Below are 144179 nucleotides of genomic sequence, written 5' to 3' on the forward strand. Positions count from 1 at the left end.
ATCGAAAGTCAGATAAACTCGAGGTCATTGGATATACTGATTTCGATTTTATTGGACATCAAAATAGTATGAAATTAATATCAGACTATATCTATTTGCTAACTGGAGGTACCATATCCTTAAAGAGGTCTAAACAGTCTCTTATAACCTTTTCTACTATGATTACAGAATTTATAATTTATTATGAGACATCTAATCATAGAATTTAGCAGCAAAATTTTGTCACAGGATTACGTGTAGTAGATGGTATCGAAAGACCACTAAAATTATTTTGTGACAATAAGTCAGCAGTTCTGTATTCTAATAACAATAAGAGCTCGACAAAATCTAAACATATTGATATCAAGTTCCTGACTGTTAAAAAAAATAGTAAAGAGTGGACAATTGTCGATAGAGTATATCGAGACAAATTTTATGATTGGGGATCCGCTTATTAATGGATTGCCACACAAAATGTTTCATGAACATATTGCTCATATAGGTGTCATGTTATTAAATGATATTTAGTTTTAGTGGGAGTTTGTCATTTTAAATGTTCTTATGATATTGTATTTTTGGTTATCAATGTTTAAGAATATTTTTATGCATAAATAAAATTTGAATTTATTTATACTCTGATTTTGGTATGGTTTGATCTCATGAAAGTTTAAGATGGACCAATTGAAAATAGACATGTTATGAGTACACTACATGAAATTTTCATGTTACACATCCAAGGGCCTGTTTGGCACCCTCGTGACCGACGCAAGCCGCTGCGGCCCAATCTCCTTCTCTCGGTCGTCTCTCTCTCTCCTCGCTCGTGTCATGCGCGTGACCCGCCGTGGCCACCCGCGGCCGTTGCCATCCCCCTTAGCTCGTCTCAACGATCGCTCGCATCCGGAGCGACGCCGCCACTGCCCAACGTGGCACAACCGTCGCCACTGCAACCGTATGCTGAATGCTGTCGACTGCCTCCTCGACCGATGCGCGGCGCTGCCCCTTTCTCTAGCCCGCGCCTCTATCTCCTTCTCTTCGCCGCCATCATTCTCTACCCGAGATATCGTTTGGCAATTTTCTACGGTGGAGGTATTTGTAAATCATTTTCCAATTTCTGGTGCTGTCTGGGTTCTTCAGTAGTTTGTATTGTTGGCCGTTTGAAGTTGCTTCTTTAACTGTGAGGTGCACCAGTGGTATTGGTTGGGGTATTTTGACTACATTTGTTGATTGTATTTGGTTGGCTACCTGATTGAAAGCTAAAAACCTTGTGATTAAGTTGTTGTCCAAATTTTGAACTACTATTGCTGGAATTGCCGATTTCATGGGTCATTTGCTAATTTCGGTTGGTTGAGTTGTGTAATTGACTATCTAATTGGAGCAATTTGTTGAGATTTTGGGGTGGACAAGTCTTGTAATTATCTATTGATTATTGGGAGACATCTCTGACAGTGATTTGCTTGTTGAGATTGGTTCAATTTACTTGCATTGTCGGGGTAACCTGCCTATCGATTACATGTGGATTTGTTTGGGATGTTTATTGGGAATTTGCTTTGTTGCTTGAGTGCTTGTTGCTTCGGGTTGTCATTACCTCATATGCAGTACTGGTTTCTATATTTGTTGGAAGCTTTGGTTTCTTGTTGATTGGAGTGATAATTGGAGATCATGGTGAGGCCAAAATCCTACTGTAGGTCTAAAGCCTCTCAGTCTCAGCCTATCCCTCCTCAACCCACTATTCCCGTCTCTGATCTCTCGCACGACCCTTCTTCCTTCGGGAAGAGGGCTCGCTTTGGTTGGCGAAAGAGGGTCCATATTTCAGATCCTTCGCATCTTGGGGGTAACATGACCTTCATCAGGGCCGTCGACAAGCAACGATATGCTGTTTGTTGTGAACGGCGGATTACACCTTGCCGATTTCTGGATGCCGCCACTATGGGTATTCTGAATATTAGGGTTGATTTCGACCGCTTGACCATAGCCATTGGGTGGCATCCCTATGCTAATATTGTTGACTGCCCAACATTTGTTGAGTTGGTTAGGGAGTTTTATGCCACATTCGAATTCGACTTTCCCACCGGTTATACAGTCTCTACCCCCAACGTCATCCATTTTCGGTTAATGGGTCAGGAGTTCTATCACTCAATCACTGATTTCAACCTGGCCTTTGGTTTCATTGACAGGGTCTCCGCCGACTCTCGTGAGTATGCCGAGAGTGCTTATGAATATGTAGAGCCCTTCTTCTCCCGTTATGGATATATTTAGGAGGATATGTCCGTAGACGGTGGTACTTACGACCCTCGTCAGTCCAAGAGTTCCTATCTGAAAGACCCGGCGTCTCGCTACATCCAACGTTTCTTGACCTATAGTTTCTCGGGTTGGCGAGATAGCTCAGGCATTTTGTCAAAATCGGAATTCTTTTTTATTTGGTTCATGCACAAAACATTAAGGTTAATTTGGGGTGTCGGCTCGCTTCTCAATTCAAGTCTGTTCTAACTAAAAAGAAATGTCCCTTGATTCTTGGGTCATACATTACCCATTTGGCTGTTAATCTGCGTTTGCTTTATCTTTCTAACTATGATTTGCATGTAACTTGTCAAATAGAGCCCTCAGACATCCTTTGCTTAGAAAAAATGGGTGTAGTTGGAGAGGGTGACAGCGGGTGGGAGATTACTCCCCCGGGATCGACTTGAGTCCCCTCTCGATCCTCTTTTGCCCGTACCTCCACTACTGGCGCTGATCCGGGCTCGTCTACCTCTGCTCCGCCTCCTACGTCCCTAGGGGCTGATGATTGGCACCAACTCCGGATGCAAGTTCAAAATTTGGAGGCTCGGATGACCAACATTGATGCCAACGTGGCTAACATGGCGCAGAATCTGGCAGCATTTATGCACCACAAGGGCTTTCCATCTCTTTTTCCGCCTAACCTACCGCTGTGATCTCGACATGATCCCCGTGATTTCAGGAAAGTTTCGTTGCCCTTCTTCTTGCTTTTGCTGTTTATTTATTACATTGAGGGCAATGTGCCATTTAGGTGTTGAGGGGGATCAGCTGTGGTGCTAGTATTTCTAATTTTTAGTTTTCAGATATTTTTCCTTTATTTTTAGTTTGTTACTTGTCTATTTTTCTTTTTTTTTCTTTTTTTTTAGTGAGCAGCTCTCCTATGACTGCCAAGGTTTGTTGTTGGATTGTTGACTCTAATTCTGTTATTGCCAAATTTTAGTAATGAAAGTGTATCAAGTTAATGTGGTTGAATCCAAAAATATCTCTTTGGTAAATATTGGTAATTGTTTGACTCTTAGAATTTTTTATTAACTTTTCTAGACATAAGGAATGATTGTTGGCATTTTCACATGAATTGGTCTAATTATTAACTTTAGTTCTCCATGTTTGAAGAAATGAGGCTAGCTCCTGCTGTTTTTATTTTTTTTGTTGTGTTATTTTGAATTATTGTGTTATCTGGCTATGAATAAAAGTTGACTGTACTCCTCTTGTTGTTACTACTGAGTAACCGGGAATTTTCACCAAAAGTATCGATTCTCACGTCAAAAAGTAGTAATTGCTATGAGTACGCGGTTGCGTAGCAATAGGTGCTGAGTAACCGGACTCCTCCATCTGGCAAATGTTGGAGTTCGCGTCAAAAGACTCTAATGGCTGGAGACTAAGTCTTTTATTACTATTGAAAAAAAAGAAGAAAATAGAAAAGCGTGATAAAAAAGTGAAGGTTGTGTCAATATATGATTAAAATCAGCTTGCCTATTTGTGGATTTAATGTTGAGATTTTGATTAATAGTTGGACCATTTGCTGATAAATGTTGAGCGACCATTCTTTTTTCTTAGATTAGTTTGCCTTAAATTGGAGGAGTCCGCGGTTTAAAAGTCAATCGATGTGATGTTCCTTGGATCTTGACTATTGAGGCTTGATATGTATTCTCACGGTGTCTTGCCAATATGGTAGATGGAGCAATAAACATTGTCAAATATTGGTGTTTATTTGCTGTTCTCATATTTGAGAACAAGCATGGTTTAGGTGCAGGGGGAATTGATAGGCTGCAATTTTATCATTCATTTTATAATTAATTTTCCCTATTACCTTACCAAATGTGGATTAATTGTCAGATTGTACTCTTTGTTAACCCACTTTCTGTGCTTATTTCTCTATGAAATTTGGTAGAGGAACAACCCTTATATGGTAGTGTTACACTGCTAATTTTGGTGTTATTCCGAGGCCGTTTCATTTCTCAACTAAACTTCCAAAGTTCCTGACTTGATTTTGGAAAAACCTTTGTTTAACAAAGAAATTTGGGTAACTTTGAGCTACCATATCTTGGTGCTCAAAAATTCAATTCTCATTCCGCTTGTTCCATTTTAAACTTTGATTGCAACTCTAATAGAGTTCCAAATTTCAAAGGCTAGTTCAAATTGAGTGAATTTTGCCGAATTTCCAAAGTTGCCCAAAAACCAACCTTGAAACTGTCTTGGTATTCTAAAGCAGTAACTTTGAGCCATTTTGAATGCCATCCATTTGGAATCATGGAAAAGTGTTTTCTAAAAACTTTTAGTACTTTGGATGTAGTTTCCAAGGGTATCAAGTTTTCCAATTTTGGACTCCTAGAGAGTGAGATCTGATTTTTCAAAGTTTGCTTGTCGAATCTGAAATTTTCGAACTTAAAGGAAATTGAGGGTTTCAAACTCTCCATTTTTCTCCGATATTACTAGACCGTTTTACACTTGATTTCAAAGGCGAAAATCAGATTTCTCTTGTGTTTGTGAACGCCACTTCCGAGTCTCGATTATGAATGACTAAGGCTCAATTTATGAATTTTCCTTAGAATGAACATTAGTACAATCTTCTCGATAAGTAGGGAATTCTAAGTGATAGTGTATAATAGTTAATGGTTATTTGCTCAGGCGCTCAAGGGGATTTTCAAGAGGAACTCGAAGTAGACGCCTAAACACTTGTTCGAGCACGTACTCACTTGTTTGGAATAGGTGGGTGTTCCATATAAGAGTACGTAATTTGAATAAGTCTATCATGCTTAATCCATGATCATTAAGTGTTAAGTGCTACATGTTAAGTATTTACCACACTCATGCATATTTAAATAATGTATACTTGAATTACTCGACATGAAATACTTGAATTGCATATTTATGTGATGTGTTTAAATGATTAATTATGCTATGACTGCATAAGTCGGTTGGAGTGAATCTCCTCGACTCTTAAGTGGTAAAAGTGAGAAACGGCCAATGGCGGCCTATTAAAATGACATATATCTACCAATTAACCGTAATTACTACCGTTAACCGTTTACCGTTAACCATGTTTACTTACCGTTTTCTAATCTATTTGACTACCTGCTTACTTGATTACTTGATTACCGTAAATTACATGTTCACATGAAATTATCAAATATTACTTACGTATTTATGTGCTAATTGTTGCTAGTAATTGCTCATATGAAATTGTCCACCATTTTAAGGCGAGTATGTACTTTATCTCACTCGACCTACGAAAAAAATAAATTTTTACCGTTCGCCAAGTTATTTGATTACTTGTGTATGTTGTAAGCTTTAAACTGAACTTGGGCCCTGCCCTTGGTTACTGACCTACTCGAGTCAGGACTGGGCTCGGTCGGGTAGGTTAGAATCTTGGGCCACCGTTTCGGTATACTCAAGTATTATCACTAGAGGGATAAGGCGATGGCCAGACAGTACCATGGAGACCGGAAGTTATAAGGTGCAGTTGACCGAAATAGTTTCAATGGAATACCGTATCCTTCAATGTGTGTTTATTTTACATAATGATAACCGTTTCATGCAAATGTACTATACCTGTAATGTGTTCAAATGACTCGTAGAATGATAATTGTCTCATGTTCTTATGTCAACGTGCAACCCTGAACCATACATGTGGTATGCTCCCTTTACTTAATTTAATGGAACTGCTAGAGTGTCTTGGAACCTCACTGGGTTGTGTAGCTCATTCCACGTTGTGAATTTCTTTTACAGGGTTCGAGACCAAGAGTGCCCGAAAATAGTACTAGATTGTTTTCTTTTGAAGATCTTAAGTTGTATTATAGCGGATGGTTGTAGTACATATTCCGTTGGGTTGTATTTAAGCTTGAAAGTTAACTTAATGTAAGTGTGAGATATTTTGGAGTACTTTAATTATGTATTGAAGTTATTTAAAATATTTCGATTTTTTGAATTATGGATTGTACCAAATCCTAGCGAGAGTTGGGCAGGCGTCCCGTCGATACCCTTGGGTTCGCCCTTGGGAGAAGTGGGGGCGTCACAAACATCAGAAGTATCAGACGTCCGATAAAATCGTTCAAACTCTTTGTCTGCTATCGGACACAAGCATCGGAAGTACCGGACGTCCGATAGAATCTTTCAAACTCTCTATCTGCTATCGGACGCAAGCAACGGTAGTACCGGACGTCCGATACTCCTAACGGCTAGTTGACTCTTTAGCTACTTTCTATCCGTTGAAAGCATTAATGAAGCACTTTTTTTGTCTCATATAAATAGAATATGGTCAAAAACTTCAAATAACTTTTGCACACTAAAGATACAAAAGATATAGAGTAGTTTTAGTGAAAAAACACTCTCCAAAGAAGATTTGTAATCTTGGTGGTGTGAAGTTCATTTTAAGTTTTTCATTTGTGAGTAAATACTTCAATAGTATAGCTCTGTGAGGGTTGTCCTGAGGAATAGTAAAACTTTCTAACTTGACCAAATGGAGATTGGGGTTAGGAGGAAGTGAGCCTTCCTTTGTACACAAGATTGGTTGTATTTCATCAACTTGAAGAATCTTGTTTGAATTGATCTTCAAATTCAAGAGGAGTTTGGTAATCAATTGGTTTGCAATTCCCTTCTTCTCATTTACTTATTGTTATGTTGTGATCTTTAAATTGCTTATCTCTTCTACTTCTCTCAAGTGATATTGTTCATTCATTGATTGATTCATTGTGTGATCACTTAGAAAAGAGGGTATATTCATATTGAGTAAAAAGTGCCCATAACTTGATTAGTTTCTTAATCAACCTAATTTATCCCCCCTCTTAGGTTGTTTTCGATCCTTACACCCCTTTCCCTGCCTCTTTCTCTTCCTCCACCTCTTCCCTGCCAGTTTCCAACATTGAAAGGTGGATCTTTACTCAAGTAAGCATAGTTGAGATTAATAAAACCTTTGTCTGCATCTGTCAGTGGCCTTTTTGATGTACTTGTCTTGTACATATGAACTGGTGGCCTTGAGGTGGATTGCTGGGACTGAAGTTGATGTGTTGGTTGCTGCTGAGTTTTTTGCTGATTTCATTGTCCCTGATTCTTGCTTACCTACATATTAAAGAAAGCATTTCAGATCACAAAAAAAAGTCACAAACAAAAGGAAGTTATAATGAAATCCAAACTCACACGTTGTCTTTTTGTTGGAGCTTCCTCCTGCTGCTGATTACATGGTTGTTCAGTAGGTGCTGGTTGTTGAGAAGATTGTTGTTCACTAGATGACTTAGGAGGATTCTTGCAAGTCGCAGCATTATGTCCAATCCCTCCACACTTTGTACAATGGATTACAACCCTCCTTCGCAACCTTTTGCCATGATCTTTTCCTTCTGTAACATCTCTCTTTCTAGCTTTCTTTGGCCTGCCAGGTTGAGTAACACTTGCTGGTGGGTCCAACTCCAGCATATTTGACTGTGGCCATTGAATGTCTCCATTAATAGGCTGCAACACATTATCATAGATGGTAAAGAATAGCTCCCTATGATAGTAGTTAGCCAACATCTTGTTGGGATCCTTATTAGTTCTATGTAGAGCAGCAATTGCATGGGAACATGGAATGCCACTCAAGACCCACAAATTGCATGTGCACTCATTTTTGTCAAGGTCAACAGCAAATTGGGCTCCCGTGGCCCTTTAGCCTGATAACCTGAGCTTGAATTCCATGTTATTTCCCATTGTGCGGCACGTTTGACCCTTTCTTTCACAATTTCTCTAATGAGTGATCCACCATTTAACTTGTATTTTTTTATTGCTGCCCTTCTCTTTTGGCTCATTTCCATCAAATATTCTCTAATGGCCTCCATCATAGAAATAATAGGCTGGTCCGTAATCTCTAAAATATGGGCATTAAATGATTCACACAAGTTATTAACCAGCATATTACACTGTGATGTTTGGAAAAAAGGGCTTTACACCAATGTCGAGGATGTGGTCCCTTCTTCACCCATGCATGTGCTTCTTTATCATATTCTTCAAACTCATCCATGGCTTTGTTGAAATGTTCAACTGTTGTGCAGTTTCCTATATTCCACAATCTATCCTTTAAACCTAATCCTGAATGTTTCTTCTTGAAATTTCTATACATGTGTTGTGCACAGTATCTGTGTTCAGAATTTGGTAGAACCTCTGCAAGTGCTCTATCCAGTCCCTACGCATAGCCATCAGAATAGGTGTAAGTTAGATATCCAAGGAATGTCATTACAGTATAGAAGTTTGAGGGCTAAAAGTTGCCTATACAAGATAGTTAAGGGGCTTACTTTTACCTACACTAAAAGTTAAGGGGCTTAAATTTTTTCTAAACAAAAAAGTTGGAGGGCTGAATTAAACTTTTACCTTCTGCTGGTCAAACATGAAAGTGTAATGTCCCTTATTTTGTATTTCCAGGTCGCCACTCAAGAGGGTTAAGAACCATTTTCATTTCTCCGTAGCCTCCTTTTCAACAACTACCCATGCAACTGGCCAATAGCCATTGTTGGGGTCCACTGCAATAGCTATCAATAGTTGGCCTGGATATCTACCTTTAATATGACATCCATCCAAACACAAAATAGGTCTCATCCATCTTTAAATCCTTTCTTCAGTGGGCCAAGGCAACAGTACATCCTCATGAACCTTGGATTACATCCAGGTTCTCTAAATGGAGTGAACATAACCTCCATTGTACTGCTAGGATGAGTCCTTTTAATCTCTTCACAATATTGCCATATTTTCTTGTATTGTGACTCAACTGACCCCTTGATCTTCTCAATAGCTAATGTCTTCGCCTTAGCTGCAACATGCTTAGATATTTCTGTATGGTAGTCTTCGTGGACTATTTGCCTTAACTCTCTCGTTGGCAGATTGTTGTTTGATCTTATCCTCTCTACATACCTGTCAGATAGCCACTTGGTAGTAATATTCTTATTTTTCCATGAATGGTTGCATGTTTCATGGATATCATGCATAGTCTTTACTACCAAATCCTTTGTGCTCAGAGCCTTCTCTGTTGAAACAAATACAAACCATTTACATTGCTCCGTACACTTGGCCCTCACTCTGGTGGGTTCATTTTTACAGGTCCAAACAGGTTTACCTATCCTAATCCCATACTCAGTCACAGTAGATTTGAATTGTGCTCTTGACTCAAACTTCATCCCAATCTCGAATTTGGGATCCTTGAGGAATTTCTCTAGGACAAAGTCCTTGTATCTCCCTTTGAATTCATCATCTGATGAGCCATTGTCACTACTTAGGTGATCAGGGATGTAATCTTGTTGGAGTGAATCTATATCCTCTAGTCCCTGGCTAGAGTGGTTTGTTGGTCTAGTTCTCCTTCTCCTAACTTGTTTCTTTCTTGCACCTTGTTGTTGTGTTTCCAAGTCAGTTTCTGTTTGCCTTCCACAAACATTCTCTTGTTCTGAACACTGCGTCTGCTCAATTGTGGTGTCATCTCTCTGCTGTTGCAGTGAAGTTTCACCACTGCCATTAGCATTCGAAAACAAAATGTCTAGCATTTCCTCTTCACCACCATAGTCATTGGCACCACTAAATCTATCATTTCTTCCTCTGCTTCTGATTCAGATTCATCATCAATGTTTTCTATCCCTATTGATTCATTAGCCCCACAATTAGATGCTGCATTACTATAGTTTGCTTGCTGTTCACCCTCTGTTGTCCCAACATTACTAGCTGCATGACTGCTTTTTCCTCTTTTTTCACCCCCTACTGCTCCAACCATAGAATCCCTTCTAGTACTCTTCTGAGTATCTACATATCTAGTTATGCATTCTTCCTCATTTAATTCCTCTATGACAACTCCAGATTTTTTTTCCTCTTATCTAGTGACTCTATTATTACAGCATTTTTCAGTTCTTCAATTTCTGGGACTGTTAGATGATGACAATAGACTTCCATCACCTTGAATTTATATGCCTAGTCACAGAATGTCCTAACATGAGTATCAGTGGACAATTCTCTCAAACTAGTCCCCATGTCTGCAATTGGTTCAAGGTAATAGTACAAAATAGCTGCATTACGATGACCAACTTTTTCAACTATTTTATTCAACTCATGGATTGACATACGCTCAGCATCACACATATCTATGTAGTCCACTTCTCCATTCCCATAGCTGACATAATTTTTCCAATTTATTCTTCCCCCGTGGTGTAACCTTATGCTAAATATTTTAGATTCTGGAGCTACATATCAATATGAATTTTTCGTTTCAATACAAGTTGGGCTACAAGAAGTGCAAATAAATGTACTATTCAAAAAAACTACAATTAATTAAAATTTCAATTTTTGCTTCACATGCTTTTTAAAAAAGTAACCCTAATGTAATACCCAAATCCAAGTTAAACAATAAAAAGTTTCCAACTTTTAATCAAATGTTGATTATTCGTAAATCCCTACACTTTTTGAACAACTAAACAATAAAATTAGCTGCCCACCACCATACCCCCATATCTAGGACCACTACCACGTCACTTTTAGTAACCCCCACCACCAAAATTTTACCTAAACCCATCCGACCACTGAATATGCTAGCTATTTCACATTTAAAGATTCCAACAAAGTTACATACCATAAGCGAGGACCGGATCAAAGTATTCATTTTTCGGCCTGATTTGCCACTCCATTGTTGCTTCAATGTCCATGATACCCAACTGTTGTTGAACCCGACAGTGCCGATTCTCTCTTGCTCTTCTCCCTCCATAAAGATCCTCAAGGGAAGATGAAAAGAAGTAAGGAAAATGCGGTGTGGTTCGACTCGTTTGGGCGGGTTAGGAAAATAGAGGGAAGAAGGAGGAGTTGTTCCCTTTTTACTTAAAATATGCGGACAAAAATACCCTTCTTCAAAGCACACTGGCATTCGTGTGAATTGGCCTTCCGGTTGCAAAACTAGATAAACTGGCCAAAAGGATCACGGGTGCCCAATTTTAAAAGTTCGAGGGCTCAAAGTCAGTCAAAAATAGTTAAGGGGCTTAATTTTACTTACACAAAAAGTTCAAGGCCAAATGGATAATTTGCCCTTTCAAATTTTATAACGTTCATAGATAATTTTTTCTGAAAAAACATAGTCATTAAACGTGTTCAAAATTTTTAAAACTGAAATTAAGAATCAAATCAACAAAAGAATAAAAAACATTAGATCTGACCGTGGTGGTGAATATTTGATAGATATGACGGTTCAGGTAAATAACGTCCAGGGCCATTTGCTAAATATCTAGAGGAATGCGGTATCGTCTCACAGTACACTATATCGGATTCACCCACTATGAGTGGTGTAGTTAAAAGACGAAATAAAATGCTTAAAAACATAGTTAGGAGTATGATATATTATTCTATCTTACCAGAGTCACTCTGAAAAGAAACTTTTAAAACTGCAGCATATATTTTTAACAGAGTTTCAACTAAAGTAACTATCAAAACTCCTTATGAGTTTTGGATAGGTAAAAAGTTCACTTTAAAATATTTACATATTTAGAAATGTCCAATTGAGGCAAGACCTTATAGATCAAATGAAAAGAAACTGGACTCAAGAATGATTGGTTGTGATTTTATTGGATACTTTGAAAAATTCAGAAGTTACAAGTTTTATGATCTCACGACTAAATCGATTTTTTAGATGAAAAATACTCGGTTCTTTGAGGATATCAAATTTGGGGAAGAAACTATAGTAAGGAATCTTGTCTTTGAAGAGGAATATGTTAATATTTTCACAGATGTCATTGATTTTATTCAGGATCCTATTTATGATCTTGATCGTGATATAATAAATCAAGATAATATCGAAGAATAAAATGTTATAGAAGAACAAACTCTACCTCTTTAAGAATCAATGCCATTAAGAAGATCCACTAAAGAATGGAGAAGTGCAATGACAGATGATTATATTATTTTTCTCCAAGAACACGAGGATGACATTGGATTGATGGAAGATGATCCAATCAACTTCCGTCAAACCATGAAAAATATAAATTCTCAAAAGTGGATCGATACCATAAATGAAAAGATTAAATTCATGAAAGACAATGATATTTGAAATCTTGTCCCATTGTCAGGAGGAGCAAAATTCATTAATTGTGAATAGATATTTAAAATTAAGAGAGATTCAAAAGATAATATGAAAAGATACAAAACTCATCTTGTCGCTAAGGGTTTTACATAAAAGGAAAGTATCGATTATAAAGAAACCTTCTATCCGATCTCTTTGAATGACTCTTTTAGAATTATCATGACATTAGTGACACATTTCAATTTTGAGTTACACCAGATGGATGTAGAGACTGCATTTTTCAATGGTGACATTGATGAGACGATCTATGGATGCAAAAAATATGATTTGCAAATTTAAAAAATTCATCTATGGATTCAAGCAAGTATCTCGACAATAGTATTTCAAATTTCATCAACTAATCATCTTATTTGATTTTGTAATAAATTTAGTAGATGGTTGTATATACTGTAGGTTTTGTGGAGTAAGTATATTTTTCTGATATTGTATATTAATGATATTTTACTTGTCACCAATGATATAAGCCTATTGCATGAGATCGAAAGATTTCTAACTAAAAACTTTGAGATGAAAGATTTTGGTGATACATCTTTTGTATTAGACATACAAATACACCGATATCGTTCTCAGAGTATTTTAGAACTATCACAAAAGGGTTATATCAAAAAGATTTTTAAAAAATATAACATGTAAAAATACAAATCAGGTGACATCCTGTAGTTAAAGGAGACAAATTTAGTTCTGACCAATGTTCTAAGAATGCTTTTGAAGAAAAGGAAACACAAAAAATTTTTTATGCATCAGCAGTAGAGAGTCTAATGTATGCTTAGATTTGTATGTATCCGGATATTGCGTATACTACTGGGATGTTGGGTAGATATTTAAGCAATTTTGGATTAGATCATTGGAAGGCAATCAAACGGATCTTGCGGCATTTACAGAAAACAAAAAACTACATGTTCACGTATCGAAAGTCAGATAAACTCGAGGTCATTGGATATACTGATTTCGATTTTATTGGACATCAAAATAGTATGAAATTAATATCAGACTATATCTATTTGCTAACTGGAGGTACCATATCCTTAAAGAGGTCTAAACAGTCTCTTATAACCTTTTCTACTATGATTACAGAATTTATAATTTATTATGAGACATCTAATCATAGAATTTAGCAGCAAAATTTTGTCACAGGATTACGTGTAGTAGATGGTATCGAAAGACCACTAAAATTATTTTGTGACAATAAGTCAGCAGTTCTGTATTCTAATAACAATAAGAGCTCGACAAAATCTAAACATATTGATATCAAGTTCCTGACTGTTAAAAAAAATAGTAAAGAGTGGACAATTGTCGATAGAGTATATCGAGACAAATTTTATGATTGGGGATCCGCTTATTAATGGATTGCCACACAAAATGTTTCATGAACATATTGCTCATATAGGTGTCATGTTATTAAATGATATTTAGTTTTAGTGGGAGTTTGTCATTTTAAATGTTCTTATGATATTGTATTTTTGGTTATCAATGTTTAAGAATATTTTTATGCATAAATAAAATTTGAATTTATTTATACTCTGATTTTGGTATGGTTTGATCTCATGAAAGTTTAAGATGGACCAATTGAAAATAGACATGTTATGAGTACACTACATGAAATTTTCATGTTACACATCCAAGGGCCTGTTTGGCACCCTCGTGACCGACGCAAGCCGCTGCGGCCCAATCTCCTTCTCTCGGTCGTCTCTCTCTCTCCTCGCTCGTGTCATGCGCGTGACCCGCCGTGGCCACCCGCGGCCGTTGCCATCCCCCTTAGCTCGTCTCAACGATCGCTCGCGTCCGGAGCGACGCCGCCACTGCCCAACGTGGCACAACCGTCGCCACTGCAACCGTATGCTGAATGCTGTCGACTGCCTCCTCGACCGATGCGCGGCGCTGCCCCTTTCTCTAGCCCGCGCCTCTATCTCCTTCTCTTCGCCGCCATCATTCTCTACCCGAGATATCGTTTGGCAATTTTCTACGGTGGAGGTATTTGTAAATCATTTTCCAATTTCTGGTGCTGTCTGGGTTCTTCAGTAGTTTGTATTGTTGGCCGTTTGAAGTTGCTTCTTTAACTGTGAGGTGCACCAGTGGTATTGGTTGGGGTATTTTGACTACATTTGTTGATTGTATTTGGTTGGCTACCTGATTGAAAGCTAAAAACCTTGTGATTAAGTTGTTGTCCAAATTTTGAACTACTATTGCTGGAATTGCCGATTTCATGGGTCATTTGCTAATTTCGGTTGGTTGAGTTGTGTAATTGACTATCTAATTGGAGCAATTTGTTGAGATTTTGGGGTGGACAAGTCTTGTAATTATCTATTGATTATTGGGAGACATCTCTGACAGTGATTTGCTTGTTGAGATTGGTTCAATTTACTTGCATTGTCGGGGTAACCTGCCTATCGATTACATGTGGATTTGTTTGGGATGTTTATTGGGAATTTGCTTTGTTGCTTGAGTGCTTGTTGCTTCGGGTTGTCATTACCTCATATGCAGTACTGGTTTCTATATTTGTTGGAAGCTTTGGTTTCTTGTTGATTGGAGTGATAATTGGAGATCATGGTGAGGCCAAAATCCTACTGTAGGTCTAAAGCCTCTCAGTCTCAGCCTATCCCTCCTCAACCCACTATTCCCGTCTCTGATCTCTCGCACGACCCTTCTTCCTTCGGGAAGAGGGCTCGCTTTGGTTGGCGAAAGAGGGTCCATATTTCAGATCCTTCGCATCTTGGGGGTAACATGACCTTCATCAGGGCCGTCGACAAGCAACGATATGCTGTTTGTTGTGAACGGCGGATTACACCTTGCCGATTTCTGGATGCCGCCACTATGGGTATTCTGAATATTAGGGTTGATTTCGACCGCTTGACCATAGCCATTGGGTGGCATCCCTATGCTAATATTGTTGACTGCCCAACATTTGTTGAGTTGGTTAGGGAGTTTTATGCCACATTCGAATTCGACTTTCCCACCGGTTATACAGTCTCTACCCCCAACGTCATCCGTTTTCGGTTAATGGGTCAGGAGTTCTATCACTCAATCACTGATTTCAACCTGGCCTTTGGTTTCATTGATAGGGTCTCCGCCGACTCTCGTGAGTATGCCGAGAGTGCTTATGAATATGTAGAGCCCTTCTTCTCCCGTTATGGATATATTTAGGAGGATATGTCCGTAGACGGTGGTACTTACGACCCTCGTCAGTCCAAGAGTTCCTATCTGAAAGACCCGGCGTCTCGCTACATCCAACGTTTCTTGACCTATAGTTTCTCGGGTTGGCGAGATAGCTCAGGCATTTTGTCAAAATCGGAATTCTTTTTTATTTGGTTCATGCACAAAACATTAAGGTTAATTTGGGGTGTCGGCTCGCTTCTCAATTCAAGTCTGTTCTAACTAAAAAGAAATGTCCCTTGATTCTTGGGTCATACATTACCCATTTGGCTGTTAATCTGCGTTTGCTTTATCTTTCTAACTATGATTTGCATGTAACTTGTCAAATAGAGCCCTCAGACATCCTTTGCTTAGAAAAAATGGGTGTAGTTGGAGAGGGTGACAGCGGGTGGGAGATTACTCCCCCGGGATCGACTTGAGTCCCCTCTCGATCCTCTTTTGCCCGTACCTCCACTACTGGCGCTGATCCGGGCTCGTCTACCTCTGCTCCGCCTCCTACGTCCCTAGGGGCTGATGATTGGCACCAACTCCGGATGCAAGTTCAAAATTTGGAGGCTCGGATGACCAACATTGATGCCAACGTGGCTAACATGGCGCAGAATCTGGCAGCATTTATGCACCACAAGGGCTTTCCATCTCTTTTTCCGCCTAACCTACCGCTGTGATCTCGACATGATCCCCGTGATTTCAGGAAAGTTTCGTTGCCCTTCTTCTTGCTTTTGCTGTTTATTTATTACATTGAGGGCAATGTGCCATTTAGGTGTTGAGGGGGATCAGCTGTGGTGCTAGTATTTCTAATTTTTAGTTTTCAGATATTTTTCCTTTATTTTTAGTTTGTTACTTGTCTATTTTTCTTTTTTTTTCTTTTTTTTTAGTGAGCAGCTCTCCTATGACTGCCAAGGTTTGTTGTTGGATTGTTGACTCTAATTCTGTTATTGCCAAATTTTAGTAATGAAAGTGTATCAAGTTAATGTGGTTGAATCCAAAAATATCTCTTTGGTAAATATTGGTAATTGTTTGACTCTTAGAATTTTTTATTAACTTTTCTAGACATAAGGAATGATTGTTGGCATTTTCACATGAATTGGTCTAATTATTAACTTTAGTTCTCCATGTTTGAAGAAATGAGGCTAGCTCCTGCTGTTTTTATTTTTTTTGTTGTGTTATTTTGAATTATTGTGTTATCTGGCTATGAATAAAAGTTGACTGTACTCCTCTTGTTGTTACTACTGAGTAACCGGGAATTTTCACCAAAAGTATCGATTCTCACGTCAAAAAGTAGTAATTGCTATGAGTACGCGGTTGCGTAGCAATAGGTGCTGAGTAACCGGACTCCTCCATCTGGCAAATGTTGGAGTTCGCGTCAAAAGACTCTAATGGCTGGAGACTAAGTCTTTTATTACTATTGAAAAAAAAGAAGAAAATAGAAAAGCGTGATAAAAAAGTGAAGGTTGTGTCAATATATGATTAAAATCAGCTTGCCTATTTGTGGATTTAATGTTGAGATTTTGATTAATAGTTGGACCATTTGCTGATAAATGTTGAGCGACCATTCTTTTTTCTTAGATTAGTTTGCCTTAAATTGGAGGAGTCCGCGGTTTAAAAGTCAATCGATGTGATGTTCCTTGGATCTTGACTATTGAGGCTTGATATGTATTCTCACGGTGTCTTGCCAATATGGTAGATGGAGCAATAAACATTGTCAAATATTGGTGTTTATTTGCTGTTCTCATATTTGAGAACAAGCATGGTTTAGGTGCAGGGGGAATTGATAGGCTGCAATTTTATCATTCATTTTATAATTAATTTTCCCTATTACCTTACCAAATGTGGATTAATTGTCAGATTGTACTCTTTGTTAACCCACTTTCTGTGCTTATTTCTCTATGAAATTTGGTAGAGGAACAACCCTTATATGGTAGTGTTACACTGCTAATTTTGGTGTTATTCCGAGGCCGTTTCATTTCTCAACTAAACTTCCAAAGTTCCTGACTTGATTTTGGAAAAACCTTTGTTTAACAAAGAAATTTGGGTAACTTTGAGCTACCATATCTTGGTGCTCAAAAATTCAATTCTCATTCCGCTTGTTCCATTTTAAACTTTGATTGCAACTCTAATAGAGTTCCAAATTTCAAAGGCTAGTTCAAATTGAGTGAATTTTGCCGAATTTCCAAAGTTGCCCAAAAACCAACCTTGAAACTGTCTTGGTATTCTAAAGCAGTAACTTTGAGCCATTTTGAATGCCATCCATTTGGAATCATGGAAAAGTGTTTTCTAAAAACTTTTAGTACTTTGGATGTAGTTTCCAAGGGTATCAAGTTTTCCAATTTTGGACTCCTAGAGAGTGAGATCTGATTTTTCAAAGTTTGCTTGTCGAATCTGAAATTTTCGAACTTAAAGGAAATTGAGGGTTTCAAACTCTCCATTTTTCTCCGATATTACTAGACCGTTTTACACTTGATTTCAAAGGCGAAAATCAGATTTCTCTTGTGTTTGTGAACGCCACTTCCGAGTCTCGATTATGAATGACTAAGGCTCAATTTATGAATTTTCCTTAGAATGAACATTAGTACAATCTTCTCGATAAGTAGGGAATTCTAAGTGATAGTGTATAATAGTTAATGGTTATTTGCTCAGGCGCTCAAGGGGATTTTCAAGAGGAACTCGAAGTAGACGCCTAAACACTTGTTCGAGCACGTACTCACTTGTTTGGAATAGGTGGGTGTTCCATATAAGAGTACGTAATTTGAATAAGTCTATCATGCTTAATCCATGATCATTAAGTGTTAAGTGCTACATGTTAAGTATTTACCACACTCATGCATATTTAAATAATGTATACTTGAATTACTCGACATGAAATACTTGAATTGCATATTTATGTGATGTGTTTAAATGATTAATTATGCTATGACTGCATAAGTCGGTTGGAGTGAATCTCCTCGACTCTTAAGTGGTAAAAGTGAGAAACGGCCAATGGCGGCCTATTAAAATGACATATATCTACCAATTAACCGTAATTACTACCGTTAACCGTTTACCGTTAACCATGTTTACTTACCGTTTTCTAATCTATTTGACTACCTGCTTACTTGATTACTTGATTACCGTAAATTACATGTTCACATGAAATTATCAAATATTACTTACGTATTTATGTGCTAATTGTTGCTAGTAATTGCTCATATGAAATTGTCCACCATTTTAAGGCGAGTATGTACTTTATCTCACTCGACCTACGAAAAAAATAAATTTTTACCGTTCGCCAAGTTATTTGATTACTTGTGTATGTTGTAAGCTTTAAACTGAACTTGGGCCCTGCCCTTGGTTACTGACCTACTCGAGTCAGGACTGGGCTCGGTCGGGTAGGTTAGAATCTTGGGCCACCGTTTCGGTATACTCAAGTATTATCACTAGAGGGATAAGGCGATGGCCAGACAGTACCATGGAGACCGGAAGTTATAAGGTGCAGTTGACCGAAATAGTTTCAATGGAATACCGTATCCTTCAATGTGTGTTTATTTTACATAATGATAACCGTTTCATGCAAATGTACTATACCTGTAATGTGTTCAAATGACTCGTAGAATGATAATTGTCTCATGTTCTTATGTCAACGTGCAACCCTGAACCATACATGTGGTATGCTCCCTTTACTTAATTTAATGGAACTGCTAGAGTGTCTTGGAACCTCACTGGGTTGTGTAGCTCATTCCACGTTGTGAATTTCTTTTACAGGGTTCGAGACCAAGAGTGCCCGAAAATAGTACTAGATTGTTTTCTTTTGAAGATCTTAAGTTGTATTATAGCGGATGGTTGTAGTACATATTCCGTTGGGTTGTATTTAAGCTTGAAAGTTAACTTAATGTAAGTGTGAGATATTTTGGAGTACTTTAATTATGTATTGAAGTTATTTAAAATATTTCGATTTTTTGAATTATGGATTGTACCAAATCCTAGCGAGAGTTGGGCAGGCGTCCCGTCGATACCCTTGGGTTCGCCCTTGGGAGAAGTGGGGGCGTCACAAACATCAGAAGTATCAGACGTCCGATAAAATCGTTCAAACTCTTTGTCTGCTATCGGACACAAGCATCGGAAGTACCGGACGTCCGATAGAATCTTTCAAACTCTCTATCTGCTATCGGACGCAAGCAACGGTAGTACCGGACGTCCGATACTCCTAACGGCTAGTTGACTCTTTAGCTACTTTCTATCCGTTGAAAGCATTAATGAAGCACTTTTTTTGTCTCATATAAATAGAATATGGTCAAAAACTTCAAATAACTTTTGCACACTAAAGATACAAAAGATATAGAGTAGTTTTAGTGAAAAAACACTCTCCAAAGAAGATTTGTAATCTTGGTGGTGTGAAGTTCATTTTAAGTTTTTCATTTGTGAGTAAATACTTCAATAGTATAGCTCTGTGAGGGTTGTCCTGAGGAATAGTAAAACTTTCTAACTTGACCAAATGGAGATTGGGGTTAGGAGGAAGTGAGCCTTCCTTTGTACACAAGATTGGTTGTATTTCATCAACTTGAAGAATCTTGTTTGAATTGATCTTCAAATTCAAGAGGAGTTTGGTAATCAATTGGTTTGCAATTCCCTTCTTCTCATTTACTTATTGTTATGTTGTGATCTTTAAATTGCTTATCTCTTCTACTTCTCTCAAGTGATATTGTTCATTCATTGATTGATTCATTGTGTGATCACTTAGAAAAGAGGGTATATTCATATTGAGTAAAAAGTGCCCATAACTTGATTAGTTTCTTAATCAACCTAATTTATCCCCCCTCTTAGGTTGTTTTCGATCCTTACACCCCTTTCCCTGCCTCTTTCTCTTCCTCCACCTCTTCCCTGCCAGTTTCCAACATTGAAAGGTGGATCTTTACTCAAGTAAGCATAGTTGAGATTAATAAAACCTTTGTCTGCATCTGTCAGTGGCCTTTTTGATGTACTTGTCTTGTACATATGAACTGGTGGCCTTGAGGTGGATTGCTGGGACTGAAGTTGATGTGTTGGTTGCTGCTGAGTTTTTTGCTGATTTCATTGTCCCTGATTCTTGCTTACCTACATATTAAAGAAAGCATTTCAGATCACAAAAAAAAGTCACAAACAAAAGGAAGTTATAATGAAATCCAAACTCACACGTTGTCTTTTTGTTGGAGCTTCCTCCTGCTGCTGATTACATGGTTGTTCAGTAGGTGCTGGTTGTTGAGAAGATTGTTGTTCACTAGATGACTTAGGAGGATTCTTGCAAGTCGCAGCATTATGTCCAATCCCTCCACACTTTGTACAATGGATTACAACCCTCCTTCGCAACCTTTTGCCATGATCTTTTCCTTCTGTAACATCTCTCTTTCTAGCTTTCTTTGGCCTGCCAGGTTGAGTAACACTTGCTGGTGGGTCCAACTCCAGCATATTTGACTGTGGCCATTGAATGTCTCCATTAATAGGCTGCAACACATTATCATAGATGGTAAAGAATAGCTCCCTATGATAGTAGTTAGCCAACATCTTGTTGGGATCCTTATTAGTTCTATGTAGAGCAGCAATTGCATGGGAACATGGAATGCCACTCAAGACCCACAAATTGCATGTGCACTCATTTTTGTCAAGGTCAACAGCAAATTGGGCTCCCGTGGCCCTTTAGCCTGATAACCTGAGCTTGAATTCCATGTTATTTCCCATTGTGCGGCACGTTTGACCCTTTCTTTCACAATTTCTCTAATGAGTGATCCACCATTTAACTTGTATTTTTTTATTGCTGCCCTTCTCTTTTGGCTCATTTCCATCAAATATTCTCTAATGGCCTCCATCATAGAAATAATAGGCTGGTCCGTAATCTCTAAAATATGGGCATTAAATGATTCACACAAGTTATTAACCAGCATATTACACTGTGATGTTTGGAAAAAAGGGCTTTACACCAATGTCGAGGATGTGGTCCCTTCTTCACCCATGCATGTGCTTCTTTATCATATTCTTCAAACTCATCCATGGCTTTGTTGAAATGTTCAACTGTTGTGCAGTTTCCTATATTCCACAATCTATCCTTTAAACCTAATCCTGAATGTTTCTTCTTGAAATTTCTATACATGTGTTGTGCACAGTATCTGTGTTCAGAATTTGGTAGAACCTCTGCAAGTGCTCTATCCAGTCCCTACGCATAGCCATCAGAATAGGTGTAAGTTAGATATCCAAGGAATGTCATTACAGTATAGAAGTTTGAGGGCTAAAAGTTGCCTATACAAGATAGTTAAGGGGCTTACTTTTACCTACACTAAAAGTTAAGGGGCTTAAATTTTTTCTAAACAAAAAAGTTGGAGGGCTGAATTAAACTTTTACCTTCTGCTGGTCAAACATGAAAGTGTAATGTCCCTTATTTTGTATTTCCAGGTCGCCACTCAAGAGGGTTAAGAACCATTTTCATTTCTCCGTAGCCTCCTTTTCAACAACTACCCATGCAACTGGCCAATAGCCATTGTTGGGGTCCACTGCAATAGCTATCAATAGTTGGCCTGGATATCTACCTTTAATATGACATCCATCCAAACACAAAATAGGTCTCATCCATCTTTAAATCCTTTCTTCAGTGGGCCAAGGCAACAGTACATCCTCATGAACCTTGGATTACATCCAGGTTCTCTAAATGGAGTGAACATAACCTCCATTGTACTGCTAGGATGAGTCCTTTTAATCTCTTCACAATATTGCCATATTTTCTTGTATTGTGACTCAACTGACCCCTTGATCTTCTCAATAGCTAATGTCTTCGCCTTAGCTGCAACATGCTTAGATATTTCTGTATGGTAGTCTTCGTGGACTATTTGCCTTAACTCTCTCGTTGGCAGATTGTTGTTTGATCTTATCCTCTCTACATACCTGTCAGATAGCCACTTGGTAGTAATATTCTTATTTTTCCATGAATGGTTGCATGTTTCATGGATATCATGCATAGTCTTTACTACCAAATCCTTTGTGCTCAGAGCCTTCTCTGTTGAAACAAATACAAACCATTTACATTGCTCCGTACACTTGGCCCTCACTCTGGTGGGTTCATTTTTACAGGTCCAAACAGGTTTACCTATCCTAATCCCATACTCAGTCACAGTAGATTTGAATTGTGCTCTTGACTCAAACTTCATCCCAATCTCGAATTTGGGATCCTTGAGGAATTTCTCTAGGACAAAGTCCTTGTATCTCCCTTTGAATTCATCATCTGATGAGCCATTGTCACTACTTAGGTGATCAGGGATGTAATCTTGTTGGAGTGAATCTATATCCTCTAGTCCCTGGCTAGAGTGGTTTGTTGGTCTAGTTCTCCTTCTCCTAACTTGTTTCTTTCTTGCACCTTGTTGTTGTGTTTCCAAGTCAGTTTCTGTTTGCCTTCCACAAACATTCTCTTGTTCTGAACACTGCGTCTACTCAATTGTGGTGTCATCTCTCTGCTGTTGCAGTGAAGTTTCACCACTGCCATTAGCATTCGAAAACAAAATGTCTAGCATTTCCTCTTCACCACCATAGTCATTGGCACCACTAAATCTATCATTTCTTCCTCTGCTTCTGATTCAGATTCATCATCAATGTTTTCTATCCCTATTGATTCATTAGCCCCACAATTAGATGCTGCATTACTATAGTTTGCTTGCTGTTCACCCTCTGTTGTCCCAACATTACTAGCTGCATGACTGCTTTTTCCTCTTTTTTCACCCCCTACTGCTCCAACCATAGAATCCCTTCTAGTACTCTTCTGAGTATCTACATATCTAGTTATGCATTCTTCCTCATTTAATTCCTCTATGACAACTCCAGATTTTTTTTCCTCTTATCTAGTGACTCTATTATTACAGCATTTTTCAGTTCTTCAATTTCTGGGACTGTTAGATGATGACAATAGACTTCCATCACCTTGAATTTATATGCCTAGTCACAGAATGTCCTAACATGAGTATCAGTGGACAATTCTCTCAAACTAGTCCCCATGTCTGCAATTGGTTCAAGGTAATAGTACAAAATAGCTGCATTACGATGACCAACTTTTTCAACTATTTTATTCAACTCATGGATTGACATACGCTCAGCATCACACATATCTATGTAGTCCACTTCTCCATTCCCATAGCTGACATAATTTTTCCAATTTATTCTTCCCCCGTGGTGTAACCTTATGCTAAATATTTTAGATTCTGGAGCTACATATCAATATGAATTTTTCGTTTCAATACAAGTTGGGCTACAAGAAGTGCAAATAAATGTACTATTCAAAAAAACTACAATTAATTAAAATTTCAATTTTTGCTTCACATGCTTTTTAAAAAAGTAACCCTAATGTAATACCCAAATCCAAGTTAAACAATAAAAAGTTTCCAACTTTTAATCAAATGTTGATTATTCGTAAATCCCTACACTTTTTGAACAACTAAACAATAAAATTAGCTGCCCACCACCATACCCCCATATCTAGGACCACTACCACGTCACTTTTAGTAACCCCCACCACCAAAATTTTACCTAAACCCATCCGACCACTGAATATGCTAGCTATTTCACATTTAAAGATTCCAACAAAGTTACATACCATAAGCGAGGACCGGATCAAAGTATTCATTTTTCGGCCTGATTTGCCACTCCATTGTTGCTTCAATGTCCATGATACCCAACTGTTGTTGAACCCGACAGTGCCGATTCTCTCTTGCTCTTCTCCCTCCATAAAGATCCTCAATGGAAGATGAAAAGAAGTAAGGAAAATGCGGTGTGGTTCGACTCGTTTGGGCGGGTTAGGAAAATAGAGGGAAGAAGGAGGAGTTGTTCCCTTTTTACTTAAAATATGCGGACAAAAATACCCTTCTTCAAAGCACACTGGCATTCGTGTGAATTGGCCTTCCGGTTGCAAAACTAGATAAACTGGCCAAAAGGATCACGGGTGCCCAATTTTAAAAGTTCGAGGGCTCAAAGTCAGTCAAAAATAGTTAAGGGGCTTAATTTTACTTACACAAAAAGTTCAAGGCCAAATGGATAATTTGCCCTTTCAAATTTTATAACGTTCATAGATAATTTTTTCTGAAAAAACATAGTCATTAAACGTGTTCAAAATTTTTAAAACTGAAATTAAGAATCAAATCAACAAAAGAATAAAAAACATTAGATCTGACCGTGGTGGTGAATATTTGATAGATATGACGGTTCAGGTAAATAACGTCCAGGGCCATTTGCTAAATATCTAGAGGAATGCGGTATCGTCTCACAGTACACTATATCGGATTCACCCACTATGAGTGGTGTAGTTAAAAGACGAAATAAAATGCTTAAAAACATAGTTAGGAGTATGATATATTATTCTATCTTACCAGAGTCACTCTGAAAAGAAACTTTTAAAACTGCAGCATATATTTTTAACAGAGTTTCAACTAAAGTAACTATCAAAACTCCTTATGAGTTTTGGATAGGTAAAAAGTTCACTTTAAAATATTTACATATTTAGAAATGTCCAATTGAGGCAAGACCTTATAGATCAAATGAAAAGAAACTGGACTCAAGAATGATTGGTTGTGATTTTATTGGATACTTTGAAAAATTCAGAAGTTACAAGTTTTATGATCTCACGACTAAATCGATTTTTTAGATGAAAAATACTCGGTTCTTTGAGGATATCAAATTTGGGGAAGAAACTATAGTAAGGAATCTTGTCTTTGAAGAGGAATATGTTAATATTTTCACAGATGTCATTGATTTTATTCAGGATCCTATTTATGATCTTGATCGTGATATAATAAATCAAGATAATATCGAAGAATAAAATGTTATAGAAGAACAAACTCTACCTCTTTAAGAATCAATGCCATTAAGAAGATCCACTAAAGAATGGAGAAGTGCAATGACAGATGATTATATTATTTTTCTCCAAGAACACGAGGATGACATTGGATTGATGGAAGATGATCCAATCAACTTCCGTCAAACCATGAAAAATATAAATTCTCAAAAGTGGATCGATACCATAAATGAAAAGATTAAATTCATGAAAGACAATGATATTTGAAATCTTGTCCCATTGTCAGGAGGAGCAAAATTCATTAATTGTGAATAGATATTTAAAATTAAGAGAGATTCAAAAGATAATATGAAAAGATACAAAACTCATCTTGTCGCTAAGGGTTTTACATAAAAGGAAAGTATCGATTATAAAGAAACCTTCTATCTGATCTCTTTGAATGACTCTTTTAGAATTATCATGACATTAGTGACACATTTCAATTTTGAGTTACACCAGATGGATGTAGAGACTGCATTTTTCAATGGTGACATTGATGAGACGATCTATGGATGCAAAAAATATGATTTGCAAATTTAAAAAATTCATCTATGGATTCAAGCAAGTATCTCGACAATAGTATTTCAAATTTCATCAACTAATCATCTTATTTGATTTTGTAATAAATTTAGTAGATGGTTGTATATACTGTAGGTTTTGTGGAGTAAGTATATTTTTCTGATATTGTATATTAATGATATTTTACTTGTCACCAATGATATAAGCCTATTGCATGAGATCGAAAGATTTCTAACTAAAAACTTTGAGATGAAAGATTTTGGTGATACATCTTTTGTATTAGACATACAAATACACCGATATCGTTCTCAGAGTATTTTAGAACTATCACAAAAGGGTTATATCAAAAAGATTTTTAAAAAATATAACATGTAAAAATACAAATCAGGTGACACCCTGTAGTTAAAGGAGACAAATTTAGTTCTGACCAATGTTCTAAGAATGCTTTTGAAGAAAAGGAAACACAAAAAATTTCTTATGCATCAGCAGTAGAGAGTCTAATGTATGCTTAGATTTGTATGTATTCGGATATTGCGTATACTACTGGGATGTTGGGTAGATATTTAAGCAATTTTGGATTAGATCATTGGAAGGCAATCAAACGGATCTTGCGGCATTTACAGAAAACAAAAGACTACATGTTCACGTATCGAAAGTCAGATAAACTCGAGGTCATTGGATATACTGATTTCGATTTTATTGGACATCAAAATAGTATGAAATTAATATCAGACTATATCTATTTGCTAACTGGAGGTACCATATCCTTAAAGAGGTCTAAACAGTCTCTTATAACCTTTTCTACTATGATTACAGAATTTATAATTTATTATGAGACATCTAATCATAGAATTTAGCAGCAAAATTTTGTCACAGGATTACGTGTAGTAGATGGTATCGAAAGACCACTAAAATTATTTTGTGACAATAAGTCAGCAGTTCTGTATTCTAATAACAATAAGAGCTGGACAAAATCTAAACATATTGATATCAAGTTCCTGACTGTTAAAAAAAATAGTAAATAGTGGACAATTGTCGATAGAGTATATCGAGACAAATTTTATGATTGGGGATCCGCTTATTAATGGATTGCCACACAAAATGTTTCATGAACATATTGCTCATATAGGTGTCATGCTATTAAATGATATTTAGTTTTAGTGGGAGTTTGTCATTTTAAATGTTCTTATGATATTGTATTTTTGGTTATCAATGTTTAAGAATATTTTTATGCATAAATAAAATTTGAATTTATTTATACTCTGATTTTGGTATGGTTTGATCTCATGAAAGTTTAAGATGGACCAATTGAAAATAGACATGTTATGAGTACACTACATGAAATTTTCATGTTACACATCCAAGGGCCTGTTTGGCACCCTAGTTTTTTACCAAATTTTTTAGCTACTAGTTTTTTAACAACTTTTGCTACTGGAACCCCAAAAAACTTTTCAAAGTTTTTTACCTACACACTTCAAAAATCTATACACAAAAAATTTCTCAAAAACTTTTCTTCCTCCCTCACCCAACCCACCACACCAGACACCGCCTCCACCACCTCTCTCGGCGCCGGTCACCTATTCCGGTGCCGCCGGTAACCTCAAAAAAAATTTTGAATTTTTGAGTCCCTCACCCTCAAAAATTTATTATATATATTATATATTTATATATTTATTTAAACATATTATAAATATTTTATTTTATTTAAAATATATTTTTATATTTTTATATAAATATTATATACCATATAAATTAATATTAATATAAATATGTAATTATACATATATATAAATATTATATATTATATATTTAATATATATAATACATATTATATATATTACACATTTATGTATATATATTTATGTATATTTATATACAATTATATTATGTATTATGTATAATATAATACATTTATACATAATATTAACACACAATATTAATTATACATTTATACATAATACTAATACATTTATACATTTATATTAATTATATTAATACATTTATACATAATATTATATATTTATATATTTATATATTTATATAATATTCATTTATAATAATATACAATTATTACATTTGTAAATATATTTATATTATGTATTATATATAATATAATACATTTATATATTTTATATAACTATATAAATATATTTATTTATAAATGTATTATAAATGCATAAATATTTATAAATATTTAAACAATAAAAATTATAAATTATAAACAATATTAATTATACATTTATACATAATATTAATATATTTATACATTTATATTGATTATATTAATACAGTTATACATAATCATCATCTATATTTATAAATTATAATTTATACATTTATATAATATTCATTTATAATATATTCATTTATATTAATTATACATTTATACATTTATAAATATATGTATATTATGTATTATATATAATATAATACATTTATATATTTTTATATAAATATATAAATATATTTATTTATAAATATTTATAAATGTATTATAAATGCATAAATGCATATAAATATTTAAACAATAAAAATTATAAATTATAAACAATATTAATTATACATTTATACATAATATTAAGACATTTATACATTTATATTAATTATATTAATACATTTATACATAATCATCATATACATTTATAATTTATAATTTATACATTTATATAATATTCATTTATAATTTATGCATTTATACATTTATAAATATATGTATATTACGTATTATATATAATATAATACATTTATATATTTATATAATATAAATATATTTATTTCTAAATATTTATAAATGTATTATAAATGCATAAATGTTTAAAAATATAAAATTATAAAAATTATAAATTATAAAATACTCAAAAATATGTTTTAAAAATACCTCTAAAAATAATCCAAAAAACGTCTACAGTAACATTTCAAAAACTTCTACAAAAAAGTTTTTCACCTTACAAAAACTTCTACAAAATTATTTCAAAAACTTCTACAGTGCACTACAGTAAAGTTTTAGACAAACTCCCAAAAAACTCAGGTTCCAAACAGGCACCAAATCATGATTCATGTCATTCAATTATATCAACATATGTGACCATTGAGGGGTCGAGTTACGAATTGTAACAAAAATCGCTTTAATCCTATATTGGTGTAATTGATAGACCGAATTGGTTGTAGATATGTTTTGATTATGACAGTAAAATTGAGTTCATACAGTTAATTGTAAAACATAATTATAAGGTTATACATATAGTCCAAATGGGTGATGGTTAGATCTTTAATCCAATGTTGGACTTATATATGATTAATTATGTGTTGCAAACTGTCAAATAAGATTAAATCCAATTAAAGTGATCAATTATGATTTGGAGTTTAATGTATCTAATAGGATGTGGGTCTTTAATGTGTAGAGACTTAAAAGTAATTTCTATTTGTATGATGGGTTGAAATAGAAATCCAAAAGATAACAGGAAGTTATCTATAAATATGATTATGATCCCCAGATCTCACATATTCTTATTATCGTAATTTTAGTACCACAAAAATAAATCTTTCCTGATATCCCATCGTCAGGTAAGATACCAAGATACCAGAGAGAAACAAAAGGCATCTCTCAAGGGATTAGCGAATACATATTGATTTAGAGGACTACTCCAAAATTTCTGAGGATTCAATTACCAGTTAGTCAACATGAATTCAGGTATGCTTCCGCAATTTTACTGTTAATTTATTTCTTAATAATTACCATAAAGATTTTGAATTTAATAAGTGATTATTTTCACCAAAGATTAATATAAACAACCACCTAACACTTTATACCTATCAATAATCATTTTGTGATCACTTAAAATGACTGTTGGTTAGTACCACAGTCGAATTCTTTGTAGTTTAATTAATATTATCAAAATTTTGCATGCATCTCAATTACAATAAAAAATAATTTTGACTGCTCTACTTTTGTAGAGGTAAAATATTTAGGGTTTTAAAGAAATTATTAATTTCATTATGGCTTACCTTATTTAGCAATATTTCTATCCTTTGATAATAGCAAAACCTTTGTGAACCAACTTGAAGCGGAGAATATTCTTTTAGTATTCTAAGTCAATATTCTTGGCACCGCAATTGAGGTCAATAGACAAAGATCAACTTTTAAAAGATGGCTGACTCTAAAAATGCTCCATTATCAATGGAAATCAATGTTTACGATTAAAGAAAAGAAGGATCATCTTAATTCCATATTAATGAGAATTGACTTATCATAAAATTCCCTATTTCTAAAAGCTTGTTTCAAACTTTCAAATATGAAGTAAATTCCAAGTTGCCACTTCTTTTGATATTGAATTTTTTTTATGTCAATCATCAATTCTAGTCCTACTCCTATTCTAACCTATACTAGGAAAGTGCTCAATTGGATCAAAGCAAGCTAGAGAGAGGAGATACCTCTAGACTATAGGATTGCACTGCTGCACTTTTATTGAAGTGATGTTATTATAATAGGCTAACAGTGCTTTGATATATCTATTCAGCAAATTGTATTCTAGCCACCCTGCCTATTAAGGAGCATCTAGAGATCGAAGAGAATTATTAGCAACTCTTCTCAAGTTTGCTAATTAATAATATCATCTGTTTGAATGTTTCCAAAATCAAGTTAAAAGAGTTGGCTTCCGCTTAATAAGGAAGACTTAGAAAATGAGCACAAATAGTTAATCAGAAAACCTTGAATTTCCTCAATTTATCTTAATGATCAGGATCCTGTAAGTTATATTGGCGAGGCTAATTTTGATTGCAGGTTGCATATCTGCTTCTGGTTCGTTTGAAAGAGAACTTGTTCAACCACTCCCTTTCACTGTGGAAGTTGGGTGCATCATGTCAAGCGCTCTGATTTGCATGTTATGCTTCCAAAATAGTATTCATTAGATATCAGAGTTGGATTTCTTGGGGATTTTTACCCAGAGTCCTTAGAAGTTCCCATAATAGCATGTTCCAGGAGCTGTCTATTGGTTCATCTGTGCAGCTTTTGATATCGATTTTTGTCCTCTCAGTTTAACTTATGATTGCAGGGTTTGGCCAAGTCTTCACATGGCATGCATAAAAAACAACCACGAGGTTTTCGTTTCAGGGAAAGTAATAGTGAAGACTTAATATTCTTGTCTCAAGTGGATAGATGCTGCAGTGGATGGATCTTCTGGAGTTTATGCTTAATAACTGCAACAATGTTAATCAGAAAACTTTTTGGTTGCAAGTAATCATGCAAATGAATGTTGATCCGAAAACTTTAGGCATTGATAACTTGCAAACTGATGATTTAAGTCACATTTCTTCCTTTAATATTAGAGCCTTTTCTAAGCCAAGAACTTATTTTCTACACAAAAAAAAGTAGATACAGTACACCACCTATTACCATCTGCAGTAAGATGCTCACTATTAGATTAGATTACATCAGGCTGTGAAGGAGAATGGAGGTAGCAGCCTCAATCCATATTCCCATGAGGATCATCTGTTATCCAAATTGTGAAAAGTGGGCACACAAAAACCAGGATTTGGTGTTTGTTTTCTACACAATATAAAAATCCATGCATCGGTGCTGATAGTCCCGTCTTTGTGGAAAACATATTTTTGAGAAGTTCAATCTGTTAGATCAGAAGACAATATGGATTTCAATTGCCTGTGGTTTAATGAACTTGAGACTAAACTGAACAATATTTAGGAGAAAAAGACGTAAATATGGATCAAATGCAAATAGGATTTACCATAGACAACAGCACAGTAAGCATGAAAAACAGTTTTTGCTGAAATCATGTTTGCAGCATGAAGTTGATTAGATGAGAGAAGTTTTTGTTGAGACTGCATATATCAGAGCTAGTAGATAGACAGGAACTGCAACAAATTTAACTCTTATCACTTTTCCATACCTTCAGAAGACTTCCATTGAATCAGTGAGCACTCCCTCATCATCCCACTGTACATCTTTGGCATTAGAATGCTTCCCAATTAACTTGAGAGGTGCATCTAGAGGTGGTGGGCTCTGCAAGAAAGCAGGTATACATATTTCAAGATGCTTAAATGCATGGCTGCATAATGTATGTTTTTTTTTAGTCCTCTGATACAATTCCAGATAATGTGCTAAAGAAGGAAGAACTAGTACCATGTGCCGAATGAGGGGCCAATTTATTTCACGGAAGAAAGGATGTTCTTTTATCTGATTTGCACCTCCATTTGAACCTAAACGGCTGGCAGGATCCCTATGTAACAAGGCATTGATCAACTGCCGCCCTGCAAGGCTTACCTGCAGTCCATCAAATCCAGCTCATTTATAATAGATGTTCAATCTATTAGACCACGAGAAATTTGATTGGAGGGAGACTATTTGTCATATGCAAGATATGATTATACCGGAATACTACTGGGGAATGTGAGGTCTTTGTGCAGGATGTTGGCAAATGTCTTCTGCCTATTCTTTCCCCTGAAAGGCGTACGGCCATAAAGCATCTCATAGAGCAATATACCTGAATGCCAGGTTAAGAACAATCAGAAGTTCTGCACGTAACAAAACATCCTAAATTCTAGATGATTTTAACCATAAAGCAGATTAATCAGCCTAAAGTTACTCAACCATGCCATAGAAGACAAACAAGACATTGCAAAGCACATGGCAACCAAGCTCCCATCAGATTGTTAGAAATGGGAATGAGATTTCTCAAACCAAACAGATTGTTAGAAATGTAGGTACTGTACATCATAAACTCATTCCCCACCTCCCACTTCTAAGAAAGATGAGGTATGATGCAGGAACTGGTACACATAGAACTGGTGAAGCAAGGAAGAATTTGCATGATATCACACATTTGTGTTATACTTACCAACAGCCCACCAATCAATAGCACTACTGTGGCCTTCGCCAGTAATGATTTCCTGAAAGCAATACATCTGTAAGTATATGCTTAATAGGTCAACAAGAATGAATTATTGCTGCATCGCCTGTATAACGTCATGAGGTGATTGTGGTTATTTTTTTATTTTTATGAAAAGGGAGGCAATGAAACAAAGCAAACAAAAATGATACAATTATATTTTACTTTTATGAAGTTCCTTAAAACTTCTGTCTTGAGCATTGTGCCTTTAGTAAGACTCAGTGCAACTAACAATATCTTCCTGATAACATATCAAACAATAGGTCGAACTGAGCAAAGTAATTCGTTTAATTACAATTTCCAACAGGATAAACAGTTATCTTGAAAAATCATCGCCTCCAGAGAATAGGAATAAAACTCAATTGATCACCTTCTCCTTTGTCCTAATGGTTCCATTTGTTGCCAAAAAAAAAAAACCCTCAAATATCAATGCTTTTCCTTTTTGTAAATTGAAGAAATCTCCGAAAACTTCAATTACAACTTATTACAAAGACTTCCTAGAAGTGTTGTGAGATTCCCAACATGATACTTTGTTTTCTTGGTTATTGAAAATTGAGTAAGATAATTGCATGGAAGATTGAATAACTGACTAATAACTAGTTGGAGTGATGACTGATAACTAACAGGCATATTCAGCATTTCAAATGTTTCTATCCTTTAAAAATATACAACTGGAAGATTAGGAAACAGAATATAACATGGTATGGTGATGCATATTTTTTCCTACAAGAAGATTGAAATTATTCTTTCATGAACAATAGTCTCCACTATAGGAGAAGATGCAATTTGCAAGACTACAACGGTAAATATATGAAACAGAACCTCCAGCATATAAACAGGCTCCAGGAAGGACAATTTAATAAACTCGAATGATGCAACATACCGGTGCAATGTACTCTTCCGTTCCAACAAAAGAGTTTGATTGTGAAACTGGTTCTGCAACAAATAGTGGTGGTTGTTCACTCCTAGATCTTCTTCTCTTGGGTGGCGAATGCTTTATAATCTGAAATAAGTTTATTTGTGGCAACAAAGGTCAGTGATGATCAGCTCCAGGACATTTTAACATCGTGATAAAGACACCTTAGCACCCAAAATATATAAAGTGCTAAGGTTTTTTATGCAATAATTAGACATTAATACATAAAATTGAACTCTGAAAATGTATGAATCATCATTCCATGTTTATTGAGCTCTAAATGAATGAGAGAGAGAGAGAGAGAGAGAGAGAGAGAGATCATAGCATTTTCTGCAAGATGTTTTCCAGAAAAGCTGAAAATGGAGTTTCATGAGGTTATTTGGTTCATAAAAACAAATTTATGAATATTGGTAGGTGTATTCTCCTAAATCCATGGTTAATGGCACAGTGGGATTAACTATTTGAGAATGAAACGATTATCTGCTCATAGGAATACACATAGCATTAGGAAGAAATGCATACTTGGGGTTTACAGGTTGTCTTAAAGGATAGATCAAAGTCTGTTAATACAACATGCCCATCCTTTTCGAGTAGTATATTTTCTGGTTTTAGGTCTCGATAAATGATCCCTGTAATACAAGAAAAGAAGAAAACAAGCAATCATTTCATTAGAACAAGCGCTATTCTAATACAGGTTCTTACTGATTTCTTTTATGTAACACAGAATCTTGATAGAACCATAAAGACATTGTGGATAGTCGTAAAAACTTTTAAAGGGCATGCCCTTCAAATTGTTCAGTGTTCACCAATCTACTTCTATGTTCAATGTACTTGAGCGAAGGTAATTGATTTGATGAACAGTAGGAAGTGCCAAGCTGAATGCAGCCCCAAGATGTGGAAAAGGACTTGTTTGAGCAATTTGTCCAAAACAAACTAAAATTGTTGTGTATCACTCTAAGGTTGTGAAAATCTCAGGAATGCAAGACGGTATCTCTTTTGTCTAGGGGTCATCTAGATCAATAGTAATTCCACATGATATCCCAGATTCCATCTTTTAAGTGCAACTATTGCATAATAAGATTCAGTTTTGTTCAACATTTGTTGAATGTTAAGTTGATGGTAAAAGCACTCGATGTATCAGACCTCAAACTCTACCTGAGAATTCATTTAAGCATTCCAGGTATTCTTCATCACAAAGTTGAAATTAAATAGCTATGAAGATTTTTAGATGAAAACTAGGAAACTCACTTAATTAGTTAATTGTTCAAGAAAGTAAACAGCGTCTAATAAACTTTGAACAATTACCTAAACAGTGGAGATATTCCAAACCTATTACAACCTCTGCTGCGTAGAACCTGCGGAGCAGTAACATTGACGAGGAAAAGTCCATTAATTTACAGAAATAAATTCCTGAATGGATTGAAAGTAAATACTCAAGTGGTAAAGAAAAGAAAGTTTTAAGTCAATAAATCATAGCCAAGTACGTGGTATCAAGTATAGTCACGGAACTTTTTCCCGGTTGAATGAAACTTGTAAAACATGTCCAAATACACTACATGTTAAACGAACATAGCCGATTTTTCATCTCAAATTTCTTGTGACAAAGCGGGAAGGTACTTTCTTTAATCACTTCAAGTAGAGATACAACCAAGGGAAAGACACCTTATCCCCATTCACCTATTTAAAACTAAATTAATCTTGTATGTTTGTCTGATATCCCTTTGTATAATTGTCTTATTTGCTGCCGCTTTGGGATATCTGGGGATTATTTGGAATCAAGGAGCTTAATATCTTACTGTTCTTAAATTTCACTTTTATGACTTTGGCTAGTTGGTGGAAGTCTAAAAACAAGTTAATCTGGCACCAGGCACCCAGCATTTCTTGCAAAGCTTAGGTACAACATGGAAATGGAAGAGCTCCAATCCAAGAGCTCCTGTTGATAACCTTTTGGCGTTCGATACTGCTATGTTATGCGTGTTGTTAATCAATGCAGATGAACCCCGTACGTGGTTATTAATATCCGATGTAGCCTAATAAATTAAATAATCTTTATTTGAAGTTAAGGAGCACATTTTCCTAACAGGTTTAGAAACTAGAAAGGCCATTCATTTTAGTACACAGTCTCTGAAACTAGCCTATTTTTTGTGCTCAAAAGTCTGAATTAGGAACAGGAAGATTTCAATGCTAACCAATCTTCTGATCCTTATTCTCCATACCATAACAGGCCGTATGGGAGTGAATACTTTCTTCAAACCCAAAATCAGCAGAGATGAAACTCAACCAGTATCAATAGCAGTAGTTGTTGATTTGATTTTGCCATCATAAATGGAGGTATAGAAAGAACATACCTCGCTGAATCCTCTCTGAATATCTTCATAGGCTGCTTGTCAAGCAACGCAAATAACTCTCCTCCAGGACAAAAGTCAGTTATTAAACAGACATGTGTGCGTGTCTGGGGGAACAAAGAAATGTTAGTCCTTCTCACCTTGTACTAAGTTATGTTCAAACATTATAGCATACCAATCTCTTAAAAAAAAAACAGAAAGAATAACTTGTATGGAGTTTAGAAGCCTACATCAAACCAAAAGACCAAACATACAAAATTAGCTCAAACTGAAACAGAAGGACAAATACAGACAACAATTTTAGGAATAACTTGAAGCACAAATGCAATTCTATCAGTTCATCAAAGTGCCAAAAGGAAATTAATTGTAATCAGGGATGGATCACTATTTCTCCCAAAAATTTAGAAATCACTTTATGAGTTTCGATGTGTTAGTAATTTTGTTGGACTCAATGGGATTTATGTCAAACTAGCTTTATGCATAAATTTAGCAGTTACAATAAGAAAAATGAACTAACATCCAAAAAGCCATGGAAAATACATAGTATTCTTTAAAAAGAAGTGGAGAATATATGTAATGTACACTTTGTAGCTGTATGCAAACGTTCATGTAGGACTAGAAAATTCTGATGTAACTAGGAATAAACCAGGCAGGGAATATATGATGCAAGTGTTTTATTGGTTGTTATGCCATCACAAATTTCAGCTCGGAAGACATGTTGAATGAGCTTAAAAATGCTAAACACTTTCTTAGGGTAGCTGTTCTTGTCTATTAAGGTATTCAGAGAGTATCCAGAATAAAATCTTAAAATGTGGAAGAAAGTTTCTGATTGACGCTAGGAAAATGAAGTAGTTGAAAGACAAAGAAGTGCATGCAGAAGTATTTCAGATCTAATGCTAAAGACTGAAAAGTGTGGATATGGAAATCATCCACCACCCTTAAAAATTGGAGGCCAAATAAAACATGAATAATTATTTGCTAAAACAATTAGACAATTAGGACTAAGAGACTAGACTTGTGACAATTCAAATGCCAAACAGAATTATGGGATGGCAAAGTAGATTGAATTATGCTTAGAATTCATGAACGAACTTATTTGTTTATGTAATTCCTGCTTTTAGCTATACAACTATCTATAAACTTGAGCAATGAAGAGTAGTAAAATCAAACCTGAAAAGATGCGTACAGCGTTAGAAGGAATGGATGATCTAGCAGTGAAATGATTTCCCTTTCAATGCATGCTCTGTGAACCTGCACATATTCATCAGTCTGCTTAGGGCTCAAAAGTTGGGAACCCTGTACCGGTGCTGATTCCATAGCAGGGAAGAAACTGTTTCCATGGATTTCAAAGTTCAAAATTTTGGATAGTAGGCTATCATGTCCTCTGAACTGAAGACAAACAATGCAATTTTATGGACAACTTCGTGATTACATTAGTTTAGTGATGCAAAATGGTGGTTCTGCATGTCTGCATCTGAAATGGAAGAATCAGCAATTACAAACTGTGATCTTTAATCATGTCTATGGCAAGAAAAGATGGGGACGGACACTCTTTGCATGAATTTTGTGAAAATAACTTTCTATTAAACTTGCTGGTGTCTGAGTGACACACGTTCCCTGATGTCCAGAATAAGATAGTAAACCAGTATATATTTCTCTGTTATATTTCTAGTCACTGAAACCAGGTCCAATATTAAATTATGCATTATGGAAAAAGCCAAGCTATGTATTGAAAGAAATCAGTAACATTTGTGTATGAGCTTGTGACTTGCCATTCTAACCTTGTTACGGTTCATCATTATAGATTTATCCATTGCCTTCATTGCATATAATTGACCTGATCCTTTCAGTTCCACCAAATGAACACTGCATCATTCATCATTAATATCAGTTCAGATGATATGATTAGGAAGCTGTGTGATATCATTTCAAGCTGTTCATATTTGGAATATGGAATGGACAACTGTATGATGCTTGCCAGTTGAGCAGAAAAGTTTGTAAAGATCGCTTGAGAAGAAAGCACCGGAAACAAAGCAATTACATCCAAAAGTCCAGAAAATTAGAAAGAATAACTCTCCAAGTCACATGACAACCTGGACATCGAAAGGCTTTCAAATTCCAGGATTGTCAATGGATTATTCTATGTGAAGATATAGATCATTCTATCATAGAGATTAGTCCACTCGCCCTTAAGTTCATTCACTGACTTCCATCTGTCATACACTTTGAATGAAATATAATCATGTGCTGATCACAACAGCAACAAAAATAAAATAGTTCCTTGATGCTTACTGATTTTGAGCAAGATATTAATCATCCAAGGCACAAGCAAGAAAAAGTATAGCAGCTACAAACAATAGTAATAGTAGTCATTGTGATCAAATGAATGATCTTTTGTTGAATTGAAATCTTCGAAAGGGCATGTAGTACTAACTATAACATCAAAAACTCAATATTAGTAGATAAAACCAGTGTGGCAATGACAAATTGGAATTCAGTGGTCCATTGACTAGTCTTGCTTATAGGAAGGCATTTTTAATGCAAACCTGCCAGTGTCTCCACATCCCAAAGGTCGTATTGGTTTAAAATGATGAAGTCCAATTCTTTCACCAGTTGCCGTGATCTACAAGACGAAAGGGACAAAAACGGTTATTCTTAAAAAGCAAACAACTCTTGAATCACTAATACGTGACCTGGAATGGTGATCTAGCCTCCAAATCATGTATGACAAACAAATAGGAGTTGTTTTACTGGCCCTTTGGACTCTACTCTTTGCAAGAAGTAACACATTTCCCACACCTTATGGAGGAAAGGATTTTTATAAGATGCTTGAGGATGCCGGATAATAAAAAGAAGAAAAAAACCAGAGGAACTCTAGACAACAAAGAGTAAGTTGGAAGAACCAATTCACTAAAGCATATGAAAGAGTAGTATTATTACTATTACTGACATAAGATCGCGTCACTTTTATTCAGATGTAACAGGTTATTATTTCAGTACGAAGAGCAAGTAAACAGAAGAATCTCCTGAAGAAATTTTAGTTCCAAATTTTGAATGCAACAAGTCTTGGGTTTCTTGCTCTCGAAACAGTAAATTTTGACATATGTATAACTCTAATAATAGAATAACCTGATATGTATGAATATTTATGATGACAATGACTCCATAGCTCTAGTTGATAAAACATTTAGGGAAAAAAAAAAAAAAAAAAGAAGTACTGTTGCACCGAGCCCTAGATTAGGTCTGATATTATGCTTGCTTCCAGATTCAAGAAAGCTTAGTAAAGGCCTAGAAACTGAGAATCTAAATGCTGTTGCACCCGGCACTAGAAACTTATGAAAGTGTTCCTGGAACTTCTCTTGCTTAACCATTTTCAATTCATTGAAGCAATGCTTGTTTCTTGGAATAAATTCTCAAAATCCTTACCTTCTGTATTGCTTCCCAATAAGCACTATACTTTTTGTGAGGCCTTGGATAGACAGGTTGAGAGTGCACTGCCCATAAGTCTTCTGGTCTCTGAAAGGAGGCAGCATGAGGATTTGTAAGTGATAACACAATTAATAGCCTAGATAGAATAGATACTTCTGGGAACTGTTTGCAAAAGAAAATTCTTAAATTCCCAAAAGTTTTATCTGAAATATAATTAATGAAATCTACTCTAATGCTTTTCTTTGCGGTGCATTTTGATCATCAATTCTTAACATCCTTGATAACCAAGTGATACATTTCATCAGTATAATAAGTGGTCTAAACATATAAGAAATATGTAAGGGTATGCCTTCATTCTTTTACTCAATTATGTGGTTTATCAACCAAAATCCAATCTAAAGACAAAGGAATACCTTACCAAGTTGGCATCAGGAAGGTCTCTTACAGCTTCGTCAACATTTTCTGCTGTAGCTTTGACCTGGAACAAGTAAGGATCTTCAGATTCACATTAAAATCTGATCACTTAAGATGTTGCTAAAAAATGGTAATCCTATTAAAAAAGAATAGATCCATTGCCTGCCTTCACCGCACATAATAATTCTAGAGCCATAGCATTAATACAAGATTGTTTTCCTTTGTACCAATATTATCACTTCTCTGAGGATCAATTTCATATGCAATTTCCATATAAATTGTTATTTTGCAAATATGTTCCCTTCTTTTTTCTTTCAACATTGTCTGACATGCCATGACTTAATTGCTACTAAAGTAAAAAAATTTGAACAACAGGGCATAACATTAGGCAAACTAGGAAGTATTGAAAACATCAAATATTTCAAGTCAAGAAGAAGCTTGCCATTTCAATCAAGTCCACATAAACACATTCACTAATCCAGGTATTTGTGATTGTTTAAGAACAGTAGAATTATCCTCAGAACAGAACTAAGCCTTTTCTTCTTTCAAGTACAACATGCAATGATGACAAAAATGAAGAAGAAGAAGATGATTCACAACGCGAAAAAGACAAAGATCAAGACCAGAACCCAATTCACGAGCAATTTACCCAAGTGATTTCAAAGAAAACGAGGAAGCAGCTTTCAAAAAAAGGTAAAACAATGCAAACACGTCAAGATGTCAAACCAAATTCCCATGCTCGCTCACAATCCCACAAATGTGGGGCACCCTCATGTGGATGATTTCGTTCGATTGATCTGTTATGTGTTTAGAACTCCAGATTTTTTCATATGTGCGTATTATTGTTGATCCTTAGCTGTCTCTTTTACTTTAACAGAGGTCAGGTTTGGCCCCCTCTATTTCGCTGTACTCTTTTTCGATATAAATAAATTAAGGGATGGCATCCCAACCCCAATTTGGGGCTTTGCCAAAAAAAAGAACAGTAGAATTATCTTGTTAAATAGAACATGCCTCTTGTTCATGTTTCCTCATTTTATTCATTCTTTTTCTACTTAAATGAAAATCTAAACCACAGCTATTACATAGTACTGTTCTTTAGAAACCTTTTACGATAACAAATACATATCAGGAATGATCTCTACCTCTGACTTGTTTGTTAAAGTCATCTACCAGATGTGTTTTTAAGGATGTATAGCAACATGAAGAGAATCCAGGCACGAGGGATAGTGAGAACTTGGAATAGCACTCCTAAAGAAATTTGAAGCATGAAAAGAACATCCAGGAGAACTTCATAAAACAGAAAATTACCAATTTAGAACTTTTCTGTTCAGTTGTTTCTGAGAGTCGGTTTCTTAGGGGTTCCACATGATCACTTCCATCTAGTTGGACACCAATGAAGTATTGAAGTTCTCCCTAAAATTGTTAAAAAATGCTTAAGATAGGAAACCAGAGATGCAGGTACTGCATGTAACAAACCACTTGGTACAGGCTACGTTGCTCACCTTTTGATCACGCATAGGTTGCAGATGAAATAAATTCCAGAATTTCTTTCCTGCAGTGTATTTGTATCAATAAACAATTAGGTGAGATCATAGAGTATATTCAAGAATTAGATCCAATTCTGTCCACTAGCACAAAAGATGTTAAGTTTACCACTCTTAGTATAGTTAATCAACTGCACAGTAATTTCCTTTTGTTCTCTGATGGCATCTCTTATCCTTGAAACAGTTGCTTGATCTGTCTCTGGCCCCTGAAGGAATCTGCAGAAGTATAAAAACTTAATCAGATAATGCTGCTACTACGAGGAAAATGCTTTACCGAAAAAGACATATTGACACAGTAAGGACAGATGGAAAACAGCATAAATTTCTGAGGTGAAGTTATATGACACCAATATCAGAATGGTGAAAATCATTTGCTTGTGACCATTTAAAAGACCTATACAATGAGGAGGATAATGATTCCGTAAATCTACCAATAAAGTTGGATTCAATAGCCATATTGGCAGAATCAATCATGATGTATTAGCATCGGAAAACAAAGTACTTTGATATTCTTAAAGACCATGATACATAAGCTCAAGGTAAATCAAGAAAACTTTGAATGTAACAGGATAGGGAAAGAGGGCCTGAGTTGAAAGCAGCAAAGCAGTGAGGCAACCATGAATAATTTATTTTAGTTTTGACATATCTTCTTCAAGCTCAATTTATAAAGTGCAAAAGACAGAGAAACATTCACCAGCAAAACCAATATTATATAGTCTTTTTAATTGCAATAAAAAGATTATTCAAGGTAAAAATTCATACCTGCAATTTCGTCCTAAAATTTCTTCACGCGTGTACTCAGTCAATTCTAGAAAGCTATCAGATGCAAAAATCTGCAAAGGAGACCACAGTTTTAGTTGAAATTTCACACAAATACCAGTCTAAACTGCAAACTGAAACAGGTACTTTGCTTCCCTGACAGAAAGAAAGGCGATAAAAAGGCAGTAGTGCAGCTGAAGATAGAAACTGAAACCTTGTAATGTCACAAACACTTACAATCTCAGGTACTAAAACAATTGAAATGCACTCAACTACAGTGATCCTACCGTATTTATCTCAAAAAACAGGATTGATCTTACAATTGGATTATCAGGAAGTCTGGGATCTGTAATGACAAAATTCTTCTCAATTCGTTCCAAAGTAGTTGCTAGGTCTATTCCTTGACGAATATCCCTATCTCTTTCAGCTCGCTCCCAACTGTCTGTTCTTTCTATGTCTCTTGTCATCAAGATTTCAGGCTCAATGATTGGTGGTTCCTCCCTTCCTGCATAGCTCGCTGACCTCAACTTAAACCTACTGAAAATCAAGCACAATTGTTTAGACTGTATCCTTAATTATGAAGTTTACTAAAATTAAGGAGCTTTTTGTTACTGCCTAAACTTGTTTATCCCAAAAAAAAAAAAAAAGACAAACAAGACACTGCCACTCATATGCAGATTCTTTTATTTTGTGCAGGACGTAACTCTATTAAGGCATACCAATTTAGTACATTTCTTCTGGCCTTATGATATCAGAAATTAAACATTGTATCATTGAATTCAGTAGCTCTGCTGATCTCATATACAACATGGCTTCAGAAACAATGTTACATCGCTGATGACATAGATAACTCTTACTACCATTTTGATGATATTCTAAAATATTTCTTTTCAAAAACTACATGGAAAATTGGATAGGGACCTTATCCAAAATGGTCCGAAACCTATTCGTTTGAAACATAACTAGGAACAATTAACTGTTCAATATCAAAGATGAAATAGGGTTTCTATAGCAAAATCAAACTGCTACGTCTTTTTGGTACCTTGTTTAAAATGCTTGATTTCAACAAAGAATAACAGGTCTGTTGCCTTTAATTTATCTCAAACCTGGGGAAGCAAAAAAGACTAGCTACTACTGTTCTAGTGCCAACGAGGAAAATAATAAGGGACTTCTCTAACCTAAAAAGGTCTCCAGAATTATCTTGACTATCCTTCTTATGGATTTTAATTGTTCAAAACTGGGTAGAGGTTGAGAGATAACAAATAGAACACGTGAAATGGTATACCCCATTAACGAAATGCGTGCTGACTTTCTTGATTTTTTGCTGAAGTCATGGTGTGGAGTTTGTCTACCAGATGTTGCTACATTCTCTGTTACGGCTGGTCCGGGAAGCATATAATCAATATTAAACTTCTCACTTTCAACCTTGGCTGTAATATCATGACTCATTGACCGGATGAGAGAACGTGGATGTTTTATGGTTTGCACAACCTCAGTGATGGATCCTAAGGCGTTTTCCTTCTGACGAGCTGTTACATGTAGACAGAAAGGATTTTAAGATGCAGAGATGTTGTTGAATAACAAAAATAGCAATCGTATGCACCATCATATCGGATTAATGACTGGGGAAGCCCATTTGGTCGTACTGCACTGTCAGCTATACCCTCAGTGTATTTGCTGACCTCAACCTGCATTCTGCCAAAAGGTACTGAAGACATAAGACCAGAAGCATAGCAGGAATTACCTAAATTACTCAGCATTGCTCAAACGTTACCACAATTGAATGCACTAACAAATTCAGATTTTACCAATTTCAAACGGATTCTACAGTGAAAGTCAACAACCTCCAAGCTGAAAGGAGATGCAATGAAGTATAGTGACATGAAATGCATGAAATTACTAAATGCTGTTCTAGCTCAGAACGTTCTATAGAGGATAAGGTCTGTGCTAGTTTACTTGACTTAGCAATCTGGCTCTTGAATATCATACAAGCAAAAACTTACATGCTTACCACAGTAGGAAATCTGAGGGGAAATATCTTTTAAATGGAGAAGAAGAATGGACAATAGGACCTGAAGTTAATTAAAATATATCCTACTTATTTTTTCCAAATTATTAGACCTCTAGAATACAATGTCAATTTTTAAAAATAAACTTCCAACCCGCCGTCTGGAAAACTAAGAATATTAATTACTATTTAAGGGAAAAAAGGAGAGATTTAAAATATGCAGATGATGAAATGATTGCATCTGTTAAAGTTGAATCCCTACTATATATAGAGCCGAAAGCTCATAATTGTTCAAAAGATGATCCAATACGAAAACTAATATTTGATTGTCCAGATTTTAGTAACCTAAGCTTGTGATATTCATCCATATGCTTTATTTGAGGAGAGGAAACTCAGTAGGAAACATATTTGTCACTTATGGCTCTTGGAATGGCTTTTCATCTAGTGACCTTCATTGCTCCGAAATCCATTATGTTCACACTGCAATATCACAAATTAATGCACCAAATCTGGAAAACTCTTTTGAAAACTTTGAATGGGAAGAATACCAATGAACAAATTGTCAATCTCTGGATGCCTGAGAAATGTTATAAGGAGCTAATTACAATGGTTGAAGTCAGTGAGAAACAGGACCAATGTGAGTAGAAATTACCATAAACTCTCTACGAAGAATCAGAAAATTAGTCACTTCTCGCACAATAGAACTTAAACTAACAAGGAAACCAACTAATACATATCTAGGAAGCTAGAGGTCCAAAAAAAATCTTCAGTAAGGAAACTTTCAATTGCAAATGTGAAACAGATTGGATACTCTACATTGAAAAGAGAAAAGACTATCTTTACCCTATAAATTTTATAGCCCTCCCACTGTCATCTTTGATTGGGGTGATTGTTAGCAGATTCCAAAATGGGGTTCCATCCTTCTTGTAGTTCAAGAGCCTTCCACAATAACTTGATCCTGTTCTTACAGCAGTACGTATCTTTTCTACCTCTTTAGGGTCTGTATCTGGTCCCTGTAGAAAGCGACTGCACCAAAACAAAGAACAACATCCATCAATAACCTTGAATATCCTCCCAAGATTTGATGTAACACCAAAAACAATGAAATATTCTATATGGGTTTTACGGTTATAAGAGATCACAGTGCAAAGCACATTCAACATTAGTGACTTCAACTTGTCAGGAACCATGCAGCTGCCAGTGTATTCTAGAATTATAGGTGTTTAAGGGTTTTAAGTGCTATATTTGAATATATCACAGAGAATAGTGGTGCCTGACCTGCTATACAATATTCTCTGGTCCATCATTTCTTACTTAAATAAACATTAGCCAAGAAATGAAGAACACGCAATGTATTTTAGAAAGAGGGGGCTTCTAAATGCTGTAGGTCTGAACAAGTCTGAGTTTGTGTCTCAATATGTACTAAGATATTCAAGAAATTTGAAGAGTTCATATAAGTGCAGAGTTCTAATGATGTTCCCTGACCTATTGAACAATTATTCACCGACATTTCAATGTTGATGGAATGAATAAACTTGTTTTGCCTGAAAACACCTTTAGTACGAGTCTTCAGTAAAAATAAGATGAGAGTAATAGGTTCTTGGCGGAAATTTTAGTCCTGCAACACTGTCCAGTGATACTTGTACGCCCCTAAGCAGCAAATGGTAACAAATAAAGGGGCATGTTTGTTAGCTGCCAGATTTCTGGGACTACATTATGATCAGTCTAATGATCAACATAATGCATGAAAGCTCATGCTCCTACTATTTTTGAGACTTTCAACGGCTAAGAAATTTATGTTACATACATCTGAAATCAAAAGTAACCTTACCAGTTCCTCCCAATAACTTCCTTTGATGAATACCCAGTCATGCTGAAAAAGCCACTGCTAGCATACATTATAGGACAGTCCGGCTTAGTTGCATCAGACACAACAAAAGTCTGTTGCAAAGTCGCTAAAGCATCCTTTAACTCCTGAGATACTCTTGGAACAGGAGCTTCAGATTCCTCTGACGTCCTCCTTGAGTCCGCCAAGAATTTATCTGATGAGCCCTTGCTTCTTTCTCCATCTCCTAAAGAATTATTTTCGTTCATCCCTATTGCATGAAAGCTACCTTCTCCCACATCAGTCCTGACCACCAGTCCCCATTCTGCAGTCCTTTCAGCTATGCTAGCTCCTGAGAGCACCCGATTGCTTCTATTGCCTTGTCCTTCATTCTCCTTCTCCCTTACCTCATCAGCATTTACAGCAGTGATCTCTGATTTTCTCGGTTCTTCCTTAAAAGCCATCCACTTATGCCTAACACCCGTCGTACTTCCAGAATTCCCCGATGCCTCCCCTTGCATTCTCAGTACTTTCACATTCAATCCCTCATGCTTCCTATCAAATGATTTTCCATCATCATGACTTACTGATGGCTTATAAACATCGATGGGTCGTCGTACACCTGATGACTCCATCCACTTTCAATCAAACTGTCACCATCTATAAGAAGTAACCAGGAGCATCAAATCAGCCCCACTTTTCTTTCATCATCAAACATATGAAATCAACATTATCTTGCAATAACACAACTAAAATCAACCACCCCACCAAAAAAAAATAAAAAAATCTAACCACCCACTTTTCTCTCAGTTAAACTATAGACTAAATACAGTCAAGAAAAAAGTGACAATCCAATCGAAACATTAGTAATATTTCATTTTTCTCCTTTTTTGGGTACAATACAAGTAAAAGTGGATATATACGCTACAAAAGATTACAAAAACAGTCTGAAAATTTATTGCAGAGCAGATTGGATTGTGCTTCAGCTAGTACTGAGTTATTGGTTCAGAGCTTCCAGCTAGGCTTAATTGGACATGGGAAATTTGAACCAGAAACACTAGATATTGGAAAGATAACGTTCACAGGATTAACAGAACCTCGAATGGTGCCATGTAACCAAATCTTGGCCGTCTATTTTTGGGACAAGTGTTGCAACGGTAGTGGGTCACAACCGTTTATTTTTCTAACCGTTTCTGGCGCGCTTCGCTATCAGTTAAAAAATCTTGATGAAATGACAAAAGACGCCTTGTGATTCTGTGTTCCTTAAACTTCCACGCTAGGGACTGTTTGTTTTCTTGCGTTGAAGGGTCCATAATGGGGGTGAGAAGTCGTGCAATTATTGAAGCCTTTCATGGTATTTACCAAGTCTAGCAAATTCTAAAAAAAAAAAAAATCTAGCAAATTCATGGGAAAAAAAAGGTAAGTCACCATTTACACATGATTAGGTTTGAGAATCTGTCCTATAATCTATACTGGTGCCAAAAGCACATGCGATGTGTGTATAATTCAGAAATGCTTTTCTTACAAATTAATTTTGCATAAAATTTTCATTACTAGAGTACTCTGTAGTGTTTTAACCTTTTTTCCCATCAAACGATAGTTATTTTGGTAGTTACAATACTTATAGGCAGTTATTTTATCTCAGATAGTAATGGTTAAAAAATAGTTACTAATAGTTAGTTTAGCCATAGTTATAAAATTTGGTCCGGTCCAACGATCGAACCAATCAACTCGATGAACCGATTATAAGGTCAGGTTAGGTCACTAATTAGATCGATCAAACATCAAATTTATTTACTAGTTAATGACCCGACGATTCAATCGATAGATTGGCAAAAACTGCTAGTTAAACCGCCAATTGAACCATCAACTTAAAATTTTTATTATTTTTATTATTTTTATAATTTAAAATATATTATTATATTATATAATATAGCTATTGTACAACCCGTAGTTGAACTAGTAACCCGGTGACTGATCACCTCTGTAGGTAGAGCTCCAGGTTAGGTTTGATAACTATGATTTTTAACAAATCATGTGTAACTAGTAAAACAATAAGGAATTTTCATAAGGACAAAGTTGAAAGTATATAACGTGACAAAAAATGTTTATTCTAAACCCCTGTATCTCCTTTGATATATAGTGTATATAGTATAGATATTAAACATTTTAATTTCAAAAAACAGATTGGAACTTAATAAAATGTGTAATATAGATCCTTATATTATAATAAAAAAGCAATTTGTTTTCCATTACATTTTGAACATCGTCCTCTCATTAGCGGTTCTTGTCATTTCATTATGGGTTTGAAATACTCTCATTGCGTTTGGTATAAGGTGTTAATACTTAGAGTTGCAGCGAAATCTCTATGTTGCCCCTTTTTGAGGTTTGATCATTAAATGCTACTTGGGTTTTTAGAAATTTTGTCTGCCATCTGCTGATGAATGAAGTTAATAACTCTCGCCATTACTAGAGTTATTTAAGCATGTCCAACTATTGCTCTTTCTTTTTCTTCTTGCTTTAGTTTTTTTTTCCCTTTCCTTATTGCTTTGCATTTGAGGCTTCATCAATTAGGCATGTATTGGCACAGTTATATGGCTTTATTGTTACACGCACTGAGTTGGTTTGCTATTCTCAATTTTGTGATTTTAAATGGACAAAATTTCGTTTGTTGAACATTTTTGTTTGACTCGTATTATAAATTAAATATGATTTTCAAAAAAATTTATTAATCTGATTGCTTTGTGTTAGGAAATTGGTTAAATTTTTTTTAAACAAGTTTCTTGTTTTGTATAGAAGTAACTAGTTTTTTAATTGATTTTAGTTATTTGAAATAGTAGTTAAGAAATTTTCTATTTGTATGAGTTTAGAAATTAAGAGTTATTTTCTATTATGAACCAGTTTAGGAATTAGTAGTTATTTTCTGTTATTATTTGGATGTTGGCCAAGTAATGTAACTTATAAATAGGTGGGGGTTGGCATGCTATAAAGTGACACATAAGGACGATATGTAACCTTAGATATGGAATGAGAGAGGGTTCTTGAAAAATGAGAAATAGTAGACAAGAGTTGGATTTGAATTCAAATTGTATTCTTGTATAGGTTTTCCTCTCATAATAAAGAACAAGTTTCTTTCCGTGGATATAGACTCAATGATGGAGGTGAACCACATTAAATTTTGTGTGACGTTTATCTTTTATACTTGTGATTTGCTTCTCATTAAATTATTGTGTGCTTGATATCTTAATAGGTGTGTATTCCGTGCTTGGATCCCAACAAAGTAGTATCAGAGCGAGATTCATGATTGGGTCCCGGTTGACTATTGAAATAAAATGGATTGGTAACTATTACTAATTCAACAATTCAATAGTTGATATCCTTGTTTCAATGGTTTGACAAGAAACATTGATGGTGAAAGATGGGAAGGCGAAAAATATGGAGACACTTGACGGTGAATTTAACCAAGTGATTCAAGAGTCAAGAAAAAGTTAGAGTCCAACGTTGATCTCTAAACGTGAATCAGTGGAGACTTTCTTACAACTCCAACGGTTTATATTTCATCCGAAATGGTTTTTAGATTTGGATTATGTTCTTTATGTGGTGTACCATGTGTTATGAAAAAACAAAGGAATCTAATTTTCAAATGTTAAAAAACTCTGACAGCTACGAGTTTACATTGCAGGTGGAGTCTTGAAAACCACACATGGCGAAATAATCCTGATGATGGAAAGAAATATGATGATTTACCACTTGATTGCCCCAATGGTTGGAAATAGTGCTAATTGAATGGGATCCTGAGTTGTAAGTGGTAGTAAGAAAAAATCGTACGAAGAGAAATGGTGAATTGAGACATTTTTGCGCGAGTCAACAGGAGATTAGTTCGGAGTAACTACACATGTTCATTTACCGATTGAATCAATTGGGTGTCAGAACTATATTGATTCGGATGTGTAGTTCGATACCATACTATTTGGTAGTTAAAGGCAAATTATTGCTAAAGGAATATTCGCTAAGGTAGAGATTTGTTAAGAAATTGGTTCAGTTTCTTTTAAATAGGTTTTTTGTTTAACTAGTTTTCTAATTAGTTTTAGTTACTTAAAGTAGTAACTAAGGAATTTTCTATTTATATGAGTTTAGGAATTAAGAATTATTTCCTATTATGAACCAATTTAGGAATTAGCAGTTATTTCCTGTTATTATTTGAATGTTGGTCAAGTAATGTAACTTATAAATAGGTGAAAATTGGCATACTATAAAGTGGCACACAAGAGCAATATGTAATCTTATACATGGGGTGAGAGAGAGTTCTTAGAAAATAAAAAATGGTATACAAGGATTAGCTTTGAGTTCAAATTGTATTCCTATTTCATAATAAAGAACGAGTTTCACTCCATAAATGTAATCTCAATGATGGAATCGAATCATATTAAATCTTGTGTGTCATTTATCTTTCATACCTATGGTTTGATTCTTTTTAAATTATTGTGTACTTAATATCTCAATAGTAGCCGTGTATTCCGTGATTGGATCCCAACACTTTGTACTTGGTTTATTTCTAAAATAGGTCGAGATTATCATCAAAGCTCCAAGTTTTGCTGCTTACTTGTAGACAAGGTATGTATTTTTGCACTTTTATTTATAATTTGGTAAAAAGAATTGACTATAAATAGCTTTCATATTACCATGTACCTCAGGTTAATAAAATGGATGCATATTAGGTAAGTACAATTTTCTTTATTCAATTAAAGAATATATTGACTAATTATGTGTAAAAGAAAAAAAAGGAAAGAATATATTAAGAGACTATTTTTTGAAAATTTCCTTGAAGGGTAGTAAATATGTTTTGGGTCTTCCCATAGTATTTGAACCTAGGAAAATTCTTTACTTATGAAGATGAAGGACTGCTATTGCAACGCTTTTTATTTTTCATTATTGTTGTTGCTGTTTTTTCTTTTGGTCTTCTCCATGCTGGTGGAAGGTGACAACATACCCATGAAAGTTTTTTTTCTTTTAAAAGAATTATCATATTCATTAAGCATTTTATGGTTTAGCTTTTTTATTTTGACAAGAAATGAAGAGTCATTCAAATGCTCAAAGTGTACTATCTAACAGCGCAGCCCAATAATAAAAAGTACTACCTAATGTAGCTAAACAAAATTGTAAGAAAATCACTTATGAGACTTGTAAGAACTTTTTTTTTTCGAGATTTGTAACAACTTACTATAACATCACATAAGCCTTACTAAAATTAACAAATTCCTTTGTAAACAGTAGTTATTAAGTCATCCTCTTTTTTAAAACTTTTTTCTAGTAGTTATTATTAAGAATTTTTTTCATGGATTACATCTTTAGTTTATTTCAATTTTCTTAATTCTTTATTCAATATCTGATTCAATAAATTAAGAGGCATAAAATTCTTGAGTAATCTACTTCCCTTTGAATGCTAGATACCTTAATTCTTAATAATTAAGGGAGTATCTTGTAATTCATAAGAGATTGATTTTGTCTATGCACTATTCCATTTAATCTTTTAGACCCCAACTTCACCTCGACGGTTATGTAATGATGCCCCTAAAGTCTATGCGCAATGAATAGACTCTTGTAACCATGACATATTTGCTCCCTTGAAGTTCCAATGCATAAATACTTGGGAGTTCACATTTTTCATTGTCGTTGATAAAATTAAGTCCCCCGCGTTTGAATATTTTATTTCCTATTAAAATAAACATAGAAATCCAATCACTAGAAATGAACTGAGAAGAAGAAGAGGAATTTGAACGTAAAATCTTTATATTTTGAAACCGTACCTTAGCCACTATCATCCCCTTTACTTACAGCCATGTTGATTTTCTTTTTCAATAAAAGAAAAGAGTTATTTATGGTTGATGCTTTTGCAAAAAGTCTCAAGATTATCCAAACATCAAAGGGATACAATTTTCTCGAAGGTTATGACTCATGAATTTAAGGGCCTAGTCCAGGTGGTCAAGATCATGTAATCATCTTCCTAGGCAAAGAGGGTAGTCAAATTAATTGTCCATCAACGTTTTGTTTCTTCTATCGTGTTACTCCATTATATATAGACTCTTGTCAGGTACATGTGAATAATTTTTCAAACCATCTTTTTCTCACACCAGACATGATAGTAAGAAGATTGCTATTGTGGCAGATGATGACATAGTAGATTGCAAGATTTATGAGGCTGAAAAATACCAATACAGTACAGCTTGAGGATAAATTTCACTGTCACCTTTAAATTTGCTTGGCCTTTTCCTTTCCTCAGGGACCATTTTAGCAGATTATTGTGGTTGTGATGGAGACATTCCCAAGCAGCTACGATTGAGCTGAAAATTAATAGCATTTCCTATTTGAAGTGTTGTAAGCATCTACATCAACTTTTTAGTTGGAGTTTGCAAGCGAACATCTTTCACACCAACAAAATAAATGGACCACCAAGCAAAAACTACCACATCCAAAAGATAAATTAATCAATTAAAAAAGAAAAATAAAAGAAAATTGTTTTGTTGGAAAGAATAATGAGAATGAATTACTCTATGATGTGGTTGGTACTTCCATTTTGAAAAAAAAAAAAACTCAATTCCAAGTGGTGTCAGAGAAGTAAATATACAAATTGCGGTCGCGTAGAATTTTACGATTTTAATGTTCTTCTTTGATGTTTTATAATGTTCAAGACAAAGAATTTCACGAATTAAGTTTGGCGTTAACTAACCTAATGCTTTCATGAAAGTTGAGCAAGGCCTGCTGAAATTTGTTAGACAGTTTTCTTGGTAATTTTCAAGTCTTACAGCCACTTGGCAGAAATTCTTAATTTTATAGCCAAAATGGAGAAAACAATGCTGAAGAAAGCACTTAAAAAAAAAAAAAAAAAAAAAAAAGGATCCAATTCTAATGGCAAGGCTATTGTGAGACTTCAAAATTCAGCAGAAATATTAGTGAGAAGGAAATTTCTGAAGAGAAAAAAAAAGGGCATTTTTAGCTTTTTCTTTTATCACTATATGCAGCAAAAGCAAGAAAAATCAAAATCAAGTAAGAAATTTCATGTTACGGCAACATGAAAATGACGAATACCAAACGTACGAGCAATGCGAATAATTGAGCTACAAGACATCAAATGATATTAATTATCTTTGTCAGCTCCTTGAATCTCTCCAAGAGCATTACATTGATATTTCTTAGTTTATCTTCTTGCCATTTTTTTTTAAACTTCTTCTTGAGGCTTGAAATGCATTTTTTTTTTTTATTTTGCGAAGTTTCCTCTAATGTCATTAATCTTTAACCCAGAATAATAACTACTGAAGCAACAACTGATTCTTGAGAACAGATTTCTAATTTACATTTGTTATACTGATCAATAAGTAGAGCAAAATAGCTCAATTTCATGTTTGATAGATATCATCCATAAATAATTAATGGAAAATGTTTAGTTTTAACCAGAAGAGAGAGAAGGGGGAGAGGGGGGGAAGCAAAACCAGCTATCATATTTCGAGTATTATAGAAATTTATACTGCTTCATCTTAGTGTACAAAATGAATTTGTAGCGACATCCCCCAGCTCCCAGAGTGCTGAAATATCCTATCTTAGAAGGATTACAGGCACCTAACCACTGCAGACCAAAATTTCCTACCTAAACAAATCCTGGGGCAATGAAAATGCCATCAGAGTGGAAAGCCTTTTACATGTACAATTTATGTGCATGATTAAGATTCCAGAGCAGCTAATCACATTTTGGCATGATAACATACAATGGAGCTTTATGGCATAAAGACATTTCCACCTCAGGTTTTATGAGTTGGTCGGGTTTTGATCGGTTTAAGCTTAACACCTAGACTCTCGGAAGAGAGCAGCTCCGGGGCAATGCACCAATGTCTTGAAGGGTTTTTGCTGAGTTCTTGGCTACTTCCTGTGGAGGTAAATGGAGTTTTGTTGTAGAAACCAAATCCCATCAAAAAGAACTCCATGGGAACCACCATTGCATAAGGAAGTTCCTCGGTCACGAGTGATCCACATGATTCAACCTGCTATGCATGAAGATCATCAGTTACGGGTCCAAATTGATATGCTAAATAATGCATAACAAAGTATTAGAACGTCATGAGAAAGAAACAGGAGAGATAAGTTAGAACAAGAAAACCAAATAGGAAGGAAGGAGGAGTACAAGTTAATCTTCCTTGTCTGCATTGGCAAGCTGAAAATTTTCCAATTCCAAGACCAACTACAGCCATGAGAGCTTGCGTGCAGATTGATGTTTTTAGTGTGTATGCATTTTTTGTTAACTTAATTGCTCTAAGTGAGACTTCAGCTTCATAGTGACAAAAGGAATAGTACTACTAGATAGTTAGCAATCATAACAAATACATAGAGAATAAAGACAACTTCTTAATGCAGAACCAAGTAGTTGATGTGAAATTGAACTACAACTGAATACGGGAATTAAAGTAGAAATTTTGTGCCATGCATCACAACATAAAAAACACGTGACAAGTCTCAAAATAGCTTATGCCAATTCCTATCCTTCTTAACCCTCTACTCCATACACAGATTGATTTTGACAACTTCATTATTGGATCAGGGTTCCGTGGAAATTGGGTATTCAAATTTATTTTTTCATGCAACATAAGATATTTTTTCAACATAAGCTATTTTTTCAGAATCTGCTACTCAAATGTACTGCATGGTTTTATGTGGTGCAACTCCACTGGTACCAAACATGGATATTGTTCTCAAGATTTTCATCTTTAACCTTTCAACCACGGAAAGAAATAATAAATGCACCACTATTTGTTTGCTTTTCTTTCTAACTTTTATCTGTTGTGAAGCCCACAAACGTCCTTGCAACCATAATGTCCATGTAGCTGCCCTTATCCCTCCAACTACTCTTTCATGTTCCTTCTTAATTAACAATTTCATAGACTTTTCGGTGGAAATACCAAATTATATAAGTTTACCATTTTTCGGGTTAAGCATCAACACTGGCAAGTGGCTTCTTCATATCCCTAGCTTTGCTTGATGCATACCAGGGATAATTGGAAAACAGTTACAACCATTTCAAATAAGCATGGAAAGATCCATTCTGCAACATATTTTACCACAATGAAAATTCAAGAATGTGGAAATGATGTCGCGTTACCTCAACAAGGGCACAAGTGTTCTTGTTCATCATGGTATTCATATGTATAGAATCAGCATGGAATGGGCTCCTCTCACCAACAAAAATAAGGGTCTTGCATTTCAGCTTCTGTAAGCCTTCTGTTAAGTCATGCCTCCTACCAATCCCAGCCAAAATTTGAAAGGAAATGTTAGCTTGCAGTTCAACACTCTTGACATATGCGACTAACTTTGACATCTAATAAAACCTTCTACAGTACATGCAACATACAGTACTGAAAGTCACACTAAGTTAAAATGCACCATAGAACTTCCACACACTAAATCCATGAGCCGAATAATTTAAGAGCTTTTGTAAAATACGCTTATCATCCTCTCTAAAGAACTTAATAAATACAGGAGTTGGAAATAAGCTCCAATTTTGACTATCATAATAGAGGTCATCTCCTTTTAAGTGAAATCATCTGCTTCCATCGACACAAAATGGTGCACTTTACATCATCATACATAAACAACCATGAAACACCATGATAGTCTCATTATAGGTGATGATAAAAATAAATGTTCTCCCACGATAAACAGTCAGTATGGTAACAAAAAAGGCGGTAATAAAAGGTGAATCCTAATGACAGAGACATGAGTTAGGCCATTCTAGAAAGTTTAAAATTTCAGGGTTTTTTTTTCCTTTTTCAATTGGATGATGCAAAGAATAGTAAAATGAGAGCTTTACTCATTAATTGCTCGAAGAAACCGCAAGACGTTTGAACTTTGCCTTTCATCCAGTAACTGCAGATAGTAGATAAAGGAGAACTTTTCAAATTTCAGAATGAAACCAGAATGAAATTCAGAAAGTAAAATAAGCTCCTTAAAGAAAATAAGGAAAAGTGCAGAACAGGTCATCAATAGTATGTTTGGCGATCAGTTGACTTAGATCTGGATTCTGCATGATATTTCATGTATTTTCTGATTTTCTACTCCTTGATGGCAGTCAAATCTATAATATTTCCTTTTCATGGTCAATCTCATGAATTTAGTAAGGCTCGGCGATGATACGCTTCTGAATTATATGAGTATAATATTACACTGAGTACTGAGCAATATGAAAACATATTGGAGAACAACCTGAGATTCTTCTCTGTGACTTTCCCACAAGTCCCTGTGTTTTTGTGAGAATGATTAAGATTGAAGATTTTATGTGCTAAGTTGCTCACTTTGAAGATTTTATGTGCTAAGCTGCTCACCTAAATCTACTGATCAGCGGTTGACTAAAACTTGGTTGAGCATAATATACAAAATCAAAGGAATTGATAAAGTAATTACTTTTCTTTTGCATGTCTCAAGGAAGTTAATACGAGTAAAATTTTTAATACCCTTCACATGAATAGACTAAACTTTACGACATTGGGGTTACAGTTCATCTCTGTTCAGCAGCTTAAGAGTTACATCCATTATTCTTGCCCCTTGGTATCATGTATTGGCAGAACAAGGTTAGTTGCACCTCATTTCCCGAAGCCCTCTCAGCCAATTAATCTGTTCAATCCCTGCATCAGAGAGATGTTTCATACTAGACCTTGAGAACAAGCTATAAAGAAGACACATTCTCAATCATTGCACTTCAGCATCCTATTTTCCTATCATAACCCTTGGACACTTGACTAAACTAGACTAACATGGTCCTGTGGTTTACATCAAATATAGAGTTGTTCAAGTACCTATAACCTGATGAAATGCACACACATCCACAAAATAAATCTGTGCTGGCTCAACCTCCATATCAATGTAAAACACAGTTGCATGTAGGAAGGGTGTACTTTTCTTGCCTCAGACAACTCAACATTTCAATGAGCAAAAGGGCCATCAGATGTTCATAACTGATGGAAAAGGAATTCACACTCTTTCGAATTGTCAACATTCTACTTGAGGTTATTACCAGACTTAAAAACTTACTTTATGCTGCAACTTATCTCCCTACCATCCTAAAGGCATATATTCTGAAGGCAGACATAAGGACCTCCAAGAGTTTTGGAGAACAGCTCCGATGTCATAATAAACCCTCATAAAAACTAGCTTAGGCCAATATATCCTTCCCTCACCCTTCTCCCACACAACAGACCAAATATTATTTTCAAAATGACAGATTTCCTCTCCAATGCATGTTTCCACACGCTTCACTATCCCAACTGCAAAATCATAGTTCTTCCCTGATAAATACAATGGATATATAAAACAGCTGCACATTACAATCTGGTAACTTACTTTCTGATTTTTTAAAGACCTAGAGATTATGTTATTCATCATCTAGAAAAGAAATCATTAAAACTCTAGGTCAGAGTTGAGATTTCCTTACCCTTCGGCAATAATATATTGTATCTGACTCTGCTCCATGCATGCCACGTCTTAGTTCCTGGAGAACATGTACAGATATTCTGGTGACTGAGATCAATGCATGTGACTTAATAAACTATGGTGACAAGGATACCTTACTGAAGTAGCGCAGCAGAAGACACTCCTTTAGTAGACCACACATTCCGTAGAAGTATAACAAGTTCAACAAAATCTGCATGAGTAGGTTTATCACTGCATCATTTATTAAGCAGCAAGTGATCCAAAGATAAATGCTCCTCAGTCTAGTTCTAGGGATGAAAATCCGATGACAGATCAGGTTGCTACTTTCAAATCGGAATACTGGCGATCTGCTAATTAGTTGCAGTTAGAACTGCCAAAGTGAACGATCTATAAAGGTGATAACTGAAATTTTACATAGAGTATGATATATGAAGAGAAGAAAATGAATTCCTTCACACAATGCACTTAGTGCTGATTATGAAGTCATGTTAGTGTCATTTTGCCGTTCCTTCAATACTTTTCTTCTTATCTTCAATGTCTTGTTAGATCTCAAGATGCACAATTGATTGAATACCTGTGCAAAAGGTTTTGACTTATTCTGGTGCCTACAAAAAAAAATGTTTACATTTTTCCTTTTTTGTTCAATTTTTTAATCAGCTATAAAGTGCTGCTACCACATAGAACTCTCTTGTCTCATTACTATCATATTCTTGATGTTAAAATTTTAAGTACCTTATTATATATCCACTCAGTCCATGACGGTTCTCTGCATAATGGGGAGACAAGAATCAAAGCAGCTACCCGTTCTTCATATTTCATCTGTCAGTTATAATGCTTCAGCATCAAGAGTAAGCTGTACTGCACAAAAGAGAGAAGCTAGCATGCAAACTTACTGCAAAGAGTGTCAAAATGTAGGCACCAGCAGTCACTCCCATGCAGAAGACTTTCTCCAATCTGCATATTGCAGGTTTAGAATTACTTAGGATGCAACAATTGGTGTGTGGTAGCAGGTGGACAAGCAGCTCCTATTAATTTACACTGATCCAGTAATGCAACACAAGAAATCTTTTTTCCTCCATGAGCTGCCATTGAGGTTAAATCTCTAACATCTTAAAAGAACGGGCAATGGGTAACATACCCAAAGAAATCAACCACCTCTGCAACCTGGTCTGCAAGGTCATGTACACTAAGCAAAGGCACATTTACAGAAATCGCATCTGCTCCTAACTGCACAAGCTCTTAAAAAAATGCAAGAATGCATTAGTCACACTGAAAACCATTTTGAAGTGCGAATGAATAACTGTGCCACTAGGAACTCATATAAACGTATTCATAACAACAATTAGCAAGAACAGAAGAGGTTTCATTCCGGAGTAAAATTGAAATGTTACTGACCTCGTGCCCGGGGGCGTCTATGTGGTAGATGCAGAAATTGTGAAGCAACATAGAAGCAGCTTCTTGGCAAAAGAAGAGACCCCGAAAACAAGACATAACTGAAAAAAATTGCCACAAGTAATTTAAGAACATCTTTTTACAAATTATAAATTAGAATAGGTAGTAAAGACTAATAGACACCACTAATATACTTTCTATGAATATCTAACCAAGTAGTCATTATCCCAAATTCAAGTAAATTCACACTACTACAAAAATGTAGTAGGGAAAATTCTTATTCCAATTCCATTCAATTTGCACCAATGGTAGCACACTCGCCTATTTTGTAGGGTTGGAGCATACTGGAATTGGAGCTTAGGTTATCAGCATTTACTGGTAAGGGCCTAAAATGCAGGAAAAGCAATAAGCAGCTTTAATTTTACATGATTAATGACTTTAATTAAAATTTCACAAAGGGGGTATCCCAGTTCCTCCCTTCCAATATGAAATGCAGGACTGGCAATGAGAAATCAACTGAAAAATCCAAAAAGGTCAGGAACAACTTTTGAACAGAGGCTGATGAGGCTGTAGACTAGTCTTATGCAGACATTACGTTTCAATGAATTAAAAATCAGCTACCAAACTACAAAAATCACTACCTATCAAAGCGCAAAATCTAGGACAAAACAAGATGTCATTGTAGCTTTTTACAAGAAACTCATTTTTACCCCAAAAAGAAGCCAAAAAGAAAATGCAAGAAAGATAAACTCATGATATCAACATAGAAACATATTCAAGAAATGCTACATACAATTGAGAGCAACATCTGGGTACGTTACTAAAGCAGGCTTTTGTTGATCCCCACAGATGAAAACTGAGATTAAACCTTTGCTAGTTTTTACACAAACTTCCTGCAATGTTAAAGTACCAAAGCAGAAATTATTCCAAAACCCATCAATTATCTTTTCAAGATTCTGCAATAACATAAAACTCTAACTACAAGTCAATATTCAAGAAAACAGAAAAGAACCCATTTACGCGCATTAAAGAACAAGACGAAATTAAGGGGTTGGAGGGATGATTCAGTTCAGGATGTTAAGTTGGTTACCTTCCCTGCAGGAGGTGCCAAATTATCAATATCAACGGCCACTGAATCGCTTGAGACCCCCATTAGTTAATCTTTCTGTGGGACAAATCCACAATCACAAGAACAACAATACTGCAGCAGCTTCAGTTGCAATTACAAACTCACACTTCAAATTTAACAAGAAATGTACAAAACTGACAAAATGCAATGCTTTTTTTTTCTCTGTATTTCTGTTTTGGGTACCAATGTGAGTGTTTGTTTGGGTGTTTTTGTCTGTTTCTCTGTTAGATTTTGAATTGTGAAATGACACTGAAGAAACAAGAAAAGTGCAGTTTACAGCAGCAGCAGGCTTGCTTTATATGGATTCTATTGACAAGTTTATCCCTTTACAGTCAACTGTTTGAATGCTTTGTTCTTGTTTTTAGGAGTGATTTCTTTTTTACTTTGATCTTGGGATAAGATAACAAGAGTCAAGATTAATTACAAGTCCCTCAAATCAAAACAAAAAAAAAAAGGAGATTAATTACAAGTCTAAACATATACTTTGGCTTTCATTAGCAGCTATTTTATTCCAAATGAATCATTGTCCTATCTTTTTATTCTTCAATCTTATATTTTAGATATTTTTACCTTGATCTGTAGACACTTTTATGAAAATTTAAAATCTGCTCCGATTTAGACATTTTTATAATAATTAATATCCCAAACGACATAAATAACGATCAAGAAAGTTTTATACGTTCATGACTTTTAAAACTACAGCGTCTATTATATTTCTAAAAATCATCAGAAATATAGAGTCGGCAACAACATAGCAATGCGAGCAGAATCCCACACATTAAGCCAACTCATGCATTTTGATCAAATTTATTTTGAACTATTAGCAAAAATTAACATAGGTCCATTGGTCGAGTTCTATCCAAAAACTCATTCAGTTAAAGTTAATTATTTTAAAACTTTTGTCAAACATAAATCTCTAATAAATAAATTATGTCCAAGATTATATGTGAACAAACATTTATCAACACTAATGAGCCTCACAAAATGTTCAAAGCTATTTATTAAAAATGATGCTGTTTTCCAATACGGCGGTCAAGCAAATGGGGAAACGGTGCCGTCTTGTGGTGGGTTACTTTCGACAAAGAGAGAAAATTGTGGGCCCAAAATTCCCCAAAATCTGATGGGCCTCACATGGGTAAGAAAGCATTTTGATGAATTTTGATGGAATGCCAAACAGTTTCTCATCATACAGCCTGGCAGCCCATCTGGAAACAGCAAGATGAGAGAACACTTTTTGTCCCGTCCAGAATATGGAAATTAGAGTATAGTTGCTATCATTAAATTGCTGTCCCAACTAGGGCTGCAAACGAATCGAGCCGCTCGCGAGCGGCTCGAGTCGAGCTCGAGTCGAGCTCGACATTAATCGAGCTCGAGTCGAGCTCGAGCCAGCTCGAGTCAAACTCGAGCTCGAACTCGAGCTCAGAATATTAAGCTCGTTAGCTCGCGAGCCGGCTCGCAAGCTTGAGTATATATATATATATATTTTTTTTTTATTTTTATTTAATAATAAAATTACGTATATTATATATATATTTTTTTTTATTTTTTATTTTCATAGTGAAATTACGGATATATCCTTAATATTTTATTATTTATTCAGAAAAAAATATTATTTTATTTATTTTTTAAAAAAATAAAATAATTTTTTTTATTTTTTTCGAGCTCGAGCTCGGCTCGACTTGATTCGAGTCGAGCTCGAGCTCGAAAATTGCCAGCTCGTCGAGCTCGAGCTCGAGCTCGAGCTTGATAAAATTTAGTCAAGGCTCGGCTCGATTAGCTCAAAGCTCGACTCGGCTCGACTCGTTTGCAGCCCTATCCCAACAAGTAACAATTGTCTAACCACAAAAAAACAATTGTACCATTAGAAAGGAATCCCTTTGATTTTGTCAGATTTTTATATCTACTAACCCTTTATACGCAATCTCTTTAGACTCTCCTCCCTGTAGATTAGGTTATAGAATAGAAATGCTATCGTTGCCTTTAAAAAAAAAAAAGATTAGGTTATATAATAGAAATGCTATTATTGCCGTTAAAAAAAAAAAAAACCTAAGATGAAAGAGCACCCCTTTGACCTATAGGTTCTTATACTTACCAATCCCTTATACACAGTCTCTTTAACCTTCCCTCCCTGTAGATTAGGTTTAAAAAAAAAAAAAACCTTATACACAATCTCTTTATACTCCCTTCCCTATAGATTAGGTTATAGAAATATTGTCATTGCCATTAAAAAAAAAAAAAAAAAAAACTCTTATACACAGTCTCTTTAGGCTCTACTAGTTTCTTATATACAGTCTCTTTAGACTCCCCTCCCTATGGATTAGATTATAAAAATGTTGTTGTTGTTGTTTCAAAAAAAACCCTTATACACAATCTCTTTAGGTTGTATTTAAAAAAAAAAAAAAAACCCCCCCATATACACAACTTCTTTGGCCTCTACTAGCCCCTTATACACAATCTCTTTAAACTCCCCTCCCTGTAGATTAAATTATAGAAATTTTATCATTGTCATTTAAAAAAAAAACCCTTATACACATCCTCTTTAGACTCCCCTCTCCCTGTAGATTATGTTATAGATATGTTATCGTTACCATTTTAAAAAAAAAAAATCTCATTTACACAGCCTCTTTATGCTCCCCTCCCTGTAGATTAAGTTATAAAAATGTTATCGTTGCCGTTAAAAAAAAAAAAAGTAACAATTGTCTGCATCTTGGTTTTTACTTTCTGTATTCAAAAAAAAGAAAAAATGCAGAAAAAATATACCATGATTTTTACTAAAGAAAATGTAAAAAAAAAAAAACTAAAAAGAACATATCATGGTTTAATGTTTTCTAATGAGAATCAATAATAAGATATTGGGATATGGGATTGTTTAATGGTTCGTGATAGAGGATCCCTTGTATATCTCTATAGGGCATTTTATCTTGAATACTACCTTAAATTCAACAGATAATTAAGGTAAAATTACTGAAATGAGTGCTTCAAAGCATAATTAGCGACGATGACAAAATTTTCACCTATTAATTTTTGTAAGCCATGACAATATAGTATTTTGTGTACAAAATATGCTGTATACTAGTACACAAAATGTTAATAGGTAAAAACTGCATTTTATCGATTAATTTTGCATTGTAGCATGCCCTTTCTAGCAAATTTTCCCTCAATCAAAAGTTGTTTGTTGTTAACTTGTATTAAATGTTATTGTGAGAGACAAAATACTCCGATGAGCCGAGATAGGTTTGTTTGGATAGAGGATTATTTGCCAAAATTTATTTGCTTACATCATCATTACAATTTCCAGCACACCTTTTTATCTTCCAAATTACCTTTTTATCTCACATACATTACATCACAAAAAGTGCTATAGTAAAAATATCTCAAATAATTTACAATACAAACAGGGTTGAGGGCCTTCAGCCTCCAAGAACTAAAGGTCTTCAGTTCAATTTCCACCTTTCATGTTTTCATTTCTTAAATCCCATCATTCCCTTACTATAAGAAAAAAAAATAAAAAGAAATGCTCCAAATGGGATTAAAGTTGAATTTCACATACTCAGATGGAGGGTTTTAGACAATCTATCGTATCATAGATTGAGCTGCCTCCAATTTGCTTTTTCTTCTTATGAAATCTTTGCTAATTTATTGACAAAAGTGGCTCAAACATAATTCTTAAATAAATAGTATCTATTTTCATCTACTTGGCTAAGAATATTTTGTCTAACGCGCAAGAAGGAAAGCGCGTTTTCAACAATGATTGCGGAGAAATCAGCGCTTTTATGCGCCTAATTATGAAAAGTACATTGATTCCCTTGCGCAACTGTTTGATTTCTTTGTTCTTTTGATGCAATGAAAGGAGTACTAATGTACTGGTACAAGTACCCAAAAAAAAAAATTCTTTGCGGAGATTTTATCTATTCGCTTCATCCCATTTTGATAGTCTTGTTTTCTTTTTTCATCTATCTCAAATTATAGTTTACCTTCCAATTGAAAAATATAATTGACTTTTAACTTCTCTAAAATACCCAAATTTAATATAATAAGTATAGTCTACATCATTTAATATACTAGTTAACTTTTTCACTAATAATTGCTTTGATATATGTTTTGAATGGTGCAATATACAATTATTATAACTGTTGTAATTTATGTAAAGGTGTAGTGATTAGTGATACTCCTAACATTAATGTAAGGATATTTTAGAAAAACATTATACTAGATTTTATTTTTCCAACAAAATAAACTAATTTTTTTTAACTATACGAGAAAAAAACCAAAATTATCAAAGTGGGTCTGAGGAGTATTATAAAACGGAACATATACCAACAAAATCTTGACGAGAATTTCAGCCATATTACAAAATGGAAGTATTATAAAGCATGTTTAAGGCTCTATTGTGTCTAAACCTTTTCTTTAATCAATGTCCTTACAATTGATCATTTTAAGATTCGTGTATGATGGCAAATTTCAGTCATAGCATTTGGACAACTGTGTTCTATGAATAGGATTCTTGTAATATGGACCCAACTGTGCACCTAATTTACACGTAATTTATCATTTAAATGCATATATTCACATTAATTATCTCATTGCATATCCCCTCTTAGGGATGGGGCGGGGGACCCCTCCCCCATCCCCTGCCCCGCTACCTACAAACTCCTCCCACCCCCGCCCCATCCCCCGTCCCCCGTCCCCCGCCCCGTCCCGCTTCCCCCGCGGGTGTTCGCGCGGGGCTAATAAAAATTTGTTATATAATTTTATTATTGTTAAATTTTAGCAAATAATCAAGTACTAAAATATCAACACATCATCAAATTATTATTCATTGTAATTTTACAATTGAAACTTATAAAAACAATCAAATAAAAATTATTTGAATACAATTCAACATGATGAAATAAATATAACTAAAGTAGTCAAGTTTACACTTTTGGCACAAATACAATCACTAATTCATTATTGTGCTTGTGCTTTTTTAAAGAAAAAAATGTTATTGTATTAAGTGTAATTAGGGATTTAGTATAAATATATTAGTAAATTTAATATAACCAATTAATAATTTGTATTAGTACACATATATAATTATTAGTATAATTAATAATATCAATTATATTATATATACTAATAGACATTATATAATACATATAACTAATAATATCATTATCATAAGTTTGTAACTAATTAAATTATATATTATTATATATATAATTATATACATATATATTTTATATATTTATTTTTTTAAAGCGGGTAACGGGTAGCGGGGGTACACTCCCCCGTCCCCCGCCCCGTTTCTAAGCGGAGGGAATTCCCCCCCCCCTCCCCATTAGCCCCCCGCGGTCACCCACCCCCATTGCCATCCCTATACCCCTCTACTTTACCCTTCACAACTTCCCCAAATATTTAACAAAAAAAAAAAAATCTCCTTTACATTTAGATACTTTCTCGACTTAATTTCCAGTTGGATGCACGCCCCTTGTATGTTAGATCGATAAATCAAGATTGACTTTCATTTTTTGTAACAATTAAATGATATACTCCAAAAAGAAAATGATATATCATTTAATTCACGAACAATTGCTAAACTAGCTTCTAAGGCGAGCGCTAAAAACAGTCTCTTTTTTTGTTTTTGTCAAAACCAAAAGAAAAAAAAAAAGGGTTGCATTGAAAATATGATGAAACAGGCTTAAACCTACTTATTAAACCGTGTTTTTTAGTTTGAGGGGGCAGATGTATTTCATCCTCTATAATTAATTAAGAGAAATTGCTAGTTGTAGTTAAAAATTGATGGCTAGAATTGCGGATAGTCATGAAAAGAGATTAGGCAGTGGCAACTCAAGATGCAAAGCAATCATTGGATTGAGGATAAAAGAGCTGTCAATCAGCATCACATGTGCATGTGATTGAGGCATTGAGCTTACCACATTTTGTACAACTACAGAAATGGTCGGAGTTCAAGTTCGAAAGAACTCAAAAGAATAAATTAATCCAGCTTAGCTGTTTACCCCAACTCGGGAGGGTCGCGACGAAGGATCACGAGCCTCACAAGTTCCTGTTCAGTTCAGGCCAGTTGAGAGCAGGATGATCATTTTCTTTCACAAATTCCTGCTTATTTATATTATGTTAAGATTCGTTTACACCATACCTTTACTTTATTTACATCTTAGGGGTAAACTGATTTGAACTGGAATTTGTGAGGTCCTAATCCCATTATGAAGATTGCTACTTCCCCCGATGTATACGAGTTTTTCTTCCTACCATTGTATGAGTTTCTTGTTTTGTTTGAGTTAGTTGTATTTTTTATTAATTCTTTAGATGTAATTCAGTTGTATTCATCTCACTGGTTTCGATTGTAACGATTGTAATCTTACATTACATATATATATATATATATATATATATATATATATATATATATATATATATATATATATAAAGTAAAAATGCTCTACATTGCATGGAGTTTTATTAGTTTATCAACTTTATTTATGAGTTCATTTTTATCAAGCCTAAGCACTCTTCCAAAGATATAATTGAAGAGGTCTAAGAATTGGATTTTTCTTGAAAAGGCATAAAAAAATGGATTTTTCTGGCTTATTGGGAATTTTTCTCCAAGAAGCATAAAAATTGGATGTTTCTAGTTACTATTCAATGAGTACTGCACGGCTATTACACTTGATTTACATTTAAATACCACAAAGTCACGTCCATTATTGTCCTTCGTTTTTTTTTTTTTTATCAATTATCATCATTTACATCTCTCCTACTCCTACTCTAACATATTTAAAGGAGACGATCCAATAGAATCACGGATAACCAACGGAGACTGAACCCAATTATCATCATCATTATTGTCCTTTCGTTTGTCAATGTTTTTCTGATTTAACTTCACTTTTTCAAAAGAGTAACACCTAGGGTCTTTCTTAATTAGATTAACCCTTTGAAACAAATATTTTAGTTGGCTACATTTGTTTAGAGATGACACCGTAACAAGAAGGAAAAAAAGGAAATAGAAAGGTTCACTCATTGCACGACCTGAAAACTTGTGCTTCCATTTAATGGCAGACATGGCGAATAAAGATGTCTGGTCACAAAATTGGTCTAGCAAGAGTCAAGTACAAAAGTACCACTTGATGGAATTCTTAAGTGTTTCGATACCTAAAATTTTTAAATAATATTTTGTTTATATTATAAACATATTTTTAATTTATTTTTTATATTTTTTCAATCATTTTTTTATCTCACGTACATCACATCACAATAAAAATACTACTGTAATTATAACAAATAATATTTCAATTAATACTCTATCCAAACAAAACAAAGCTGGAAAATTTAGGTCCCATAGCTTCATATAAGCTGCTTGATCTGAATAGGGAACTAGGGTGCTTCCCAGGAACAACGTGACTAGTAGGTTTTCCAATTGGGGGCCAAACATCCAATGTGTGGCAAAAATGTTTTTTTCTTAAGGTTGAAGTCCCATATACTCAATAACAAAATAGTTGTTTAAGGTGAAAATCTATATTTGTAAATAAAAATTTCAGGTCTGGTGCATGCCATATTTTCAAATTTAGGGCAAGTATTCAATCAAAACCTATTTTAATACAAAAATTCATAATCCAGACAACAATTTTATAGTCCTTGGAGGGGCAAACTGAGATTTTTGGAATTCTTGGGATTGCAGGAAGGGGCACTGTGTTTCCGCCTGTGCTTCCCAGTAAGAGTGACAAATAATTGGATAAACCACCCTCAGACTTGTGATAACTGTAAATAACTCCCCTCTAGGTTTGCCAGAGTACACTTTGCCACCTTTGGTTGTATGAAATGACTATAATGCCCTCGCCGTACTTTCAAGGAAAATTATTTTCCTCTTCAGTATTTTTTTTTTATTGTCTTCTTTTTAATGCTTTAATAGAAAAGAGACAGCAAGAAGGTGATGCAAGAGGAAATGGAGAGAAGAAAAGCAAAGCTTTGTATAATATGATATACAAATACCCTTCCTCATTTCTGTTTCTGTTGGTCAACAAGTGCAACATGAACAGATAAAGAATAGAAGACTGGCAGACACAGAACAAAACTTAGCTATGTGCTGTGACTAGACCTTGCAACATTACATGAATCCACAAGAAGTTTTTGGAGTATCAAAGTTAGCTATGTGCCATGATTTCTTGATGATTTTGTCCTGTAATCTGAATATGCTGCTTGCATACAGACACTCTACAATCAGTCTGTTATTGCCAATCTACGTAAAACTAATGGGGTGCAGTTGATTTGGCCTGGCTTTTGCTGAAAAAACAAGAAATCCTGAAATTTGCATTCTGCTCTAGATCTAGACAACATCAACCGTGGCCTGATCAGGGTTTGCAAATTACTCTCTCCACCTGCAACCGCAAAAGCCCTTGACCCGGCAAAATTCTGCTGGAACTTGCCGACTTGGCACGTTCACCAGGCAATTTATCTCCTTGCTAATGCCGGGGAATTTTCAAGACTAACTTCTGTTGCAATAGTTAATGCTAGCATGTTAATGGTATGCAAGATAACAACCCCATATCCAGCTATACAGTCGTATCGGGTCAATGATAATTGCACGCTCAAATTCTCAGGATGGTTGAAAGATGAGGCAATGTCACAAACATTACTCAGAAAATGCAAAATGAAGGATGAAAGCTTTATACCAGCATGAAGCATCCTAGTGCAATGACAAGACAATCTTCAAGCTCTCTGCTGCAGCAACACAGGGACAACAATTGAATAACCCTAGAAAGCACAATGATCAATGGACAAAAGTACGTGCTTAAAGATGACGGCTACTATAGTATTAGAAGGAAGCAAATGAGCTTACAAAATCTGCATTATTGCAAAGTTCATGATTTACCAGTTGAGGCAAGTGAGATTAGCAGTAATCTAGAACAGCACCATTCTGTCCATTTATTGGATAAAACATATCCCTAGATGAATAAGACAAGGCTTCGACACTGAAATCAAAATCGACCACAGCACTTTTAAAAGATATGATGGGACATTATGCAAACCCTGACAGCCTTCTTACCTTTCTAGACGCGTCTGTATATCTAAGGTTGGGGAGAAGATGTGAATTGACAGGCAGAGTGCATGAATGAAGGAAATTTTGAATATAAATACCAAGTTTTTCACCTTGGTTGTGGTTCTCGATTGACTCAACAGCCATCAATGGAGCATCGAACTTCCTCAGGACTGCACTGTACGTATGAATATGACTATATGTATGAAATACCAATGAACATTAACATATCAATACTTTGACATCAATAGAGATAAACTCCAATTGTAAAAATATAATACTGCTTTCCAAACACTCCTCCTGTCAAAAGCTAAGTACCTCCTTTTACTAAATCTAAGAGTCCAGAAGTGGCATGTGAGCAAGACCAATAAGGTGTTGATTGTTAACTGGCGAGCGTTGTCTCACCTATTAGAAAAGCTATACCAAGCTCCATGATCATCATACCCTTTTGTTAGATTTAAACAATTGCAGAACTTTACAATCACCTTTGATCTGTTGAAGTCTAGTCAATATACGAGTCTAATCAACTTTTTTGCAAAGGCACAAAATGTAATAAACGAATCAAAGTAATGAAATGGAATGTTAACAGCAACTATTAGATATACCTTATAACAAAAGAACCGGGCAGAAAACACTTTTTTGTCATTAAAGGAAAGTACGATATGCAGTGATTACCTTTTTCATAAAGCGTTTCAAAAAGATCTTATCTTATTTACGTACTCATATACTGAAACTTATCAGATCATAGATTAATAAAGTTTGCCAATTCTTTCCACGAATGCCTTCTTCCTACTAATCCACACGTAAACCTTCACGCAAAAGAATATCCAGATATGGAGGACAAAGTATGACTCCATTTGACTCTAATAAAAGAGACTGTCACATCAAATATACACTGCAGTCTCCTAAAATTAATCTCTCAGAGTCTACCCTTCTACCAAATACACGATTTAATTAAGGATACAGTATGCAACATATAAACAGCCACAAAATGTAACTTTCACAGGGACAATTATAGCACATACAAGGTCTAATTTTTTGAGAAATAAACTGAATATCATTTTCAGCTTTGAAAATTCTCAATGATCTAAACTGAGTGTAACAAACAGAACATCTGAAACCTTTAGTAGTTCCTCTCCTTGACCATTTAGGAAGAAAGCTTTGTAAATCCAAATGAATCTAGGGACACATACCTTGAGAAAGAAGACTAATAAGTTCTATTTTTCATGGATTAAGATTCTTCAGAACTAAATTTCCACGAAGCAAACTGAATAACAGTTCAAGCCTTAAGCAGTTTCTCCTGTTTAACCTCAAGCCAGACTGCTTTATGTATTCAGGCATGGAGGCTTCTTACCTAACTAGCTCTCAGGGTATGCGTGGATGCAATTCTGAATAGAAGAAAAGGAGCTAATAACAAATCATATACATAGGAATCAACCAAATAATCCATGATAACATGCAAACTCAGTTAATTATAACAATCCCTTTGTTATGGATGTAACTCTTGAAATGATCAGAGGCAATTTCTTTAAAACATATAAAAGCCCTGCCTTGAAGGTAACAAGTTAATACATGAAATTCACATCAAGAAGTGCGTTTTCTTCACGTAACAGCACGGAACTGAAATTAGATAATTCATTCAGTTTCTGATTATTCACCTTGCAGGACACTTTTCACAAACTCCAAATTTAGTTTCCAGATAAATGAAAAGGCCAAAACCTCTGAAGAAATAGTCAAAAGTTGAATGATACTGTAAGTCTAAATGTGTCAATTACATAGAGCAATATGATGCCCCAAGACAGACAAAGGGTACTGAACCATATAATTGCCCAAAGGCAGGCATTCTCTTGTACAGATCCTTAAAATGTGTTACTTAATTGGCCCAAGGCAGACATTCTCTTCTACAGATCCTGAAAGAATGTTACTTGATTTGACACGATAACGTCTCTAATTCTCATTCGGCTTCCTAAAACCAAATAATTCCATAGAGTACATAATACTGAATCCATTTCCAAGCCCTGCAAAGCCAAAGCTAAATAAGCTCAGAAAGAACCTATCCTTCCATCTTCCTCCCACAGGTGTGATTGCATAAAAGTACCTAGTGATTTAAAAAATATCTACAGTACTGACAAATGAGGAAAAAATATGCATTTTGAGAAATATATGCCATAATTACACTACAGGTAAACACCTCAGTGCTTTTTCTTTTTAAATAAAATTAGCATTGGTGCAAAGGAAGAGAATAAAATATAAAGGTAAAAACTGCTATAGCAGCATCTGCATCAATTTCTGGCCAAGCTTTGATCTGCCTACAGATTCTCTTATGCTTCCCAGAGAAATAGAAAAAGCAAGCAGTAAAAAGGCACTCGTAATAAGATCATGTGAACTGCAAACAATAAGCTTGTATAAACATAGGTCAGCTTTGCTTTTCCTCTCCAAAAGCATACACTCTTAGCTTTTAAATAGTGTTACCCCACATAGAAAAATATAAGTAAGCTTTATTCATGCATAAGGAAATCAGACACTGAGGATTTAAGACTGGCCATGTCGCAATAGCAGTAAATCCCAAAATAGTAGACTTTCAAAAAGGTCTATGTGCTGCCAAGCCTTGAAATCTCCAAGCAACATTGACACTGAGGATTTAAGGCTACATTTGCCCTAAATTGTTAAAATATGTGGAAGTAAGAGGGTTGAATTCATACCAACTCTAGAAAACATCTTTTCGCTCCTCCAATATACGTAGTGCAGTATGTCCCTCAGAGAAAATGAAGCAATAATTTGCTGGACCAAGTTTTACATGGACAATGCAAATACATCAAATCTTGACCCAACTAGCTTTTCAAGCTTCAAACTCAACCTTCCTGTATCATTACAGGTAAAGAATTCAAGCAAACGTCTCTTTTGGTTATCATAAAGAAAAAAGATCCACTATAATTCACAAATGGCTAACACCTATATCTAATATGATTACAGGTAAGTTGAAACTGCAAAGAGCCAGAGAGACATAGCTCATCAATACATGGCGCAATAAAAAGAGACAACACCATGCTCCAAACAAAAAAAGTTTTTGTACAAGCATCCTGGGAGCTAACTTTTGCACTGAAATTTCCCAAAGAAATAAAGATCAAATGACAGACATTTCAATTTTAAGAATTTACAAGGAATGACAAGAACGTTGTCTATCTCTTTTCTCATTTTTTTCTTGAACTTCTTAATGTACTAAATAAGCTATTAAACAAATGGAGAAATATAATCAAGTATAATATAAGCTCATAGTCAATAAAATCACAGCTCAGCGAGGGTCTTGTTAGCACTCAACCAAACCAAGAATGCAAAATCTTCTATTCATTCTTCCAAGCATACAATATCAAAGAGAAACCAAGATTATGTGACTGAGTATCTCGGAATCTCTGTGACCATGACCAATGTAATGTCTGTGGATCACAGAGAGGTTGGCTAGCCCATAACTTCTCAGGTGGCGCACAAGTCTTGAACATGAAAACTGCATTTCCAAGTGACGTAGCAAAGAGCCAGTTATGAACATCCCAAAATACTTCAATTCCAATCCCATCAACCAAAATGGTATGATTCCCTCGAAATTTCCAAGTCAGTCGCTTCACCTGCAATAATGGCTTAGTATCCACCCGGATAACAAGGCATGGATCGCTGATGCCAGTCGTATCACATTCAATCATGAGATCATGTACAGGGCCATTGTCACAAAACTGAGCCTTAGTCCCAAACATTTTTCTACCAAAAATGTGCTCTCTCTTTGCAATCAGAACAGAACCAGATGAAGCAGGGGTGGCACCTGTTTTCTTCAAAGCTTCTTTTCTCATGTCTCCTAGCAGTAAAATAATTTGTCTCTCACAAACAATCCCCAAATAGAAGCCCTCCAACGGCTCAGGCCCGGATCCAAATTTAGCTGAAGAAAGGTCCCAATACACATCAAGTTTACTAGAACTTGCTTCTAAGCTCTTCGACCCTTTCTTCTTAGAGAACAACCACGGTTTGATATCAACCTTACAAAGACTCTGATTCGTGTTATCATCAATCCCAACACTAAGGCCTTGACCCATCAAATTTTTACTCCAAGTAACAGTTATTGAGCAAGATTTACCGCGCAATCGACATTGATAAACAGAAGTTACTAAATTCTGAGCAGCTTTATTAGCAGTTGATGAAGATGACGATGAAAAATCTGCAACTTGAACCCCATTTTCCCCAAAACAAGAAGGAAAATCCTTCATAGCTTATACACCCAAAACAAGAAACTTCACTTCTTATCTGCTTAATAATGTCCCCTTCTCCTCCCCCTTGTTTATCCAAAGCAGTTCTTGGATGACTTCTACAAATTGTAAAAACAGGACACAAAATTTAAGTCTAAACTCGTAACTAGACAACATCATCTGAAGCCAAGAAAGTATATTCAGTTACATACCTTAGTTAATCAGAGAAAATAGCGAGAACCCATTTGAGAAAACAGTTCAAATCTACCAGAGAAGGCCAGATTTGATCTGGGCTGGGAGCAGTTCAGATGCATTCTGCTGCACAGAAAAACCCATGAATCCACAGTGGAGAGGAAAAAAAAGGAAGTCCTAGTACTAAGTATAAAATAAAAGGATGAGGAGGGTCCCTCTAAATCAAGAGACAAAATTGGGGAATGTAGACAGTAAAAAGATAAAGAATTTAGAAAGGGAGACTAGAGAAGGAGACAAAAAGTGAGACTCCTCATACTCATTTCACTGTCACTGGCTCTCCTGTACCAAAGAAGCTGAAAACCCCATATAAAAAATAACAGGTCTGGTCAATAAATTATGAGAAGAATGGAGAAGATGAGGTGGTGAAGGCCAAGGAAAAGAGCAAGATGACACCATGGTAGTGGTGGAAAGGCTGGATTTCGAACATCATTATTTACTCAGAAGAAAGCAGGAGGAAAAAGAATCTAGTCTTGTCTGTCTTTTTTTTGGTTTTTGTTTTTGTTCATCTCTTTCACTACTGTTTCTCTCTGTTTGTTTTTTAACTTTTTTTTCCCTCTTTTTCCTTTACCTGACATGGTCACATGTAATCTAGCACCTAAGTAAAGCAGTCTAATCATAAAAAAGTGTTGGTTAACAGAAACTGATTTCCACATTGCCTATTTGAAGAAAGAATTTTCAAGTTTGAAACTCATGTTAATTATTGATCATGATGGTCTAACTGTTAATTATGCAACAAAAAATTACTGGGGTAAAAGAAAATACTATGAAATATAAAATATGGAAGACAAAATCTAGGGCAAAAAATACACGGGAAAATCACGTTGTTACTATTTTTTTTTTTTAACTCGAAACATGTCTTGACCCAAGCTCTTTGGATCCGAGTCGGTACACCAAATCGGAGGGAAACGCCGCTGCCCCACACAATGTTTTTCAGGGTGAATCATAGGATGTTCCAGGGAACAGTTTCGATCCCAAGATCATTTGTGTCCCAAAGAACCGCTGCTACTACTGGACCAATCTCGTGGGGGCCTCTCACTATTATTTTAATAATATAGTTCTTATTTATTAGATTATATAATAAAACAAATCCTGATAGTGCAAATAATATTTTTCAATATATATATAGGGGTAGTTGGGTATAATTTTGTGTAACCTAGATTTTTGAGAATTATCTGTTGAAAATTGGCAGTTGAAAAATACTTATTAAGGATATATGGTTTTGGATTGATAGTAAGGTTTAGGGTTGCCTTTGGAAAGGTCAAATGGTTTTTGATTGATCGTAAAGTTTTGCATTTGAGCATTCGAAAGCTATTCGGACATTAGATTACGAGAAAAAAGAAAACAAATTGGGTTTTTTTTTTAACCTTATAAAATGGGTTTTGATTTTCATGAAAAGTGAAGGGTAAAATTTAATGTGGGGAAACTAATGGGAGCAAATAAAGGGCAAATGTTTGCTACTATTTAATTTGGCATATCCTTGCAAGAATTTAATTATTTGAAGGAAGTACAGGGCAAGGTTTAGACTAATAAAGGAAAACGGTTCTTGAGAGTTGGGAAGTTGCATTTAATATTAGGTCAAGGAATGCACACTACACCATTTGGATTCCTAATGCCGGCAGTGGTTGGTGGTGGCCTGCAAGTGGTGGTGGGACGGGGTAATGGTGGTCTGCCTCTGCCGGGCCTCAAAATACTCAGAATCTGCAGCAATCCCAGTTAATTAAGATCCTTGACCAGCTACAAATTACTATAGGTGCATTTAAAAATCAGATACAGCCAAGTGATTAAGAATATTTGTTTCCTGTCTTAGATTATATGTACATTACTCTCTCACATTCATGGTCTTTTATTTAAAAATGTAGAGGAGGGTTTTAAACGAGTTAAGTCAAATCAGTTGGGTTTTGGTCGATTGTAGAGCAGGATTCTAAATGAGTTGAGTCGACTCAGTTGAGTCAATTTTTGACCCAGTCGACTCGAATATATGGTGCTTGAATTTTAGTTCGGACTCGATTGGATACCTAAAATGACATCAAGTTTAAATTCGAATTAAGTTCCAACTCGATTAAGACTGAGTTTGTGCCAAATTGAGCTAAAATAAAATAAAATATTAATTATTAGTATGTCGACGAGCCTTTGAGTCTAGTATTTTTGGATTCAAATTTAACTCGAGCATCTTATTGAGTTTTTTGGTACCAACTCTAGCTCGATGAATGTCCAACGAAGTTGAGTCATTTGTTGAGCCAATTTGCGAGTTGACTCAATCTGCTTGTAGCCCTGATCTAGAGTTAAACAAATATATTAATCAGATAATTATGGAGGGTTTTTCCTCAACGATTTCTTACTTCTAAATCATGTAAGAAACCAAAGAGTGAAATATCCTTAAAGACTCTTTTTTCTGTGACTTTGTATTCTATGTGCCATGCATGAAAATAGGCAACTACAAATCTAGAATACCATCCATCTCTTTAGTTGTTAGCATAACAAAATTGTGACAACTATGTTATGTTCACTTCAACGATGACATAAACTATGTAAGGTCGTTTTCTTTAATTTTTTGGACAACTTTTGGATTCCAAACCACTATTTGATAAGTATTCTTGCTTAAGCAATCCCTAACAAATACTCCAGCCATTGCCAACCCATCATTAGCACCTTTGGACATAATAAAGAATATAGTTAAAGGTTGGTGGTTAAGAAGTTGGATTTGGGTGACCAACAACAATGGACTTAGATTTGATTATAAAGATTAGTTGGATCAGTACCTTGGACAAAAGGCATATTCAGCCTTTGTTTTTCAACTTTAATTATTACTATTTTTTTTTCTCTTCTCTCTTATCATCCCTTGGAATATTGCAGGCTATACTTGAGTAGTTGAGTGTGGTGTCATTATATGCTGGATCCACATGGTTTCCGCGTGCAGGACACGCTCTTTTCGTAGAAAAATGCTCGAAGGATAGAACAAATTGTCTGTAAAATTTTTCTCCCAATATAAATGGTCCCAACTCCCAAGGACTTGTCCACGCTGCTTTTTAGGGGTGGCAATCGGGCCGAGTTGGGGTTGGCGGGTCGGGTTGTGATCCGGGTATAACAGAAAATTCGTTGACCCGAACTAGACCCGTGCAATTCGAAACGGGTCAGGATACCTGACACGAACCCAAAAATTTCTGGTTGGCGGGTCGACTCGAAATGACCCGAAACTTAATTTTAATTTTTTAATTTATCACTGTAATTTCTAATAAAATCAATTTCTGACAAAATTAATTACATATCAAGTAATAAAAATTAAATAAATACTTTCAAACCAAATCTAAATTAAATTAAACACTGTAAAAGTGTTTTATTCCAAACCAAATATAAAATAAATTAAAACAGTATAAAAGTAAAAAAATAATATAATATATTACTTGTTCAAATATAATAATTTCAACTTCACACAAGTTAAATAAATTCATTTAGGATTAAGTAATTAATGCCTTTGAAAAAAAAGAATAACTTAGTTTAGTTAGATAAAATAATTTTTATGTTTATTAAATTATTTTTAATTCGTAAACGGGTCATATCAGGTCACCCACAGGTTGACCCGAAATCGACATGTTTTCTTTTCGGGTTCGACCCAATTCTGACCCGAACCCTCGAAATCTCAACCCAAATCCATTAATTTCGTGTTAGGTTCGTGTCGTATTTTTGGGTCGTGTCGAAAATTGCCACTCCTACTGCTTTTCCAGGGAGACAAGGGGAGCTTACATTTCATTATCAGGAGTGAATAGTCTGATGGGTTCTAAAATAGATCGAGTCTTTGCATGTTACTCATATTGCATGAGGAAAATTGATTGATTTGGAGCATTTTGATGCACTTAGGCAATGTGTTAAAAATTGCCCAAGAATGTCCCTCATATATATTTTGTGCGTCTCTGCATTAAAATTACTAATTTAACAATTGATTGTGTTTATTAGGCCAATTGGTAAAGAACAACTTGATTATCTAATTACTTACTGAAGTTTGAAATCTGAAATCTGAATATATTAAGTTATTGAATTGTTAAGTGTTAAATCAAATATATTTGAGTGTATATCACATTCAGTAATAACTGAATAGTTTATCACTTATTTTTTAGAGTAAGTTTTACCTAAAAAATTCAGTGCCACTTAATTAATTTAGATGTTCAATTTTTTGTTATCAAATGTGACTGAACATATTAAGATCTGAACCCCTTAAATTTAAGTGTTGAATTGGGTTATCAAACAAGGCCTAATTTTATGTATACTGACGGCATATATACTATCATCCATGACATGTGTGCAAAAGTTGGATCCATGACATGTGTACAAAAGTTAAATTTCAAATTTAAATTTTGTATAATTATCATTCATCCAATACTTGAGTACATACACTGTTAATGTAAGAAAGATTAATCCTTAATTTTGTTTATCTTCGGTAAGATGGTGTAAAGTCTATTTGGATGAGTGCAGTAGTGACTTTTCATTAACTTGGATGGTTGCCTTATGCTATTTACTTGAGTGCTAGTTATTATATTGACTACTATATGCTTCTTGACATTGTACGAATATTTGTCATGACTAAAGTACTGAAGTATTAATGCAACACATTTATGATGTATAGCTTTATATTTTAGCATAAACATTCATTTAAGCATTATAAAACAAAAGCCCTAAGCCCTCTAGTCGAGTTTGGGGTTTTCTACTATATATATTTTCATATTACACTATGTTATATAATTTCTCAAAGTAACAAGAATTTTTTTCAATACTCAAACTCCCTATTTTATTAGTTACTACAAAATTCCAGTGATTGGATTTCTATGTTTATTTATATAGGAAATAAAATATTCAAATTCAAATAAATAAATTTTGGATTGAATTACTATTCATCTATTGTATTTTCATGCAAATAGAAGGCAAGAATAGTCTATGGAAAGATGATGGTTTAATTTGATATTATTTAAGAAGGAGTTCAAATGTCGGTGTGGGCTAAATAAATCAACGGAAAGTCTTGGTTCTATTAAAAAAGTCAGTGAAGGTGATGAGCCAGATATAAAAGATAGGACTAAAAACATTCAAAGTTGGGGGAGTCATGATGATTCTAGTTACAGCAAGGTTAATCATTTATTCGTCATTAAAGACATTCGAAATTTCATCTCTGATGACATTTTTTTAGTTAAGGATAGTAATGGAGACAATTTTTTCATATATTTTGATATTGAAAATCAAATTTTTGAGATTGACAACAATCAAATTGTTCCAGAAAGTGAGATATTTTAAAAGTTGAATTCTTGTTAATTATTGCATGAACGTGGTGTCAATCAGATAAATAGTATAGCAAGAGCGAAACATAAAAAGTTCTAATGAATTATTCTTTGCCCTCTAGTCGGAGGAACCAATCAGTTACAAATCGCTGGTCGAGCAAGGATTTGGTTGACATTTTGAATTTTTTTTTTCAGCCTAGAGGGTCAATAACTTCATAACCATAAAACAACATGTACACCATGTAAGTACAAACTGAGGTAATGACCTACCGTGGCAAGCCACAGATGGCAGCAAAGCTAGCATATCAACACTTTGACAATTTGACATCAACTCTTTTTTGGCTGCAACATTTCATTATTCAATTTTTGAAGAATGAAGTAGTTAAAATAGAATCTACATGTATGATTTAGAAACCTCAAAGTTACTACCTTACTCTTGGCTTTATATTACTCTTGACTCTTTTTTTCCCCCTTTTTTTGGCCCTATATATCGAGAGGATTGGAGGAATCGTGCCGGGTTAAAACTGTTAAGTGTAATGACATTTAACCCCTTGAATTAGGGGCTGGTCACATTTTGCCCAGTAAATTTAATATATTAGCTGTTTATCCCACGACTTAATGATACTATGACAATATGCCATACATATCACTTTGTGCCCTTGAGTATGCCTAATGCATGGACTAATATTTCTTCCATGTGTTCCTCTTTTTTTTTTTCTCACTTTTACTCCATTCTAATATGATACCCCTTTTTCTGTTCTACTAATATTAATCTTAGACTTAAATTAGATACTTTATACGACCTTTAACTCATTTTTGTTTCCTTTCTAGTTGGTTCACATTGAATAATTATTTTTTAGGACTAAATTAATGATTAATATAGTGACTATATAAGTTTTTTGTTACCATTAATTGATACCGCTAGTATAGATTAACATTCTTGTTCTTGTTAGCCATTTTGTTGATGTAATAGAACCTAGTATAAATATGACTACTAAAGAATTTTGTCATGATGAATTAATTATTAACAATGACATATAAAACAAAAAAAAAGGGAGAGAATTAAAATCCATTGATAAGGTAAAATAAGTATAAAAGTTTATTAATAGTAATTGAGGAGAGATAAGTAAGGCATGACGAAATGGATTATAGAAAAAAATAAAAGTGCCTAGGTATATAGAATGGATTGACTTTTTATGCACTAATAATGTAGTAATTTTTCACACTAGCAATTTTGGATGAATGCCACGTGTATATGATTTGCATTTCAAATTTGAATTCATGTTATGTGGCAATGGTCTAAACCCGCTCATGTAAATAAATAAATAAATTATAAACCGATAGTATATAAAAAAGTTATGCATAAAGAATTTCACATGACGCAGGTAATGTTAAACTAATCTTTTTGGCTTTGTATGGATTATGAGTATTGTAATGGATAATTTTTTTTACTCGGTCAAATGGCATGACTGGATAAGAATAACTCAATCTTATATGGATAGTCGATTTTATGAGAATACAATATAGGATTCGCGTTTGGATAGTATGTTCTATCCTTGCAAGTATAAATTTTTTTTTACCACCGATTTTTTGACTATATCACATAATTCACCTAAATTTGCAACCTCACGCAACGAAAGTTGACTGTATGTGCATTTAATTTGCAGGGGCTAAATAGTTTTTCATTAAATTATATGAAACCAACATTAATACAGATTACATCACTTTCAATACAGAGAATTGGACACACTCTTGTGATGCAAGCATAGACCAATTAGGAAACGTACACACATGACAGAAACAAGTTGAACGCTTGCAATTTAAAATGAGGCTGACTACTTGGATTAACCTTATTCGCCTCACATATTTATTAATATACAATGGTCATAAATTCATTTACCCTCTCACCTTCGTCTCGCACTCCAATACGCATTCCACATTCCGTTTGCCAGTTCATCCCTCATTTCATGCCATTCATTGGCCTCTTCTTATGAGGCACTTAGGGGTTGAATTTCTGGCATTGGTGGGACCCCTCCTTCTCCCTCGATATCCATCTCTTGATCATGATAATTGAATATGTCATCATCTGGCAATTCATCCCGTATGAAATTGTGTAAAGTGCAGCAAGCTATCACCACATTTATCTGTGTACTCATATAAAAATTAGGTACAGGACCGCGTAGGATAGCGAATCTCCTATTAAGCACCACAAAGCATCTCTCAATTACATTTCTAAGTGATGAATGACGAGTATTGAAAAGTTGCTTCAGGGAGGAAAACCCACGTCGACCCTGTGCAGGTTGTCGAGGTGTTCCACGATAAGGTGCAAGGAATCCAGGAATATTTCTGTATGCTGAGTCCACAAGGTAGTATTTTCCTAGAAACACCAGAATGAAGGTCAAATATAAGTAAAAACACACTCGGTCTCTAGTCATATACTCACATACCACAGTTGCACAGAAGCAAAACAATTTGAAAAAGAATTGAGTGCTCCTGGAGGGAGCATCGAAAAATGTGTAGGTCCTGTTAGTGCTCCATCCAAGACGTGTGCATCATGGGCGCTTCCTTCCCAACCAGCATAAATATATGAAAAGCGCATATCAAAATCACAAATGGCTAGTACATTTTGAGTTGCTTGGCCATGCCTATTCATGTACGCCACTTGCTCTCCGGGTGAAGGATGTGCTGGAACATGTGTACCATCCATTGCACCTACAACATTCTATAGATTTTGAACCCAAAAGTTAGTTGCTTAGCGCATAAATCACAATTGGAACACAATCATTGGATTATGATGTAATATTTTTGGAAAAAAACCACAAGCAATACTATATATTACTAGTATAAATTTCTTCTATAAATACTATACCATAAACCACTGGGCGAATTTCCGACCGGTGTAAATCTTAGGATGAACCTCGTTCTACCGTCTTGGACGAATGAGAATTTTCCCAACTCACAAAGCCCCCGTAACACCTCGTGAATGTTCCTACATATGGTCTCCGAGGAATGTTGGAATCGCTCAGCAAGGCACCGCATTCAATGATTGTGACTTAACATAACTAATGTCATGCATAATACTTCCTCTACGAGGACTCTTTTTTGGGAATTTTGCGGGACATGTCTGTGAGAACCCGTAGAAACCCTAATCTTTTCCTAGGGTTTTAGTTTCCTTAATTGCATGTTTTCTGCATTTTCTGGCTTAGAAATATTTTCTTGGTGGATTTTATGAGCAATTATAGTTTTTAGATAATTTTTCTAGTATTGGAGAGTTTTTAGAAAATTAAGAATATATTATGGACGTGGGACCCACTAGTACGAAAAGTTCGGAAAAATTCGGCCAATAAGGTTAAGTTTCGGATACTGTGTAAAATTTATCGGGTGTTAAGAGATAAGTAGAGAGTGAGATTTGATTGATGTGAGAGAGAAAAGAAAGATAAGAATGCATTTATGGAAGTGCCACATGTCATCTTCTCATTGGTTGAACTTTAAGAAACACTATTCACATTTTTGACTTTTTTTGACCAAAGGATTAAATAAAAAAAAAAAGCCCAAAATTCACCATTTTTCTCTTTCTTGTGGCCGGCTCTCTCCTTGCAAAGAAGAAGGAAATTCCACCAACTTTCAAGCTTCCATAAGCTTCAATCTTCCATAAACAAAAGCTTAGACTAGATTTCACTCCATAAAATCCTATCTTCTAGTGCTAGTAAGGGTTGTAGTGAAGTTTGTTTGAAGCTCTAAGGTGGCCAACCTCTCTATATCTCTTGTTCTTAGGTAAGTGATGTTTTACTACTTCCTTATATCTAATGATGCTTATTTTATGCCTAATGGTGGCTATTGTGCTAGAAATTGTGGATTATTTCTTGGTTTGAAGTGATTTGGTTGAGTTTTTTATTTTTTGAGGAATTTTCTGGTTTCATATGATCTTGATGGTGTGGTTGTTTTTGATGGTTGGTAATAAGGGGCTTTGGCTCTAGTAGGTGCATATGATAGGAAAATGCAATCAATTTTGAATTTGGAAGAATTTCTGGAAAATTAGGGTTCTTGGTTGAACATTCTGTCCGAAATTTTAGGTCATAGATAGAGGCCGAATTGGACTTTGGTCAAAACATGAAAGTTGTAGGTATTGATGAGTTTGAAGTGCCTGCAAAATTTCAGGGCATTTGGAGTAGTGTAGAGTGAGTTATGCCGGTTTTACTGTTGCTGTTCTGGGTGAACAGAATGTGCGAACTGCGATAGTAATTGTCTATTTTGGCTGGAATTGCTTTGGATTTTGATGTTGGTGTCTTCTGATGAAATGTTACTGGATGTCTTAGCTATCATATGCCTTTGGAATTTCAGCATTTGGACTTGTATAGACTGAGTTATAGTAATTACAGTTTTATGTGATTTGCAAACCTGTTTTGGGAATTCTGGTATAGTATTTTGCATATTTGACCTAGTTGTGTTAGGAACTGGATTGAGTGACCTTCTACATTGTTGTAGCTCTGTTTCTTGGCTTCGAAACGGTGGGTCTTACACCCCCATCCGATAATCATAGTGAAATTGACGCCTTTACCGCAAAATAAAGGCAAAACAGTTTTTCTATTCGGGGCCAAGATTAATGCTATTTCTAATTTCTGGTTTGCTATCATGCTTATTTATGCATATGAGACCCTATTGGGGTTGTGTTCAGTATTGTTCTATGACTCGTTATCAAGTCTCCATGTATTTGTTTGCATGTTTTAGGGCTCGCTCTCATTCCGGTCATTTCCTAGCTAACTTTTGTACTTGTACTATTTTGATCCTAGTGAATGGCTTTTGGGAAATGAGATGACTTTTGTGTGGAATGTTGGGACTGAATTGAGGAAATAATGAAGCCTTAATGGCTGGAAAAGTAAGAATTTTAGGGGAGGTGCTGCCCGATTTTCTAGGCCGTTTGGTTCCTTTAAGTTGGATCTGCCTTTTGGATAGAAATAAAAAGGGCTTTTGGGTTTTTGGAACCTAGGTCTTTATGCTATCTTTTGTTTCCAAAAAAAATCATGTTTTTGCACCCTTGCATTTGTATTTATTTGGCAAGGCGTACGACGTGTAGTCGAGCCTCACTTGTGCATTCCGTTTACTCGATTTTGAATATGAAACCTTCAATTGGTTTATTTTGATTATTTTAGGGTTTCTTGGCGATTAAGGCCAATCTGAAGTGAAAACTTTTGAAGTTGAGCCTGTGAGTGTACCACTCCCCTCCATTGCTGTTTAACTTGATTTCTGCTCTGCAATCTGTTTATTTGTTCGAGACGAGAGTGTACTTTATCACACTCGTTCTCTAGTCTGTTCATATGCCAATTTACTATGCAAAAATTTGAATCTGTTATCTGTGTCTGCATCTGTTCGGATTCTATGACCTATGAGCTCAATCCTGTGGCTAAGTTATTCGAGTCGGGCCGGCAAGGGCCTGGACGATTAGATAACGAACCACGGTAGTCTGTTCGGGGATTTTTGGGTATTGAGACCCTTGATTCCGGTATACTCGAGTATTACCATTTTGTTCGTTTGAGGTGAGCGGGCCCGGTAAAGGGGTGTTTGGTGGACGGAATTCGTTGTTAAGAGGGGTCTACGGACGTTTTGGTTCTATATGCGTTGACGGAGAGTCAACCGGTTTAGATCAAGCACTGCACTGGAAATTTGGCTCCTGAGAGCCACCCGTATCCTTCTGATTTGAATCATTGGTTCTTTTGCTTTATATCTGGCATGTGTACTTGATTTGATTTGCTAAACGTGAAATGCCATGATTTTATTGCTATATGTTTGGTACCTCATTGAGCGCAAGCTCACCCCGTTCTGTTCATTTTGTTTTCCTTACAGGAAAAATAAATACTTTTGGACTGGATTTGATAATCGGTTGCCGACTTGAGCTAGTTGAACATATCTTTTGTATAGCTCATGTGTTAAAACCCTAAGTGTACTTTTGGGGCGTTTCTCTTTTGATTTGGCAAACCGTGTATATGTATTATCTTTTGAAAGCTTTTGTATGTCATTTTGATTTGTAAACGTTAAAGATCAGATGTAAATGTTTGTTAGCTATTTCGATTGGGTTCTGACGGGTCGGTTACTATTCATGGCCGGCTCCGGATTTCATTTCATTTCATCTTGGGTTGTTTTACTATTTTGATTTGTTTACGCGAGTTTGTAAGTTTCGGATTGAAGCGGATAGCTCTAATCTGATCCGTAGTCCTGGCGAGAGTTGGGCAGGCAGTCCGCTAACCCCTTTGGTTCGCCTTAGGGGAAAGTGGGGCTGTTACAATGTCCCCCACTCACAAGAATGTCACATAGGCGCATGAAAGAATCCATTGTTATTCTACAGTTCTCAAGTACTCTTGCAGGATGACCATGAATAACTTCTTGCACATAATCTCTGCTAGTTAGCATGCTATTTTGGCATGGTAGAGGCAATATATATCTGGCAAGCCGTTCAGCCACAGGGTTGAATAGAATAACGATTGCCCATGGATAAGTTGCTAGTCCTTGTCTTCGTTATCATCATAATTCGATGATGATCCCAAGTATTCCATCTGCCATCCATGTTCCTAATTTGGCCGTGAATCAAACCTGGTGTACAATTCATTAAAGAAGCTCTGGCTAATTTGTTGCAAAATGACTAAAAAGTATTTTTTTAATCAAATACATCGCTTGGGAAACGTAGAAATGATTTTAGATGTATCTAATGTATAATACCAAACATAATCCGCTTAAAAAAATTTGAAAATCATCAACAACCAACAATAGTATCCAACATTAATTTAAGAAACCGACTAGGTAGTAATTAAGTATATGCATATACACATATATATCTCCAAATTTTCCAGGTTTGTAACTCTCATGCAATAAATAATTTGAACTACAATTACATATATATATATATATATATATATATATATATATATATATATATATATAAGTATGAATACGGACCATGACCACTTCACCTTAATTTTAAAATTGCCCAACACCAGAGATATGGCTCTGATAAGTTATAAATTAGCAATACTGGGGTATGGAAGTAGATACTGAGAGGCTTGGTCGCCGTAGACGAAGCAGGATTCCTATAGCAGCTTTTCTTACTGGGTTTGTGAATTTAGTAGCAACTATGAAAACATAGTAGAAACTGCTATAAAATTTAGCTTTATATAAATTAGACTGGAAACATGTTTTGTAACTATTTGATGCTATCGACACTACACATAGTGCACACTTTGAATCATTATGACGGGCTGGATAAAAAAAGTTACTGCCAAATAGTGCATCGCGTGTTGGTAGCTTGTTACTGATTGATAGATCTTTACTATTACTCAGACAACTTAGTGGAAAAAGCCAATAGTGAGCAGAATCCTACTGGGGCCATAATTAATGTTAAAGGCCATCTGAGCTCCTGTGAAGATCCAAAGACCCATGTGCATTTCCTGCAAATAAGCTATTGAGCGACTTATGTGGGACCATCTGCATCCCAAAGTTTCAAAAAAATCCAGCAAACTGTTTAATTCAAGTGCAAACTTGCAAACTTGTCCGTATTGAAAAGCTACTCAATTCCATATTTAGCCCCTTTGGCTGCAAGACAAATTGTGGGCCAGGAGTTATTAAAAAAATGATATGGACATAAGCAGGGGCAAACTGAATTTGTGTGCCATCCGTGGGTTTCAGACTATAGAGTTTACACAAGTTTCAAATTCCTGCTTTTAGGCACAAGTTTACATATATATATATATATATATATATATATATATATATATATATATATATATATATGTTACAAGTAAACCTTATATATATATATATATATATACAAATCCAAAATAGCTGATCAACATTTTTGGTTAAGAACTGGAGCTAAAAAATCTGCTGGTATGTAAATGAATACAATTGTCCTCAGTCATAAATTGTAACCCAACAATGGGAGTAGCAACCAGCTCGGACAACATATAAAATTAGTACAAGTACACCATCAAATTCATAAGTCAAAGCGATTAAAAGTCTCAATTACATACATACTACAACTGTATCTCTAATGGCAAGCTAATTAGATATAAATCCGCAGGACTGGAAAATTTTTTGGTTGAGACAAGCAATCCAAAATTGGTCACCAATGACACGGTTGTCCCAACCCAGCCAAGTTTCCTCAAATAGTAAATGACACCAGCAGCTCGCAACAACTATTTCGGGTCAAGAATGGTGTCAGCATACCAATACTGGAAGCCTTCATCGGACTGAAGAAACATATGGCAGCACCTCTCACTATTTTCAAACTCCTTCATGCATGCAAGCCGTTTTCAGAACCACAGATCAATTGGCTCATGTTTTGGGTAGCTTTGGTCCCAAATCTTTAGCGCCACTACACACCACTCATTTCGTCTAGCGTTTTTCTCAATTTTGATCAGTGACAATTTGCCAATGTTGGTTGCTGCGTCTCGCAGAGCTTCCCCGGTCTTCTGAGATTTAGTGCTTCTTGAACCATCATAGGATGACGTCCCCCGACTCGATACCGGTCGTTTACCCGGCTGTTAGCAATGAATTCGACTTCTTCATCAAGAACAGGAATATAAACATCCTCCCCCCAAAAGTCTGAAGTAGGTCCGTCTACCTTTGCCTTTCTCTTGTGCCTTGATGCAGAAACGGTAGTCTTTTCGGCAGACCAAGGAGAGTGGTAGACATCACTCTGAGCAGATGATTGGGCATGCTTTCCTGTGGCTGATTGACCCTCAAGAATGTCTGTCAATTCATAGAAGCAACTGCAGCTGCGCCCTTCTTTGAATCTAGCATAGAATTTGTTTTCCTACAAGTCATGTGAAATGACGGCTAATTCAAAACGACAACTACATACAATTGATAGAACAGGCATGGAAATGTAATTACAGGCCACACTTCAAATAAGTAACAATTTCTGTGACCCCAAAGCAATATTTAAATCGCAGCACTAATGGAAGATATTTAGGCCAGCAATGAACCATAACCAGGGCAGCTTAAACCATAACTTGATTGCACCAACTAATCTGGTTGGTAGCTATTTCAGCGCCCCATCCATTGCAAAATTTAAATCCCATAAGCAATCAAAGGAGTTGATAGTGCTGACATAAAAAATACACCTTCAGTTTTTATAGTATCAACCAAGCTCAGCACTAATCAAAAATAAAAAATCTTGCAACTTTTAAATAAGTCATAATTCGAGTGACTCTCAAGCAGTGACAGATCCACATTATAATGGTTAAAACAGGGCAGCAATTTAATAGGGCAAACTATCCAGCTGGACTATGAAAGCAATTTGGGAAGCCCAAAATTTAATCATATTAATTTCTCAAGAATTAAGGGGAATGACTAAGGGTGCAAACGAGTCGAACTCGAGTCGAACTTTGGCTAATCGAGCCGAGCTCGAGTTAATTTTGTGAAACTCGAACTCGAGCTCGAGCTCGACGAGCTCAAAATATCAAGCTCGAGCTCGAGCTTAAAAAATACAAAAATAATTATTATTATTTTATTTTTAAAAAATAAAAAATAAATATTTATTTTTAAAAATGTATAAAATAATAATTTTTTAACAAATAATAAAATATTAGGGATATATATATAATTTTACTATTAAAATAAAAAATAAAAAATAAATATATAATTGAGCTCGCGAGCGGACTTAATGTTTTTGAGCTCGAGCTCGAGTTCGAGATCGACTTAATTAGCTCAAGCTTGACTCGAACTCGATATTGACGAGCTCGAGTCGAGCTCGTATTCGAGCCGCTCGTGATCGGCTCGCGAGCGGTTCGATTCCGATCGCGAGCTGCTCGATTCGTGAACACCCCTAGGAATGACCAACTATATCTCAGAAACAAGCAAAAAACTCTAAGCACACTGATGAAAAGAAGTGACAACGAATGAAGTATGCAACTGATGAAAAGACATAGAAACGCATTTTCATCTCCCAAGCCTGTTACTTGCAGCATGTTACAAGGCCAAAAAAAGTGTTGAGTTTAATTGTACCATCTCATTCATTCCAAAATTTATGGAACTGTACTGAAGTTATACAAAATTTTGGTCAATTGAAGCTGAAAAATGGAGACATAGTGGAAGTTTACCCGCTTTAGAGCGCTTCATTTTTCCTTCATAGCCTGAAAGCACAGAAGCTTCAAATTAAATCCAACTCCCGTCTATGCTGTTGACTGTGACATCCCCGATAAGCGGACAAAACACTTCCACTCGGCTTCTAGCCTATAGAATTTTGACTGATATTGCTCCCACCTCAAGTTGACGTGGCACTTGTCATTCATGTATAAGCTCAGATGGTGCCAATTTGACCTGCCCATTTGGTGCCTGTCCCAAGCATCGTTCCTATGCCATTCTACAAGTGTCGCTACAAAGGATGCCTCAAGTGTAGGGTGATTTTTTCAATCGGCCACTTCAGAATCATCAGTCATCTAATGCAATAAACGTATATAATCCATAGTCAAGCGCAGGTACATTGTAGAAGAAAACACAAAATCATAAATGGGAGCTGATACAGCAGTTTGTGGAATCATTTACATATCTTTATGAAGTAGTTTCTCGCACAAGCACCCAAATCGTTTGAACCGCTTTCGGAATGTACTTGCTGGACTGCATTAAAGTGAAATATAAACAATAGGACTGCAGTTAGGGGCTTAATAAGGAATGTGAACCATTCATATGTGTTAGCTTACAAATACTTTTGGCGTTAGTATTCAAAAAAATATGAAAGAGTTTTTTTTTGGTAAGTAATATATACAAGTAGTAATTTGGCCAGAATTTTACATGACCGAGGGTCTTACCGCTGCCATTACAGACTCGACGACGCTTATGTGGCATATAAACGTGGGTACGACGAAAAATGGAGGAACGTAACAGTTCCACACCAACTGGCTGCTAAAGTAAAAAAAATGCAGCAATAACGAGTGAAATTCAGGCAACAAAAAAGGATTGCATATGGTAATGAATTTCAGGCAACTAAATGCACAAACTGCAGCTATGAGGACATACAATACAATTTTTTCAACTAATGTCATAACTAAGGTTTTTCTTCATATATCTGTACATATAATTTGAGACAAGCCTTCATTTCTATGAAATTAAGTGCAGATTTATTTTGTGTAGGGATAAGTACTTGATTTTGCAATCTAAACAAATGCGAAATAGGATAAATAAAACGGGCATGAAAAAATCACCAAATGAAGTGTAATCCTCTATTTGTGCAAGTATAACACCAATATTGTTTCCCCCAACTAACAACCAACACCAACAAAAAAAATCATTAACACATCAAAAGCCATATAGCTGACATAGCGAATACCTAGAATACACTCACATATGTCGTAAAGAGGCGTCTCCATTCATTGGCAGTAGGTTTGAATTGCTTCACGGAGCAAATTGCTCTAGTGGGCTAGGTAAAATATGGAATTACCAAACCGAATTTTTGCTTGGGCTTAACAATGTTGGTTCCATGCCGGTAGACTTGTACGACTTTTTCAAATTAAGTGCATTTAATTTTTGAAAAATGGCAAACTTAAAATAAAAAAAAATGAGCTAGTGCAGCAGAGATCCACAAGGAAATATATATCACCAAATACTATGAAAGTATTTACAATGTAGGAATTTGCATATGTTTCAGGAACGAAGATTTGGCTCCGACATGTTGCCGAACCCTAATTAAATTGAAAAATACGACTCTGTTCATATGCTTCTGTTTATAAAACCGAACTCAAAAGAATCAGCACATCCTTGCAAGAAAAATCCCAAGCATTGTTGGCAACCAAGGAAACGTACCTTGAACACTATAAATTGGCAGGAAACGCAGAGAATTAAATACGTCGGAGATGATGACGGTCAGCGGTGGAACAAGCCCTTGAGCGATGTTTAACCTTAATCGAACTGGACTTGATTGAAACTATCAGATTGGTGTAATAGGAAGTGGAAGGTTTTTTCACCCAAAGCTGGTTACTTCCTTGATCGAACAACTACAAAGCCGGAGTCTAAGATAATGCTATGTCAGTGAATAGTTGGGGGTGATGAAGAGGGGGAGTAAAGAAGAAGACAGAGAAAAACTAGAAGGTGTTTGTCAGTTTGCATAGACTCAGTACAACGGTCAGAAAAATGTTTTGGCTTTTTACTATTTTGGGATAGAAAAGTTGGGATGAATTATTGGGTCACAACAAGTCGGAAGACATTTTGAATCCTACTGTTCCAAAAGTAAAAAAATGAAATACACTATAATACTAGTAGTCCAAACAGAGCCTTTCATTTCTCTTTGTGTTAATTTTAAACTAAACTTCTTCATTTCTCTTTGGCTTAATTCTACCTTACAGTCTTACACTCTTCAATAATACTCTAATTTTCACTTTGGTCCTTGAACTATAAATTGAGATGTTTAGTCCCTAAAATATAAAACTCATCTTACTTAAGTACAATCATTATTAGAAGACCCAAAACCAATGAAATACTAGTCAAGTGAGAAGCAATTATAACCCAAAAATATCCCAAAATTAGAGAGAAAATAGAAGTGTGGGAACAAAGTAAGAATCAGAGGATAGTTTGGAGACTAAAGTATCTCATATTAGAGTTTAGGGACCAATGATGCATAGGGAGTTTGATCTCTAATTGTTTCCAAATTTTAAATATGACTCAAACTACCACGACTACAAGTGCATCGATCGTATACGATTATAGGGAATATTTGAGTGTCGATCCCACAGGAAACATTGTCAAGTACCCGTGTGATTCAAATTCTTTTATTATTTAGACTACTACAAATAAAGTACCTAAATCTACACTAATAATATGCAACAAAAGTAATAAAAATGACAAGAAAGAGGTTCCTAGGGTTATGAAATTCCTAATTACTCTTGTAAGTGAAAATTACTAGTTAATTGAGTTTATTATCTTGGTTAAGTCATGGCTAATTTCCTAATATATGTGATATCTGCTTCCGCAAGTACACCAACCATATTTATAACTATTCCACACCTACTAGTGTGACATGAAACTAGTTATAGATTCATTAAATTATTTGAAATTATAAAATTAAAGTCACACAAGTTCAACCCTACATTAGTGAGTAAACTTTTTAGGTTTAACACTTCCGTAAACTAGTATTAGATCTCAAAGTTTATTGATGAAACAATGCCTTTACATAATCACAACTAATGACACCAAATTAATCATGATTGTAGTAACAAAAGTGCTAAATAACCTATATAAGATCTAACTCAATTAACTATGAAAAATTCATGTGACAAGCATAGATAATTCATCCATTCCTAAGTATATAAACTAGCAAAACATACAAGATAAAAAAACAAGAACCTAATTTGTATTATAACCAAATATAAGAATCGATACAAGAAATAAAGTGATAGGAGAGATGTTACCCTTGTCACATGAGTTTTCAACTTCTCCATTTTCATTCTTAATTTTCATCTATGTTAGCTAGATACAGGATTGATAAACTACTAATCCACTCTAAAATAATGAATTAGGAAATTCTACTGAAAGCCTTCATTTGGCATAGTTACTTTAGGTTTTAAAGTTACAAAAATGCTTCACAAGAAGGCCGATATATAGATGAATCATACACCAAATAATCTTGTTTCAAGTTGCCCAAATAACTCCTTGGAATCTTCAAAATTTATTTCTTGAAATCTTTAAGATTTCTTGAGTAGCTACAGCTGAAATTCAATTTGGGAATGAGCTATAAAATTTGTGAGAAAACTATGCACTTGCACAGCCGCCATCAGAAAATGTAGGTGAAAATATGCGAGTGATGACCTCGTTTTTCCTCTCCTGCATTTTCCTTGTTTTTAATGGTTTAATCCCAATCTGAGGGTCAAAACGTGGGTTACCCTTATCTTCGTCCTCTTTTTTTATGAGCACGAGATATGCATACAACAATAAAGTTCAATTCACAGTCAACTTTTAAATTTATAAAATTCTAAATATCCTATATGCAATTTTCTACAAGTATACAAGTTTTGATTGAATAAAGGGTATTAAGGGTTGAACCCATAAAGAAGAATGGATAACTATCAGTACTACTAATGTTCCTCTATTATTTAGATAATCAACAAATTAAAAAAAAAACTAAGCTAAACTATGCAAGAAAATAGCAAATGAAAACTCCTTAGGCCATAATATTCCTAACTATTTATGTTAGTGCAATTTTTGGATCATTAAGCACTATTACGTTGACTAGTTATAGTGCAATTTCCTTATATATTTGAAACCTACTCTTGTAGTGAATCAACTATATTCATAATTAATCCAAACCTACTTTCGTGGTTATGAAATTAGCTAAAAGTTCATTACCTATATGAAATTATATGAAACAAAGCTACCAAAACCACAAAGGTGCAGCTCTACTGTCATGAGTATATTTCCCAGGTTTAACACTTTTTCGAACTAGTGTTAAATCCCAATTTTTATTGAAGAGACAACACCTTTAGATAATCACAATTAATGATACCAAGTTACTCATGATCAGAGGAGCAAAAGTGCTAAATAACTTGTTTAAAATAATAGTTCAAATAACTAAGAAATCAATATAATATAATCATAGAAAGTTCAACCAAAAACTTTGGAAACACATAATGAAGAAAAAATCCAAACTTGTATATTAACCAAATTTAGAATCAATTACAAAAGATAAAGAGTTAGGAAGGTAAAGTAACCCTTATCATATGAGCTTCCTCCTTACCTTATTCATCCTTTAACTTTATTTTCATCTAACAAATACACAAGAAAGGATGAGCTAATTAAACTAAACTAACTATCCTACACCACATAAACTAAATAGTTAAGAAACTACGGCCCCGTTTGGAACTTGAGTTTTTTGAAAATTTGTCTAAAACTTTATTGTAGATCACTGTAGAAATTATAAAAAAACTTTACTGTAGCAAAAAAAAATTTTTTAAAAAATAATTTTACTATAGCAATTTTTTTTTTTTACTTTTTTCAACTAATTGATACAAATAAGTAAACATGTAGATTTTCATATATTTCACAGTAATATGGAATCTCAAATAAGTATGCAAATAATTTAGCCATTCCAAAATAATTTGGAGAAGTTGTGAAAATCTATTACATTCATACAAGTACTAAAGAATCTGGTAAACAAGTATATGACCAGAAGGCTTCAATTGCTACATGACCTAGTTTGGGCTACGTGGGAATCAAGTAATCAGCGTGAAAATTAGGACAGGCAACCATATACTACTCGTTTCGGTGAAGGAACATGTGATCAGCTATTGCATTTCGTAATTCCTTCCAATCATGGAGTACTTCTGGAGTGACGTGGAATTGTGACATTTGAACTCCCTCGATACCTCCGCCATCCATATTAGTTTCATCCGTCAAATAGACGTCATATGGTTGTATCTCCCTAATGAAATTATGCAGTACACATCATGCCACTACAATGTTCTTCTGTGCCTCAATAGGATAGTTTTTCATAGGACCTTCCAAAATTTTAAATCTCATTTTTCATACCCCAAACGTCCTCTCTATTATATTCCGAACCGAAGAATGGCGGCGATTAAATAATCCTTTCTGTGCAGTCTGTGATCTCCCTCCTGGACCACTCTTGAAAGGGGCCATGAAACCTGGCATGTGTCTGTATGCTGCATCAACTACGTAATATTTTTCAACCGGTGGTACGGAAAATACTGCACTTGGATTGGAAATAGCATCTAACAAGACACGACTATCATGGGCACTATCTTCCCAACCAGTTCTGACGTATACGAACTTCATATTATGGTCACTTACAGCTAAAATATTTTGTGAAATCGTGCCCTTTCTGTTACGAAAGGCATCCTGTTCCTCTCTTGACACATTTGCCGAGACATGGGTTCCATCAATAGCCCCAATGCAGTCCTACATTAAAGCTTGGGTAAATTAAACATAAATTTAACTTATTAGTTTTAGGATGAGGGGCACGCACCTTAAACTAGGGATAAAATCGTCTATTATTGCGTATTCTAGGGTGAGTAGCATTTGTGTTCCTATGTCGGAATGCAATAGGTGCTAATTGGACTAAGGACTGACACAGCCGGCGCACGTGTCGATGAATTGTCTCAATGGAATGCTAGAATTGCTCACCTAGCACTCTTTGTGTCAAATCATGGCTCACTCCATATAACGCAACTGCTACTCCTTCCTCTAAAGTCACTTTATCACAGGAGCCCTCAGTAATGTATCCACGTTCTCGCAATATCCGGCATAATTGAACAAACGTGGGCATATTCATGTGCATGTTCTCGAGCATCCTGATGCAATGTTCCTCCAACAGCTCGTCAACCCAACCCTGACCTGACATAGCATTTGTTCGGACTAACTGCCTTATCCTTGGTACCTGTTGTCTTTGAAAGTGGTACAATAGTATTAGCACAGCAGTTGCGGCTTGTCTTGCATCATCTGAGTCATCTAAATTCACTCCAAAATTAGGCGGAGCCATAGCCATTTATACTTTGTTCGGGCAACACCTGTACTTTGAATACATATGACGGATAAGCACCAAATGAACCATAACAAGGAAGATCAGAACTTAGAAACTACTCTTATATTGAAGTAAAACTCTATTTATTATTCGCCATGAACAAGTCAAATATTTGAAATAGAGAAATATTATGGTAAGTCTTAAAATGATCCAAACTACGTAATAACACAACGAAAGTGCAAATTCTTGTCCCAACAGGGAAAACAAGCATCTTCCAATCACAAATAAAAATCTATTACATTAATACATGCAAGTGAAGCCTTCCAAAAGGGGATGACCCCCTAGGCACATGCAGGTCATAGTCATCTAGTTCGCCCCCCCAATTTTTTGTTCATATAACTACTTCCTAGCCTCACTCTTCTGACTCAATAATATTCTCCGATGGGCATCGAAATCAGCCAACTGGAAAGCTGCTGTGATCGCTATTTTATCGGGAAAGCCTTCTATTTTTTCTAAGGCTTCATTTGCCTTTGTCACCGAGTAAGGGTCATCATCCAAGTAAATTGGAGGAGCAGGAGTAGCTGTAGGTGGGGGAGGAGGGGCATCTACGCTCTGGGACGTGATCCGATCGGAAGCAAACGTGACATCCATCCAAGATATTGCATTATTGTAGGAAGTGCGACTTAGACCATGTGAGAGATCGCCGTCTTGATCTCTGGCGGAAGAAGATTCCGGAGTCTTCCTTTTCCCTTTGCCTTTTGAATGTTTGGCATCCGATTTCTCAATTGACTGCATAGGCGGGTTCATATCGTCAGTTAAGTCCACGTGCTCCGGGCCTTGTCCACCCATATTGCCAGATGGTTGACTTTGCCTCGCTTTTATCTCAGCATTGATGTCAATTGGTGGTTGGTTTGCATCCCTTGCATATGGTCCTTGGACATCCATTTTGTCAAATACCTCCGATAATATGTAGAAAACACGACAGTTCTTGTTGTGGTAATTCTCAAATGATGGATTCTCCTATACATTTAACACCAAAAAGAACATAAGATGTAGACTAAAAAAACTTGTATGAGTAGTAAAAGCTTATGTAATACAACAGGAAAAATTAATTTCAAACCTTAATCACAACTTACCATTTGCTTTCGTCCATGGTTACAGTCTGTTGGAGGGGATCCCATCCGGCCCCAATGACCTGCAATCGCATGCGATTGTATTCTTGTGTCAGACTACGTAATGCATAATACTTTGCCTTGATTTGAGATGCATCAAAGTGGCATCCTTTTTTGGCAAATTTATCAACAATTGCCCGGAAGACCTCACTCTTTAGGTTGCCCTTGTTCATTATATTAGCTCGCTTAAATTCGACCAAGTACTCTGCAAATTCAAGTTCTCTCTCCATTGGAAATTGGGCTCGACCTTGCCGTGATGAAACAGCCTTACCAGCCATTGGTTTTTTGCACTTTATGTAGGACAAATGTATTAGCGAAAGTTGGCCATAAAGGATGCAAGAGGAAGTTATGCATCTATTTTCACAGCATATATAGCCTAATTCTAGTTACAGGTGAAGACCATGTGTAAATAATACCAATAAGCAGCACACGGGACCATGAAACCGAGACACACAAAATAATACCTTGAAGTAATTAGTGACGGGGTTGGAAAAAGAGACACACAAAATAATACCTTGAAGTAATTAGTGATGCAAAGTTGTAAGTTGTTCTCTCCACACTCAGATCAGGCAGCGCTCATAGGATCAGGAAGTATGAGTTTTTCGACTGTGAGCGAAAGTGAAAATTAGCCCTTACAATTCTTAACAGTCCAACATGCAAAGCCAAAAAAAGAAATCCCCAAAACAAACCTCTAGAAATGAATCTAGTGCACGGCGGCATAAACTTGTTAACAAAAGAAAGTATGCCTATATCTCAAATTTTGGAATTTAGCTTAATTACTTGTTTCTATAATAAAACAGAAAACTACGCTAAATAAAGAAATGAAATTCCTCATTCAAAATATTGCCAAACAACATAGAATTTGAACTAATTCCACTAGCCCCCTATCTTTCTCGAATCAAATGAAGCCATGAAAAATATTACTACTACTCATGGATTAATTAAACCAAAGCAAAATTAATAGACCAAATTCAATTCAAAAAAGAATTAAACTCCTAGAACACTTAGAAAGATTTGTTTGAACGACTCCCTCATAATCAGGTGATATTTTGGAGTGAATTAGAAGGCTCTCAAAACCTATTTCTGACTTCAAGGTGTATGATCAGAAAGTCTAATAGAGAGGTACTAAAATATCAGATATTCCGCCAAGAAACAAGAAAAATAAGCAGAACTCAAGTTAAGAGGCAGACTCTTTTGAAGAGAAATGTTGTACAAATTCTAGATTATTGTCCACCTTCACAACATCAGATTTTGAAAACCAAAGTAGTAATTCCTTATTGCCCATAACAACTAGGATGAAACCATCTGTGTATCTTTGCATTTTTCAGATGTTCAAAAATCAGTTTATATATGTTTGCTATTTTCTACCCAACTGGAAGAAAAGAATTAAAAGACAGATGCCTGGGATCTATACAACTGGACCACAGAAACAAGATGTTCACATGACAAATAGCATCTAAATCCCAATTAGAAAGGCTAACTTATTTTGTCAATCCCAATCCGAATAGCATCCGAATCAGCAAGATGTTCCCATAACTTATTAGCAATCATTGCTCCAACCTCATATAAAAGGCACAACTAACTCAGAAAGAAGGACAATTTCAAGTATGAAGGAAAACAATGAAAAGAATACTAAAATTCAGAAGGATGGAAAGTTCTTAAACCATTAAGGCAATCAGGACAAAATGAGAACATGTTGCCACAAAACTGAGCTAGCATAAGAACAGTAAACTTTTCCCAACTACGAGGGGTTTATATCAGCATATGAATAATAAACTACTTTTTCACTGTTCCTATATAACAGGTGTGCAGTTTAGGGGTTGGATAGATTTCAGCATCAGGAATCTTATATAGAAAATTCAACATTACTCCCTCAATGCAGGCTCTTAGATTGTATTTGGATATGGCAGGCAACCCCTCTTTGTTTTAGGCCTGTATCTTCTGCTGCTATTTGGTTTCTTTAGTTAAGATATTGAACGTTGTCACAAAAGTTGCTAACACAACTAATTCAAGTTTATAAAAGGTTCGTCATGTGAATATCATTTAGTAGCTTTCAATCTTTGGATACAAGTGACAATGCCATCTAACCTGAGGTCCCAGTAGTGGCGTAACGGATAAATTTTAATAATCATTATCAATAGAATCCTAAGGATCCAATATACAACCAATTTGAATTTCAATGACTTGAGATTGTCTAAAGTTGAAATGTATACCGCCATCAAAGCTTGCTCGAGTCTGCTACCAAAGCCCTAATATGGAGCCCCAAGATAAAACTGCTACCAAAGCCCCAAGATAAGTCATTTGTCTATCTCTGTCGTATCTCTACTTAAGGTTACTTACAATAACCTATGTATACAACAATCAGTACAGTCAAATTGTTATTCAATCCTTTAAGGAAGAAAAGAAGCAATAGCTTCTACAAACAATGGAACAAACAAACTCTAAGGATTCCAGCAAACTCTGAAGTTAGACACACGGCCACATTCTAAGGACAAACACACGGACACACAACATATATATAATTTAAAAAGCAGCAAAAGAGAAAAACTGTGGTAGAGATTCCAGCTTCAAAAACATCCTCAGCATACTACTCGAATCAAATTGCCTTCTAATTAATTAACTCAGCAGCCTAAACCCAAAAAATTAGCATATTTAATAACAAAACCGCCAATAATCCTTCACTAGTATCTAATACAGAGGGAGTAATCAACAAATATTTCCATGAACTGTTGACTATACGCTACGTAAAAAAAAAATTGGGGAAGTAAAAAATGCCGAGCTCAATTCAATAGTTGAGTTAGAAGGGAATGCACCTAAAATTAGCACAACAATCTTCCTTTGGCAATGACAACAGCCGTTTCTTGCAGGGCGGAGCGTGGTGGAGGGGATGAATCAGCCACTATCGGAGTGCCGGATGGGATTGCAAGACCCCAGTTTCTGAACCTTCGGTGGACCAATCAAGCACACCGAATGGGTTTCACAAAGAAAAAAATAATCCCGCCGCTTCTCTTTGCTCCGATCAGCTGCACACTCTGACGTATTGCTTGGTCAACTCCGGAGAACTACTCAGAGAGCCCTAGCCTTTTGTGCAACGAAAGAAAAACAAGGAAGAGTCTTCTGTTTTGCTATGAAGTCAAAGGGAAAAAACAACGTGCCAAAACGACGTCGTTTTGTTAAAAGTTTCATAAAGGGGCTACGAAAGTTTTATCTAAAGTTTTTGGGGTTCCTGTAGCAAAAGCTGTTAAAAAACTAGTAGCAAACAAACTTGCCAAAAAACTTGGGTTCCAAACAAGGCCTATTTTTGTAGTATTCCTTGCCTCTCTCCAAACTCTCTTAAAATGAAAGATATATGTTCTATTTATAGAGAAATCTTCAAATACTTCACTTGTATCTTTCATGCGAACATACCTCTAAACAGTCATCAATTTTGGCTTGAAAACAAAATCACATCATTATTGAAGAAATAAGGTCAAGAATTATTGCTAGAATCCCATCTTTACAGTTGCAAATGAGATGCCAAACATCCCTCAAAAAATGTGAAAGAATGGAGGTGAAAACAAGTTGCGCAAGTTGAAGTTGCAAAATTTGACTGGAATCCCTCCAGTGATCCCTCCAAAAACTGGCCAAATTCCTCCCCTATTTTTTTTTTTTCAAATTTTGCTTCTTATTCCAACTCATTGCCTCAAATCCCTCCGACAATCCCTCCAAAAACTGGCCGAATTCTTTGGAGGGATTTGAGTCTACTTTCTTTTTCAACATGTTTCTTCATTTTCTTTTTCTTGTGACTTGAACCACCTTTGAAACTTATCATCTTGCAAACTTTAGAACTTCAATTAACATAATGCAAGTTTATTTCTTATCCAAAATGAAGTTGATTTCCAAATCCTACAAAAATAATAAAAAATATGCAAGTAAAAAGGACAAAATTATCCTTTAAGTTCTAAGTAGTTTCTTAGAACTAATTCTAGTAAAAATGGATCATTGTTTTTCTTATAATATTGAAAAAATGACTAAAAGTAATATAAAATATCATTCAAATATACCACAAAATAGTCACTTATCAGTTTTCTCCTCGGAAGACTAATTTTGTAGCTTTTGTCATTTCCAAATCGTCCTCAAATCATCTCTAACATCTTACTTATGTTTCACTTGATCTGAAATGAACATAAAACATCAAAACCCATAAATCAATAATATGTTTTGCACATTAAATCATTCAAATGCAAGTTTTGGTTATTAAATGCAACTGCTTAAAAGGAGCATTTTTCATCCTTAAAACCCTAAAAACAAACAAAAACTAAGTAATAAAACACACTAAAAATATGTAAAATAAATACTTATCAACTAAAAAGGGAATTAAAATATTGTTTAAGGACTGAAATGTCTTAATTTAGAGTTTAGGAACTAAAGTGGTAATATTAGAAAAGTTAAAGTTGCAAAATGGAATTAATCCTTTCTTTTTATCCCTTGTAAGATTTAAAGTTTCTTTTCAAGAGAAAAACACTCAATCTTCTAGTGCTTGGTTGTTGGATCATTAACTTTTGTATTAAAAGTCGATTATATGAAGGTTGATAGTTGTAAAACTTTCTTCGAAAAAGTACTTTCTAATTAATGTATCATAAGTTGAAAGTACAATTACTAGTCTTCAAATAGTAAAATATGATTAAAATATGTGTACATATATGCATTACAATTAATTACAGTAAGCACATTTGAACTATCACTGATCTAAACCATTTATCTCAAACTATCAATTGTAGCACTTAAATTTAATATACTAAAAAAATCATAATACATTACTTAAACTAGTTAAAATCCATAGGAACTTTGATAGTTATTTTTTAACACAACACAAGACTATTAGAAACCTAAATGAATAAAAGCACTTTGATAAGCGTACTTAATTTAGGGACTAAAATGTTCTCACTCAAAAATAGTTAGAAAAGTTTTGTTCTTTTTCAACTAATTTCAAGAATGTACTTCAAATTGATAGTATAAGAATTAAAGTGCTACAATTGATATGCAAAGTACAAATTAGGTGATGCTTCGAGGCTCTTACTACAAATTTACCCTGTACACAAGTTTCATAGTACATGGTGGGTCTGAGCTGAAGTACAAAGACGTGCCCAAACCCATTATCGTCTCACAAGCCCTGGGCTTGGATTGAGTTTGAGCGTGAAAGTTTCTCTTCAGACTCATGACATTGATATAATCTGGGCCATTCAATGCATAGATAAACCTAACATGTGTGATCTGAGTTTTTTGCCATTAATGGGCTTTACGAGCTTCGCACTTCTTTATAATTATTAGAAAATTTTATAGCCCTTTTACTTTTAGGAAATTTGTCATTTAAGTGGTTCGTTTGGATTAGTTATTTTTTGGGTGTTTTTGAAATATTTTGACTATAATAATATATGTGAAAATTTTTTACTGTAGATACTTGTTGTGGTATTTTTTGAAACTATTTTTGAAAATATATTTTGGCGCATTTTTAAGATATAAAATTTTAGTGAGATATTTTTAAAAATTTCAAAAACTTTACCACCATCCACCACTCCTTTCCTTCCCTCCCTCCTCCTCTCTTCTTTTTCTGCCTTCCCTCTCCTTTCTTTCTTCCTCTCGCTTCTTCCTCCTCCTTCCTTCACCCCCCCTCCCCTCGGCAGTTCTCCCGTAACCCCCTTCTCCTCCCCTATATTTTGGTTGCAATCAACGACTATATCTAGTCACGATAATAGTGTATACACTGTTAATGTATATAAAATTTACACTTATGCAGTTAGCTTAGGATATTGACATAATCATATAGCATAATTTTTTTTGGGTCTTTAAGGACTCACTGAGCTGTTGCAACCTGTTATTAGGGAAAGAACTTTTTAGGAAAACACAACAATTACTATCATTCAAGATTGAAAGGAGCTTATAGGAAAGGACGTTTCATGTTTGATACAACATACTCTAAGAGAAGGCAATGGAGTAGGCCAGTGCCTAATGTGATTGGTAATATTACTGGTCATGCTCTTGAACTAATTGGAACATTTTCTCCAGCCGTCTTGGGGCTTTACATCTTCTATTTTATTTTATTTTTTTCAAAATCCTATAAACAAAAACACCTTTGCTATATTACATAAGACCTATCCAGACTAAAGGAGGGTACTGTTGTCCACTTTTTGAATTTTATTAACTGAAGGGCGCAAAGTTTGAACACGTAATTTATAATCCAATGAAACATATTAAACAAAGAATTTACATGTTTTAGGTGATAATTGTTGTGGATTAGCTCCACCACACTTTAGATGATAAAGGAATCATATACCTAAGCCCTCTTGTATAAAAAAACACAAAAAAAGAGAAAAGAATAAAAACAAGAATAAGAAATGCCCCCCATCAAGCCCCTCAACAATGCTTTTTTTTTTTCGACACAATGGATTTTATTATACACCTATTTCTACTTTATACTAAGGAGAGGGGGACTTAAAGAGGTTAACGGGAAATTTGGAGGAAACTGAATTATCGCCGATCCAAACAAGTGCATACTATATAGACACTCATGACGAAATTTTCAAGAAAACTTAGATATTTAAAATGCAAATCCCTTGACCTACATCCAAATAGAGATTTAAATCTCTCTTAGTGACTAAATACTCTATGAATAGTTGGTTCAACTATGCTTGTCACTACTTACTGAAAAAAAAAGTGAATAAGAAAAAGCAAAACTAAAAACATTAGTAAACTAAAACTTTCACTGTTCTATATCACATGCTTCTAATTTTGGGCCTTTGTGAATTCTTAATTATAAACCGTAGTTTAGGTTGATTAATTAAAGCAATTGTTTCATTCTCCATTTTGGAAAACTTAATTGAACTGATTTAGATCAACTATTTCTACACTACATATTCTTTTCTTGACAGAAACGTCAAAATTTAGGCTTTTTCCATATTAGCAATATCTTACATATATAGAAAAAGCTAAGACTTCTTCTCCCACATTGATCCACCTGGCCGCATTAGAGGATGGAGAAAATTTTTCTTCCTTTTATGTCCTGGGAAGGTTTACTACTTCTTCTAATAGTATATCACTGTTGAGGTCATTTTGGCCTTTTTACATGAAATTACTATGTTGCCCAAAGAAAAATAACTAGCCCCAAAACAGTAACTAACTATTGAGGGTTATTTCTTACTTTTTGCGCATATTCTTTTGCTTTACTTCTCAGGCTTTCCCGTCTCTTCCCCTCTTTCCTTAGACCAAAGAAACTGGTGGTTGGCATTAGCTCTGTTCTCCACTTCTTCTTTGTCTCCATTATGAAAGACAAGAAACCAAAAAGTCAAACAACTTTAGCACCGATGGCAGGAAAGCAAAACACTCCATTTGCACTTCATTTTACAACTTTAGCCCATCATCTTTGTTTTCTTCTTCCTTTCTTTCTCTCTGTTTCCCGTTTCTTTATTTCTCCTTTCTTTTCTTGCTGGTTCAACGAAGAAAAGTACAACTTCAATTCTTCCATCAGTAGCTAATTGTTTAGAAGTGTTTTTGACTTTTTCCCTAGCATTCTTGCCCTTTTTTTCCCGTTGTTTCCATTTCGTTTTCTTTTTGCTTCAGAAGAAGCATGTTTGCAGATTTCATTTTGTTTTCATGTTGAGCTCTACTTTTTCTCCTTCGTCCCTCCCTCTCTGTTTCCATTCCTTTGTTTCTTTTTTGTTTTCTTCCTGATTCAGACAAAGAAAAGTACCAATTCATCCGCTCCAACACCTGGTCAATAATTTGACCATCTTTTCCCCCAAAATATGGCTGCTCATCCATATCCCAATCGTGCTATTGTTCCACAAAGAGTCAATTGTGGCTGCCCATCCATATCCCAACCATACGATCATTCCACAAAGAGTCAGGTATGAGGTATGATTTCTACCTATTACTAGAGATATAGGGTTTGTCCTTTTGCCTTCCTTTTCATTTGCCAGTTCACAAATTATCGAAAGTGAGAAGAAAAATCTCTAACAACTCATCAATTTTGTGTTTATCTATTGTGTTCATGATGCCTAATACCATTGCCAGGGATATAGATTTCTCCTTTTGTTTTTATTTCTGTTGCCCACTTGGCAAATTATCGTTAGTGAAAGAAAAATTCCTAACAACTGATAGAGTTTGTGTTTTTATATACATTAGGAACACAAACACTGCTCACAAAAAAAATCAACGGTTCTTCCTCCTTTTGCTATGTAACATTTCCGACTAAAGGTAACTACTCATATTCTGTGCCTAATATTTTTCCACACGAGTCTTGAAGAGATTGGATAATCTATATACTTTCTATTTTGGTTGCCAAATTTCTTCAGGGGTTTAATTGCACTTTGAAAGAATTGGTGCAGAAGAGCTTCTGATTTAGCGTTCACAGATTTCAGTTGTAAGTTCGTTTGCTTTCAGTTATTACTTGTCGACTGAATTTTTTTCCCTTACTTTTTTTTGTTATCAGTTTTAAGTTCCCTTGTGAGTATCAAGTCCATAGATTGTAAGTTCTCCTATTTTTTTCCTCCAATTCAACGAATGTGGTATTTTTGAGTGGTGGATAGGAGGGGATAGAAGATTGTGTAGGTGAAATGGATTTTGGTTGTTGATAGAGCAAAGGAATGGTCTGATACTTGGTAATTACTTGTATCCATGTTTTTGGGGTCTAAAGTCGTGGATTTGCAAGTTGGACATGGCAGTGAGTGAGACGGACAGAAGTTGTGGAATAGGCGGACATGCATAATCATATATATATGCAAGTTGGACTTTAGCTTTCTATGTACGTAATATATATTTGGCTTTCTAACTTCCTACACATAAAAAATGGTGAAATTGCAGCATGAAGTGACTATACCTTTCTAAACAAAAGAGCAAACAGACCACAAATATGTGAGCCAAGATTCTTTAATATGTATAAAATTTCCATTCAAAAGTATTGCAATAACACTTGTATTGACTGCAAATGATGCTTCACTTGATGATGCTCCAACAAAGCTTTATCACTTCACTTCTTGCGGATACTCAAGTGATTTTCCAATTAAAGCTCTCTCTAACAAACGTTCCCCTCTTTTACAAGCATTCCAATTCTCTTAACCATTTGTGTGGTTCCCATTCTTCAGAGAAATTGAATTGCATTTTTGTAACTTCATCAGCTTTCCCATTTTCTATTTGTATTAGTGACAAATTCAATGACTACTTAAGCCATTAAGTTCATTATTCAAAAGCTATGTGCCCACTTAAGAGGGTATTATAGGCAACCAACATTGGCAAATGTATTACCATGTTGTATTGTATGTTAGGCTTCACCATTTTCTCCCTACTTGCCTCTAACCAAAATACCTCTATACAGAATAATCCTCATTTCCCTCCACAAACTGCTCCACACAGAATACCTAAAATACTCCTCCACAAAACAGATGAAAAATTCCCAAGAGTCAGATGCAAACTGCTTTTTATATATGTATAGGAAATGGAGAGAGGTGGCAGTTGGAATAAATATTGTGTCATTTTATGAATTTTTAATTTTGTCCTTAAAAATTAATTTTTACTCTTCTAATCAGATTTGCTAACATAATCTCCCATAACTCCCTTAAATATTATAACTACCAAATAAACTATAGCTGTTTTTAAAGAAAAAGTTACTAATAAATTGCAAATTTTTTATGAACAATTGATATAAAATTAATTTTGTAAAAACAAAATTAACATATTCATAAACATTAGTAATTATTTCGAAACTGCACGTACATTGGGTGTGCCCTTAACATTAGTCTATATAATATATATAAAGGGCGATTTAGTGTAAACATTATTTGTCACTCTTTGAACTTTCGATTTACTCTTATAGAACAAAACATGTTTTACTTTAATTATTTACCTTAAACATACCTAATACTAAGCATTATAACTATCAATATAACAATTATTATGTGAAACAAATGTAAGAGATTAATTATTATTTTGGCAATGAAAAATTCATATAAAATTTACTTACCATAAATATTATACATCTATTTATTGAACACACATTGAGTGTGCAAAAAGCACTAATTTTTTTTATTGTTTTACGTTCTCTTTGTTAAAGGAAACAACAATCTAATTACTGCTAATACTTAATAGCTTTTTGACTTTGGGTGTCTAACCTGAGATGATGGATGGATGGACCGACCGAGAAGAAGAAGAAGAAGGATGATGATAACTAAAAACACACTAATAAAACATTGCAAGTAGGCAAAGAAATCGGTAGGTGTACTGATGGATGCTCTTTGAAGTTGATTTTTCTAACTTAAAAAAGAGGCATAAACCAAATGGACAGTTCTTATTCAAGTAGTTGAGAGGAATCACATTCAGTACACTTGGAAAGCACCACCTAGAAGGATCCAACGATTCATGCTCACTGACGCCCAAGTACTTTACTAACTACTATGTACATTCATCACCCAATATAAATAACCATAGATTAATTCCATTCGTACAACGACTCCTTAAATTTTTTTTCTCCTAGACTATCGATGAAAAAATGACTGCATAGCTTTATTTACACTTTACTAGAAAATAATATTTGATTTCTAATTTACTCATACCCTATCCTTTAGAAATTGTTGCACTTTAAAGTTTTATGTATTCTATATATTCGAAGATCTGCCTGCATAGGATTACTTAGCAAAAATAGCCTAGATATGATATATCTAAATTTCAGCTTGCTTGCAAGTTCATTTTTATCTGGACTATTACTTTACACAACAGATTCTGGATGTATACATAAATATACAATCAGTACTAACCACTAAGAACCACCTATATTAACAACACTTAATAAATTTATATGTCTAACTTTTAAAAATTTGTATATCTTCAAACTGATCCAAATCAATGTTTAACACCTTCTGAAAATTCAGTCTCAACAGTAGTAAAACAAAAACAAAACATAAACAACAGCTTTCCTTTTTCTCTTTGAACCTGAGATTTGAGAAAACATAAAAACTTAGCATTCAAAGTTCAATATGCAATGCTATGCTAATAAACTAGACTTTCCTATAATACTCTTATTATGTAGCAGAAAATTCATACAAATTGCTTCCTCTTGCTGCCTTTTTTAATTCACAAGAATATTGAACACATTTAAATAACTTTAACCACTTTGAATCATCTTCTTGCTGCTCATGACTTTTATCTCATACATGATCATGAATCATAATCACCAATAAAACATGAACAAGAGTTTCTTCCTATTCCCCTCAATTTACAATCCATAAACCTAAGATTCCACTATACATAGACGGTCAAAAAAATGTTAACTGTCTATGATTTACTCTAAAAAAATCACAAGTCGTACTTGATTACTCCTACCTGATTGCATACTCATTCATGCGGATATCCATATAGAAGATACACAATAATGTTACCTTATAGCATACTAACTCAACTACAAACACTGCAAACAGGGAACCAAAGTCTCTGCAGCAGTTTATGAAAATTGCATCCGACTGTTCAGAAATCTGTTAGTTCCGTACCAGCGATACTACGTCTCTGGTGCAACTATTATCAATGCTGTTCCTACATACAAAGTTAGCGAATATCCACACTCTTGGGTCCTTCATTACTCAACTTTGATTGAGCGCTACCTCGAACCAATTCCTCCAATGCTTCCATGTCCTTTCACCTTTGACAACTTTTCTGATGCACATAAACATGCAGAATCTGATATTACTCTGATAAGTAAGTGTTATATAAAAACATATCTCTGCAGAATTTTATCCAATTTTACATTCTTAGATACTTTCAAATCTGACTAACTACTTCAAACTATAGGTGTCAAAGCATTGGTCATATATGCCTTCCCTCAAAAAGGAGCAACTCCAGATTTAGTCACAAGGGATTTTCTGATTGTAAATGAAGAGTAAGAAATCTCATTTCCCTCTATTACTTGACACATACATTATTATTTAACATCATCCTTTTTATTGAGTCCTTATTGTTTAAAGGAAAAAAATTGATGCTTCTCACTTTATGGAATGAGTTCCAAGAGTATGAAGGCAATATCCTTGTAAACACCATTGCAACTGCTCCTATGATCTTTGCTATGAGAGTGAAAGTCTCTACTTTCAACAGTGAGTCCCTTACTCTAAAAATTCTGTATACATTTATTGCATATCACTCATATTTCTCACACATAAAAATCTTAATTCTCTACTGAAACAGGTTTATCATTAACAACAATAGGACTATCATGCATTCTCATCAATCCACCAGTCCATGACGAATTGCCACGTCGTGAATGGTATAGCATCCATAAAGATGAAGTTAAGATTTTATTGGAAGCAAAAGCATATAAAGATCCAGAATTTCTGCTTCCACCACCAAACCAAGAGGACATCAAGACCATTCATGATGCTTTAATCTCATTCGGAACAGTAAGAGTGCCCCAGTTTTTCCCTAACCAATCAGTATTATCATTTTACACTTCAACTTTGAAGAAAATGAAATAGTAATGCACTAGAGTTCAATTCATTTGCAGCAAAAAACAGCATGGATAAGCGGTACAGTGCAATTATCATTTGGCCAAACTCGCTTCTGGTACACTGCATGCTCAAATTGTTTGAAAACTGTTGAAGCAGATACAGATTGGATCATAAAATGTTCATCATGTAGACAAGAAGCCGAAGTGGAACTAAGGTATTGTTTCTCATCTAACCTATTTAAAATTAACTCTTTTATACTGTACATTGTACAATAAACTAAAACTCAGACATTCCACATAAGGTGTCGCATTGGAATAACACTGACCGATCCAACTGCAAGCATTCAATGCTTAATATCTGGAAAAGAAGCTGAAAGACTGATACAATTGACTGCTACGGAGGTTAAGGATGCAGAGGCACATGTAAATCAGCACACCTAACTTTCAAGTTTTCGTTCAACATTTATATACAGAAATACTAATATATAAACACTCACATTGATGCTTATCATTTCAGGGAATAACAATGAACCAAGAACTTTCTGCCATCATGAAAAAGTACAGGTTGATCTGTTTTATCAAAACATATGAGACAACTTTTCAAGGACAACTTCAAAGAAGAAATGCAATCATCAAAGCCTACCCAACAGCTGAAGTCCCCAACATATCATTGGCTCTATTAGATTCACCAACAACTCTCCAAGCTTCAGAAACTGGAACAACATCAAACACCAAGCAAAAAAAGGTCGCAGAACAACAAACGTTCACACCAACAGCCAAGTTGCTCCTTCAAGAAATAGCCGAATCCACTGCTACTAAAAAAAGCTTCATCACTAAATCAACAACTGCTGCAACAACCAGTCACAAACTGCTTGAAGACACTGCTACCTCAGCTTCACCAAATACCACCCCAATCGACGAAACTGCTGCCAGCCCAACAAAGAAACCAAAACAGGAAGGAAAAGGGAATTGAACACTCCCCAACCCGTACTAAAACCTTTTGATATTGCTAGAGAAGAGCTTAGCAGGTCTATCGTGCCTAAATTGTAGTTTTAGAATCCATTGCTCCAATATTTTTTGATAGAGCAATGCATTCTAATACTTAGAATTACTACACCCTCCCTCACCTGCTAACGACTCCTATTACCAGAACCATAAACCTATAAAGCCTAGGTTCATGACTTTGTCAGGCTGAAAATCCAGTATTAGAATGCATTGCTCCAATATCTTTTGATAGAGTAGTGCATTCTAATACTCATATGTCATATAAGCTTCTCTAGCAATCAATAATATGTGCAGTATTTCTATACGTTGCAAATGAGCGATTTACTTTTCATATAAGTTAAAAATTTACATATGCTTCTCCATATATCTACTCTATTGCACTTATTTAATTACAACTTGAAAGTGTTGGTGCAGAAAAGCCTTTTATTTGGGGTTCACAGATTTATACTAAGGAATTGCTTCAATTTCAGGTCACTTTCTCCTCTTCCTTGACTACATGCTATAATGTTTGTGCCTAAGTTTTGTTATATTTCATCTATTACTCATAATTTTTTCAGTTGTAGGTTCATTTGCTTTCACTTATTAACTGAACGTATGCTTTATACGACTATGGTGAGGCTGGGTAATCAATAGATTGATATGTATTAGAAGCAAACGAGTATGATCAAGGAAGATCACCTACTTGCTGCAATCACAGTTGCTGTTTCTATCAGGGGACACAACCTATCAGTAAGCTTTCAAGAACTACCATGAATTGCATTTGAGTTCAGTTTTATTCAATGGGAATGTTTTAGGAATCTAGATGTTATACACAATCAATTTGGGCTTTCCATTTAATTTGGAAATAGTAGCAGCAGCAACCCGCCTTGCTCTCCACTTTTCCTTTTATGGAGTCCTCTTTGGTAAGTTTAATTTGCCCTCTTTTCGTTGTTGTTAGCTTTTCTACATGCCAATAGCAGACAAATATTGTCTATCTCCTATGTTCAGCAAACATCCACTTGGTAATTCTCTAACATCTCTTCTTCACATATTTGCCCTTAAGGTCAACGAAAAGACTGCAGCATGCTAGCATTATCTCATCTTAGTTCACTTTACCTTAACTTTGTTGGTAAATCCAGGGATCAGGAATTTGATAAACGAAATTCAATGAGTGAAAATTGGGATGTCCCTTTTTGTGCTATATAAATTCTTATGTTCTAAATTATTGAATTTGGCATATACTGATTATCTATGGTTTACATTTCTAGCTGCATGGTTTTGTAAAGAAAGAGCAATTGGAGGATGCCCTCGCTGGCATGGACCTTCTAATCATTCCTGTTAGAGTTCATAGGAAACTAGCAATGACTAGAAATGACCTTTTTAATATCAATCCTGACATTGTTAGGGCTAAACGAACGAATTTCAAAGTGCTATACGAAAGCTATTGTCTGCGTGGTGCCATTTGGGGCTGCAATGAACGTCACATGTTGGCATCAAACATTTGGGCTGCAAAGAATTTCAAAGTGTTTGTAAAGTTATGGACTATTGTTCTACGATTCAGTTAATTTTGTTTTGGTGTTGTTTACGTATCTTTATTATCGATATTTGAAAATTCAAAGTCCAACATGCTTGAATTAGCCCAAGATTTGAATTTTTTTTGGGTCATAATCCTTGTTCGAGCTGTACAAATTATTGTAAAACTGTGGAATTGTATGTGAGTCTGTATCTTTCTGTGTGAAAGAAAGATTGTGTACTGTGAGTTAATTAACTTGAGTGTATTGAGTTCTTCATTCATGTTTATTTTTCATATTGCATATGTGCTCATTTCTCCGGACTCTTCGTGGTTTATGTGGAGGTATGCATGCACTTCATTATGGTCCAGAATGGCATAAGCTTTACATTCCTTCCTAAGGGCCTTTGTTGTCACTCAATATGAAAAATGATTGATTGATGTCTAAAATATGAGAGCAAAAATTAATATGTCTTCATGATAGAATTGTTTAAAGAAATGAGAATACCAGCAAATTTTTCAATATTTTTGACACTATATATTGGGCTAGTATTATATACAACGAGGGACTACACAGGCAACATATAGATCTCTTAGGATTAAGCTATAGGAATCTTGTACACTGGGGCGTATTTAAGGTGGGGGCACTGGGGGCACGGGCCCCCACTGCCCCCCTTAAATTCCTATAATACTTATACAATTTTAATATAATTTTAAGTGTGTCCCAGAGTTTTTTTAGAAATGATGTGAAAGAATTACGTGTTTTTTTAAGTTAGTTCTTAAACTAAAATTCTAGAAAGATACGTGGGGCACAAATTTCATTTAAAATAAGCTAAAAAAAGCCTTTTCATTTTAACTAGCAAGTACCAATCATATCATGCACTTTCTTTGAGTCTCACTCCCCAATTTCCCTTCTCTCCTTCGGCCCCCCATTTTTCCCCCACAACCAAGAATCACTATTTTCCACAACCAAGCAGCTAGCTACTATTTGTCTTGATCAATTCATCCAATCATATCATTCACTTCCTTTGTCTCCACTTCCCAATTTCCCTTCCCTCCACCAGTCCCCCATTTTCCCTCCACAACCAAGAGTCATTCTTACTTCCACAACCAAATTAGTTATCAAAATATAAAAGCTCGCAGTGAGCAATTGTAAATTGTTTAGTTTGTTTTTGAAATAAAATTATTATTACATTAATAATTTTAAATTTGCCTTTTTATGTTTTTCATGAAATATATGCATCATTTGTACTTGCTGGTGAAATTTTTTTTTTTTTTTGCTTAAAAAACTAGAAAAAGAGTAGATAAAAAATTTTAGTATTGTTTTTGCCCCCATTAAGAATTTTTTCTGGCTCCGCCCCTGCTTGTACATCATCGGAAATTTTGAAACAAAGATTTTTTTAAAAAACTAAAATTTTTTGACCGACACATGAGGTATTAATTTCTCTTGCGGATGATGGGTTGAGTGGTATGAGGGAAAAGAGTATGAGTGAGAAGTTTCGGATTTGAAAACTCACACTTAAACTAAAAAAAAAAAAAAAATTCTAACGTCCAATTTATTTTGGCACCCATCCAAATTTCCAAGTACTCTCTAGGAAAAAAAAATATATCCTGCGGATAACTTATAATTAAGAGACGCAATTTGTCAACTATGAATCAAATTAGTAAGGACTAATTACATTTACCCCCCCCCCCCTTGAGTTGGACCAAACTACAAAATAAACTTTGAGGTTTGACTAAATTACAAAATAATCCTTTAATCTTGCAAAACGATAACAAAAGGGTCCCTACTGCCGTTAGTAAGATGACGTTGACTGCTAAATCCTAACATATTTATACAATGAAAGTTCAAAAAATAACCATCATTTCTTCCATTTCCCCAGCTATCAGTCTGCACCCACCTTGCTGCTAAATATATATGCCGCCACCATACTTTGGGCATCAAATTCTTCTTCTTTATAGTCAATCCAACTTTCTAGAGCTCCCGTCTTTGGATTTGTCCACAACAGAGTTTTGACTTGAAAATTTCAAGATAGGAACAAAATAATATTCAAATAAAGCCTATTGTGACTCCATGACCACATCTGGGAAACCATTTAATTTCATCAAATGCAATGAAAATGCTTCAACCAATATCAAATAAGTATTTAGAATGTGTCAGATGTTACTATTTTAATACCCAACAGAAGATCTTCAATATGAAATTGTCCCACTCATCTTTAGCTGAATCCCTTGCGTTTTAGATCTTTTCTCTACAATTTCATGAGTTGCAAATTCAACTGGATGTATTTGTGGACATTTGTTTATTTGTTTGGATGATTTCATTTTTTTACATTTGGTTTTCTTTTATTGATAGACGTTTCATGATTTAGAAAAGTTTTGTGGATTTTACATATCTATTGTATTGCATATTCGTTAAAAATTTTTTTGCATATCAATTTTAAATTGAATTTCAATTTGACTCTTTCAAGTAAAGGGGTATGTTGCCTCTCATGGGCAGCTCGATTGGTCACGGCACGTCTCCTTAGGAGCCGTTGTCCAGTGCCCGCCAGATTTGAGTCCCATGGTTATCGTGTTCGGGGGATGGGGCCTCTTCTCCCGGACCGGTGAGGGATTAGTCGGGTCCGATTTACCCGATGGTCCGGATACCCCCTCCGTCAGACCAAAAAAAAAAAAAGTAAAGGGGTATGTTGTTTGTCATTTTTATGACCTCCATGGATGGAGTTTAGACGTGTTACTGGCAGGAGAGGTCAATGTTATTTAACTAAACCTCAAGGTAAATTTGGTAGTTTGGCCTAACCTCATGGGAGGTAAATGTAATTAATCCAATTAGTAACCTTCACCCAAAAATTTATTACCAAAAAAAGAAATTCAGAATTTTTCCATATCAGTGATGTACTACAGTACTACTATATATATATATATATATATATGCATTAACAACCTATTAGATTTCTTAGTGATTAAGCTAGTAGTAATACTTCACAAAATAGTGGATGAACTTGTCAGAGGCTTTGACTATTCCTTCAACTAGTCAAGAATTAGGACAAGAATTAGACAGTAATTTTATTCCTAAGACATCAAAACCGAATCATCCGGCCAATAACTTTGTGCCACACTGGATACTTGACAACTGGGTTTAGGTTCTTTTGTCTATATGTATACATGTATATATACAAATTTGCTGGAGGCATAACGAAGCAAGATATTCTCTCCTTTTTCAGCATACCAAATCGTTCCCTAATCACTTTTTTTTTTTTTTTTTTTTTTAGTTTTCGTTCGCAATATACTAGCAAATTCCTATTTCATTGTAAGTCCTCACAATTTTATTTTCTTCTATTGATTTTTTTTTTTTATCATTTTTGTGATTTACTTGCTTATATGATTATGTTGAGTTCTGATCGAGGTTTGCTGGCGTTATTTTCATGGATGATGAAGATATTTTTTGGTTTGTTATTTCTTGTTTATCCATCCCTCCCCCAGAATCAAAATTACTTATTTCACTATTCAACGGTTATCATTTTAGTTGGAGGGTATGGTATCTACAAAGGACGGTAGAATCCCCTAATATCTTGTTTCCAGCTATTGCAGGTGTAATTAAGAAGAAGAAATTAAACTAGATGGGATTGTTACTTACCAAGCTGAGCCAACTCTTTGCCCAGAAGCAAGCGCGGGTGCTGATGGTGGGTCTTGATGCTGCCGGCAAAACTACCATGCTGTACAAGCTCAAGTTGGGCGAAGTTGTGACTACCATTCCTACCATTGGTATAAATCTTCCATCAACTCTTTTCTAACATTGGCTTTTCTAACCCATCTAGAAAGTTGGTATAAATCTTCTATCATTGGTATTTGGAACTTTCTACGGTTGCCTGTCACAGTTGCACACTATTGACTCAATGTAGAGTTTATGCACTGGTACAATAGATATAAATATTATAAGGGTCTGACTAACCGATGCTTATAGTCTGATTAAAATATATTTCAGGTGTCACATTTTGAAAAATGTAAAGTTTACTAGGAAAAGTAAATAAATATAAGGGATGGTAGATAAGATTAAATATGAAAAGTATATAGATGCAAAAGAGGGTAATAATTGTTAGTGAGTGTCTATAATCCATCCGTTAGAAAAACCTATGTTAGAATACGAATTTCAAAAACACAGCAAATTTCACTAGACTAACCTACTTACCTTAGGTTCCTAATGTTTTTTTCAATTCTTTGAAGAAAAATATAGAAAAATTTTTAATACGTACTTGAATGTTCATTTTAGCAAGGTGTTACTGCAGGACATTGTGTTGTACTCTTGAACTGTATTTTTAAAGTTTAAACGACTGACAACTTGAGTTTGAACTTTGTTACTGTTTTGTTAAAAAATTTGTGCAATTAGAACTTTGTGAAGATAGAACACAATGATTAATGAATAATGTCTCAATATATTTGGAACTATACATTTTATCAATTCAGCATCTTTTTAAGTGTTCTTAGTCATGAATTATTTTGTCAATTCAGCATCTTTTATACATTTTAAGTGTCATCATTTACTTATTTTTTTCTCTTTGTTTTTGCCAGGATTTAATGTGGAGACTGTGGAATACAAGAGCGTCAGCTTTACCGTTTGGGATGTTGGTGGTCAGGATAGGGTAACCATATCCCGCTTTTCTTTCAACTGGATAACATGGTCATCAATTTGGAAGCTTGACTGGCATTAAAATATCCATTGAAGAGAAGTTGAGGATTCATTGAGTCTTAATTGCATGAATTGTTCACCATTTATTCTTGATTTTCAGATCCGACCATTGTGGAAATATTACTACCAAAGTACTCAAGCATTAATCTTTGTCATTGATAGTAGTGACCGAGATCGTGTAGCTGAGGCTAGGGATGAGCTTCACAGGATGTTAAATGAGGTATCCTATTCCAATTTCAGGTTGATTTGATGATAGAAGTCAGGAAAACTTTCTACAACTTAAACATGAATCCTTTCTTTCACTTTCTCTGTTTGCTCATTTTCTTGTAATATATAACTTGTGCTTCAGTTAGAAACTGAGTAAAGGTCATTGACAAGATTGTGGTTCAGGTGACATGTTATCATCTTTGAAATTATATATCATTCTAACAAAGATAAATTTGTAGGATGAATTGAGGAATGCTCTGCTGCTTGTGCTTGCAAACAAGCAAGATCTTCCCAATGCAATGAATGTTGCAGAACTTACTGACAAACTCGGTCTTCACTCCATCAGTCAACGCCAGTGGTAAATTCTCTCTTCATCTTCATCCCCCTTTTCCCTCTATTTGCTTTTTGTTACTGAAGAAGAAATGCACCTTACATATAATTGATTATAGGTACTATTGATAATGATGTAACACATGAGATACGGGAAATTCTATGGTCTCTTTCGGGAATCATTCTTTCAATTTCTATCTCAAAGTGATGATAGTTGTTCAAATTTTAAACGATTGAAACAGATATAATCTAAAGGTTTAAAACACTTATTTCACCGTCCAACGGTGAATTAAAGTCGAGAGTATGATACCAAAGGAACTATATATAGAATCTCCCCATGCTATATATAGTGTTTGTGACTTGTACCTTAGCTGTCTAGTAACCTTTTCAATTGGTTGCTGTGCTTGTCTGAATGCACTGGATGATCCAGAGCAGTGACATTTTACAATTTGACAGTGAATCCAGAGCTGAGATTCTTTACATTTGGGGGAAAACTAAGATCTTCTTTTTGGTGTTTCTCAGGTATATCCAGAGCACATGTGCAACCACTGGAGAAGGGCTTTATGAGGGCATGGAATGGCTCTCTAGAAACATAGCTGACAAGGTAGAGTATTATCAAATTGCTCAAAGATAAATTTAAGTATAAATCTTATATACACTATCAGGATATATACTATCACGGTTGGATGAATGTTATATGAACAAAATTTGAATATCAAATTCAAATTTTACGTGTGTCATATATCTAACGGTGATAATGTATGCACTAACAGTGTATACAAGATTAATCATGTAGTCTAAATTTAATTCATTTTGAAAATCATGTAGTCTAATTGTTGTGTGTTTATTCATGTTGTTGCAGGACTAGATGGCGGCATCATACCTAGCAAGATTCTGCAGATGAACTGTAACAACATTTTTTTGTTGTTAGCTTGCTTTCAAATCATCTTCTATCTGCAAGATAAAACTGCACTATGTTGTAAATTGTTTTTCTGTGCATTCAATATTTTCATCCAGCTTGTTCCAAACTTATGGTATATTGACTTGTTCGGACATCTATGTGGCTACCAATTGATATTGCCTAAGTCTGTATTTTATTCCTTCAAAAAATGTTCAAGTTTCACCTTATGGTTTCTCTCTCGGATCTTGTTGTTGATCAATAACATAAAAGCTATGTTCTTTGATGAGTTGATAATTGCAAACTTCTTTCAAATTCAGTATGTGAAGGCTTCAATGTAATGGCAGCTGGTGGGGAAGAATGGAGGATGAACCAAGTCTGTGCTTTGCTAAAATGGGCAATGAAAAAAAAAATTAACAGTTTATATTCTTGTTTACCATTGGAAAAAAAATCTGGGCATTTGATGTGACAATCTCGTAGTACTGTTGTTTTCTCTTGGCCTTTGGACCAAATATAATTTAGTAATTGAAAATAATTTCTCAAGTTAAATTCAAATAAGTAAAATGGTAGAAACGCCGTTTTGATCCTCAATATTCAGTATATTTGTGATTTTAGTCCCGTTTCAACAAAAATAAATGCGACCCCAATGTTTGGCACCTGGTACAATTTTAGTCCATAAAGTTTTAGCAAAAACGAATTTGGTCCCTATCTTTGCAATTCCAAACAAATTTAGGACAATTTACAGATTTTTTTTCCAATGATTGACGAAATTAGTCACAGTTTACTAAATTAAATTGTTTAAAAAAACAAAATCAGAGCTAATTTTGAATAATAAAAATAACTCACCTGATGACACATGAATAACTAATTAACCATGAAAGATAAAAAAAAAGAATTTATTAAACTATATATAAAAATTGATTGTTACAGATTTTTGCTTGGGCACTGTGGGAATAGAAAGTGAACTAAGTATTGGACCGATAAATTAGGTGCTTTGATTGGATTCGATTTTGAAGTTCGACAATTTTTTTTCTTTTTTTTTTATAGGTTAATTAGTTAGTAGGCGAATTATTAGTCCTAAATTTTGTGGTTTAAATTAAGCCACTATTTTACTTTTTGTTTTTAAATGCAAATTAATAGGCACATGATTGTGCATGACTAAATTCTACCAACAATTGAAAATCTTTTTTGAATGTTTTAAATCTGCTTTAAATTAGATACATTAGGGACCATGTTTGTTCTTGCCAAAACTTTAAGGAGTAAAATTGTTTAGCTACTAAACATTTCGGTCTAGATATATTTTTGACAAAAAATTTTTTTTGGACGAAATTAGAATTTTATTAAAAAAAATTAGCAATAAATATTCACAAGTAAGTGAATTCCTGCTCTATACAGTAAACTCCTATCTATATTCCTTTACATCACCTTTGTCTAAAACCTCGAATTTTTCGATCTCCCTCTTGATTAAGACTAATTAATTAACCAATATTATTAATTATTTTACCAGTATTTTACTTAGTGTCTGTTTGATAACATAAAAAAGTGCTGAAACTGAATTCATTCAGACATTCAGATGTTTTGGGTATTTGATAAATAAAAATTTTTCTGCTGAACTTATTAAGTGGTGCTGAATTTGTATGTATTTTTTTCAGCACAAGAATCATAACTGAATGCTTAATTTGATAAGAATCAAGAGATTTACTTCAACTACTTTATCTTATCTACCAAATTTATCCTTGTTTGTTAATTACATTCAAAATCCTTATCTAATTAAACAACCTAATATTCTCTATCCAAAATCCTTATCTAATTAAACAACCTGACATTCTCTGTCTAATGGCTTTCTACTCCTATTTTCTCCCTATTTAATGACTTTTGTACAATTTCTCCATGCTCCTCACATCTGTCTACTCCTTATATTTTTCCATCTTTCTACTCTTTCATAATTTTGTCATTTTTTTCCTCCCAATTTTTTTTATTGCTACCGTACTCACCAATCTCAAATTCATTATTTCCAAGGTAAGTGACATTGATTATTTGTTGTTTTGCGTCAACATTTTTCCATTGAAGTATTTAAATTTCTATATAGTTTGGTGTGAATTTAAACTTGTTTATTGCAGCTTCCTTTTGCTTATATTTGGACTTTTCTTATCAAACTCTGATTTAAAAATATATTTGCACCGATATTTGGACTTTTCCATAATATATTTCTTCTTTTATATTACTTTGATTTAAAAATAAATATTGTCATTTTCATACCTAACAATTTTAAGCTAATTAAATCATAGGTTCTATATCTTTTTTGGATTAAAAGATAGAAGGGCAAAATTGTACAATTTAGCTTATTAAGCATTAAGTTATAAATGTTTATCAAACAGTATAAATATGTTCAGCATTAAGATTCAGATATTCATATATCTCTTTTCAGTGCTTAATATTCAGTAAATTAATTATTTCAATATTCAAAATTCAAAATTCAGATTCAGTTTTATCAAACGGAGCCTTAGTTTAATTATTTTTTGGAGATTTATATTAGTGTCCTATCTTATCACTACTTCTAAAGCTAGAGGGTAGTTTTAAGGAGAGTGGGAGGAAATTGGGGAGAATGTTACGTGACTCACCAACCAGTATCAAAATGAATGGGCCCTTACTTTTCTTATCCAGCAATCACCAAGAATAAGAAGAATTTTGTGTCTGCATCGTTGAAGGAAATAGAGAGAGCAAGGGATGCAAAGTGAGAAGATGACTCGGGGGTTTGACGTCTAGGATCACGACCACGTAAGACTTGACCTTTTTGTTAATTTCTTTACAAATTTATTTCTTAAACTTTGAAATTTAGGCTAAATTCCTTTATGTGGTGCTGGGACACATAATGGAATATTGTGTTTCTATGAAAAAAAAAAAAGAATAAGCTTTTATTTCTTTTGGTCGAATTGATCAAATTCACAAATGAACATAAGAGTCAAATATCTATGTTTGTGTTGTTATATATAGACTTTCTCTTATGCACGTTTAGGAGTTGGCAATCAATATTAGTATTGTTTCTAACGTGAAAAAGTATAGCACAATAAGGCGAAAGCATCTTGTGTCCAATGAATATGCATGGTTGACGGCTTTCCTCTTGATGATTCATGAAGATGACTATTGGAATTGGAATTTTTCAAAATAGGGAACAACCTTGATTAGGGTGGAATTTTGTAGAAACAAAAATAGAAAAAGATGAGCTATAATTGGAGAAATGTGCAAAACAAGTGCAGATGGTTACTTGAATGGTGGTGACGGTTTGGGATTGAAGGAGCTGTTAGTGATTACTTCCTCGGGAAAGACGTGTTGAATTACAGATTTAGTTTCAAAATATGTTATTATGGCAAAATGACCTCTAAAGTTCTAAGATAATGATGATAAACCAATTAAAATATTTTGAAATATCCTTTATGGCCCAAAAGGTTTGAAGTTGGACTAGTTTTGAATTAACTAGTCCTATTGGTTAAATTGAGTCCAAAGTGTTTTATAATTAACCCAACAAAATATAATAATGTAATGAAATTTCTAAATTAATTAGACCAAGTCATTTTCATAAAATTAGATTATTTTGAAACACCAGATTTATTGTAAAGACCTAAATTTAAGAATTTATTTTAAAAAGTCCCATGTTATCACAAAGAACCAATTTTAGCTGAATGAACTCAAAAACTCTTTTAAGTACCCAATTCAATTGTGAATCCAAATATCAATTTGAACATTGCTTTTTCATGAATGGACATAACTTTGAGGCCTAGTCTAAACTCAAATTCGGTCTGAACTAATGTAGGGTTGTTTATAATAGAATATAAAAGTTTCTTTGTAAATATATGAATTTAGGCAATTTCCAAAAAGAAAAAGAAAAAAAGTAAAGTTTTCAAATTGAGGAATTTTCTGAAAAAGAAAAAAAATGAAATGAAACTGTCTAAGTTAGGAAATTTTCTAGGAAGGGGAACCATTCTATTTTTTTGGGAAACTATTCAAGTGCATTTTAGAGAATATCCAAACATGTTTTTTTTAGGGTTATTTAAGGTAGGACTAGACACTTTAAAAAGAAGATAATTGAATTGATTAAGGTATATATATTATTGGTTATAGGTTTGAAGCAAGTTTAAGGGTGCGTTAAGAATCCCTTCAAGAGAATAGTTTGAGGTAGGTGGTGCTTACCCTCTATATTTTTGAAATGTTAAATATGAATATTTTTAAAGTAAGAGCTTTATTTTGGTATATGAAGAAAAGGATCAGGTATGCCTATTTCAAATGTTTTGCAAGCATGAAATTACAAATACTTGAAATATTTTGCTATGCAATATTTTATGGAATGAGTGGCTTATTTTCATAAAACGAAAGAAAGGTGCATGTAACGTGTGAAATGATTTTATATTACGAAAAGCTCTAAATGACAATGAAATAAACGGTAGGGGCTATAGTCCTGTCTAATGGTCATGGTAGCCTGGTATAGAATCCGGCTTGATGAGAACATGAAGATTTGGATTCCTTTCAAGTCCAAGAAAATTCATTTTACAAGTCTTCACATTCCAATGATGGTTGATGGTGTAATCGGGCTCGAGAATCATTGAAGATCCAACCCCGTGTCATGCTTATTTCGTGTTATCATTTATTTAATTGAGTTTTCAGCAATGTTAGTTGTTAATTAGAGTTAATTTGAGAGTTAAGTAAGATGTTTGAATTAGGGAATAAAGGCTAAGGTCATGTTGACCATAGTTAAGCCAATTTGAATTAGTTAGTTTCCTATTCTAGTCGAATTAGAGTTTTAGGAAAGTAGTTAATTGCTTCCAAATTTATTTAGGAAGTTGTGTCAAGTTTGGAAGTCAAGTCAAATAAGGAAACTTGTATTGTTTCCAATTTAGATTAGGGTTTTGAGTCTTGTAAGGCTATAAATAGCCAACTTTATTTAACTATTCAATATATGATATTGAAAATGAATTAATAAAAAGAGAGTTGTCTTCTTTTATGGAGTTCCTTGATGGAACTTGAGTTTCTTCTTGAACTGTATCAAGTATTTAGCTTGGATACTTGTAGTGTTCAAGGCAAGATGATCACATCATCTTGTTCTTTCAAGCCAACAACCAATCTACTAGGTTTCTAGAGACGGGTTCTCTTTAGATCTAGTAAGGTAGTTATTGTTTTATAACCTAATCAAGATAGATCCTTCCGCTGCCTGATCGATACGGTTCTTCAAGACAGGTTCTTACTGGGTCGAGTTCGGATCATCTGGTATCAGAGTTTCGGCTCTTGATTCAGGTTAATATCCTTTTCTTTTCTTGTTTTCTCCTTTATTCTTCTACCAAACCCTTCCCAATTCAAAAAAAAATAAAATTGTTACCTTAGGGTATGAATTTCCACCGCTTTATTTGTGTCGTTGTTCTAGTTGAGTCTCCAATCGTGTCTTGTTTTGTGTCGCATCTTGTTTCGTTGTTTGTCAAAATCTGTCGTAGTAACTTGTATTGAATCGGCAAGAAAAAAAATTCAGAGATACTGTTCATTGGTACTGTTCACACACTGTAGCAGTACTATTCATCGCCGCTACTGTAGCAGTATTGTTCATTCGAAATTTTTTTTCCCATACCTTGTGTTTGTTTCTTGTTGTTCTTGAGTCTTGTAGTTGTCTTGGTAATTTCTTAAAGTTCGTGGATTGCATATTGGGTTCTTGAAAAAAATTTGATATTTTGAAAACCCTAAAAGACATCCTCTTGAATCTTGAAGTGTGGCTACCTTGTTTGGTTCCCAAATCTTGATTGGTTTCCAAATCTTGATTGATTTCCAATCAAAGACCTATTCCTACATTTTAGACACCACCTCTCCTACTTTTTAGGACTTTCCTTAGCCCATTCATCTTATCCTCACTTTCGGCCATCTCTTTCTATATTTTAGGGAGTTAGCTACCACTTGTCACCCCTTTTTAGGTAAACAATTCGGACACACAAAGACAAGAAAAGGCAGCCTTGCACTGGATTTGGAAATTGAGAGGGATTTGGAATCTTATTTCCACATTCTTGATTTCTAATTCTTGTTAGACTTGGTTCATATTATCAGTTGCCAAAATCCAAAAATACACTTAGGAAACCTTCACAAAATAGCAATTTGTTTTCCAAAAGTGAATTCAAGAATCAAACAAACTAAACTTCCAAATTCCAACCAAGTACAATTGGATTGACAAATGGAGCATGTGCAATGGTTCGTGTTCATAATCAAGTTGAGTTGGCAACATGCTTCTTGGATTGCATATATCAAGACATTCTCCTAGTTACTCCTTTGTAAGCAAGCACTCGATTTGAGGACAAATCATCTTTCAAGAGGAGGGGAATGATGAGAGCATGAAGATTTGGATTCCTTTCAAGTCCAAGAAAATTCATTTTACAAGTCTTCACATTCCAATAATGGTTGATGGTGCAATCGGGCTCGAGAATCATTGAAGATCCAACCCCGTGTCATGCTTATTTCTTGTTATCATTTATTTAATTGAGTTTTTAGCAATGTTAGTTGTTAATTAGAGTTAATTTGAGAGTTAAGTAAGTTGTTTGAATTAGGGAATAAAGGCTAAGGTCATGTTGACCATAGTTAAGCCAATTTGAGTTAGTTAGTTTCCTATTCTAGTTGAATTAGAGTTTTAGGAAAGTAGTTAATTGCTTCCAAATTTGTTTAGGAAGTTGTGTCAAGTTTGGAAGTCAAGTCAAATAAGGAAACTTGTATTGTTTCCAATTTGGATTAGGGTTTTGAGTCTTGTAAGGCTATAAATAGCCAAATTTATTTAACCATTCAATATATGATATTGAAGATGAATTAATAAAAAGAGAGTTGTCTCCTTTTATGGAGTTTCTTGATGGAACTTGAGTTTCTTCTTGAACTGTATCAAGTATTTAGCTTGCATACTTGTGGTGTTCAAGGCAAGATGATTACATCATCTTGTTCTTTCAAGCCAATAACCAATCCATTAGGTTTCTAGAGACGAGTTCTCTTTAGGTCTAGCAAGGTAGTTATTGTTTCATAACCTAATCAAGATAGATCCTTCCGCTGCCTGATCGATTCGATTCTTCAAGACAGGTTCTTGCTGGGTCGAGTTCGTATCACGGTTGATTGACAAGGTCAAGGTAGTTCGGTATAAAGTCCGGCCGATTGACAATCATGGTAGTTCGGTATAAAGCTGGCCAGTTGACTATCATGGTAGTTCGGTATAGACCCCGACCGATTGACCTATATATGTAATGAGACCAATCGGTAGTCATGAAACTTATTGGTCGCCCACATAGAAGGGGTTTAATTTCTAGACTGACTACTCAGAAGCCGCATATTGCATGTGCATGTTTGTGAGCTATGTTTATGAAATGAGATGGCATGATTGATATATTTTATGATTTGCAAGTATGTTCAATGAATATAATCATGCCATATTATGTGTATTTCTAACCCATGTTCGGCAGGAGCCATCTCTAAAACTTACGGGACTAAGTGTCACCTCCGATAGATGCCACTTATGTATAAGCCACTCACTTTCAATGAAATATATTTATGTAATATATGAAATGGGATGACAAACATTTTTAATTGATGTATGCATGTGACATGGTGTGACCAAATTTGCAATTGTATATATATATAGTATGTATATAGCTAAATGATCTAACAGGGGAGTAAGTACTACCTACTGGGCATATGTCGCTTAACCTACGTCTATTTATCTTTCTTGTAGATCAAGAAAGCCGACTCGTGTACGTTTAAAAGATAAGTGAGAAAGGTTTATAGATAGATGTTTAAATTTTGAGAAGTTGGAGTAAAGCATTTTGTAGATACAATTTAGTGAAATGTATGTATTTCATTGGTATACATAAGATATAAATTTTAGTGAAAATTTGTAAGTTATGATCATGATGCCTTGTATTTATGGGAGTAAGGTCTCATAGATATGGCATGCCACGTTGCAAATTGAGCTCAAGTACCCAGATTTAGGGCGTGACACTTTGCATCAGTGATTAACACAATTAATTCAGGGAAAAGCTCTCAGGATCAAAATTCCACTCTAAGCTTAGCTCCTAATTTGTTTAGTTCTTGGTAACTTCCTCCTTCCAGTTGCTATATTTCTAATCACTTGTACTATCTTCCGGATCACAAAAACTTTAAAGAGTAAAACTATATAGCTGCTAAACATTGGGGACTAAACCACATTTTTCTCAAATAAAATTGCTCAAGATCATCTCGCCTCGCCATTACCCAAATAATGTAAACTTTTACTGTTCAGGTAACTTAGCATGGCAGAGTGAACAAAAGCTTCAATATCTTCAAGATTGACAATCAACTAAGAAATATAGTAAGGTTGGGGCACATAATGTTTCTTTTTCAAGATGATTTGCATCCCTATGAATTTTTTAACTTTGATGCAGAAGGTCACAGTGTGCCACCCATATTATTCCTCAGTTATGTCTTGGGTTTCAAATTAATCAACTAACTAGGAGAATGAAACCCATTCTAGTTTTAGACCAAACAAGTTAGGGGGATGACCAAAATTGATGTTCACATTGAAGTATATAATTCCAATACAGATGCTGATTCTATTAGGGGTACAAACGAGTCAAATTCAATTGAGTAACTCACGAACTTACTCAGTCAAAACTCAAACTCGAACTAGTATTGTCCGAGTTCAAGCTTGAACTAGTCAACCGAGTATGAGCTCGAGTTCAAGCAGCTCGAGTTGCTTGATGAATCAAGGTCAAGGCTAATATGTGAATCTCGACCAGTCTCAAGTTTAGTCGAGTTCAATCAAGCTTTACATATATATGATTTTTAAATTTTTTTTTTAGTTATTAGCATGAAATGTATATTTTGTCCCTTGTTTAAAATTATATAAAACATAAATTTATATTTCTTAAATTTGATTATGAACTGGGTTCGATTTTCACGAGTTCGAAATTGAACTCGAGTAAGGTAAAATAAAATCTAGCTTAAGCTCGAGCTCGACAATTTCGAGCCCAAGTTTTTTAACTCGAATAGTATAATATTCAAATTCAACTAGACTCAATTGTATCCCTATATTTCATTCTGATTCTTATTTTCATTCCAAAATTCAAAGTAAATGCCTCCTTAATGTATGTTCAAAAGTAGAAGTAGCTAGACATGACCACTCTAAACGGAGGAACTAAACAGCTAGAAACCTGCAGCTCGAGCAAGGATATTGCTACATTTTGACAACTATTGTTTTCTTAGCCGTTAAAAATGGGGTTAAAGTCGATCACAAGACTCTAATCCAAATATACGATGTGATCTTTTAAATATGCATAACTAGCTGAGATGAATGTGCAGCATTAGTGAGTGATGCAAAAAAGCTTGTGTTTGCAAACAAGCAAAGATCTTTCGCTTACACAACGATAACTCTCTCTGTCTCTCTCTCACATTAACGTCCCATTAAGGCCCACACATATACCTCTTTGCATTTTGGGTTTCTCAGGTATATCAAGAGCACATTTGCAGGGGGGCTTTTATGAGGCATTCCTCTCTAAGAACTTACCAAGCAAGGCTATAGATTAATGTTATATACATGTATATACAATCAGTTTTGAGTAAATGATAACTATGCAAAATTTAAATTCAAAATCTAATTTTTGTACACGTATCATAGAATTAATGGTGATAGTATACGGACACTGTCAGTGTATATAAGATTTACTTTAAAGTATTGATAAATTGTTCAAAGTTAAATTTAATCTTTTCCCAAAATTCATGTCTAAATGTCTAATTTTTGTGATATGTTGTTGTAGGCCTAGATGAGGGCATCATGCCTCAGGATTCTAGGATCGCTATCTGTTTGGATACACTAGTTTTTCAAATACTATAAAAATTTTTAAAAAGTACTGTAAAAAGTAATCTAAATTTTTTTTAATATTTAAAAAAATCCTAAAATATATTTTAAAAACTCTACTACTCTTAAATATTCCAAAATATTTTCTAAAAATATCCCAAAATATACTCTAAAAACTCTGCTATAGTAAAATTTTTCAATAATGCCCCCAAAAACAGTTATCTGGAGTGTTTCCATTCATCTTGCATCTGCAAGATAACAAGGCCATATTTGTTGTTGTTGTTTTTTTTTTTTGGGTACAATTTGACGTTTTTATCCGGTTAGTTCCAGGCTTATGGCATACGGGTTGTTAGGCAATATCTTGCATCAACGAAATTTGACATATACCACACGATCCAGAATAATGTTACATCCAAAGCAGTTTGGCATGTAACATTTCTTTGAACTAGCAAAATATTGTTTCAAAGATCTATGCAGTATAACAACTGATAGTACCTAAGTTTGCATATATTCCTTCAATGCTCAAATTACACCTTCCTTATAAAGCCAGATTTGTTAATGAGTTAATTGATGCATACTTGCTTAATACTAGCTTCAATGCAATGGCATGGAAAAAGCCTGTGCTTGTGAAAATGGCGACGGATAGGAGTAGCCATGTATAAATCGATCTTGTTTAACGTTGAACAAAAGCTACCCATATTATGACCACAATTTCTTAATGTTGGTCTAGGTGGTATACGAGCATACAAAAATGCAAAAATTTGTAGTACACAAATTTTATAAAGAAAGTAAGATTGTGGATGATGATCTTGAGGTGTATTTGACACCATTTTTAAGGTATTATCTGCCTCCACAACATAAAATATTTGTTATAGTATCATGACAAATTACCTTTAACATACAATAAGATTTAGAAAAAAATGAATTACAAATGTCATGATTTTCTTCTAAGAATGATCAATGATGAAAGTTCTACTTAAAATTGCCTTGTTTGAAAAGCAATTTTTCACTAAAAAAGACTTTTACATTTTTCAGCCATCTTATGGATATTGAACCACTATCGAATCATAGAATGTAAGAGTCACTCGTACGAAATCTAAGAGAAGCTACGTTAAGTCCTACTCTAACCATATGTCACAAGTGTACCTGCGACATGAAGTGATTATAAAATTTCAGGGCCTACCCAAAGTGGGCCACTAAGCTATTTCATTTGATCTGCGGTTGCAAAAAGATCCAAAAAATTTGGGGTGGAACTTTAAAGAAGGACCATGGTTGGTCCTATTATTCAAATTGATAAATACGATTCCGGCCACTAGAGTTTGTAAAATTACAGTTAGACAACTAGAGTTTTACGGATTTAAACATGTAAACTAAGAGATGTGAAAATAATTTGAAATTTAAAGTCTTATATTTCATGAATTTCATTCTTTTAATTTTTAGGATTAATTGCAGTTTGCACCACTCAGCAATTTGACTATTGTACTTTGCACTCCGAACTCTCAATTTCAACAATCTATTACCTTCACCTTTTAGTTTTTAGAACAATTAGTAAATCAAGAAAAGAAGGATTGTACTAGTTTATTCTCGATTTCCTACTAAACATCCAAAAATGCCCAATTCAATTTCATACTAACAAAGTCAAATAAATCTTTTGGAACACCTTCAAACACACAACCTAAAAATAAAAAAAAAATGCCATGTCAAATTTCACCACCATCAGCACGTCAACTAGCACCATAACTTCTTCCCATACCATCATAACCTCTCCACCAATTTACCACCACTATTATCTTATCATATCAAACAAATTAATACCAAAAAATATACCAGCCAAGAAAAAAAAAAGAAGAAAAGAAACCTTATTATCAGACCAAACAAATTAACACCAAAGAAAAAAAAATCATAAGACAAGAAAACAAAAAAAAAAGGATAAAAAATTCCATATCCAAATCTTATCACCATTAACAGCCACACTAACACCACGACCACGACCTCGTAAGTTTAGCACCATCAAAGCCTCTTAAACCTTATCCAATGAATTAATCCCGAAAAATCATCAGACAAAAAAGGAAAATCAACAACAAAATATCCCATACACAAATCTTTTCATGATAGGTGGATTTCCACCACACTGTTACCATAACCTCTCGACCTCTCGAATCCATTAGGATGGCCATCTTTCCCTCCAGAAAAAGTAAAACCTTTTTTCTTTTTGTCAACACCATATTTTAAATTCCAATCCTTCAACAATTAATTCAAATTTTCTAACTCCTCCAAGATTGAATTTCACACCACCTTTGCTCAGCTCCTCGTTGGTAGGATGGGAGGCGTAAAACCCTTCCTTGGGACAGCAAACCGGAAGCGTGAAGGCAGTGGAGGAGGGAGAGGTGGGGTGTTGCAACTTCTTCTCTGGGAGTGGAGTTGGGGAAGCTGGGTAGGGGATAGAAAGCGAGGAGTTGGGTTTCACTACTGTTTGTTTTCTGAGATAATTCTATGATGGGGTTTTGTGGGACTCTGGTGATTGAATTCACAATGCAGGAATTTTTTTCATTTGAAACCCTTTACTTTTATTAGCTAATTATTGGTGCCAAATTTGCATATATATACAATGATAGTGTATATAGTGTTATTGTCAGTGCAGGAAAAAATTAATCCTATATTATATGGATAAAAAAGGGTATTTTTGGAACAAAAGACGATAATGGTCCTTTTAATTGCCAGAGTTTAGTGGATTGTAGTAGATTGCCAAAAATCAAAACTTGAAAGTTGTTGATTGCTAAAATTAAGGTTTAGAGGCGCAAACTGCAATAAACCAATTTTTAGCCAAAGAGTGAGATAAGTTTTAGAGTGACTTGCATTTTTTTGTTTTTTTTTTTGTTTTAATGTAAACAGGAGGACTCAAATTCGAGACCTCTCACTTATACTCCCTTCTCCCGTACCACCAAACCCAACCTTCCCCCAAAGAGTGACTTGCATTTTCTTATGTTTAATGTTACATTGTCTATATCTATTGTTTGTAAGCTCACAAATAATAAAACAATTTTTTTTTGTTGCATTTTAAACAAGATTTTACGATTTCACGATCTTAAATTTATACCCCGATTATATGCCTTCCAAAACAATCAAATGTGATATCTCTATTTGAAAAACCTTTAGATAGCCTAGCAACATGGTTACTTTTATTTGGAAGGGAATTATTTAGGGAGATTTATACATGCTAATGTCTTAAAATTACACCAAAGAATGTACCTCTTTCACAATCATTTCAAAATATATTTAAAAATCTGCTAAACAGGTGATTTGGGATTTATAATTGATGAAGAGGTCACAAAGGATATTTAAACAAAATTTCATTAAAAAATTTGTGTCTAAACATGCCAAAAAAAGGGTTAAACTGTAAATAAAAACGTCAATCCACTTTAGTGTTCATAGTCTCATAATTAATACAAATTTTTGTTCCAATATGTGCTATTTTCGAAAAATTTCCCACATATTCATTAAGATGAAAGACAAGCCACTTTGTCATACATGAACTGGGTTCAGCTCCACAACATGGATCCCGAACATTCAGTTAAGGATGGCTGGATTAATTGGATCAACAGATCTTCTGAAAATGGTACAATACTGCTTATTGTGCTAAATTGGCCAAATTAGCACCGCTACTTAGTTTTGGACATATTCTCCTCTCAATTGCAACGTATCAAAGTAATTGCCCAATTAATTGCTGATTGAAATGCATATGATCTATTTATATATATATATATATATATATATATATATATATATATATATATATATATAAAATAAAAAGTACAAACTAGACCCAAGCACAAAATTTATACCTCATTTAACTTTCATGATTTATAACTATCCAACCTGAGTTTGATGATTTACGGGACTTAGACCTCAGTTAACTTCTTAAACTAACCACTGGATCAATTCTTACGGGCCCGGCAATTCGGTTGGTCTCAGCAAGCTTTCTTAGGAGTTGGTGTCCAGTGTCCGCAAGGGTTCGAATCCCGTGGTTATCGTGCTCGGGGGATGGGGCATCTCCTCCCGGACTGGAGTGGAATTAGTCGGGCCCCGTAAGAATTAACCCGAACACTCACTCCGTCAGAAAAAAAAAAAAAAAAAAACTTCTTAAACTTGAGTTCGATAACTGTAAATCATGAAAGTTAAAATGAGGTTTAAATCCTGTGCTTGGGTCGCTTATGTATCTTTATTTAGATATGTGATTTTGAAAATCATGGATGCAAATTTTCGGTTTGAATTAGAGTTTTCTTATAACGATGTAACGTTTGTATAATAAAAAGATAATTAAAACAAAAACAGGTGAAGGACTAAAACGAGACCAAAACGAGACTTCTTAAGGACTGTTCGAAAGTCAACTAATCCAAATCCCAATCCTCCTCAACGCTCTCAGTCTCCAGTTCAGTCTCCTCTCCGGTCATCACTCAATCAACTTCTCCCGCCGGCCACCATGGCACAAGAACCCGCCACCAGAAAGCTCAAAATCATCGCCGGAGCCGACTCCTTCGGCTGCACACTCAAAGACAACTTAGTCTCCCAACTCCGCGATCTCAGCATCGAAGTCGAAGACCTCGGCACCAACAAATACTACTCCGTCGGTGAAGAAATCGGCCGACGCGTCAGCCAAGCCTCGGCTAACCCGGACTCATCAGTCGAAACCCGTGGCCTGGTCGCTTGTGGCACCGGCGTCGGCGTAGGCATCTTCGCGAATAAATTCCCCGGCGTCTACGCCGCAACGTGTGTCACCCCAGAAGAAGCCCACAACGCCCGATCAATCAATAACTGCAATGTCCTCGCCGTCTCCGGCATGTTGACGGAGCCCGATGCCGCGAAAAAGATTCTCCAGAATTTTCTAGATACTCCGTTCAAATCTCCCTGCCCTGCCTTCGGGTCGAACCCCTGGCCGGCTGAAATCGAAACATTTTTGGAGAATTCCGTCTCAGAAATGTCAGGAATAGGAAAATCGGAGGAGAAGGTAGATGTTCCGTGTGACTTATGCTCATTGCTGAAGAATCGGAAGGAGGGGGATTTTACTCCCGTGGATATAATGCCCGGGGCGTCGATGAAGATCATCAGGGAGAATCCAACATCGGCTATAGTTCGATTTAAGGCCGGGGCGATGGAGCCGGCGCATCATCACACATTTGGGCATGATCTGGTGGTGACCAAGGGGAGCAAGAGGGTGTGGAACTTGACTAAAGGGACGAAGTATGATTTGGTTGCGGGAGATTACTTGTTTACCCCTGCTGGTGATGTGCATAGAGTCAAGTATTTTGAGGATACCGAGTTCTTCATCAAGTGGGATGGGCATTGGGATATCTTCCTGGATGAGGATCTTGCTGCTGCCCATGCTGCTGCAGAAAAGGATGCAAATTAGTTGGTGGGATCTGTCTGGAAATGTAAAATGATGGTAAAAAAAAAAATTGTACTACTTTCTAGTACGTCTCTATGAGTAAAGTTGCTTGCTTCAGTTGCTTGTTATATGGGTGGTTTTAGTTTGAAATATTCGATTAGGTTTATGTTTGGTTTGATGTAAAATTTGCTTTTTGCTGTATCCCCAAGCAGAAAATGAGGAATATCTTTGTTTGAGTTTGATGTAACAAATGAATCATGAGAAAATATCATGTCTTTTTTCAATTAAAGTGCAATTTAAGGGATTCTGATGATGAACAAGTTGTTGGTTAATGGTGAAGAGGAGAATACTGAAGCTATTCGAATTACTATTCACATGTTGGATTATGACAGAGTGCTTTTTATCTATTATTATCATGGTATTTTAGCTTTAGTATGCTAGAAAGAAGAAATATTGGGAAGTTGAGTGTACCTCCACTCAAATGTATGAGATGAGGATTTAGATTTTTATTACTCTAAGTTTACTTGTAGTGTATAAATTGAAGAGGAATGGGAAGGTCATCATGTTGTAAGAACATAGTTTTGGCTGAGAAACTTATAATATATTATGCAAATTGATTTTACTTTTTTGAGTAGGGCGCACATTGTCAAATTTCTTTTTGCGAGTTATGCCTTTATATATCCCATTGGATAGCCATACAAATCAACAATGCTGCGTAGAACTATAGTCAGGGGCAAGAGAGTGCTCAAAAGTTCAAAATTTTGTGATACAATTTACTTGGAATTAACATAAGTTTTACGGACCATCAGTTTCTTTTGTTACTTGGATCAATATATTCTCGAACTTTCAGTTTATGATTTAGATGAATCCTCGGCAATTTCTCTTGAGAATATTCTTTTCCTACTTTATTCCTTCACACTCAAATTGTTGTTGATATTTCAGATTTGGATTTGCATACAACCTACGGTTCAATGGCACAATATGCTTAATTCTTGTTTCCTTTCTGTCTTGGTTATAGTGCTAAAACTGTTGTTTCTTTCATGTCAATTGCATTAAGTTGTGGCTAAAAGATCATGAAGTGACTGTGAGTTGGAATATTATGCCTACTTATTAAGCATTATCTTCATCGCAGCCATATCAAATCGTTTGGGATATGGTAACTGAAAGAGTTCTACTAAATTGCTTAGCTTTCACTTGAAATTATTGCAGTTCAGATTCACAGCACGAGTGTTTGAGAAATGTTGCATTCAGCACTTAAATAGTAGCAAAATTTATTTTTCGATTGAAAAGTTTGTATTTTTATTTTTTTTTGGGCAAGATCTATTGATGTAGTTCTAAATTTTGTGATACAATTTACCTGGAATTAACATAAGTTTTATGGACCATCAATTTCTTTTGTCACTTGGATCATTATATTCTTGAACTGTCAATTTATAATTCGGAATGAATCCTTAGTATTTTCTTTTAAGAATATTCCTACTTATTCCTTCACACTCAAATTGTTGTTGAGGTTTCAAATTTGGATGTTGCATTCAGCACTTAGTAGCAAAATTGAATTTTTCAATTGAGGAGGTTTTGTTTTTCTCCTCTCAAGATCAATTGATGCAGATTACATGAAGGAGATTTAGAAGATAATACGAGAGAATGTGGAACTTGATTATGAATGCAAATGCTGTCTTCTGGAAAGTTTTTGTATGAAGCTGATATAAAAATTGTATGCTGAGGATATTTTGCAAATTTGTCCGCATGCTTAATGTCGGGCTGCTGCATCGATAACTTTTGCTCTGGCCTTAGTGTAGCATAGCCTTGCAGTAGAGATGAAATAAGATCAGTCATATCTTGTCAGATCTTCATCTCTAGTTTTTATTTGAAACTTTGGAGATCAAGTAGTGTTGTCCCCAAGAGTAATTTCCCTACCAAATTTTCATGTATCAGAGCATATTGGGTAGCTTATGAAATGGAGAATGTTATCCAGAAACCAACTCCCTCTCTGAGTCACCCACAAAAAAAGAAAAAAAAAAAAGAAAAAAAGAAAAAAAAAAAGAAGAACTCCCTATCTGTGAGTCCCAAGTTCTCTCGATCCTTTTCTTCAACTTCTTCTGTTTCTTAGTTTTTTGCTTTATCTACTTTCAAAAGCGTATGCTTCATTCATGTATTCACCGCATTATCGTTAACTAAATACCTCCTCAACCATCAACTCTACTCCATTTAAGCACAGAAGCGTTGCAATTTCCTGCAAAGCCTCTTAAAATAAAGCTAATAGTGATTTAGCCTCTTCTCTCTCTGTCTCCATCACAAACTGGATGTGCTTAGTTTGGAAGCTGAAATTAAGGTCCTGCATCATTCGTGAAGCTACTATTTTCATGAAATCTACCTTGATAATTATAGATAAGGAATCTTTTGAGCTTAAATATGTATGTTTTGTCTTCACTCTTTATTACTTGGAGTCCTTTCAGAAGTGTATAGAATGATAAAACTTGGGCAAACCCAAGATGCTAATTGCTCAAAGAAATAGTGAGTAATTTTATTTAGTGAAGATTGCATGCTTAGGGAGAAGAAGTGTTCATGAGAAAAACACATGGCGGAATTGAAGGATATGAGAGAAATATGTATATTCCTTGCTTTATAACTGCCATTAGTATGTTTTATGGGACACGAGCTTCTCTGGCTACCTGAGCTGCTCGATGTTTTCTGTCAACTAGGAATGGCTCTGGGCGGTATCTGTCTCATTAGTTCAAGTCATTTTCTTCGTGGTTCTTGTCTGTGCTTATTTGGTACTTATGGGGATGCCTCTGCTGCCTTTGGTTTTCTTGTGATTCTTTTCTGTGCAATGGATGGTATTTGGCGGATGCCTCTGTTGCCTTCTGTAAATGTTTACCACGACTCTCAAGAAGCATCTTTGCTGGTGCACTTGTAAATTGCTTTTCGATGTCCCGCAGCTTGGCTTCCATCTCCGGAGTTCGTTTTTGTAGCAGCTGTTTGGTTGATTCTGCCTCAGGTGGATCATCTAAATAGGTTAAAAGCATTATTGACAATAGTTAAGTTGGCAGCAATTGATGTGATGCTTATCAGATGATGATTATTATTTTTTTTTTGTGAGAGCAGTTTGAAGCATACAAGCACTGAATGGCTTTTGAGTGAAAAAATCTCAATATCTCAATATCATAACTAGGTTATACGAAAGCTGAAATTGTTTGATTGTCTATAATTTTGCATGTGTCCATCCGACTATGATGAATCTGAACATTGTAGTTGTGTGATAATGTAACTGTACCGCTTGATTCTTGATTGAAACACAATCCTGGTTGCCTGTGGATTTTGGCCGCTATCCTTTTTGCCAGAAACTGAATCTTGTAATTATATAGGAGAATGCTGGCATGATTTGAAAAGCCTTAAAGATATATTGTGCCAGATAATGTAGTGAACCATTCTCAGGCATAACTAAACTTGGCACAAACTTCATTTGGCTATGAGCAGCAATAAGGGAATTACGCCATGGTTTGATCTTAACCTCAACGGCTATTAAACTATTACTATAATCAACTATCAAACTATTTTCCGTCTCAAATAAGTCACTCACCTAATTAGTCACTATATTAGGACCCATTTCGGCAGTTTTAAGTTAATTTAGATGATAAGCCCAACACGCAACTTACATGCCAAAACTTATAGGCAAATATGTCCGTCCACAAGAAGGGTCTTCTCAACACAAGGACACATTTACCAAATTGTGGGTGGACATATTTACCTATAAATTTTAACATACCTATAACTTTTAACATTTGAGTTGCGCGTGTTTGGTTTACCTTGTAAATTAAGAGCTAAATCTGATGAAATGGCCATCAGTCTACTAATTAGTTTGTTGAGTGGCATGTTGGAAAATAGTTTGAATGGTTAAAAATTGACGACGAGAATAGTTCAATGGCTGTTGAGGTTTTTTGCCATAACAATTTCCAATTACAAGGTACCATTGTTTATCAGGGCATGTGAAAGACAAAAAAGGAAAGGGTTATGTGTTAAGCGTTGGTGGGGTTATCAATCCAACTGCACCATCCAATTCATCAATTATGATTCCTATTGAGCTGCATGAGCTTGGCTTGATTTGGACCGTTGATCTCAAAATTTGAAATTTAAAATCAACAGTCCAAATTGAATCGAGCTCATGTAGTTCGATCAGTACCATGAATGATATCATATGGTTAGATTGAACTACTTCAGATTATCTATCAAAAATCAATCATAGGTTTAGTTGTAATCTTTTTGAACATCTTTTTCATCAGTTCCTAAAATGGAAACGACTTGATTGATTTGTATGCAACTATACCAGAAGATATAAGAGCAAAAATACAACAAAATTGTGAAAAAAGAAGGAAAAGAGGAGAGCTGTGAAACATACTCATGCAGTGATCAACACACAAGATATAACAGGCGAATTCCAGTTCCTCCCACTTCTGACAGATATTGGGACATTCCCGGGCGCAAGGTGAATCCGCCTCCACCTCATGGTTCAAAACAAGAACAAGAACTAGAACAGCAAACAAAAGAGCTTGCACTCTCCCCATTCTTCTTGTTTTTCCTCTCTAGTTGTTTTTCTTTTATTGAATGCTAGATGGCCTGTGGCCCATGAGAGTGTTAGTTTTGTGGATGGGGCTATTTAAAGCATTTGTTTGTTGGGGGAAAGGGGGGGGGGGTATGTTCTGTTCTGGTCAAATATGTTCAGAATAATAGAATCTAAAGTTCCTTATTCTATGGTTGGAATTGGTTAAAAAAAAATTATTAGCTGGATGATGTCTTTGCTATTCTAGATGAAGAGATCCTCCCAATTTCTCAGGTGCACCTCAAATTGGTTCTCAATTTACCAATCATGTACATATATGATATGTACACTGCTTTTGACTGTTTCTTGAAATCTTGAATTACAGCTCAAGGTTGGTATTAAACAGTTGGAAATTAACTTGATTCTGATTTTTGACCACAATATTCAACGTTTCTGATCAATGCAATTGCAAAGCATTCGGCAGTGCCATTTCCATTTTTATTTGCCAGACATCAATTTCGTTGTACCTAAGCCAATCTAAGTCTTTGAGAGGTGCATTTGTCCGAGTTCTCATTCATTGTAAAATGAATTCAGTGGAAAAAAATCTTTTTCCGTTTCTTACAAAAAGAAAAAGGAACATTTTATTCCATCTATTTCTTACTTATTTAGGCCTTTAATTTTTTTTTTAAAACTATAACAGTTTAGGCCTTTTATGAAGCCACATAATTTGATAGAGTAAGGTATCTCATATATCTTTTAATTTTTCTCAAGATAAACCAAATTTTTTATGCACACAAACACATTCAAATATAAAACTTCTGTACTAACATTTTTCTTGAAGAAGTTTGGTGAATTTTGGATGTTAACAGTGGACGATGCTTTTGGGAGAACTTTGAAAAAAGGGACCACTAAACAAGGGACAGATAGAAGAAGCATAAAAAATCAATGAAAGATTGCCATTTAGGATGGAAGATTGCCATAAAAAATCACTTGGCAGACAGATTTCAAGACAAGAACTGAATAGGGCTGTATTGAGCATTGATATAATTGACAAGTTGCATTCTTGATTAAATGAATTACATTAGATACATAATGCACATACAGGCTCTTCTGACCTTCAGTTTCCTCCTACTTAATGGTGCTGGCAGTTCCCTCCTGCTCTTCAGGCAAACTGCAGTGTTTTTGTATCCGCTCCCTAAGTCAATAATGTATCGCATCTCATTGATGAAGAAAAGAATTTTTCGATCACACGAGACTCAACTCGTCAGATGTAATAGCAGCTTCTGTCGTTTCGCTGGATTCAGCTGCCACGATTTTCTTCCGTAGGGTCACCAACTCTTCTCCAGCATCGCATATGTAAGCCGAAGCTTGTCTACCTGACAGTGTTGCTCCCTCCATACTATCTATATAATCCTGAAACAGATGAAGCAGTTCAAGCTGAGAAGTCATTTTATGACACCATTGATTTCCTCGAATAACTGCTGCACTTTTGTTGAGCAGAGCAAGCAGATGCTCTTAATCCTAGACAAATTTCTGTATTGCCTAATGGTGTTTCAGCATTGACAGTTTGATCAGAAATTTGTAAATTTTTTTCTCAGAAATGAGCCCATTTCAATCTCTGCAACAATTCCATTTCTTGTTAAATAGTTTAGTATCACTAAGTGGTACGCAACTTCACTAACGCACTCTTCTCCGAACAAAGATGCCAACCGCAAGCCAACAAGTACCTCAGACCAATTTTTCAAAAAGGAATGCTAAGAAATTAGAAGCTGTAGATATAAGATGTATGCTTTCCCCAACAACAAAACAAATAAGATAATATGGGGATCTAACTGAACTTCTGCGAGTGGGAACAAGTAAAATTATGATTATTAAAACAAGACAACCATTCACCTGTTTTGTGTATGAACCAGCAAGGAAAAAATTTTTCACTGGTGTCTTTTGATCTGGTCTAAATGGATCTTTACCAGGTCCTTCATGGTATAACGACTGCCCAATTTTCACAACAGATGACCAAGTAACCTCCAGACCTTGGGAAGAGGGGAATAAAGCCAAAACCTGATACCCAAAGTTCCATGATCAGTTTAGTACATAACAATCTTCTAACTGGTAGAAAGTGTTGACCTCCATGATGAGTGAATAAGAAAAATGTGCCAATTAGAAGAGAATAAGAAAAGGACGAAACAATCAACTCATAGCTATTGAGAACCTAATCTAATAACTGATGAAAATTTGTCACTCCAATGGCAGTCACCATCTGGAAAAGGACTACAAACCTGCTTTGCAACTCTGTTTATGATTTCATCATTAGGTAGGGGCATGTAAGGGTCCCCAGGAGTTAGTACACACCTATCAGTCACCAAAGCAAATATAACACGAGTAGAAAAGATTAGTGGAGCAAAGAGGAATAGAAAATTTAAGCTAGAATGCAAACTGTATCATAAGGGTAAAGTCCTTACTGGAGCAACGAACCCTGGCCTTCTAGGTAATAATCTTCTGGAGATGCAAGTGCAAGGTCCGCAAAGCAAGAGAAATCTGCATCCGGTGTGTAGAGGAGATTATCTAGACCTGCAGCTCGTCTTAATTGCCTAAGAATGTTGAAGAAGGAAATTATTCTAATCTTAATCAAGAAACAACTCATTTTGATCATGCTATACTAACATGAAAGCAGAAGTCAGTTAGCAACTTGCAGCGCTAATCCGCATAGAATCCACCAGAAGTTTAACATAAAAGTTCTACCTTGAACGTTCCAAATCCTGTAACTCAGTAACCCAACCATTGTATCTCAGTTGCACAGTAACAACAGGAACTCCAACCAGTTTATAGATATTGTCAAAAAATTCCCACTCCCTCCACTTCTGAGGAACTAATCTTTTAATCCCAGGGACATCACATGCTGCAAAGGAAAGAGAACATTTATGACATGTTCAATCTGCACATCAGTTACATCTGAAGATAAAGATTAAAAGTATACAGCTAAGATCAACCACCGACCTGCAACATAAACATCAGCTTTTACAACTTTTCTTTCAGTAGCCTGAACAGAGAGGCAAATGGGCTGTTAGATCCCACCACGATAATGCCACTTTTCTTAATATGTCAAGGCTTAATTCAGATTAAAAAACAAAAAGATCCCAAAATGTTAGAGGATCTCAGGTACTGATGGTTCCTTGAAGTCCATTGATGAATGTGGATTGCATTACAAATATTTCCATTTTGATCTTTGAAGCATATGTCAAATTAAGCATGCAAAAGAAAATTCTAAAAAGACAAATGCCATTTAAAGTATAAGAAATAGATCTACCACCAAAACAGCTATTCGATATCTCAAGGAAAATAGTGGGTTAGTGAAGGAGAACAGGCCTTGCAGGGCTATCCTCTGGATTTGTCAGATCATGAACCAACAATTTACCAGATGCTCTACAGGTAGTCTACAACAGATTCTGAAATAAAACCAAGTGAAGAGATTTTGGCTGTCCGATCTTCATAATTATACTTTGATTACTGCAAAGAAAATATTCTACCTTGGAAATTAAAAGCCCAGTGACATATGTGTCTCCATCAGGAGATTTCTCATAGAGTACCTCTCTGCATCCCCACCTAAGATGGAATCTATTTGAGCAGTGAAATACAGTGTCAGAAGAATCATTTTGACCAGCACAACATCAAAACATCAGGCATACAGTTTGATTTACCTGCCTCCTTTGTCCATGATATATTTTTTAATAGGGCCACTCAGATAAACATCAGGAGAACCTTTCAGCATCCGTAGTAGGGAAGCCTCAGTTTTGGTGGCAAACAATGCAAATATGGTAAGCATACAACGAGCACTGATATTATCACAGTCAATGAATCCAAGAGCATATGCAACAGGATCCCACATCCTCTGTATACTTGCGCGAGTCCCTCCTTTGGATAAGAACCAATCTGAGAAGCTTATCTGTTAAAATGTCACTACTGTGAGATAAAAATTATTGAGAAAATGACATATATAGTGCTGCCAAATATTGGTAGTCATGTACAGGGATAACGTTCCTACCCTGTCTAAATCCCGTATCTCCCTCAGCGCTCCATCAGGATCAACCAGAGCCCGTACAACTGGACTAAGCGCGAGAGCCACGGCATTTCTTGCCTTATCATAAATCTGCAAGCAAAAATTGAGAACACAATGATATTTAAGAACTCTGCCAGCTATTTTTATCAAATATAATTATATATAAAAAATTGGGGAAATATAATTTTTTAGAGACCTTGAAGACCAAAAAAATAAAAAAAGCTCAAGGTAATCAATGTCATAATGAAGGTGGAAACTGAAAATAGGGAAGCGCAATTCTGTTGGTCTTGGCGATTTTAGTTGTGTATTAACTTTCATGACTACAACAATGTCTAGGCACTGGATTGCTACCTTCATTTCGTCTACTTTACGTGGTTCCACAATCTGAGGGGAGTACTGTGACCTTTTCCTTCCTTTTTTTAAAGGTGGGGGACGAGAAGTAGATGAAGTGAGAAAGACCTAAAGCTACAACATAATGTATCTTATAGGCAGAGCTCACCAGCAACACAAGGAAATTATTATAACTTCAACAGATTCAGAAGATTTGCTGTATTTATGACCAAATCAAACAAGAAGAATCACATCCAAGGGGGTACTCTTCAATCTTCTTTGCCACTTTTCAGGAACTGTTAGTACTTTCAATGCACTGTTGTATGCCCTGCTTAAGCCTCTCTCTCTCTCTCTCCCCCTCCCTCTCCCCATAAGAAGATTCCCAAGTGAAATGATTTCCACAAAATAGGACAGTTGTTTTTCCAGTTTATTTCCAAGTCAACAGGACGAAACAAAAGGAATAGTAACTATATCCATACAAGTACTTAGTAAATGCCTCAGATTCTCACCACTAAAAAGTCTGATGGTTGAGATTTAGTGTAAGTCAAAAGTATGTTGCGTATGCTTACACACTAGATACCTCATAGTATAAATCCAACAGAAAACTAGTTATTGGAGGTTATACGATCATTCCTAATGGTAAGGGACAAGTGCTTGAGTTCTGGTTCCCAGGACATGTGATTCACTCATATACTCCAGATATAGGATTTCAGAAGAACGAACTGCAGGATCCTTGTTGAATAGAATAGCCACTAAATTATTTGATGCAGATATTAAGAATCTATGACAATCTAAACAAGGGAGCATTTACAAGGTCTACTACCTTTAGCTGATTGGTAGACAAGAATGCATTAATTCCATGTAAAGGTGCCCCAACTGGAAAGCGGAAATCAAGTTCTGTAACCACATGTAAGCTACAAATCAGATTGTAAGCCATTTTACTGAATAACGATTGTAACATATAAAAGTATATTAGAAACTATACGCATTAAACATCCAGGACTATTTTTCACACACATCAAGCTGTTTTCTTACCACCAATTTCACCCCCTTTGTTAACAAATGTGTGAGTATGATCCTTCACGAGCAAATTTTTATCAGCACCTACCTGCATTAGGAAGCATCCCGAAGGTAATTAGTGGCGTCCAAAACTATATCATGCATTGAACTCTTAATTGATAAAAAGCACTATAATGGGCAATATTTAGGTAGACTGGTAGTTTCTATACCTGTGGAGAAGGGAATAAATGTAAAACGACAAAGAGCTTATATACAGATTAAAGATTTAAGAAAAAGAAAACTCCTCTAAAGTTTGATCATTGAGGGCTCAACTTCGACCAATTCTAATGTGATATATTGTGGAGATTCTGTTACTGGTTGCACAAAAGCATAGATAATGCATTACCGTCTCTAAGTAACCAGATGGCATTCTTCCTGCCAGGCTAGTGAGGTATCATGATACATTTCCTTCTAAAAGGACAGTTCTCCAATAGCTTTGACCAAATGTTTATCTATTTTATTCATCTGTGAGAAGAAAAAAGATAATAACTTTAGAAAAGGGACTTTATGTCACCTTTTTCATCAGGCGGAAAAGGTTGTTGTAGCAACCAAAGAAGACATGCAGTCCCATTTCAATGTGATTTCCTCGTTTATCAACAAAAGAACCTACTTTACCACCAATAAAAGAATGTGATTCATAAATATCCACCTGCAAAGGAAATGTACTATGGTCAAGACATTCTTCTGCCATTGCATATTAATAGAGAACTCATCATGTCAGATTTATGTGGTTATTAGCTGGTAAACTAGTTTAGGGGTATTAGAAAGTGTATAAATAACAATATTTCTGAATCTTCAGGTACAATCCGAAAGTAGATAAAGAGATCAACTAGAAAGGGTGAAGAGGAGCAGATAAACATGATTCTTTTTTATTATAGCTTTTCTGGATTTTGGGGGTTTTCTCCTAGGGCTGTCTTGGGAAGGAGCCAGAATTGGAGGAGAGAGGAGGAAGCGTTCAACCAAACCTCATGGCCTTGATCCAAAAGCTCCACTGCAGTTGACATGCCAGCAAGCCCAGCTCCAATAATTGCTACTTTTAACTTTGGTCCACGATAATGTTCAGGTTCTGGTGGAAATAAGCCTTTTGGAGCTGCAAAATGGACTATTAATTTAGTTCCAACAAATTGCAAAATATAATAATTCCCTTACTATTACGTCATGTTTTCTTCAGTAACTATCACAACAATGTACTTCTTTTCTCTTAATTTCATTATTAGCTTCTGTTAGTTATGGAGATCAGACCTCAGAAGAATTAATCACACTTTCCCAGGACTCCCCTTCGAATGGCAATGTAAATACTTATAGCATCCCAGTTTTATACAAGTTTATTTTGCAGCAGATAAGGGCCACTCAAAATTTTTTCAGAGGAATAAGTTCAAGCAATTGTCCCCTTTCAAGTCCAGTTTACTCTTCAACCAAGGACTAGTAAGCACTACCGGCAAACTTTTAAGCAGAAACATGAAAAGATTATAGAATCCACGGCTTCACTGACAGAAGCAACAAACAAAAGTTCGATTCTTGAATATAAAGACATGTAAATTGAAAAGCGGTAACATCCAATCATTTATAACTGTCCACT

General features: G+C 35.0%; 9 protein-coding genes and 2 long non-coding RNA genes across 24 annotated transcripts in view; 3 read left to right on the forward strand and 8 right to left on the reverse strand.

The window, feature by feature from the left end:
* Positions 1-31048: 31048 nt before the first annotated feature.
* LOC113729300 (phototropin-2-like) lies at positions 31049-46987 on the reverse strand. 6 transcript variants are annotated; one of them, XM_072080693.1, is made up of 24 exons: positions 45945-46987; positions 44957-45139; positions 43709-43800; positions 43391-43634; positions 42426-42642; positions 42109-42179; positions 41456-41562; positions 41305-41354; positions 41111-41215; positions 39807-39866; positions 39386-39475; positions 38506-38582; positions 37732-37825; positions 37130-37210; positions 35963-36066; positions 34920-34969; positions 34137-34243; positions 33582-33701; positions 32648-32699; positions 32181-32293; positions 31933-32073; positions 31700-31812; positions 31538-31576; positions 31049-31417 (listed from the first exon to the last, which is right to left on the reverse strand). In XM_072080693.1, the coding sequence occupies exons 1-22, from the start codon at positions 46571-46573 to the stop codon at positions 31702-31704; spliced, it is 2898 nt and encodes a 965-aa protein (XP_071936794.1). In that variant the 5' UTR covers positions 46574-46987; the 3' UTR covers positions 31049-31417; positions 31538-31576; positions 31700-31701. The 6 variants fall into 6 exon arrangements, with proteins under 6 accessions (XP_071936794.1, XP_027109411.2, XP_071936795.1 ...); XM_027253610.2 differs by lacking the exon at positions 31538-31576 and having other exon boundaries at positions 37741-37825; positions 42426-42639; XM_072080694.1 differs by lacking the exon at positions 31538-31576 and having other exon boundaries at positions 42426-42639.
* A 6442-nt stretch (positions 46988-53429) lies between these two features.
* On the reverse strand, positions 53430-60320 carry LOC113732661 (protein NDL1). 3 transcript variants are annotated; one of them, XM_027258580.2, is made up of 11 exons: positions 59890-60316; positions 59593-59692; positions 58803-58900; positions 58546-58634; positions 58301-58361; positions 58140-58226; positions 57541-57618; positions 57409-57465; positions 55792-55847; positions 55084-55219; positions 53430-53971 (listed from the first exon to the last, which is right to left on the reverse strand). In XM_027258580.2, exons 1-11 carry the CDS (start codon positions 59950-59952, stop codon positions 53732-53734), a joined length of 1065 nt encoding a protein of 354 aa, XP_027114381.1. In that variant the 5' UTR covers positions 59953-60316; the 3' UTR covers positions 53430-53731. The 3 variants fall into 3 exon arrangements, with proteins under 3 accessions (XP_027114381.1, XP_071936798.1, XP_027114382.1); XM_072080697.1 differs by lacking the exon at positions 58140-58226 and having other exon boundaries at positions 59890-60320; XM_027258581.2 differs by lacking the exon at positions 59593-59692.
* Positions 60321-72043: 11723 nt separating this feature from the next.
* On the reverse strand, positions 72044-73947 carry LOC113732662 (uncharacterized). Of its 2 annotated transcripts, none has more exons than XM_027258582.2 (2): positions 73404-73947; positions 72044-73310 (listed from the first exon to the last, which is right to left on the reverse strand). In XM_027258582.2, the coding sequence occupies exon 2, from the start codon at positions 73210-73212 to the stop codon at positions 72304-72306; it is 909 nt and encodes a 302-aa protein (XP_027114383.1). In that variant the 5' UTR covers positions 73213-73310; positions 73404-73947; the 3' UTR covers positions 72044-72303. The 2 variants fall into 2 exon arrangements, with proteins under 2 accessions (XP_027114383.1, XP_071936799.1); XM_072080698.1 differs by having other exon boundaries at positions 72044-73307; positions 73404-73919.
* A 6745-nt stretch (positions 73948-80692) lies between these two features.
* On the reverse strand, positions 80693-81411 carry LOC113729301 (uncharacterized). Its single transcript, XM_072077797.1, has 2 exons — positions 81279-81411; positions 80693-81081 (listed from the first exon to the last, which is right to left on the reverse strand). Exons 1-2 carry the CDS (start codon positions 81409-81411, stop codon positions 80693-80695), a joined length of 522 nt encoding a protein of 173 aa, XP_071933898.1.
* Positions 81412-86649: 5238 nt separating this feature from the next.
* On the reverse strand, positions 86650-90790 carry LOC140037338 (uncharacterized). Its single transcript, XR_011841264.1, has 3 exons — positions 90495-90790; positions 88796-89312; positions 86650-87507 (listed from the first exon to the last, which is right to left on the reverse strand). It is a non-coding gene; the product is annotated as an uncharacterized lncRNA (long non-coding RNA).
* Positions 90791-94202: 3412 nt separating this feature from the next.
* LOC140036407 (protein ANTAGONIST OF LIKE HETEROCHROMATIN PROTEIN 1-like) lies at positions 94203-95181 on the reverse strand. The gene is made up of 2 exons (XM_072077798.1): positions 94852-95181; positions 94203-94595 (listed from the first exon to the last, which is right to left on the reverse strand). Exons 1-2 carry the CDS (start codon positions 95179-95181, stop codon positions 94203-94205), a joined length of 723 nt encoding a protein of 240 aa, XP_071933899.1.
* An 8366-nt stretch (positions 95182-103547) lies between these two features.
* LOC113729302 (replication protein A 70 kDa DNA-binding subunit B-like) lies at positions 103548-110107 on the forward strand. Of its 4 annotated transcripts, none has more exons than XM_072080699.1 (10): positions 103548-104219; positions 104490-104561; positions 104660-104727; positions 107774-108047; positions 108141-108228; positions 108314-108439; positions 108531-108742; positions 108847-109004; positions 109092-109212; positions 109307-110107. In XM_072080699.1, exons 5-10 carry the CDS (start codon positions 108222-108224, stop codon positions 109760-109762), a joined length of 1080 nt encoding a protein of 359 aa, XP_071936800.1. In that variant the 5' UTR covers positions 103548-104219; positions 104490-104561; positions 104660-104727; positions 107774-108047; positions 108141-108221; the 3' UTR covers positions 109763-110107. The 4 variants fall into 4 exon arrangements, with proteins under 4 accessions (XP_071936800.1, XP_071936801.1, XP_027109413.2 ...); XM_072080700.1 differs by having other exon boundaries at positions 103548-104212; XM_072080701.1 differs by lacking the exon at positions 103548-104219 and adding an exon at positions 104232-104301.
* A 4143-nt stretch (positions 110108-114250) lies between these two features.
* On the forward strand, positions 114251-117877 carry LOC113732658 (ADP-ribosylation factor-like). Of its 3 annotated transcripts, XM_072080702.1 has the most exons (8): positions 114251-114593; positions 114866-115048; positions 115853-115923; positions 116071-116190; positions 116417-116535; positions 117030-117111; positions 117370-117414; positions 117726-117877. In XM_072080702.1, the coding sequence occupies exons 2-7, from the start codon at positions 114904-114906 to the stop codon at positions 117373-117375; spliced, it is 543 nt and encodes a 180-aa protein (XP_071936803.1). In that variant the 5' UTR covers positions 114251-114593; positions 114866-114903; the 3' UTR covers positions 117376-117414; positions 117726-117877. The 3 variants fall into 3 exon arrangements, with proteins under 3 accessions (XP_071936803.1, XP_027114377.1, XP_027114378.1); XM_027258576.2 differs by lacking the exon at positions 117726-117877 and having other exon boundaries at positions 117370-117694; XM_027258577.2 differs by lacking the exon at positions 117726-117877 and having other exon boundaries at positions 114875-115048; positions 117370-117694.
* Positions 117878-131577: 13700 nt separating this feature from the next.
* LOC113732665 (DNA damage-repair/toleration protein DRT102-like) lies at positions 131578-132886 on the forward strand. The gene has a single exon (XM_027258587.2). The coding sequence runs from the start codon at positions 131718-131720 to the stop codon at positions 132642-132644; it is 927 nt and encodes a 308-aa protein (XP_027114388.1). The 5' UTR covers positions 131578-131717; the 3' UTR covers positions 132645-132886.
* A 2233-nt stretch (positions 132887-135119) lies between these two features.
* LOC113729609 (uncharacterized) lies at positions 135120-137274 on the reverse strand. Its single transcript, XR_011840881.1, has 2 exons — positions 137017-137274; positions 135120-135627 (listed from the first exon to the last, which is right to left on the reverse strand). It is a non-coding gene; the product is annotated as an uncharacterized lncRNA (long non-coding RNA).
* An 885-nt stretch (positions 137275-138159) lies between these two features.
* LOC113732666 (zeta-carotene desaturase, chloroplastic/chromoplastic) overlaps positions 138160-144179 on the reverse strand; it is a 7084-nt gene continuing 1064 nt past the window's right edge. The window contains exons 2-14 of the mRNA XM_027258588.2: positions 143566-143690; positions 143115-143249; positions 142577-142649; positions 142365-142438; positions 141197-141301; positions 140853-141097; positions 140682-140769; positions 140152-140194; positions 139897-140053; positions 139617-139745; positions 139434-139506; positions 139051-139215; positions 138160-138570 (exon numbers count right to left, since the gene is read on the reverse strand). Of these exons, the coding sequence (XP_027114389.1) occupies positions 138403-138570; positions 139051-139215; positions 139434-139506; positions 139617-139745; positions 139897-140053; positions 140152-140194; positions 140682-140769; positions 140853-141097; positions 141197-141301; positions 142365-142438; positions 142577-142649; positions 143115-143249; positions 143566-143690 (1580 nt within the window). The 3' untranslated portion in view covers positions 138160-138402. The remainder of the gene's footprint in view (positions 138571-139050; positions 139216-139433; positions 139507-139616; positions 139746-139896; positions 140054-140151; positions 140195-140681; positions 140770-140852; positions 141098-141196; positions 141302-142364; positions 142439-142576; positions 142650-143114; positions 143250-143565; positions 143691-144179) is intronic.

This window comes from Coffea arabica, chromosome 2e (genome assembly GCF_036785885.1).
Source record: "Coffea arabica cultivar ET-39 chromosome 2e, Coffea Arabica ET-39 HiFi, whole genome shotgun sequence".
In the NCBI taxonomy this organism is placed as follows: Eukaryota; Viridiplantae; Streptophyta; class Magnoliopsida; order Gentianales; family Rubiaceae; genus Coffea; species Coffea arabica.

Excerpts from the sequence above, each read along its gene's own strand:
- LOC113732665 (XM_027258587.2), top strand. The coding sequence starts at position 131,718 with ATGGCACAAGAACCCGCCACCAGAAAGCTCAAAATCATCGCCGGAGCC.
- LOC113732661 (XM_027258580.2), bottom strand. The coding sequence starts at position 59,952 with ATGGGGGTCTCAAGCGATTCAGTGGCCGTTGATATTGATAATTTGGCA. Across the intron at positions 58,901-59,592 it reads CCCAGATGTTGCTCTCAATT|TTATGTCTTGTTTTCGGGGT; the intron begins GTATGTAGCATT and ends AATTTTTTTCAG. Across the intron at positions 57,466-57,540 it reads TGCTGCGCTACTTCAGTAAG|GAACTAAGACGTGGCATGCA; the intron begins GTATCCTTGTCA and ends CATGTTCTCCAG.
- LOC113732662 (XM_027258582.2), bottom strand. The coding sequence starts at position 73,212 with ATGAAGGATTTTCCTTCTTGTTTTGGGGAAAATGGGGTTCAAGTTGCA.
- LOC113729302 (XM_072080699.1), top strand. Across the intron at positions 108,440-108,530 it reads GAAAGTCTCTACTTTCAACA|GTTTATCATTAACAACAATA; the intron begins GTGAGTCCCTTA and ends CTACTGAAACAG. Across the intron at positions 108,743-108,846 it reads CTTTAATCTCATTCGGAACA|CAAAAAACAGCATGGATAAG; the intron begins GTAAGAGTGCCC and ends ATTCATTTGCAG.
- LOC140036407 (XM_072077798.1), bottom strand. The coding sequence starts at position 95,181 with ATGGCTATGGCTCCGCCTAATTTTGGAGTGAATTTAGATGACTCAGAT. Across the intron at positions 94,596-94,851 it reads TAGCAGTTGCGTTATATGGA|GACTGCATTGGGGCTATTGA; the intron begins GTGAGCCATGAT and ends GCTTTAATGTAG.
- LOC113729300 (XM_072080692.1), bottom strand. The coding sequence starts at position 46,573 with ATGGAGTCATCAGGTGTACGACGACCCATCGATGTTTATAAGCCATCA. Across the intron at positions 42,180-42,425 it reads GACTTCCTGATAATCCAATT|ATTTTTGCATCTGATAGCTT; the intron begins GTAAGATCAATC and ends TCTCCTTTGCAG. Across the intron at positions 34,970-35,962 it reads TTCAGAGAGGATTCAGCGAG|GTTCTACGCAGCAGAGGTTG; the intron begins GTATGTTCTTTC and ends ACTGCTCCGCAG.
- LOC113732658 (XM_072080702.1), top strand. The coding sequence starts at position 114,904 with ATGGGATTGTTACTTACCAAGCTGAGCCAACTCTTTGCCCAGAAGCAA. Across the intron at positions 115,924-116,070 it reads ATGTTGGTGGTCAGGATAGG|ATCCGACCATTGTGGAAATA; the intron begins GTAACCATATCC and ends CTTGATTTTCAG. Across the intron at positions 116,191-116,416 it reads TTCACAGGATGTTAAATGAG|GATGAATTGAGGAATGCTCT; the intron begins GTATCCTATTCC and ends ATAAATTTGTAG.
- LOC113729301 (XM_072077797.1), bottom strand. The coding sequence starts at position 81,411 with ATGGATGGTACACATGTTCCAGCACATCCTTCACCCGGAGAGCAAGTG. Across the intron at positions 81,082-81,278 it reads CTTTTCATATATTTATGCTG|GAAAATACTACCTTGTGGAC; the intron begins GTTGGGAAGGAA and ends TGGTGTTTCTAG.